The following is a 144,179-nucleotide window of genomic DNA, read 5'->3' as shown; positions in this document are numbered from 1 at the left end:
TGTATAAAGGTTAAATGCATTATGTTTTGTTTGTTGCTATGGTGTCTCCGCTGCAGCTATGTTTATGCTAGGCATGCCATTTGTGATTCCAGAATGGATCCCTGCCTATTGTAACATTCTGGAATGATGTTACTTCAATATGTTTACATTCGAGTTTAGTCAGTTGTACCCTGGATGCTGCTTGTGTTCGGGGTCTTATGGTATGCTACTGAAGATAAGACAAATAAACTGTCTACCACATACCTGGTCAGGTGGCTTCTTTACAATGGCGACCAGGATGGGATGTCTGGCGTGAGCCCTGCTGAAGCCAAGACCCCCAACCGTGTCTGGAAGCAGTGTTTGTGAGGAGCGGTCAGTGAGATCCGACATCCAGGAGGAGTCCGCTCCGAGCCTGCAGTTTGGCGCAAGCGAAAGGTGTCCCCATCCACTTTTCCGAGGCGTTGAGGTGCGCCTGTCTCGAGTGTGGTTGGCACTCCCGGGTGGTGCCTGGAGGGTGCCCCACGGAAGCGCACTCGTTGGAGTAGCGCTGCTGGCTCCGGGGTCGATCCACGGCCGTCGCTGGAACTGGAATGCAGGGTGAAGCTGCTGTGCTACGGGGAGGACATCCTCTTTCCCCGCCAGCGTCCCAGCTGGTTCGCGTGCGATCTGCGGTGTTTCGGCGAGTAATGCCCTGTCACCAGCATTCCTGCCGGTTCGCCGGTGTCGGACAGCGGAGGGTTGTCTGCAGGTGGAGCTGCAGTTCCCTGGCATCAACGATGGAGATTTGGGCCGTACGTGCCCATCACGGGACCTGCTACGCAGCGCTGTCAGCTGCAAGCGACGTGGAAGTGAAGATCCGTGTTCGCGTGATACGCAGCCAGCCTGAATGAGGATGTGGCGCCAATGACTGATGGCGCCGTAACAAGGGAAAGTAACTGACGTCTCGCCCAGGGCCCCGTGTGGGAAGGCGAGCTAGGGGAGCATTGTCAAGGAGCATCACAGGTGAGGGTGTGTGTGTTTTCCCCGGCCCACGTGGAAAAAAAAACAAAAAAAACTGCTGGAACGGATGGTCCACAAGGAGATTGACTGGAGAGAGCCTTCCTAATTGGGAGTGTTTACATTCAAGGTGACGTTTGGCTGTGTTCTGGAAGTTGCCATCTGACACAATTGGAAAACGTGTTCTGCACGGTGGACACACCTCAATTGCTGTTTTAGTACTGCATTTTAGTTCTGGTGAAAGTTACTGTTCCTGCACAGCCTATCAAGGGTAGAAAACATGGCTCTGTCTGGAGTTCCCGGTCCACAAGTATTTATGCCCACACCAGGTCTGCCAAAAATTAAGTGGGCCCCTTGGAAGAAGGGTTTCCTGCATTATGTCAAAGCCACATGTGGAAATGGGATGCCTGTAGAACGCAAAGTAGCAATGTTAATGCATTTTCTGGGTTATGAAGGTCAGAGGATATATGACACGCTTCCTGATATTACTGAATTGGATTTGGAAGAGGGAACAAATGATTTTGACCTGGCATTAATCAAACTTGATAAGCATTTTGAGTCAAAAACTAGCACGGTATTGGAGCGATATCACTTTGGCATGAGATGTCAACATGAAGGAGAATCTGTTGAAGACTATATAACTGCTTTGAGACAATTATCTCTAAATTGTAAATTTGGTGGTGGATTAGAGGAACACATAAGGGATCAATTTATGATTCATTGTTCTAATGATAAAATACGAGAGGAGATTTGGTTGAAGGACGATCCTAATTTGGAGGAGGTTATTAGTATAGCAAAGAGGATCGAGCACACCTTACAGTGTGTAGCGAAATTGTCGATCAAGGAAAATAAATCAGCACCAGGTGTTGAGGTACTCAGGGTTGGAGACAAGAAGGGAGGTTGCCCCAAGGAAAAGAAGAAACAAAAAACCAAGCCCAATAAGCGTTATGAGAATACTCAAACTAAGGGTGGGGGCGGTGAGCAGGGTAATAGGCGTTTTCAAAAGGACACTGCCCAAATTAATGTAAAAAGGGAAGATAGACTGTGTTTTTGTTGTGGGAGTTCACGACATTTGTCCACATCTCCCATTTGTCCTGGGAGGCGTGTGAATTGTAGTTTGTGTAAGAAATGGGGGCATTTTGAGAATTGCTGTAAAAACTATCGAATTGGAGGTTGAAAGGGAACCCTTCTTATTGAAGAGTATGATGGTGCGTCATCTGAAGAGGCTGATATTTCAGAGAATGAAATAGTTGCTGTTCATATGGTAAAGTGCTCGGGGTCCGATGAGTGTGAGCATTCCTCAGCATGGACAGAAGTAAATGGTCATTCGGTTAAAATGCTTGCCGATTCGTGCTCCAAAATCACATTAATGTCCAAAACTGTCTTTGAAAATGTAATTGGAGGTGATATCAGACGTCTGGTTCCTTCAGATAAAATGCCTGGGGGATATAATGGAGACAAAATAGAAATTTTCGGGTGTTGTGAGGCAGAGCTCAAGTTCGAAGGGAGAATGACACATGGGAAAATATATATTACCAAAAGAGATGAAACATTGTTAGGTTGGAAAGAGCAAAGGGGATTGGGAATTAAGTTAGATCCCAATAGCGAAGAACAAGTTCTCAATGTGGTTAACTCTTCTGAGCCTAATAGCAACAAGGCCAAATGTGAAATGGTAGCTAGATACCCCGAAGTATTCTGTAACAAAGTGGGATGTCTCAAAGGGATGGTACACAAAATAGAGATAAAAGAAGGGAGCCGTCCAGTTGCGTCAAAGCTCAGACCGTTGCCCTTGTCTATGCGGAAGGCTGTGTGCGATGAATTGGTAAAATTGGAGAAAGAGGGAATTATTGAGCCAGCTAGTGCAGTAGAATGGATATCTCCCGTGGTGGTGGTGAAGAAAAGTAATGGGGATTTGAGGGTATGCATCGATTTAAGGGAACTCAATCGGTGTGTTGTAGCGGATCGCCATGCTCTTCCAAATATGGGGGAATTGTTAAGCAGGATAGGGAGTGCGAAATACTTCGCAAAACTTGTCATGGCGAGTGCGTATCATCAGATAAGCTTAGATGATGAATCGCGCAAATTAACTGCTTTCATTACTTATGAGGGAATATATCAATTTAAGCGTATGCCATTTGGATTGGTATCAGCGTCTTCCGTATTCCAAAAGGTTATGGACAAATTATTGAAGGATGTCGGTGGAGTGTGGTGCTTACAGGACAATGTTCTGATATGTGGGAAGGATGAGAGAGAGTTAAGAACAAGACTGGATCTGGTTCTTAAGATCTTTAAGGCAAGAGGGATAACTTTGCGTGGCGAAAAATGTGTTTTTATGACTCAAGTGGTTGATTATATAGGTCATGAGATATCTGAGCAAGGACTCAAACCAAAAAGGAATTTAGTTGAGTCCATTTTGAAAACACAATCACCAAAGAATAAGGCCAAATTGAGATCATTTCTAGGTACTATTGAATTTTATCATCGGTTTGTTGATAATTATGCTGATTCCATAACCAGTTTGAGAGCGTTGTTAAGGAAAGGTGTTGAGTTTGAATGGAGCAATGAATGTGAAAAAGAATTTGAAGCAATGAAAAGAAAAATTGATATGGCAAAACCCCTATCGATGTTTGATACAAGAAAGAAAACCATTCTGGCTGTGGATGCTAGTGACACATGAATAGGAGTAGTGATGTTGCAGCCAGATGTTGATGGTACGGAGATGATTGTAATGCATGCATCTAGTATGTTAAGAGACGCAGAATTGAACTATTCTGTGTTGGAAAAAGAAGCTTTGGCGTGCCATTGGGGCATAGAAAAAATGAAAAATTTTGTATGGGGTCAAGATTTTATCTTGAGAACAGACCACAGGCCACTTAAGGCGATTTTTGAAAGTAAAGGCCTCGACAAGCTTTCAAGGAGAGTGGCAGGTTGGGTAACAAGGCTACAATGTCATAAATTTGAAATAGAAGTAGTTGCTGGTAAAGATAATGTACAGGCTGACCATGCCTCAAGGGTGAAGTTGGAAGATAATGATAGTGTTAGATGAAGTAATGTGTGTGGTGAGAATGAAATGGTTTTTGCAACCGTGGAAGGAATTATACCGAAACAAGAGTGGATTCAAGTCCTAAAGTCAAATGAAATGTGGAAGCGGATCATGGCTTTTGTGGTGGATGGATTGCCAGAGAAAAGGCTCTTATCTGGTGAAGAAAGGGCAATGTGGGAGGTGAGGAATGAATTGTCAGTAAAAGGAGAGTTGTTGTATAGATGGGACAAGTTGGTGGTTCCAGGTTGCCTGAGAAGGAAATTAATAAACTGTGCTCACCAGGGACATATTGGCGTTTGTAAAACAAAAGAAGTTGTAAAAGCTGATTACTGGTGGCCAGGGATTGATCGTGAGATTGAGAAAGTGGTTGGTGCATGCAATGATTGTACCAAATCAGGAAAAAATGTGATAGCGGTGTCCCAACCTATGGGAATAACAAGCATTCCGGAGGGAGTGTGGCAAGATTTGTCCATGGATGTTCTTGGTCCAGTAGACATGGGTGCGGGTAGAGGAAGGTTCATTTTGGTTATGATTGATATTTTTTCAAGATGGACAGAATTTAAGATCATGAGGGAAGTCACGTGTCGGTGTATAATTGAATTCATGGAGGATGTGTTTGAGAGGGAGGGTTTACCCAGGAGCATACTCACTGATAATGGTCCACAATTCATGGGAAAATTATTCTTAGAGTATCTTCATAAATGCGGAATTCAACACAAAAGGACCCCTTTGTATTATCCCCAAGCAAACGGCATGGTCGAGAGAGTAAATTGATGTATTATGGATGTTATTCGTGGAGCGAATGCGTGTGGTCTTGACAGAAGAGTTGCAGTGAGAGACAGGTTGTATGCGTTGAGGATGGCTCCGCGAATAGAAACAGGGATTAGTTAATTTGAACTTATGAGAGGGCGAAAAGCAAACACTTGTGTGGCGCCAGCTTGGTTGGGCAGGGCGAGAGCAACAGATGTGGTTGTGGATTTTGTAAAGAAAAAGATGGATGCCCGAAAAAACAAATGTGTGGAAAAAGTAAATGAGAAACATCCAAGGAAAGTTACTGTGGTCGAGGTTGGAGATTGGGTGCGGATAAGGAAAGCGGTTATCTCTAAGAAAGGGGAGCCGCTCTACACAGAACCTGTTAGAGTCACACGAGTTTTCAAAAATGCTGTGTGTGTAGAAAGTGGTCAAATTTGGTGTTTGTCCAGAATTGCAAAGGTATAAAGATAGAAGTTTTAGTATCTGTTCAGTTGGTATATTTCTCACAATAAAGAAATGTATTCCTTAGGGGAGGGGTGTGTGTTGTATAAAGGTTAAATGCATTATGTTTTGTTTGTTGCTATGGTGTCTCCGCTGCAGCTATGTTTATGCTAGGCATGCCACTTGTGATTCCAGAATGGATCCCTGCCTATTGTACCATTCTGAAATGATGTTACTTCAATATGTTTACATTCGAGTTTAGTCAGTTGTACCCTGCATGCTGCTTGTGTTGGGGGTCTTATGGTATGCTACTGAAGATAAGACAAACTGTCTACCACATACCTGGTCCGGTGGCTTCTTTACAGTCAAACAATCCAAGAGCTGAGCAAAAAGGCTGAGGGACTCTCAAAAATTATACTTAAAAAGGAAATTCTAACAGTATTCAAGAACAAAACTAAAAAATCACCCACTCTGCGCCTTTTTAAGTGGAACAATTCTTAGTGAATGGGGACCCTTCGGCAGCAGTGGACCACCTGCTGTCCTCTAGATGCTTTGACTTACAACTCCCATCAGCCCTTGCCAGCGTATTCCAGGCCAAACAATCCTGGGAAAAGTTGGGCAAAACATTTTTCAGCCACATGGTGTTCACCACTACAAATCTGAGGTTTTCTCTGTCTGATTTGGAGAGATTAAAATGTTACCAGTGGTTTCTATGTGGGTATGTATTTAAAGAGAGCAAAGTGGAGACTCAAAAGTATTCTGGCCATTCTTGGCAGTCAAGTTCTTTACTCATCCCCAGCCCCCTGCTGTCTAATGTACCCGGATCGTCTTGCCATCCCAACCTTTGTCTTTGCAAAATGAGATCCGGGCAAGGCTTTCGCATTGTTTAGGAAGCCACCATTCAATTCACTGTTATTTCCTCTTTCCTGCACAAATAGTTCACCCGGATAGAATCCTCAACTTTCGCCAAGAGCGAGCTAAGCATGTTTCTAAGATGGAGGGATTTCAAAAGCTCTTTTGTAGTCACCCCAAAGCCTTCCTGCATCAACTGAAAGCATTTTTATCACTGTGTTGCTGCTCCCATTTGCCAGGGGATCAATCCCACCGAACCTCCAACGAAAGACGGTATTCATTATGAATTCCTTATGTTTTCTTTTAAGCGATGTCCTCGTCGTTTATCCCGCTTCTGTGTTTAAGCTCCTGCGCCATTTTCTTTGATTATTTCCCAGTCATGTTTTCACGGATGGTTTAGTTTATAAAATAGCGCTTTGTTCTTAAAGACTGCCTTGTGATGGATGACCAGGGCGCTCTCTGCGGCTCTCAGCTGAAGTATGCGTGAAGAATGTGCGGCATTTGGCGGGCAGCCAAGTCATGCCGTCATTGCTGTGTGCCGCTTTGTGGAGATAGCCGAGCCCCATTGAGTTGGCCCCATGACCTGATTCCAGATAATGGATCCCACACTGGAGCAGGTCTCCGATCGTGAAAAGGTTCTCAAATCAAAAATTGGGAACACATACCAATTCATGGCATATGCTGCTGGCAGCAAATAGTGCTCTATATCTTATTTTTACCTGTTGACATAATGTAGCAATTATCTGGCTATTTGTAGTTCATTTTTATTTAATGTCGGTATGGTATTTTTTATCTTTTTATGGTGGATGATTTCATTTCATTTTTTATGTACTGTATATTTTTGATCTATGACTCTTAGTGGGTCCTAGAGAGTTAGGCCTGTGCCTTATATATTAGGTAAGTATATTTATTTATTTTAATTTTATTTATTTATTTGCATTTTTAAAGCGCTCACACAGCCCACAGGCATTGAGGTGGTGTTACGGGAATTGTTTTTTTTTAGCTGCGTAATTGTTTTTTTTGTCTTAGTTGCGTATTTATAACGCACTTAAATACTCAGAGGTTTCTAAACGCAGACCAGGGGATCGAACCTGCGTTGCTTCGTGTCTTCTCGCTTCCAAGGTGAACACGTTGCTGCTGAGCTATCCTCCCGGGACATTACATTACATCGTGTATCAGTTCTGATAAACTACATGGAAGCATCAAATAAGTTATTGACATATAAATGCGTGTTTTTGTAATTGTTACATTTGGATCTGGGCCAGTCAACACACACACTATGAAAAAGATTTTCAAAAAATATGCAAATGATCTCACATTATATTTATTATATGTAAATGTGTCTCATAAATATGCATTTTATCCTACAGCGAGCGAGCCTAGACTCAGGTCGGGCTCATGTCTCATTAGAAACCCAATGCGGTGAGCGTTCGCTCTGGCATGGCCCTCCTGAGCTTGAGAAAAAATGAACTCAAGCAACAGGACCAACACAGAACTACCCCATTTCACCGCACTGGACGTTTCACTGCATCTTACCGCATGCTTTTGTTTGGGAGTGGTAGCCACCAATAGCAGGCGCACAGCACCACTGAGCTAATCGGGTTTCAGCCTCCTCCACCTTGCTCCGAAATGTGAGCTGAGGGGCGGGGTTTCCGCACATAGCTTTTTGTTAGTCAGCGAGGGGAAAGAAGCCTTTCCTGAAACCGGGGGCTTTTAAGTGTTACTGTGTTCGTGCAGAAAAATGCTAGTTTCAAGAAAGGCTTTCCTTACCTCAAGTGTTTTAAGTGGGGTACGAAATTGAGGAGGTGGGGCTCCCATTTAGGGGCATGGCTTGCATGATTTGCGTGGTGCAAGACGTGATGGGCATGGCCTAAAGAAGGAGGCAGAGTTCAGAGGGGGCAGAGCTGGCAGTTGAAGGCAGTCAGCGAAACCAGACGAGGGGGTGAGAAATAAAGCTGTTGTAATGTATGTTAAAGAAAAACAGCTGAAAGATTGTCCTGAGCTGTCCCTGCAGCCTTGTTGTAAATGTGTTCATCTAGCAGGTACGGTGCGTTAGACTACCTCCTGGCAGGATGTCCCCCACGGTATGCTGGCAGTTTCTTTGCACAACTGGTTCTAATCTCGGAAAGGGATCCGCTCAGTGGTAAGAGACTGCTTTCATGAGTGGACCACTGCCATCTGGCAGGGCTGCTCCGACTGCATCCTGGCAGCTTCTGTCGCTCAGCCTCCTCCCTGGATGTACACTGGCAGCTCCTGTTTGCCTGGCAAGGATCAGAGTAAAGATCTTCCCTGTGTGTGGATTGTAGCAGGCTCCCTTGTGCCAGACTTGATTCTTCCCACTGGAAGAGCTTCCCTTAGGAGAGACCCCTGCTCCGGGGGATGTTGAGGGGCTGTTTTCCTGAGTGTGACCTGGCAGTGCCTGTGTGCCAGGCTCCTTCCTGGCAGGGATCTCAGGGTGAACCCCTTGCAGAGCTAGCCTTAGCTCAGAGCAGTGGGTGCTTGGCATACCTCCCATTGGTGCTGCTGGCAGGGCTCCCCCTTGCTTGCTCTTCCTGTGCCTCTCAAGCAGGATTGCCCCAAGGTCCCCCACCACCCCGCAGCCTCCAGCCCCAGCTCTGCACCCCTTCACCCTGCCAGGGCGCTGCACTCTCCGGAAGTCCTCGGAAAGGTCCCGTGGAGCCTGCCCTCGGATGTCTAATGCGGCTTAGTTGGGCCGAGTGTGAACCGATAACTGCCTCACCCACGGCCCTTGATAAAGATCCTTCTTGTGTTCTTTTGCTTGTCAAGGGCTGCCCAGGAGAAAGCAAACATGTGAATTGCTGGCAAGGACAAGGTCATCTTCAGGGATCCTTTTAAATGTTAAATTCCAGACCTCCCTGGGAAGTGCTAATACAATTTCAATGCTGTTGAGTAATTTGCAGAACGGAAAGGGAAATAACTGAAAAACTTCACGTATCTTACTGCCTGTAAAATAAAAACGTGTTCTTTTAATGTGGAACAGGACACTTTATTCTCAAAATGTGCAGCAACAAGCTGAATGCCAGTTTCAAACAATGATGAAAGCATGCGATTGTATTTTGATAATGCAGACTGAACAGTTTACAGAAATCCCATGCTGCCACCACATGCATGTGTGTAGGTAGCACATTCAGCCCGGTCTACTTTCCATGCAGTCTGGACAGAGTGTTGGTAGGACAGTAGCTGCCAAGTCCCTGTATTTTGCTTTTTTGGCCACCAGTGTTGTAAATGGAGAAAATGTAACCTTATGGGAAAAGCAAAACTACAAGTCCCAGAATGCAAAGTGCAGTGGACAGGAGGCGTTCGAGCAGTATGGAGTTTACACAAATTTTAAATGGCATACATGACTGGATTGCCATGTACTTATGTTGCCAACACATCCTCTGTTGTGTTCCCTTGCCGTTTTAGAGTGGCAGGGCTGCCAGAAAAATGCGACAAAGACGCCTCAGTGACCTAATCTGCAGATCACCGACCCCTTGGCGTCTTTGTCCGTTGGCGAAGCTGAGGGCTCGATGATCTAATCTGCACTGTGTGATGCTGAGCAAATTATATCACTGAACACCCAGGTTCACCTGAGACTGCATCTCCCTCTCCTGACCCTCGTGCAAGGTTTGTAAGCCTCCGAGGGGTCACGAGAGAAAGTTGCAGTTTGTGGCTGTGACTGACAGAAGTGCCAGCCAGGGCAGGCTGGCACTTCTGTCAGTCACAGCTGCCTGACCTGCCTGCCTGACTGGATCTTGGCTGGCACATCTGCCATCGCGGCTTGGGCCGTGGCGGGATAATGTGTCCCACCATGGCATGGTTGGACCGGGGGCCCCGGCTCAGCCCCACTTTTTGGAGACTGCCAGGGCCCAGCACACTTAAAGCACTAGTTACCTCTCTGCCTAACAAAAATCAAATGCACACATCCGCCACCTCCCCACGAATGCGAGCGAACATATAACAAGTTTATATGTTCTTTCACATCCAAGGGGAAAGGGACTTATGTGTGCATTTGATTTTTGTTAGGCAGAGAGGTGAGGGAAGCCTTTTTTGAAACTAGCCGTGTTAATGCGTGCTGCATGTTATTGCATTATGTTTGCATGCATGTCTGTAAGGAGCGTGCATGTGATGTATATGTGAATAGGGGGCTGGGTATGCATGTTAATGAGTGAGTCAATGGTGAATGATTGCAATGAGTGAGTGAATGTGTAATTGTGTGTGTGCTTATGTGTAATGCTGGGTCACTGCCATGTCAGACAACCCTTGAGATAGAACAGAGGGGGCAGAGCCTCCAAGTTTACCCAACCCAGTTTCTGAAGTGATTCAGAAGGTACACAGCCACACTTCGTTGAATAACCACAATTTTATCTAAAAGACGGAAATTTAATCGGAAAAGAACAGCCGACACGTGTTTCGACCTCACGGTCTTCCTCTAGGGCTGTTGCGAAATTAATAGAACAAAATACAGCATATTGATGTGAAAAACACACATTGGAAATTATAGGATACATTACATAAAATGGCATCATTTCAGAAAGAGAAGAGCGCAAGCTTCAGATGCAGAAGATCGGAAAAATTCAGACAGTGCCTACGACCAATTAAAAAACAAACATAAATCAAATATGATAAATATCCATCAAAAGTCCATTAATGGGACAAGCACACAAACAATAAGTAAATGTCAATAAATCAGATCGGGAACAATTAGAGGAAGAAGTAACAAAAATAATGGGACACAGAAGCGGATTTAAATAAGTTCGTAACAATGAAGCTGCACTAGAATAGTCTCATTAGAATACGGAAAGAAGTTAGATGTCCCGACACACATAAGTGTGCCCTTCCCCCACCAACTCGGAAGTTTGCGCCTCTCCTAGCATTTGAAGGGTTAGCCCGCCCCGGGGCCCTCCTCCCGAAATGTCGGTTTCGTGGTGCCCCTGCTCGGAGCTCATTTTGGAACAGCGCCCTGCGAATGTCTGTGCCGCGCGCGTGCACGCGAGCCTCACTGAGTAAGCACTGACCCTGCTGCATTCCTCGCCATGTTTCCCGAGGACACTCGCTGAATCAGAGGAAGCTGCAGAGGCGTGGGCCGCCATACTGTTGCCTGGCGGGGGAGGGGTAGGGGAGGGAGCGGGGAAGGGCCTGGGAATACTGCAACTGGCACATCCCAGCCCAATTTACCCCATGCGGTTCAACGTTTCCAGAACATGCATATTGATAGATTTAGCACCACATGTTGTAAAGGGGCCAGGGCATTTAAAACTCACTTTTTCTTTCATGCCGTTCTGTTTTACAGTAGGCGGCACACAACCACTTTCTCCCAAACCCATATTATCACCCTTGAAGAACATTACCAGCCCGTGGTTGACATAAGTTGAGAGAGAATAGTGTCGGCTAAGTATTCGCACAGCAATATAAAGGTCTCCTTGGTGGGGGCATTCTGTACCCTTGATAATTGACCGCGCAGGAGAGGAAGAACCATGCAATTAAAAGCTTCAGGACCTGGCTTAAATTTGCCTTTTAACATGGGACAGCACTTGAGAGAAAATAGAAACATGTGCACGACTGCTCTGCATCCCACCCTCTGATAAAAGTGGGGACGAATGTCCCTCTCCGTGGTCCCTCTGCGGCCGCTACTCTTGCACCCTTTCATGTAGGAACACTGGATGTCCCATGTGTTAAATCCGCAAATGCGAATTTACATAATGCCGAATGAAAACACACTACTTCAATAAGACGCAGGCGCCGGAAGTTAATGGCGTTACCTTCTTTAATCGTCTAGTCCGCACTCTCAAACGTGGTGGCCGTGGGCTGCAACCCACAAGCAGAATAAAAAGGGGACAGGTGGCTGCCTGTCCTTACATGCTAAACAAATGGGCTTAGAAATAGGACATTACACACTGTGCTCACGTGGTAACTTCAGGATGTCAGCTGAGCAAATTATAATTAAACACAAATGTTGCACACATACCGGAAATACCATGGCCTGTTTTCTTTGCTCACTTCAGACCCTGTGCCTGCTATCAGATACGGGCCAATGGCACTCTGACCTAGGGGGCATGTGAGACGTGCGGTCACGTGCCTAGTCACCGAGGCTAAGCGTGGCGAGCCCTGTGCAAAGCCGTAGGCTTTCATCAAATGGTGGCCACTATCCTGAAGGGGTCTGCACTGATGAGTGCGGCGTGCTTACGCGAACCACTGGCCTTCTCTACATTGTTAATAAATGCAGGTCCTCACAAGCTGAACTAAGATCTAATAACGAACCACTCCTTCTGGCCCCTCCATACAATAGTTCCAGAGCAGGGGGGAGCAGCTTTCCAGTCTTGGACACATTCTGGAATACCCTCCCCACCATCATCAAAAATGAAGAATCATTTCTATGCTTCAAAAAGCTATTAAAACATGTCTCTTTAACCAATACGAATCTATCAACATCCACCCAACGTTAGTAGCCACCTTCTATCTCAGAAAATCAAGAATGATTGCTTCCTAATATTATTCCTTGTGACTATATGTGTAACTTACAGCCTATTGTCCTTATATGCCAGTAACTCATGCTTCCTTCTGTTGTTAATTGATAAATAAGATGTCTGTAACTACGCCGTGACGCCCATGAGTTTGGCAATGCAATCAAATAAATAAATAAAATAAGTTGTTTAATGCTGGACTTTGCATCAGCTACGCCCTGCTGTTTTGATATGGCCTGATTCCAGACTCTGACAAAAAATCTCCCCATGCACTACAGATTGCTTTAACATTTGCTAGTGTGCATGTATTAAAACATCCATGATAAAAATTGACTGTTGACCCCCACGAGCACGGTGAGCGAGTGGGTGAGCGGGGAAGTGTATCTGCATTGTTGCAGATGCAATGAATGCTGATAGGGCAGCACATTAGAGGAAGGACCCCTAAGCGCGTTTATTTTAAGAGAGCAAGGGAAAGATCAAGTCTGGACTTCCTCTTGGGTAAGGAAGCGAAACTCTTGTGGGGGTTTTATTCTAACTTGACTTTTAGGTGCTCTTCTGAAATGGGTCAGCGGGTGGGTGGTTCCTCCTGTGTGCTGTCCCGTCTACGTATGTTCATTGCAACGTTTCAGAGTGTTTGTTTGCTCATTGACAGGGGTCCTCTAGGAGCAAAGGTTAGAAACAATTCTTGCAAACTTAAATGACTTCTGGACCCCAGGTCCTTCAAAACCCGATTTATGACCCCTGCCTCTCGCCAACATAATTGCGTCATCCGTTATAACATGCACAGGGTTTATAAATTAGCAGCACCAGGATGGGGAAGAGATCGGGAGTTCACTGCCTATACTTTTCTTATGCTGGTAAGATCTGGTGAGGCCCAAATGGCTAAGATGAAACATTTTGTATTGCTAAAGATCTAGACACCCAATTTTACTCTGGCTATTTTAGTCCTACTTCTTGCTTTTATAGCAAATGAGGACTTCCCATGCTCCCACATCCCCATGTGAAACTTCTCTAGTAACTTAAAATGTTTTGGTCAGAGGCCACCAGGGGGCGCAGGCAAGATGGCCGTCTGAGCCGACAGCTCCGCACCCAGCCCCGGGAATTTTGTGGAGTTTAGCAGGAAGAAGGTGCCCAACTCTTGCAAGCATCTCAAGAAAGGCTGTGTGAACCCCTGCCCATCCAGGGGGTCCAAAACAGGAGTTTCTACGACACCCACTTACTGAGTTCAACCGTCTGAGGTCCCCGCGGACCCTCCCCCCGCGGTCCTGAACAACACGCAGGCGGTATGCGCCAAGGCCCACCGAGGCCGCAGCAGAGCACAGGAGCGGGGAAGCCTGCGGAGGGAGCACCCACTTGGAGCGAGGAGAAGCCGGAGGTGGGGGATCTCGGAGGCTCCACTGCACCCCATGGCCCCTGGTGCCCTGTCCCCAGATGGGCTGAGGCGGCGCGGAGCCGGCGCGAGGCCACACTCGACAGTGAACAAAGACATCAGAGGCGCTCACTGTACGTGCACCGAACCGCCCCGACACTCCACCCATCCACGGAGTTGAACAGGCCCACCTAACCGCACGCCAGAACTCCCCAGCCTGGGCCGTCGCGGGAGCACGCTCACACTTAATCCAGCTGGGGACGCTGGAGTGGGCACTGGAGAAGGCACACGCCAGGTGAGAGGCCCTCGGGACAGGACTTCATGAATAGGCCGCTTTCCCACCGGCATTGAACCCCTTGAGTTACTCGGCTGGCACAACCATAGACAGTCACTCCGAGGGTGCCCCCCCACCCAGCGTCCCTCCCCACACACTCAGCCGCAACCAACACCCCATGCGTTGGAAGGAGGCCCTCTCCAAGTATCAGTTTGCAGCCGGAGGGGACAAAATGGCCGCCGGGTCCCCATCGGTGCCGCCTCCCGACCTGGGGGCCATCCAAAATAACATCCAGATGATTTTGGGGGAGATACGTGGGATTCGAACCAACATGGGTGCTAAGTTGGCCGACCTTACCACTAAGGTCACCACCCTGGAGGATTGCGTGGAGGGAGTCGAGAACAACCAGCTCTCCACAGCGATCTTGGAGACGCAAATGGAGGCCAGATTCCAGGAGGTACATCGAAGGGAGGAGGAATTACGGTTCAAGGTGGACGACATGGAGAACAGGGAAAGGAGGAACAACTTGCGCATTTTTGGCCTTGTGGATTCCGAAGGGGAGAGCCCGCAGGCACTGGAAGGCAAGATCCACGACATCATAAGGATCTTCATGGGGGAGGAGGCCGACATCGAGATTAAATTTGACAGGGTGCATCGAGCCGGCGGAGGTGGCAGAGGCCCGAGGTCGGTGTTGGCTCGACTGCACTACTATAGGGACAAAGCCAGGATCCTGGAGAAGGCGAGGAACTTCGGTGATATCCAATACGGAGACTCTAAGGTGGCAATCTACCAGGACCTCTCGGCCCTCACCCTCGCAATGAGAAAGAAATGCAGGGCCCTTACCAGATGGATACAGGGTAAGGTGGTCAGATATCGCTGGGGCCACCCCTTCTACCTGGCATTCGAGTGGTCGGGGGAAAGACACCACCTGGTGATGGAGGAGGACATTGTGCGTACCACTGGCGACCTGGTGGAAGATCGTCCCGGTCCGTCCAGCGGAGCAGGGGGTGAGGCCAGGAACCCACCGCGGGGCCCCGACAGACTGGGACAACCCAGCGGCAAGACCAAGGTCAAGGGGGCACGCAATTTTAAAAAAAACAGGCACCCATCAGCGGCCTCTGAGGATCACCTCAAGTGATTATAACTTTTCATGATGTTTGTTGTTTGGTTCCATGGACCTCCGCCTGGGGACACGGGGGACCACGGGAGCAGGGTTACGTCTCACAAGTTTTGTTTAAAAGGTTCACACCCGTTCATTCTGATTAAAAAAAGAGAATGGGTTATCTACATGTTTGCACTACCCGGGGCTGGGGTAGAGTCCTTGGTGGTTCGTTGACCGTCCCCGAAGAAGATCGGGTGACATGGACGAACGGCTCAAGACGGGGGGGAGCGGGGAGGGGGGAGAACGACCTTCATCAAGGCCAAAATGGGAACGTTTAGAGGGGGCCACTTCAGCATTATCTTTGTTGCATTTGGCTAATCTAGACATTGCCCAGCATTCACCACCCTCCATAATAACAACATTTCCCCTTATACTTGCAATTCTCTTGGGACCAATAAACTTACTAGTAATGCATTTCGGAGATGCTCTAGGATTTTTAACATAAACCCAGTCTCCAACCGACCAAACCATTTCTCTTGTAGCTTTCATGTCATCAAAACGAACCTTGTACTCACTCTGAGCTTCCTTAACTAAATCCATAATTTTCCTTCTGTCAACATTCACACTCCTAGCAAGATCCATCCAACCAGGACATAACTTTGTCCCCGGGTGTCTACCCTTTAGAGACGAAAAAGGGGACACTCCAGTGATGGAATGTGGAGTTACACAGTAATTCCAGACCATTTCTCTTAAAATTGTCTGCCATTTGAGTCCCGATGCCATAGCCAACTGCAGACCACCTTTGAGAAACCTATTCATCCTTTCAACCAAACCATTCGCCCTGGGTTGATACAACGCTGTCCTGTAATGTCTGATTCCGTACTTATTCAAAAATTCTAGCATCCTGTCCGAACAAAACTGGACACCATTGTCTGAGACAAGTTCGGAAGGGAACCCCTCCCTGTAGAACACTTCCTCAAGGAAAGTGATCATTTGGGACGTGGTCGCCTCCCTTATGGCTTTCCATTCAACCCATTTACTATGATAATCCACCAGTACAATGATATACTTGAACTCTTCTCCCAACTCCTGAATGGGTCCCATCAGATCTACTGCTAACTTCCTCCAAGGCTCTGTAGGAATACTAACAGGTCTTAAGGGCGTTTCCCTGACACATTTGGTCTTATCACTTCTTTCACACTCTTTACATTTCCTCACTACTCTTTCAACTTCTCCATCAATACCAGGCCACCAAAACGATTGCCTTATGTGTCTCTTGGTGCCTCCCATACCCAGGTGACCCTGGTGAGCTATCTCCACCAGTTTGGCTCTCACAGCAGAGGGAGGTATTATCCTCAATCCTTTCCTAAGTTGAACCCCATTCCCCGACAAGTTCAACTCTTCTTTGATATTATAGAATGCATCAAATTTCTTTTCTACCAGATCCTTCCTGGGCCAACCCATTTTAACCCAGCTCTTGACCTGGCCTAACATCTCATCAAGATTATCCGCCGACACCCACTCCTCTTCACATATAGCATTGTGCACCATTTCACAAATCCCGACTGGAGATTCTGCATTTGTAATATTGCATTCTTCATTTTGAATAGACAGTCTGGACAGACAGTCTGCAATAACATTATCCCCACCAGGAACATATACCATCCTAAAATCACACCCCAACAAATCCACCATCCACCGGGATATCCTAGGGGACCCTTTTGTCCAGTCTGTACTGCCCAACAACTGAACCAGAGGCTTGTGATCAGTCTTAACCAGAAAAGATTGGCCCCAAAGAAAACATTTAAAATGACTTACCGCCCATGAAACAGCTAATGCCTCCCTCTCTACCACAGAGTAATTGTTCTCCGCTCCCCTCAATGGGCGAGAGGCAAAAGCTATGACATTTTCAACGCTCCCTTCATATTGGAACAAGGCAGCTCCGAGCCCCAACATGCTTGCGTCTACAGCTAACACAGTCTTCCTACCAGACACAAATCCACCTAGAGAAGGAGCCTCAACTATGCCCTCTTTTATTTTAACAAAGGCTTCTTGGCATTGATCCGACCACACATATCTGGATCCCTTTTTTAATAAATCTCTCAAAGGAGACGAAATGTTTGCAAATCCCTCAACAAATTTGTGATAATACTCCGCCAACCCCATGAACGAACGTAGCTGATCCTTATCACGGGGTTGTGGAGCATTCACAATGCTGTCCACCAAGGACTTCCTGGGAGCAATACCCTTTACAGAAATATTATGTCCCAAATAATCAACCTCTGTCATGGCAATTCTACATTTCTTTCTTTGTACTGTTAGCCCCGCATTTCTAAGTCTCACCAAAACAGCTCTTAACACAATATCATGTTCACTCATATCCTTAGCAAAAATGAGAATATCATCTTGAAACACGGTCACATTGTTAAGACCCTTGAGGACTGTTTCCATTACTCTCTGGAAAACAGATGCTGCCGAAGCTAAACCAAAAGGCATACGTTTAAACATAAAAACCCCTTCCGGAGTGATAAAAGCAGTTAGATGTTGGCAATTTTCGGACAGAGGCACTTGGTGGTACGCAGACGACAGGTCAATGATAGAAAATACTTTGGGCTCTCCCAGTGTGGACAGGATCTCCGAAATGTTTGGCAATGGATGTCTCTCCACTACAATATTCCTGTTCAGACTGCGTAAATCCACACACAACCTCAAGTTACCATTGGCCTTAGTAACTAGCACGACTGGAGACAACCATTCTGTGGCTGCTACTGGTTCAATGACTCCCTTCTTCATCAGACTGTCAAGTTCTTCCTTGAGCTGTGCCCTCATCTTTAAAGGAACTTGACGAACCTTGTGTACTACAGGTTGAGCAACTTTTTTTAACTTAATGTGATGTTCAAAATCCTTAAGCTTGCCAAGACCCTCCGTAAACACTTCAGGAAACTCTTTAGTCCAGGAATCCTCCACCTCAGCAATAGATACGGGAACTGGTGCACTAGCTTGCACTATTATTCCTAATTTCTTCTGTTCTTCCCAACCTAGCAACGACGCTCCTTTCTCTGCTACAAGTAACATGGCTTGACAGATTCTCCCTTTGTAACACACTTCTGAAGAAATTTGCCCAACAATTTTTATGTCAGAGTTGGCATATCCGCATACTCTTACGCCAGTGGGAAAAACACTTGCATCATCTTTTTTGAGAACATTTCTCAAGGTGTCTCTGGATATGATGGACCACGGTGAGCAAGAGTCTACCTTCATCGACAGTTCAACTCCATCAATGCTAAATAGGTCGACAGGGCCATTATCGTTAGCGGATACTTCTGATACTTGAAAAACATGCTTAGGGGTCACTTCCTGACCTGCTGAATTTTGATGTGTATAATACTCTGTCTTAATGTCCAACTCCCCAGTATTGTCCATTTTATACTCCACATAGTTGATCGACCTACTCCTGCAAACATTTGCAAAATGGCCTCTTCCCTTGCACTTGAAGCATTCCGCGTTCTTGGCCGGACATGATGGATAGTTCATTCCATGCCTGACGCTGCCACAACGAGGACACATGTTCTTTGTATTCCACGCACCTTTCTTTGCCATGGAGTAATTACCCCTCTTCTTTTGCTCCACCACACATACTGATGATTGATCAAGACTGGATTTGTCAATTTTTAGTTCCTTTACATACTCGGACGTTTGTTCAATGCTTCTCGCCATTTCGATTGCCTCTTGAAGAACCATGTCTTTTGTCAATAGTTTCTCCTGAATCCTAGGGTTGTTTGTGCATCTGACAAGCTGGTCCCTGATGAGCGAGTCTGTTAACTGCTCAAACTCACACGTATAGCTTAATGATCTGAGACATGCAACATAAGATTCCACCGACTCTGATTTTTCTTGGACCCTCTGAAAGAACTTATGCCTTTCAAAACTGATGTTCTTCTTCGGCTCAAAATGGTCTCGCAGTTGCTTCAGAGCAAAAGAGTACTCATCCATATCACCATATCCTTGATCTAGATTCCTTGGAAGACCATCATAGATCCTGCGCCCTTCAGTGCCTAAGTTGTGAAGAAGTAACGCTTTTTTCCGTGCTGCAGGATACCTGTCTCCACCCATGGCCACTAAATAATTTTCAAAAATGTCCTTCCACCTATCCCATGGTATGGTAGGACGACCTGGCTCGTTGACAAACGGCAGGGGAGGTGGTATAGAGGACATGTTGCGCGGTGGAAATGACAGCTATCTCTCTCGAGTTGTTTAAAGACTTGTTTTTTACCTTGACAAAAAATATAAGCACTTTTCTCTTGATGAATGGCAGCAACTTGAAGCTCAACAAAATTGTAAAACTATGTAAAATGTCACTTGGGAGACCGGAGTGTGCACATGTAAAAACTGAATAGGGAGACTGATCAGTATATGGACTGCACACTACTTCTTTGTTATGCGTGTGCTTGAAGCTTGACACTATTGCAAAATTTATGTAAAATGTCACTTGGGAGACCGGAGTGTGCCCATGTAAAGACTGAATATAGAGACTGATCAGTATATGTACTGCACACTCTTCTTTGTTATGCGTGTGCTTTTGACCATCCGCGTGTGCCTTTTAATAATACAGCACCAGCACAGTTCACAAGTTTACTGCCTTCGTTCGCAGCTCTTGGCGCCGCGAGTAACGCCACACCGTCGCTCCCTGCTCGCGAGCAGACGTCTGCTCGCGAGCCACTTTTCTACTGAAGCGTGGCCGGCGCTTTGATGCAGGCAAGGCTGCCGCTGATGCACGCTCTGATGTGCGCGCGATATCTCACACGCAGGAACTGGGCTCGCGCTCGCTCACTGTTTGATGCAGGCGGCGCTGCTCGTTTTCATAACATATTAGATGAGAGCGACTCTCCCACACAGCGCTTCTCATAAAACAGGCTCACTCACACCTGACCTGTTGGTAACGCCCCGTCTCGGATCCCTTCTCTGGCCTCCTCTCCCTCGGCGGCAACTTCACGCCTGCTGTCACACCGCCGGAGCAGGCACTTTGCACGGGTCACGCTGGGGCCAAGATCCTCGTCGCCAATGTTGAGTCAGGGATGTAACCACAGATGGTTAACAGAGTATTTATTATCAAGTTAAACAAACACAATTGACAGCAGGCGTCCTCCTGGGAAGACTATCCCAACTGCCTCTCCAAAGCAAAAGTACACAATTCCATATTCTAAATGGAACTAACAAGAGATCAGATTCCATATGGAATAACATTACATCATAAGTGCATTTTTACATCTGCTGAGTTGCAGTAACACATTTTTAATTACAAGACTAATCTCAACAATGACAAAGGCAGAGTACAGTACAGTATTAAACCTCAACTAATTAACACGCATATAGAGGAGAAACCAAGACCAACTAAAATCAAAGCAAATACTGTATTGAAACACGACCTAAAACACACCAGCAGTGACGTAACACAAAAAAGCTCGCTTACTATAGAGGACACTGTAAATACTGAAACACATTATCCAAACAGCACCTTGACAGATCCGGTATACCCTTTAACAGTTGAAATTGTAAATCAACAGAAGCCAACAGATGCCATTCTGGCTCATGTCGAAGAGACACCAACCCAAGGTGATGCGGAGCCCAATCAACTACAAAAAATAAGATCAGATGATTCTTGCTTACACCATCCTTAAAAGAGAGAGCATGGATTGCTAAACAACAGTGGCAGACAACATATCGTCCGACTCACTCTCTTTGTGATAACAATATACAGGCTCTCCCCCGAGGATAGCACGATTGTCACTGGATATAACACAGATAGATGCTCTAATGGATTGTCAAGACAAAAGACAAGAGCTATTTAATGGAAAAGGTCCAACTGTCCTTACGAAACAAATAAATACCTCTACGCCAAATAACCACAAAGATAGTAAAACAACAGTAAAAACATGTACGAATGAAGTAAACGGCTATGTGAAAAATCAAAAATCTGAGACTGAGGAATCTACATCGATAAGTATGCACTCAGACGGCATAAGGGACTTGATTAATTCTCCATTGAGAATACCTACCACAATGTTGGACTTGCAAAACACTTTAACTGCAGTTTTGTCAAATGCAATGATTCCATTCTTGAAAATACAGGAGTCAATGGTCGATGCTACAAAAGATCAAGCAACGCTATTAGCGATGATCATGACAAAACAATCCCACTTTGAATCTCTAACAAATAGCTTACAGGAAAGAATGAAATACGAGGGAGAAACGTCGAGGACATGGCAATCACGCTTAGCAGACATGGCAAGAGTGGAGCATATTGAAAAACAGAATCTAATGGAAACAGTGTCAATTATAACAAAAAGACTAATAGACGAAAAAGCAAAAAAAACATTCACAAATAACACCTCATCTTAACATATTAACACAAGAAACTCAAACTGAAGAAAAAGGTTGCCCAAATAAAAATAACATCGATCAAACAACACAGTATGAGTTGCAACCATTGATGATCGATATAAATTCACAGCTAAAACCAATTACAATAGATACTAATGAATCTCCAACCTTTGACATATTTGATCTTACAAAACGTGGATAGGACAGGATAACCTGACAAAACCAACTCACAAAAAAGTGACCAAAAAATCGCAAACGGGTTCCCGTGCATTTTGGAGAAATATACAAAGGGTGAACAAATCAATAAATGACAAAATACCACAAACTAAGCAGACTAGTGCAACAAAACATTCAGAGCTCAAAGCTCCAACTCTGGCTTTGGCTAATACATCCAGCTCCAAACCAATTTCCCAAATAGCTAAACAAGCATCAAAGGAACCATTGGACAACCTGTTAATTGAGATCAACCATTATAACAACAAGCAGACAACAAGCCAGGGCTCAGCTACAATTGGACACGATAAGAACTTGAAAATAAGTTCAGTAATAGCAATAGAGCCTCCAATAATTGGGGATTCATCAGAAGATACCTCTATCATTGCCAATGATCAAGAGGAGGAGTTGATTGTTATCGACGAGTATAATGACTCAATATTGTCCTCAACGACAAACTTGCAGGAATCGACAATCCAAGGGGGAAATGAATCCTTCAATTCTCCCATTATGAGACCGAAGTTTCAGAATCCTTTGAGTAGTACGTATGCCTATAGAGTGGCCCTCTTTCAACTATCGCCAAATTCAGAAGATCTGGTGACTTTAAACAGATCCAACATTCTCTGACTGTTGAAAGCAATCCCACAACTGGGAGATATAAAAACGAACGACATCGAAGTAATCATCTTTCCAAATAAGAAACACATGGAGGAAGCCCACATTGACTTCTACTCAGAAGAAATCATGCACCGTGTCTTAGCAGCAAACAATCTATTAAAAAAACTTGGCTTCAAGACAGAAGAAATATAAGTAACCAGACTGATGGCTAGCAAAACATATACGAATATTACACTGCTCGACCAAAGGCTGAAAAATAACAAAAAGAATGAGCGAAATCAAAATAACGCCCAAAGTAATCATTCGAATACTCCAACGCAAGCAAATGTAGCGGAAAAAGTCAACAATTCCAGACAACCAAGGAAAACATACTTATAACAACCAAAGAATACATTAAACGAGGCACATAAAATATCCCTAATGTCCTGGAACACAAGGGGTTACAAACATCTCTTCAGAAACCAATCCATAATGTTAGCAAAACCAGAAATAACCTGCCTACAAGAGACCTGGTTAACCGAGGAGATCCTATGTGAAGGTTATATAACCTGGTTGAACCCCGCAATACCGTCGAAGACAGGCAGACCGTCTTCAGGAATGTTAATTCTGATGCAAATAAATGTGACATGGTCTATAACCTCTAGAATGAACATTAATCCTTGGTGTCAATATATTACCATTAGCATGCCAGCATACAATCCCGAGCACAATGATAAGAACAAGACATGCAGAATGGAACATAGGAGTATCTCAACTTTTAACATTTATTGGAACCCGCTTGCAATCAATGACAATAAGTTAATAGGTGCTGTATGCGAAGAAATTGATTCCATCATACAAGCTAACAATCGAAATGAATTTATGATAGCTGGTGATTTCAATATGCATCTGTTTGATAAAGAGGGTAATAAATACATGTTACAAGAAATGTCACCACGGGCAAGGAAATGGATGAAAGAGCTAAGAATTCGCAATATTTCCTTAACCAAACAATCAATGAATGCAAAGGGGATACCATGCCCGACTTGGACACGACAAACTTCCACCTCAGTAATCGACTACATATTTGCATCTGACACTTTACAACAATTTATAACCGGAACCAATAACTTCCCAAACGAAGAAAGTGATCACCATCAAATCTCAATCTCATGGCTTGCTTACAAAACTTCTTACGACCAAATAAATTTACCTGAACTAGAAGTATACAACGGGCTGAAGAAACTAAGAATAAGAAACCATCAAGCCAGGGAAATACTTTCAACTTTTCAAGTGGCCTCTCGGGAAGATCAAGAAAAAACTGGACTATGGATGGATATTAGAAAAATATAAATATCCACAAACAAAATCAAAGAGTACTCCCAAAATCTCTCACAGCCATCAATACAATCAAAGAATCAAACAAGAAAAACAAGAACACCAAAAGAGAATACGGCACTTGAAAGCAAAGAAGGATCCAGACCTAAAAAAACAGATACAAAAAGAAAAACAAAGATACTCTAATTTTCTAAAAAGCAACAAGGCGATGATGAAACAACATGATGCTGAAACAATCTTGAGTGCTTTACAAAACAAAAACACAAGAAATCTGTGGTCAATGATGAATGATAAACCTACCCAACAAACTTTAATAGAAGAAGTCGAGCCACACACATGGGTAAATCATTATCAAGAAATATACAACAGCAAAACATCCATTTTGACTCCAAACGGAGAAAATGATGAGTGTACTTGGAAATTTGACTGGGACATTGAGGATATAACAAACAAAATCAAATCCTTGAACTGGTCACGAGCTCCTGGCCCGGATGGGCTTTCAAATGCAGTCCTCAAAGCAACACCAGAAGTATGGGCACAATTTTTCTTTCATCTGTTGGAACTTATAGTGAAAAGAAAAGAAATCCCTCACACTGACAGTTGCAATCTTGATCCCAATCTACAAAACACAGGAGACCGAAAGATGCCAAGTAACTACAGACCCATAGCCCTTCTAGACCCATTGGGAAAACTATTTGCAAGCTACCTACAACAACAATTGAACATCTGGGCAGCAAGGAATGGAAAACATGCGAAAAGGCAAACTGGCTTTGTGACAAAAATTGGAACAAACGTAAACTTACTGTTACTGAATATGATAAAAGTAGAAGCAAGTATCAAAAACCAACAGGTATATGCCTTGTTCATAGACTTGAAAATGGCATTCGATTCAGTAAACAGACAGAAGCTCTGGAGCAAATTAACAGCATGGGGTTGCCCCACTTACATCTTAAACCCAATCATCCAATTATACTCAAATACCTCGATTCGAGTTCGACTGACAAATGCTGGTTTGGTCACAGAAGCCATTCCTACTTGGAATGGGTTGAAACAAGGCTGCCCATTAGCCGCTTGTTTATATAACCTGTACACTAACGATTTTGAAGAACAGATTGAAAACACGAAAGCAAATCCCCCAAGAATTAACAACAAATCGATTCATGCACTAATCTATGCTGACAACATTATTATACTAGATAAAACGACATCCGGACTACAAGAATCTTTGAATAAAACACAAGATTACATGTATGCAAATGATCTCCAAATCAATGAAACTTATCAGTCAGAAGCGGAAAAAACAACATCCCATAAAAATCTTGCATGACAATAAAGAAATTATGATCACAAAGACAATAAAATATCTGGGCGCTCTCATAAATCCTTCAAACAATGAAAAAGAATGGTACGAAAACATCGAAGAAAAGGCTAGATCATTGGCCAGACAAGGTAGATTATTTCATTTAAAGTATGGTACATACTCAGCGAAGGCCACAATATTACTATACAGGCAAAAGGTCATCCCAATCATAACCTATGCTAGTGAATCCTTAATCAATGAGAAGGTTATTAACTGGTCCGTCCTAGAAGGTCTATATTGGCGGAAAACATTAGCTCTCCCCAAATCATTTCCGATTGCTAGGATCCGTTTTGAATTAGGTTTACAATCAATTGAATCTATAGTCACATGGAAACAGATGGACCTTTACAGAAAAATCCTTTCGGATGATCTGATTCCATCACTGGAAATTTTAAAAAGAAAAGAGCAAGCATTTCAAACGACAGCTCTTTCAAAATGAACAACAACAATAAAAAGAAAAATGCAAGCGGAAGAAATCACAGAAGAAATGTTGACAAAGAGACCCCAGCAAGCGAAAAGAAAACTAAAAACGAATGACTGGATAAAAACAATAGACAAACAAAAAATCTATAAGCGATTTCTTAAATGTGACACAGAAGTCAGAGCCTTAAATGAACTACCAGAATACCTAAGTCATTTTCCTGATAAGACTATTCGTGATTTATTTTTAAGATTTCGACTGAATATACTTACTACCAACCAGGGACTATCTAGCTACATTTGATAAAACTGGGTCTACCTCTGTGAACTGTAGATTTTGTAAAGAACTGCAAACACCAGAAACTTTATTCCATCTAATTATGGTGTGTCCGATGTTGAAAGAAAAAAGAGAACTATTCAGAAACTTCTTTAGAATCTCGAATAAAGCAATGACGACAGAAGAAAGATGGGCTAATCTTCTAAGAGGAAATGATCAGTGGCTAATAATTACAATAATCAAATTCTGGACTGAGATTATAAAATGAGTAGAAATGCACAGAGCAAATGAAAATTTGTTTCTCTTTTGTTTTTTATTCTTTTTTAAAAAATATGAAAGTGAAAAAGAATTTAATGTAAAGTTTGTAAAATCAAACCAAACATTTTAATTAAAAAAAAATAAAATGTCCTTTTGACTTCTAAAGAGGGGTGTGGGGTGGCTAGAGCTCCGAGGGTCGAGGCAATAGCATGGTCCGACCATGAGCTTCTTGTGGCGAACTGGTCACTCCCCCTTTCCCCCAGGTCGGCACGGTGGAGGTGTAATGATATGCTCCTGAGGGACCCGGTCTTTAGGGAATTCCTGAGAGGCTAAATGGAGGCGTATTTTGAGATAAACGACGATGGGGAGACGGATATGGTGACAGTGTGGGAGGCGGCGAAGTCCACCTTCCGTGGTCTCCTTATAGCTGAGGGTTCTAGGTGCAAGTGGGAGAAAGGGCTCATTGAGGCCAAGATACGGGCTGAACTCAAGAGCCTACGGGGTAGGCTTACCCAAGAGGGGGTTGACAAGGAGTCCCTCCTATCGGAAATGCGTAAGAAACACCAGGCTCTGCACACGGTCCTCATCAGGGAGGTGGTCAAGAAATTGAGATATACGCGACAAAGGTACTACGAAAAGGGGGATAGGGTGGGGACCCTATTGGCACGTAGAGCTAGGGGTTGTAGACTGGAAAGGAGGGTTGGACCTATTAAAGATGGGGAGGGCATGGCTCTCAACAAAAAGGCAGAGATAGTGGGCTCCTTTGCAACCTGTTATAGGGACCTGTGCACAAAACAGGAGGGGGAATCGCTGGAGAAGATCCGGGCTTATCTGGAAGAACATTGGCTTTCCCGCTTAACGGAAGCCGAGCTGCAGGGCTTGGAGGGGGACATAACGGTGGAGGAGGTGGAGGCAGCTATCAAGAGACTTAAAGCAGGGAAGGCCCCTGGGGGTGTTGGATATACGGCTGATTTCTATAAACAATTCCAGCCCATCCTGACGGAACCCTTGGCCAAATGGTTCAACCACATCCGCAACAAAGTGATGATCTCCCCCACATTCCTACAAGGCCTCATTTCGGTAATCCCCAAGCCAGGAAAAGACCTCAGAGAGCGCGGCTCCTACAGACCCATCTCCCTCTTGAACCTGGATGCTAAGATATTTGCCAGGATCCTGGCCACTCGCCTGGAGAAATGCCTGCCCTGCCTGGTTTATCCGGACCAGTCGGGCTTCATATTAAACAGACAAGCCTCGGACAACATGTGTAAAACCCTCCATGTGCTGCACTAAAGGGAAACCCGGAACAAGGGGGTCCTCCTGCTGTCCCTAGACGCAGAAAAGGCCTTCGACCGGGTGCGTTGGACCTTCATGGGGGAGGTCCTCTTGGCAATAGGGATGGGCCAGAGATGGTTGGGATGGATTGCTGCACTATATTCTGCCCCCACGGCTAAGGTGGCTGCCAATGGGATGGAATCAGAAGCCTTTCCCCTAGAGCGTGGAACGAGACAGGGCTGTCCACTATCCCCCCTGATATACGCCCTTGTCATGGAACCCTGGGCGATCTCGGTGCGTACCAATGAGGCCATCACTGGAGTACAGATGGGCGGCTCCCACTGTAAGATCAGCCTGTTCGCCGATGACGCTCTCCTCTATGTTACTAAACCGACACTGACGGTCCCTCATGTGTTGCGGGCACTGGAGCATTGTGGGAGCCTCTCGGGGTACAAGGTCAACCTGGGCAAATCTGTGGCTTTTATGGGAGGTCGACTACCGGACACCGAGAGGGAGTATGTGGAGGGCCTTCCCTTCCAACTGCAGAGAGAGGGGTTCCGGCACTTGGGAATCCAAATAACACCTGACCCAAAGGACCTCTTCCCGAGCAATTTCACCCCTTTGTGAACTGAGGTCAAAAGAGATGTAGAGAGGTGGGCGGTCTCGGGGTTCTCGTGGATGGCACGACTCAACCTGATCAAAATGGTGGTACTTCCCAAATTCCTATTCCTCTTCCAGATGCTCCCCACTCAGGTCCCAGCCGCGTTCCTACAGTCCATGAAACGCACCCTACTCAGGTTCCTCTGGGATGGGAAAAAACATAGGATCTCCTATGACGTCCTAACGAGACCCAAGGAAGACGGTGCGGTGGGATTCCCAGACTTCGATACATATTATAGGGCCTCCCAGCTGAGGATTTTGTTCGACCATTTCAACCCTGGGTCAGAAAAGCAGTGGGTAGCACTGGACAATAGGTTACTTGCCCCGGTAACGCTTGATGAGTGGTTGTGGGTCCCCAGAGCGCACATCCCCAGGCGTGTTTTGGACCACCCGGTACTGGGTGTCCTGTGGTCTGTCTGGAAGGAGGGGGGTTACTATAGATGGCTCACAACCTGGCCTTCCCCACTAAGTTGCATCTGGGCGCCACCATTCATAGCTAAGGTTGCGGAGCCGACCGCGTATCAGAGGTGGTGTGAGGCGGGTCTTGTCAGGGCTTGCCACTTGTGGGTGGGTGGCTCCTTCATGCCCCTTCTGGACCTGGAGGAGGCCCTGGGGCTGGGCAAGCTTTCACCTTTTCGTTACCTCCAACTGAAGGGAGTCCTCTCCGAACCCTCATGGGGGGACACACTCAGGAGGGAACTCACAGACTTCGAGAAAACGATCATCTCCACACAGGGTTCCAGGGGGGTCATATCTCGTTTGTACAAACTTCTCTTGCTTTCGATACCCAGGGATCCACCTCCAGCACGGATACAATGGGAAAAAGATTTTGGCACGACAATAGATGATAAAAGGTGGTCCAAGATGTGCATCCGGGCCCATCGCTCAACGACCTCCCCCCAGTACAGACACCAAGCCCTCAAGGTTTTACACAGATGGCACTACCCTCCACAGTTGATAACCGAATGAGTCCGGCCTATGACCCACACTGCTGGAAATGCAAAAAGGAAAAAGGGGACTACATGCACATGTGGTGGTCTTGTCCGAGGGTGCAGTCATATTGGGGAGAGGTCCTATCCTGGGTTAGGGGGGTGGATGCTGTCTCTAGGCCCCTCTGTCCCTGGCTTCTATTCGGTATTGTGGTATGTGATGACCAGGAGGACACCCAGGGCCACATGTTGCAGGTCATGCTCGTAGCGGCCAGGTGCTGCTTGGCCCAGAAGTGGAGGAATCCGCACATGCCTGATGAGAGGGAATGGGTAACGAAGGTGCGGACGATATATGACTTAGAATTTCTAACCCACGTCCTGGATGAATCCAAATCCAACATTGAGGAACTCTGGCTTCCCTTCTTTGAAAAGTATGAGCGATCGACCTGAGGGGTGAGCCCATGAACTGTTGGCCTGTTTGGGTTTTCAGTCCAGAGGAAATGGAGGACCTACTAGGTATCCGTTGTACAAGGCACGCGCCCCCCCTGTGGGGTGCTGCTAGGTTGAGCCCTAGACTATGTGTGCACTAATCTATTCGACAGTCCGAACTCGAAAAATGCATAACGCGTCCCTGCAAGATAAGCTTGAAATCGGCACCTGTTCACTGGCTAGGGCTGGGTGGGGAAGGGGGGGGGAAGGGTTATTGTTTGAACGTTTTTTCTGTGAATGACATCGGATTGAAATGACATGTTTATTGTGATAACCTTAAAAAAATGCTAATAAAAACTATATTTAAAAAAAAAATGTTTTGGTCACCATTTCCTAACTTTTGATAACAGGTGAGTGTGGTGTGTTGGGGTATAGTGGTGGGGTTGCTGTTATAGTGATGGATATAGAGACAGCTGCTGAACACAAATTGCCAATAATTAATTGCGGAGTTCACCACTGAGAAAACCCCCAAAGCTTCTAACTACAATCCCTGCATGAGCTTGGTGATGCACGATGGTGTCCCCAAGGAGGCTGGGTGCTGCCAAATCCAGGTGATGTCGGGTCAGGGTTGGCATGGTAGGATCCCCCGGCTAGCCCCACGTGCCCTAGGAAGGGGTTTGTCACTTTGCCACTGTTGATGCTGCAGCCCCTTTAAGGCAAATCACTAGACCCACAGGGAGTCCCAATAGCCTCCATCCACTCAGCCACACACACCCTCTCCTAACAAGAACATGCAAGATCTCCCTTCTAGGAAAAACGATTGCATGGTAAATAAGATATGCAGCCCCCCTCAAGGATAAAGGGTCCGGTCTCTCCATTTATTTTGTCCCTGATTACCCATGAGAAAATGAATTCATATGGCTTCAATGGCATTCAGCTTCACAACAACAGTCACTGTTACAGTTACATAGGGCCCACTTCAAAGGACCAAAGAAGTTTCCCCAGAGTCTTGCAATCCCATTAGTGAAATCTTACTGCGCTCTGGGGGGGGGGTGGCGCTAGAGAGCCCACGATCGAGATGGCCCTGCTCTTGTAAACTCCCGGGCAGCCGCGTGAAAGAGAAGGCTAAACCCAGAACCATTGGGGCCAAAACCAGCTAAAATGCAGGTGAAGCACGTCGGAACGACCGTGGGAGTGGACAGCCAAGCCTGGTGATGATTGTGAGCCCAGAAGCGTTCCCGCAGCGAAGTGTGCAGCAGGCATGGGAAGGCCAAGTGCGCAGCTTGCAGCTTGTCTCCTTCGAGTGACTGTGCGCGGCTTGGCGAGCAGCACTCCAGGTGCCGGGCCGTGGCTACCACTGTACACAACTGACAGTGCTCTGTCCCGAAGGGAGCCTGATCCAGTGCAGCAGAGGGAGTCCTGAGAGCCGGACCCACTGCCTGAGACACCCAGCCAAGCATCTGTGCTGGAAAGCTCCAGGAACTCAGCCTAGCAGGGCGGCCAATCAAGACAGTCAAGGGCAAGCAGCAGAAGAGAAGGGGGAGGGGGCAGGTCCCCTCCGATGAGCGGAGCACAACAGAGCCGCCGCTCACATCTCCGGGGACCGCCCGGGCTTGGGATCGTGCAGCTGAGGCCGGAGATCGGAAGACCAGAAGATCCCTGCTGGCTGGGACATTCCCCACGTGAGCGTGAGAGCGGGGACAGCACAGCAGCGGGGGAGATACCAAGGCAGACAAGTAAATTACCTCATCGGTCATGGCCACGGGGGTTCCAAGATCACCCCCATCTGCCACCCCACTGAAAAGCACGGCAGTTATTGCTGCAGGCACAGGGAAGAGCTTAAGGAGAGGTGAGAGGAGGTACAATATCTGCACAGGGGAGGTCCTGATAACCCTCGGGGCCAGGCTGGCAGCACGGCTTCGGCATACGGACTACGGGGGAACATGCACTCAGACACACAGGTGCACAGCTGTAACGCTCACCTGGTATCCACGGGGACGTCACTCAGCCTGTTCTGACCTCTTACGACCTCGAACCCTTCCCTGGAGTCTACTCGACTGGAGACTGGGCCTTGTTTTCTTGGAAAGTGTGCTCTCTGTCCTGCTTTCAGCGCAGGGGCGCGTTGATTGATGCAGGCTCGTTGCTGCCTAGTTACTTCACTGGCAAGATTCTCACCGGTAAGTATAATGAGTCTTTTGAACAGTTCTCTAACTTCGTTCCTTTCCTTCCTTAGATGATGGCCGGCGTCCGGGGATGGCGGTGTGCTGCTGAGATGAGTAGCACTGAAGGTGAGTGAGAGTGCGATGCACGATGCAGTGAGTAAGCGCGGTATGCGGCGCCTCTAGATGTTTCCACGCTAACCTTGAGTGTCTTTTCCCACTTGCAGATGGATGAGAAGTTCCGGAGACAGAGTTCCCCCAGAGCGGTTGGGATTCAGGTAAGCGTTTGAAGCTCGTACAGTCTTTAAAGATAAGCGAAGATTTGCTGACTGCTTACTAATGCCTTTTTTTCTGTTCTTTTCCCTTTTCCTTAGTAAGTGGCGTGCCGGGATGGGATGACAACGCCGAAGTGCCCACAGAACAGAAGGAGCGATGAATGAGGGGCAAAAGCGCCGCAAGGTAAGGCTGTTCCTAACGGTGTTCTTGTTCTTGCAGGAGCTGAGCGCAGAAGAAAGATGCAGGCCTACTGGAGACCGATCCGAACACGGTGAGTGTCACGTTGCAGGTGCAGAAAACGCAAAGCATGTTTCTCAGCCTGGGCGTGGCTTATATAGTCTCTGGGTATCCCAGGTGTCTCTGGGCTGAACCACACCCAAAAGACTAGACTGCACATGCAGTTCTGGGAACCAAAATATGTGGGGGCATCCATCTTGTCCCCATCAATGCACTACAAGTCCAATCCCCAATGTTATCCTAAGGGAGTGAGTGAGTCTGGTGCCACAAGCGCCAAGTCTGACTCCAAGTGGGTCTTTGGAGGGATGGAGAGGCCCTTGAGGGCCATGTAGGTGATCGTGGCCTGGCTTCAGCCTGACATCCTGGAGGGCTGGGGACATGAGGGGCAGGAATCATGACAACAGCAGCGCATAGCGGAGGTATCATACAAAAATATCGCCCTCATTTGTGCGCCCTCACAGTCACTGCGACTGTGGCGCACACAAAATGAGGGTGACATTTACTGCGCCCAAGCAGAGCAGAGGTTGCAGGGGTGTCCCCCACTCTTTCTGGGCGCAGTAATGGGGGTCAGGGGTTGCGGGGGTGTCCCCCGCTTACCATTTCGGAAAGCAGGGGACATGTAAAAAAAAAAGAAAAAAAAAAGCGCCCAGCGGCTTTAGCTCCAAACCACGTTAATGGGAAGAGCTGACACTGCAGGGATCACAGAGTGAGGGCGGCACATGCAGAAGTGTGCCGCCCTAATGGTAAGTGGGCTGGGGAGGGGTAATGCAGGCCAGTGGAAGCAGGCACAGGGATCCACATGATCACTGTGCCGTGCCGTAACTGCCGTTGGCATTTTCGGCATCGCAGTTGCGGGCGGCGCAGTGATCACATAGATCCCATAGCGGAAGGAGAACCAGAGACAATATTTAGAGACATTAGCTGGCCCCACACCACAATGGGACACAGCGGGCTACGTCGCACACAGGCTGTGTAACTTTGACAACCCACAACAGGCTCAATCAGCGTGTGCAGTGGAGCACATGTAGTACTACAGCAACCCACAAGGCTTGCAAACAGTGACACGGGGCCATAAAACAACATAAAAAACAGTGGAGGGACAGGAGAACCACAGAGAGGAGTAGTGAAGGTACAGGGGGGACCCCAAAGCCCAGCTGGAGAATAGGGGGCCACACCAACACCGGGGAGCAGGAAATCTGACTGAATCAACGGCTGCCTGCATGTGAAGCCTGTGGACGGGGACGACTGGTGCAGAGGAGAGCAGGCCAGAGGAGCCTCTGCCATAAAGGGAGCGTCACAGTCCCCTCCACGCCCAACAGAGCAGAGGGCAGCAGTGACGGAGCAGTGCAGGTGCCCTATGTAATCGGGCAAACAATTGGTGCCGGCTGTAGCGGATAGGGGCTGAGAACCTAGCAGACGAAGACAGGTCTGATGAAGGCAATTTGCAGACAACAGAGCTAGCCACAGCCCCTCGAGCTTAGCAAAGGGTGAGGGGCCTGAGAAGACGGCAACTTACAGAGGCTTTATGGCAAAGGGTGGTAAAAAACAAAACCACCTAACATTTACTCAGAAAGAAGGGATATGGAAAAATAACGACAACCAGAAGACCACTCTTGGATCTCCTTCAATGGTGGCCACATCATCCTCCACGGGAGTTGCGGCGGGGCAATGTGAGGGCCCCCGGCTTCGAAGCTAAGCCTAGTCCTTGCAGAAATGCGCTCTGGGTTCGCTGCCATCAACACAAAACTGGACGGCATGACATACAAGGTGGACAGGATGCAGGAGCGCATTGTTAAAGAAAGAAGCAGGACCTCCAAAGTGGAAACAAGAGTCAGCATTCTGGAAGACACCAGCAGGCAGCACAGGAATTTCACTGCAAAGTAAGGGCTATAAGAGACAAGAATGAGGACCTCGAAGCAAGATCACGAAGAAACAATATCAGGGTGGTGGGGATTCCGGAAACGGTGCCACAACAGAATGTGGAAGTATTTATGGAGACTTTTATAAAAGGCGTGCTGCAGGAACCACCACTATCCACCCAATTCCTGGTTGAAAGAGCGTACAGGATATCACAGCTTGCCCCGAGACCAGGTCAAAACCCATGACCAGTGATAGCGAAAGTGCTAAATTACAGAGACCAAGATGCTATACTCAGGAGGGCGAGGGAACTCGGCGACCTCACATTTGAGAAAAGTAAAGTGTCCTTCTACCCGGACTTCACCCCAGCCATCCAGAAGGCCTGCATGTCCTTTGCAGCCGCGAAGAGGGCACTACGCGACTGAGCGCTGGAATACTCTATGAACACCCCTCCAAACTGAGAGTCCAGCACAATGGAAGGGCACACTTCTTCATTGATCCGGCAGCGGTACACAAATTAATTGAAACTCTGCCGAAATGACCTGCCAGGCACTACAATATCAGAGACCAGTATCCCACTGCCGACAGTGAGCAATGGGCGATGAACAGGCGAGCACCAATGATAGAGACACCACTTCCAGGTGGTGATACAGGTCATAGCCCGATGGGTCATGTTAAAACAGAGCTTAAAATGTAACGAGTCAGTCCTGAGGCAATTAAGAAAAGTTATCTGATGTTAGGCCTCCTCTAAGGCTCAGGAGAAGAGGCCTCTTGGATGGTGGTGTCCGGGCCCCCCGGGCTGTTGCCCATGCTGATTAATGTGTTGGGTTGCTGTGTGTGGGGGGGTATCAACTGCAGGTTGGGGATGGGCAGTGTGGGAGGGGGAGAGTAGAGCGGGGGAAAGTTGGGGCAGGTTTGGAGGGGAAGGTGAAAGTTGCCCAGTTGGCAGTGCTGGGGTATCTCAAAAAGGTTCACATCTATACAGAAAGACCACAAGGCAGTATTTGGTACGGTTGGCAATGCGGGGACTACGTGCGTTTCTCTTTGATCCTCACCCTAGCAATTGCATGTAAGGTAATAAGTTGGAATGTACGGGGCCTGAATGATCCGCGTAAAGCCAGTAAAATACAATATTATGAAAGGCACGGAGCAAAGATAGTCATGTCACAGGAAACCCATCTCAAAGGGAAAGGGAATGAATGGGTGGCCAGGAACTGGGGAAACTGCAAGTACTTCACAACATATTCAGCATACTTAGGGGGGATGATGATGCTGGCACACAAGTCACTTGGATTCAGGGTAAGTGACACCACAATAGACCCCAGTGGGAGGTATGTGATTATATCGGGATGTGTGGGAAACATGAAGTTAACGCTAGTCAATATATACGGGCAAATGTAGATGACCCCGAATTCTTTTACACCTTGCTCAGGCACTGTCAAAAATATTTGCACACTAACATATTGTAGGAGGGTGATCTTAACGTAATGCTGCACCCAACCGTAGACAAGTCTAGGGGGGGAGACGAGGCGCACAAGGGCGGCTGAAACCATGCTAACCGCGATGGGGGCACTGGAGTTGGAAGACGTGTGGGGAATGCTACGCCCGGTTGAGTGGGGGTTTTCGCACCACTCTACAGCACACAAAATCTCAACCAGGCTGGATTATATACTGGTGTGCCCCCAGCTAATACATTGCATGGAGGGGTGTGAACAACTCCCGAGAACGTTCTCTGACCACACCCCGGTGCTATGGCTCTTGCGTCTAGATATGACGCCACCCCGCCCCCATTGGAGGTTCAAGCCAGCGGCATTGCTAGACATAATGGGCCTCATCACGAGTTGGGCTGTATCCCGGCTGTAATACAGCCTGACTGTAATAGCCCTAGCACCGATCGGTCCGGCGGTATTACCGCCGGATCACGGGTTGGTTGTTAATGGTAAATCCCCATTCCACATTGGGTCCATTGGATTCAATGGGGCATTTTCAGCGCTAATTGTGCGGGCAATACAGCCGGCGGTAATACAGCCGAAAACAGGGGATTTTCACCTCCAGAGAAAGGCTGAAGGTAAAACAGGCCATTTAGCGCCCAACTCGTGATAGGGCCAGCCCTTAAATGTGGCTGTGATACCGTTACTACCGCATTTAAGGGCTACAGCCCAACTCGTGATGAGGCCCTAGTCTTCAAGAGTGAAATACACAGCTTGATCAAACACTATTTTTAGGAAAACCCGGGCACTGTGTTGGGGAAAGGGAGTCTTTGGGAGGCGTTCAAGGTGGTACTGAGGGGGGGTTGCATGTCCACCGAATTGGGAGTGCTGAAACTGATCCGTAGACAGCTTAATGAAAAAGAACTCGAAGTAAAACACTGGGAAGGGGAGGTGGAAAGGTTGAACACATCGAGTTTGCTGGCTAAACTAAAGAAAGGATTGGTCTACTTCCAAGACCTAGCGGACCGAGAGTTGAAGTACTTTGCCCAACCCGTCATGGCCCGCAGATACAGGGAAAAGGGGAGGCCGTGTAGGCAACTGGCGACACTGGTCAGACACAAGTGGCGATACAGGGAAATAATTGCAGTTAGGACACCGGGGGAGGGGGATGGGAGTGGTTGTGAAACCAAGTGAGAAAGCGGAAAGATTCCACGCATACTATGAATCCTTGTATGACACTAGAGGCTCCCTACCGGAGACCGATCTCAGAAAATATATCAAAGCGGCAGCTCTCCCTAGGCTTAGTGCTGAAGGTGTTGAGGCCCTGGCAAAGCCTCTCATGGTTGAGGAACTGCTGGGGGTGATGCAAGCCCTTCCCTGCTCAAAAGCGCCAGGCACAGATGGTACAACAGCTGAATTTTACAAGGAACAGGGCCCAGAGGTAGCGCGACATATGCTGGGGGTTTGGGAAGAGGGATTTGGGAAGAGGGACTGGAGTCAGGTACACAACCACCCTCAATGCGGGAAGCAGTGATAACTTTAATTCTTAAACCAGGAAACGACACGCTAGATTGCTCCTCCTATCGCCCGATCTCCCTGTTAAACTTTGACACAAAAGTATACACCAAGGTGGTGGCGGATTGCCTGCTTCCATATATTACACAAATAATCCACCGGGATAAATCAGGGTTTAGCCCCAGGAGATCGACCTCACTGAACCTCAGACGATTGTTTGCAATCTTGCCACAAATAGATCCCTCCACACAAGCAGTTGTGGCGCTTTTGGACATGGAAAAAGCATTTGATTCCGTGGAGTGGAAGTACCTGTTTGGGCTGCTGAAACAGGTGGGGGTCCCCGCATATTTCTTGAAAGTGATGTGACTGCTGTATGCAGGCTCGAGTGCTCAGATAAACATAGATGGCATGTGGTCTGACGTGTTTGAAATAGGATGAGGGACCAGACAGGGGTGCCCGCTATCTCCCCCTAATCTTTGCCATTGCAATAGAGGTGCTGGCTTGCAGGCTGCAGAAATTTCACGGGCATAGGGGCTTGACCATGGGAGGGCCTAGCAAATTAGTCACACTGTACGCAGATGATGCGATTATTTATATCAAGAACCCGGTAGTTAACTTAGAGCCACTAACAATGGAAATAACGGCATTTGGTGAAGCCTCCGGATGTAGACTGAATTGCACTAAGTCCTCCCTGTTCCCCCCAAATGAGGCCACTACCTGCCCGCCGAATACAGAGGGGTTTGGTTGTGAACAGACCGCGGTCACATGCCTAGGAGTTAGGGTTAGCAGGGAAGCCCAATCCTTGTTAGATAATAATCACAAGAGATATTTACAGGCCTTACGAACCAATGGGGACAGATGGTGCAGACTCACACTCATGAGCAGAGTGGCGGTGGCTAAAATGGTGGTGGTCCCCAAGCTCCTCTATTTGTTTCAAAACATTCCGGTATGGCCGGGAACGTGCTACTTCCGCAAAGTGCGCTCCCAAATGATAAAGCTGGCCTGGTACCCGAAAACCCCATACATAAAATGGGAAGGGCTGACATTACCTTGGGTAAAGGGGGGGATAGGTGCTCCCGATGTCGAGGCATACTATTTAGTGGCACAATTATCTTTTGCAAGGTTTTGGATGACGGGGGCGCCGCCGACACCCCATGTTTGCATAGAGCGAGACTTGGTGCATCCCTACTCCCTGCAGGGCGTGCTGATATCCGGCAAGGTCGCAGACAGATGCAAGGTGGACCCAATGGCATTTATGGTGCACGCATGGAGGAGGGCTATGAAGAGACTGGGGTGGGGCACCCATTTGATCCAGGCATTTCACTATGGCAGATAGAGGTCTTGGCGCCAACTTGTGATGTATCTATAGTGCGTGAGTGGGAGGGAGCGGGAATAGAGAGACTGGAAGATATGTACCCGAATGGAGTGTTTGAATCTATGGAAAACTTTGTTGGTAAAATGGGCGGAGGAATACAACACAGATTGCAGTATTATAGGATGAAGGCAGCCTTCAGGAAGTGGTTCCCAATGTTCCCTGACATCCCACAGATGACACGGCTACTGCAATACATCAGAAATTCGCCTGGGTGTAGATGGGTGGTGTCAGCAATATATAAGACCATTCAGACAAATTCGCACTGCCCCCCCACATACCCCTCTCATTTTTGAAAGCAGGTGGGAGGAGGACTCTGGGTGGAACTTCACTGATTAACAATGGATGATGATGTGTAGCATCACACACACGGGGGCCTTTAGTTCCAGGCTGCAATTCATTCAACTTAAATCTCTTCATAGGGCCTATGTCTCACCTCCACGAGTACACAAGTACGATCGCACCAAACCTGCAGTGTGCCCGAGGTGTAACGCAGAACCAGCTGACACGCATCCACGGGATTACACTGTGGTAGGCTCGGAAACAAGCCAATCACCATTCAATGTAATCCTGTGAATTGCAATGCCGGGTACTAATGTTTTGATTAAAAATGTCACGTGTGCTTAGATAATTTGCAGTTAAGAAATGATGTATGGGAAGATGCAGTGTGTTTTAAACTGCAGGATAACTTGGCATTTGCACTGTAGAACCATGATATTACTAAAGAGTATTTGAAAAGGAAAAAATACTTCTAGGAACATACGAAGATATTTCTGGCTCCTATGTATTTATACCCTGCTTAGGTAATCAGATATAACTTTATGAAGTTTAGATTTAACTTCTTATAGACGCACACAATTATGAGTGAAAGAAGTAATATCCTGAGGGTAGTTCGTTTGTGTCAATGTTGCAAGACCTGTGAAGAAGTAGAACATCTAAAAGAAAAATGAGTAGTCAATTATTTTTCTTGTCTTGCTGCAGAAAACGTTTAAGTTCTTTTTCAGATACAGTTTGGATAAAAAATGTCCAGTGACTGTAGATGTCTGTCTTGTCAATCCAATGTTACAACTAGATTACTACAAACCTTGGAAGATTTTCGCTGATAGGCCTGCAGCAAACTTTACTATTCAGGGGTCTGCGACCTGCAGCTCTCTTGATGTTTTGGACTTCAACTTCCATGATCCTTCCTTATTCACTATGCTTATAAGTGCACACTATCATGATTTGAGGAAGGAATGGTTAAAACCACATTTTAGGAGCAAGCATATTGGGGTTATTAAGGAAGCAATGTCTATTGTGATAAATTCAGAGGATATTTCTTTTTTGTATGATTTGGTTGCATTTTTAAAAAGAGTGTTAGACCTGAGATCGCATATTTTGCACAATGTGTGCAAATAGACTTATGTTTTTAGCCGCCTTGAAGTTTAGCAGACTATTTCAAACTTTTATGCTTGGAGCTGGAAGAGTTTAAATTGGGTTTTATGATGTATTTATCTTGTTGATCTGATCATGTGTTTTTTTGTGTATTGTAAATGGAGACATCCGAAATAAATGTTGTTTGATTGATTTATTGATTGGCTATGCTGGTTCTGTCTGATGAAAGTTGCAGTGCAACACATTTGGAGATCGAAACGTTTCTGATACCACAAGTGAGCCCACACATTAGAAATGAATAATTTTAAAACAAAGGTTACGTGCATTAAAAAGAAATCTAAAAGCAGGGATTATGTGTGGCGCTTATTGGAGCCAGATAAGATGATTCATAATGTAAAAAAACCTGCGTGTTCATTTTGCGGACAGGAGGAAATGGAGTGATCATCGGGGGGCCCTAAGTATAGATGTCATTAACTTATTTACTAACTGATGAGAGCTTCAGAGAGTTTCAGGGCCTGTTGTTGTGGCAATAGTGTACTGCCTCTTATGAAAGCTTCTGAAGCCAAAATTGTCCATGCTGTTACTTACAGTTCTGAGTTATGGAGTATGGAAGGCCTAAAATGGTTGAAAAGGCTTGAGGATGACTTATCAAGAAGGTTATGTGGTTGTCTGGGGAGTGGCAAAGGAATGCATTTTGGTTGACCTTTGACTGCTTTCTCTGGGGTCTCTTGAGAACTAAAAGACAGTTTGGTTTTATAAAAGGATACACGGAGCTATTGAGGATTGTCTTATGGCACATATCAGTGGCAAGCCGTGTGAATCAAGTAACGCTAACCTATAATGTGGCAATAAGGCCCAAGATGGCGGGTCAATACTGCCCAAGGTAATGCCCCTGGGGCCCATAGTTACAGGCCCGAGCGTTGCGAGGGCCTTAAGAAAGGCCCCGGGGGCATTACCGTGGGCGGTATTGGCCCGTCGTCGAGGGGCTTATTGCCATTGGTACCCCGGCCTGTTAGACCGGGGTACTAATAGCCTTATTTCTGTTCCGAAACGCTGCAGTGTTTCAGAACAGAAAAAAATAGAATGGCCACCGGGAAAGGGAAAACGAAGTGCGTTTTCCCTTTCCATGGTGGCCATCGGGAGCGGACGCGCCGGGGACAGAAGTGTTCCCAGCGCGTTTGCTCCCTAAAAAGAAGAAAAAAGAAGGTAAGTGAGGTAGGGAGGGCAGAGAGGGGATAGTTTGCAGGGGAGGGGTGTGGGGGAAAGAAAAAAGGTACCTGAATCCCTGGCAGGGGACGATGCATCCTCCAGCCGTGTGGATGCTCAGAGCGGGTATTGCCCCGTTTTGAGCCTCCTCATTGGCTGAGGGGCTGCCACGCCCCCCGCCAGGAAGAAACACAGGCACGTACATGCATCCACGGGTTTACACTGTGGTAGGCTTGGAAACAAGCCAATCACCATTCAATGTAATCCTGTGAATTGCAATGCCGGCTACTAATGTTTTGATTAAAAATGTCACGTGTGCTTAGATAATTTGCAGTTAGGAAATGATGTATGGGAAGATGCAGTGTGTTTTAAACTGCAGGATAACTTGGCATTTGCACTGTAGAACCATGATATTAGTAAAGAGTATTTGAAAAGGAAAAATACTTATAGGAACATATGAAGATATTTCTTGCTCCTATGTATTTATACCCTGCTTAGGAAATCAGATATAACTTTATGAAGTTTAGATTTAACTTCTTATAGACGCACACAATTATGAGTGAAAGAAGTAATATCCTGAGGGCAGTTCGTTTATGTCAATGTTGCAAGACCTGTGAAGAAGTAGAAAATCTAAAAAAAAATGAGAAGTCAATTCTTTTTCTCTGCTTTTCCAGCGCATTCCATTTAAGAAGTTAATGATTTATAAACAAATTAATTTTGCCTTAGAGTTCTAAGGAGGAGGATTTCTCCCTCATTATGGGTGAATTGGACTATTGAAGACATCCGTGCTTTGAAGCAGATTAGTGATTGTGTATGAATATTTTATTTATGACTGATTTATATTTGAAGTAACATGTACTATAAATTGGTATATTGAAGTACGTAGAACGATTGATTAATGTTGGTGGAAATGATGGGTGATATTATACTGGTAGTGCATATGTATAATGTAAGTTTCGATTGTGATGATAGTTTTATATGGTTATGTATAAACCTTTTCTTTAACCCCATAATATGAAAAATATTTTTTTTTTAAAAAACCTAATTAAAAAAAGTGCAGGTAATCGAATTTTGCATTCAGCATGATTCATGTAGTATGCAAGATGTAAAGAGGGAGCAGCTAGCAATTCTTTATTTTTATATTTCAGGTGATGCTCTAGAGAGTCGTTGAGTCCAAACACATTTACAGGAAGGCTTTGGTGCCAGGAACATAAACCTATTCTTAGGTTTCCATAAAGGGTGTTGAGAGAATGATCAGCTTCAGTTTACCTAAGGCCATGCTGGTGACAAGGTTCAACACAATCACTCACCTAAACTGGTGAGAGACCACACCCCTGAAAAAGGCCACAAATGGATTGCATAGGAAATTGGTTGGGAAATTAGGAAACTAAAAATGAGTATGAAGTGTACACTCACTAAAGAAACATGCTCTTTCCATGACTGGAGTTTACGAATAAAAGTGCAGACATGGAAAATCTTTTCAGATAAATCCAAGGGAATTTTGGAGAAATCATTGCGACGAGTGGTGTCTGTAAGCCATCTGCTGATCTATATGGCACACGTCGTCCACCACTCAGATCTCTAGTTAACAGAGCAATGTATATAATGGAGGCCAGCCTACCTACTACTTGGGCCTGAATTTGCAAATTTGGTAGATTCAGCATAGGGGGCTGCTCATGAAAGCACTTTAAAATTGTCTGGATAGAGTATTTTAGCCTAAAACATAGGGAGCAAAGTTATAGAGGGTTTAAAACACTTGAAAAAAGCCCTTCGGCCTGAAATATGAAAGTAGAATAAGCTATTTCAGCTAGGTCGCACATGCCACAGCACATGCAGTAGCCCCCACTGGAAGTTCATCTCCAGTTCAGAGACATAGGAGCAGTGCATTATGGGAAGGCACAGTAGCTAAAACGGAAACCTTTTGCTCAAGAACATTGTCTTTGCCTGATAAATTAGTGCAGTTTTATACAGAGCATTTTGCAGCCCAAGTCAGACAGCTCTTCGTGATGCAGGAAATGTCGTACATGTTCATCCCTGTCTTTTGTTGAAAATGCTATGTATAAAATAGCACTGCCCTATAAGACAAAGCCAATTTTCTGGCTTGAAAGGCTTGCATTGGAGCTAATTGTTCTTTACTCCTTTGAATTCCGTTTCTTGACTGTTTGACCATGTGAAGCCTGCTCCCTTTTTTTAACAAGCTTCTCGTATTCACGCTAGTGATCAAGAATTAAGGAACAAACTTGCCAGTGTATTCTTGCATACCTTGAAAAAAACGTAGCATATCTTCCTTTTTCAGTGCTCTTGCATCGACAACGGCATGCAGCAGATTCCTCTTCGACATGAGCATTAATTCAATAGGTGCCATCACGAGTTGGGCGGTAGCCCTTGAATGCAGTGGTAACGGGGTTACAGCCGCATTTAAGGGTCTGCCCAATCACGAGTCTGGCGTGTTTACCCCCAGATCAGAGCTTCGGGTAAACACACCTGGAAAATGCTGATCTTCAGTGCAATTACTGCATGGTAATACCGTCAGCGGTAATTGCGCTGAAAATGTCCCAATGGAGAATAACGTTTACTGCCCCACCCGTGACCCGGTGGTAATACCATTAGACGGGTGGGCGATAACGCAAATAAAGTTGGGCTGTATCCCAGTCGGGATACCGCCCAACTCATGATGAGGCCCATTGTCTTTATTTCCTTGAGCTGAAGGCAGTGTCCATCCGGACCATGCTCCCCTTCTTCAATGGCACCTCATGCGCCTCTCCTGGCATGCACCGCCACTCTTGCCTAATCTTTCGGGATCTGGTCATGCTTGCTAATGCAAGACTACCCATGCCTACACTCATCAATGGCATTGGACTCGTCAATGTACATGAATTAAGCTTCACTGTAAAAAACCTAGTGTTGGTAACCCCTCTGTCTCAGTGAGTATTCTTCACCTTCAGGAAGTCTTTTCTAGCTGACTGAACTGACAGGCTACTATCGGTAAAGATCAGCATCTTTGACCACTGTTAGGAGAGTTCACCCATGTCTTGCTGCGCCTTCACAATCAAGTCACAGGCAATCTATGTGACGATTGTAGCATTCTAGACCTAGATGGATAACTAGGAGCAGGATGGGGGGCCCTCTTTGCCTAAACATTTTAAGAGATCAAAGGGCTTCCCCAGCACCTCGTGTGTGATCCTCTATTGAAAGCTCTCCATTGGATGCATCGTAGAGGATTCCGGCAATCCGATGAGACTGGTGTTGTTCCATCCCTTTTAATTGTTTTTGTTTTTATATCTACCTATTGTTTTAATTTCTGGCTATTGTATAGCACATTTTCATATTCTGTCGAAAGAGGTGGAGGTCTGTGATGTCTCAGATATGTTGGGAAAGCTAATTCCAGAGAAGACAGACAGGAACTGTGAATATATCTGCCATTCTGCCATTTGTGGCCTACTCAATAACCATAGCTAGAAGTGGTAGTGCAGTGACAGGACAGAAGTTAACATGGTCTTTTGGGTTGAGAGTGGGCTTCTTCAGCTGGTCCGATAGCACAGCGAGTAGAGTGCTAGACATCTGTGCAGAGCCTGCTGACGCAGTTTCAAATCCCGGCAGGGCCAAATTCAGCCTTTCATCCTTCTGAGCACCACACACTGTGGGTAATAATAAGCAGCGCTCAGATGCCTGAGGGTTCGTAGCGCTATATACATGCTAAATTATTATTATTATCCATTATCGTGAGCTTCTAGTAGGGCAAGTCCAGCGTTTCTGTCATTTTGATGACCCTAGGCTTCTGCTCGGTTTGTAGGAGGAGCTCATGTAAGATGGATAGGCTGGAACATTTACATACATAGTTTTATGAATGAGATCTAGGCATTTAAATGTACATCTCTGTCTCTGATGGGCAACCGTTGCAATAATAGAATATCTTTTTTTATATGGTCTGATGTTGGCTATCAGTCTGGTGCACACTTCTAAAGACCTTGTAGCTTCTTAATTGAAGTAGATTCGGCTCCTTCTATAGTAGAGTGTCAATGTTCTTCTTTTGAGGCAATGAGTTGAGTTTCTGAGTGTAAAAGTGTGAGGGAGAAGAAAGGTTTAATGTTGCTGAGTGATAAAGCAGCCAGTGTAAAGGGTGGAGTTAATACTGGCCTTAAAGGAGAGAGTGGTGTCCAAGATCACTCTGAGGCTTTTGGCATTGGAGACTTTGAAGATGTCAAGGCCCCAGATGACAAGATTCTGGCACATAGAACACACCAAGGAAAGAGCTTTGGTTGATCCTATTGTGAGGAATTTCATTTTGGCTGTGTTTAGATACACCATATTATCATTCATCCAGGATTGGATCTGGTTTAAGATTGAATAAATATGGTTTAGCTGCAGGGAGCCTTCTTTTGTGATGCCGATGTATATTTGGGTGTCGTCAGTGTAAATGTGGCAGTCCACCCTGTTAGATATGAGACTGTTGCTAGGGAGTCGCATGTATATGTTGAAGAGTATGGTTGAGAAGATGGAGCCTTGAGGGTCTCTCTTGAAAGCTGGAATAGCTAGAGCGGTGTTGGGACCTAGTCAGACTTTGGAGAATCTGTTGGAGAAGATTGATTGGAACCATGTATGTGCAGGTGATGTCACATGGGCTACTGGTGTAAGGTGATCCGGGAAGATGTGATTTTTTAGGATATAAAAAAAGCAGAAGGGTGATGAAGGACAAGGAGTGAGCATCTGCAGGCGTCAGCAATACAGCAGAGGATTTCAACTACAGCTACTGTTGCTTTGACTGTGCTGTGTATAGGAGGAATTCTGATTGTATTTAGTAGCAAGTATGTTTATATTTGAGATGTGACTGGTGCTTTTTATTTGTGGCCTACTCAATAGCCATAGCTAGAAGTGGTAGTGCAGTGACAGGACAGAAGTTAATAGGGTCTTTTGGGTTGAGGGTGGGCTTCTTCAGTCTAGGTTTGAACCAGGATAGCTTATGTGTCTCTCGGAAAGTGTCATGGGAGGAGCTGAGATTGCAGAGGTGTTAATAGACTGAAGAGAGAGTAGAACTGAACTCCTTAAAGAAGTGTGGAGAGCACCAGTCTGTTGGCGATCATGGCAGTTTGATGGTAGAGATATTGAACGTAACAGATTGAATGGAGGTGGGGAAAAGTAAAAGGAGTGCAGGTGTGTGGAAATGGATGGGTTTGTAGCACACATCTGGGGGTAATCTTATGTTTTATTTTGCTGAATGTGGATGTGAGAATGACATGCAGCTCAGTGAACCAGTCTAGCAATTACATCAGTGGGAGTGTTTGTGAAGTAGTTGGTCTGAAGTTTAAAATTATTTTGAACTGTTCTTGAGGTTTATTAGTTTGTTTGTTCACTTATTTGATTTGCAGGAGAATGGGTGATTGGCAGCTCTCTGACCTTCGTTCCTGAGGGAATTGCTTTTTCTCCATTTTATTTTCATCATGGGTTCCACATGTGTGAGGCTGATTGGTTTTGTTGAAAATAAAAAGTGGCTGGATTTGGTACAAGTGTTGACTGTTTTGTAGGGGGCAGTGTGAGAAACCTGAAGGTGTCTCAGGCTAGTCCCTGGGGATCTCTCTCTCAGGTGGCCAGGGCATGGCCGTCGCCTTTGGATCCAGACCCTCGGGGTGGACCAGTGCGGGAGGATCGCCTGGGTGAGGGGTCTTCGGGGAGTGGGACACCTGATGGTGAGACGCAGTATCCCCCTCCCTATAACACCTTTACCACATCCTACTCAGTAGGATACTTAGGAAACCTTACCCCCACCCCCTTTCCCTTCCAAAAAACTTTGTCACAGACAGCCCACTCTGGGAGAAAACAGACCGACACCCAAGCAGTGTACCTGACATGTCCCACTAATATGTTCAGGCAAGGTCAGGCAATTACTGGAAACCATTCACACATGACTTCCATTAAGCTTCCCACAGGGATAAAAGACAGAACACACTCTGAGTGAGGAAAGCACATAAAGGAACAGTGTTTCCCAGGCAGCAGCTGGATGAGGGGAAACAGATGGCAAACCAAGAAGGGTACTCAATAAGGGAGATAAACTGGACTTTTCTGGTGAGAAACTGTTACTTTCAGTAATCCTTCCAATTAAAAAGCATAAGGCCAGGAAACCCGATTGAAGAATCCTGCATTGTGTGTCAGAAACACCCGGGGCCCTACTGCAGGGCTAATCGACTCGGAGAGGAGCAGCAGCTGCTGTGATACCGTCCTTGATTCCGGAATCAAAGAATTGCGGAGAGATCAACACAGCCGGTGAGTTGGGGAGATCGATACAAGACCAGTCTGTGTTGAAGTCAAGGTTGAAAGTGGCAATATTGCATAAAGAATGCAAGAACGAAGATTGGAAATGCGTGTGATGAAAGACGCAAGGAAAGCCTAATAGCTGATCGATGTTTGAACTTTGAAAGAGAAAGATACATACAATACAGAGTGGTCCGGCACCGCAAATGTGCTCAATCGAAGGTCTCTATGAGGTATCCAGCCAAGAAGTGGCAGAAGTGAAAGTAAAGAGAAGATGGAAATGTTAAATAAAGTGAATCAAAGTTGTCCTGTGACGGTTTAAGCAAAACCCATCGGACAATCGAAAGTCTTGATTTTTGATACAAAGAGCAAAGCTTAGAAGTGAAACTACATGGTCCGAGCCCGAACGAGGGAGAGCAAGTGTGAATATTGTGTTAAAGGGGTCCGGGCCCGAATGAGGGTGACCCATTGTGAACATTGTGTTAAAGTGGTCTAAGCCCAAACGAGTGAGATCAATTGTGAACATTGTGTTAAAAAGGGGTCCGATACTGAAGGAGAGAGACCATGGTAAACTGTGAACCTGCAAACTTATGAATGGGAAAAGACTCTAAGAAAGGAACATTGGTGCTTATTGTTTACGTCAGATCCTTTGTAGTAAGAGAATTTCATTGGGAAAGAGACTTTGACACAGAAGTCCCTGATACCTATGTTTTGAACTATATCCTCGTGGCAGGGTCGCTAGAGTGTGTGCGAAGCTCCAGTGTGCTGCCTTGTCCCATGCTGAAAACTTGGGGAAGGGAATCCAACTGCTCAACTATCCTGACATATTATTTCTTGAACACTTTTCTTTTTGCCTACATTGTTGTCCCACAACATTTGTATTTAGAAGTAAGGATTGGCAATAGGTTTATTAGTATAGGCCCTTTTATTTTGACAGAGACTCCACTAGGACTGGTTATTATTATTTGATGGTCGTAGCCTGCTCCCATCCTTACATTTAGGATTAGATAGGGGTTCAACCAACCCATTGAAGTTCAATAAACACCCTTGAACTGTGATCACTTGTGTCTGTCTTCGCTGTTTGGTATCATGCCTTCCTTACAGCAGCCTGATTTAGAATGTATCACAATCAAGATTCACAGATGTAAGACTAACCTGCAAGATGCATCTGCTGTAAAGCTGCTAGAAAGGGAGTCCCTTTCACTCCAGCTAGCTTGCTCTCGTCAGAACTAAGAGAACTGCTGGAGCCATGGGGAAACCCTCTGGGGAATAAACCCCTAAGGTTCAGGTTGAGAGTGCTGCGCTGAACTGGGCAGATCCTGTGCGATGGTTTGTAGCAGGTAGCGGAAGGAGGTTGCAAATGGTCTATCTTTCTTGATGCCCGCTATGGTTACTCCAGAACTCTGAGCGCCCAAGGAAAGGCTGGTACTACAAACGAGGAATACAGATTTGAGAGGAAGCCTATCTTAGGAGGAGTTTGTGACCTACCGCTAAAGTGCTACTGGGGAGGGCCTGCGAGGCTGTGTGGTGGGGGCGTCATGCACAAAGCATAGGAGGTTGCCCGCTGAAGCGGAATACAGATCAATAGATGAGAGAAGCCCTGGGTGCAAGGAAAGGGAAAGAGCAAGCAGAACCGGAAAGTAAGTTAGAGTGAGCTTACAAAGTGTCTGTAGGAAAGTAGCGATGCAGTGTCGCCTTGACAACCAGAATCTTTAATCCTCCCTGGGCAGAAAACGGATGTCGCGTCACGTGGCTCATTGGCAGCCATCCTACAAGGTTCAGCAGTCACAGAGATTCTATGTCTCCAGCGTTGCCAAAAGGAGTGCTGCTGCAGACAAGTCATGACAGAATGTGAGTGATGGTGCCGTTTTAGTCATCCAGAAGCAGGGCAAGACCACTAGCCTGGGTAAGGGTGTGAGCAGTGGTTTGGAAGACTCTGTCAAAGAGCTAAGGGTCAAGCTCAGAATTTGGTCCAACCACTTTTGGTTGAGTCATCCGAGGTTAGAGGGGCAAGGGGGGTCTAGAAGAACCAGGAGATAATATAGGACGGGTGGGAAGATGAACGGAATAGACAGAAGAGATAAAAAGGTGAAGGCTTAGTCCTAGCAGAATGGCTTGGGCAATTCATGTGCTGATGGTGGCCAAGAGCATGGAGGGTATCCCAGAAGGTCTCCGAAAATGTGTTGGATACATAATTGAAATGTGGGGAGGCACAGGTAAGGCAACACATCTTCTTTATTGTGTACAAAGGTAAGCACCACCGGATACTCTCACAGCTTCTTCCAACTCCTCTAACAACCTTCCACTCCTTGCACCTTTCCTTTTACATTCTACATTCCACATTCTCAATTCCCTAAGTTATATCACACAGAATGCTATACATCTCCCCTTTTTACATTATAAAATTAAACATGCATAACTATGTACAAGAACCAAAGTGATTAAAATATGATATGATCTAAGTACATCAAAGAACACTGATGTGAATACAAAGAATATAGCAATATATAAATAACGAATATCAATGGAACATTGATATGAACATAGACAATAAAGCAGTATACAAACAACACATTACAGTGAATGTGCCCAACTTATGTTTGATAGTAACATGTGGTAAGATAATTGTAGACAAATGAGAAATAGCATCTTTTTTCAACATAATCTTTAAAATATAATGGTATAGCACAAACTCGCTTGACTGAGCCGCAGACTGACCTTGACCCAAAGATTTTGTCCATAATTTTCTTCATAAACACATCTCCTGACTTTCTCAATTTTTTGCCTTTTGGAATTCTCTCCCCTATGCCTTGCACCAATACATTTGAATACTCTGTTAACATTCCACACTCTCGCATCTGAGACTTTTACAGCTCCATGTAACCTCTCCACAACTTTCACAGAATCAAACCAATTCACACCTGCTTCTGGCCTAGATTGAGAACGTTTAATGTGCATCCAGGCCCCTCTCATAACCTCAAATTTCTTAACAGCCTTCCTAACTTCAAATTGAGCTTTATTACACATCTGCCTTTTGGTGATTTTCTCCTTGACAAATTGAAAATCAATATCCTCTGGCATGCTCTGCCCAATTGAGGTGGGCAAACTCTAGTGTTGGGTTTCCTCCCATCTCAAAAGGTGACACCACCGTGGTGGCGTGAGGTGTAACCCTATTAGCTACAACCATGTCTTCTGTAGCCTTTTTCCAATTACTACTTTCTGCAATGGCAGTTTTAATACTAGTCTTAATGGTCCGATTAAATCTCTTGACAATTCCATTGCTCTCTGGATTATATATATCGAACTAGTTCTATGCTCTAAGCCATTCCTTGTAAGAATTATCTCAATTTCCTCAGAAACAAGTTGAACGCCATTATCAGTCAAAATGTTAGAAGGATACCCTTCTCTCCTGAATATTTCATACACAAATTCCACTATTTCTCTGGTACAGATATTCTGCACCCAAGAAATCTCTACCGAATGGGAGAGCATATCTACTAAAACAATGCAATACTGCAAGGTTCCCTGACTCTTCACTGGTCCTAAAATGTCTAAAATAACTCTCTCCCAAGGTACTGATGGAATAGACATCAATGTCATGGGTTCCACTCTTGTAACACACCCTTTAGCTGCATCGTCACATATCGGACAATATCTGATTAGTCTCTCCACCTGAAAATCCATCCCAGGCCACCAGTAATCGCTTCTTATCAATTGTTTGGTTTTTGTCATGCAATGATGACCTTCATGTCCTATTTACAAAATGTTCTTTCTCACACCAATAGGCGGAAATAGATTGTGTCCCCTCAATATCATACCACCCTTACTTAATTAGTAACTCATCAAAAACGTATCTCACATCATCAGGAATTGTTCCTTTCCTGATCTCACTACCCTTGATGCCACACTAAAGACACTCCTTGACATCTTTAAGTACTTCATCTGCTAACATGGATTCTTGCAATTCATTTTCTGACACATCTTGGTTAATACTTAGAATGTGATCCTCTTTATCATCACTATCGTCTTCATCGTCAATCAGATTCGTCAACCTGGAAAGACGATCTGCTGCTCTATTTTTCACAACCGGCACATATTCCATCTCCCAATTGTAATCCTGTAAACTTGCAATCCACTTGCGTATCCTACAAGATACTTTGTCCAAGCCTTTCGTTGTCAAAATGTCCTTCAAAGGTTTGTGATCTGATTTAACAACAAACTTTACACCCCACTGAAAAGGACAAAATGTATCAATTGCTCACTTGATCGCCAGCAATTGTTTTTCAATCGTAGAGTAATTTATTTCTGCATCCTTTAGCACTCTGGATGCAAATGTAATGTTGCACTCCTTTGCCTCACTTCTCTGAGAAAGAACAGCCCCCAAACCATGATTTCTGGCATCTGTTGTAAGTATACTCTTCTTATTGGGATCAAATTTGCTTCGAGTAGGAGCTTTACTCAAAGCCAATTTAATTTCCTTAAACTCTCATTCACATTCATCATTCTATTGAAACCGCAATCCTTTTTTTTACAAGCCTTCTCATATTAACAGATTTACTTGCTAAATTTGAAATAAATTTGGCATAATATTCAGCCATAACGAGAAATAATAAAAAAGAAATCTTTGTCAGTGGTACTGGGAAAGTTTAAAATATTATTCACTAAATCTTTTTTAGGTCAAATAACATGTTCAGATATTTCATGTCCTAGATATTGTATGACAGACTTATGGGATTTGCATTTATCCTTAGATAGTGTTAAAACAGAATCTTTCTTTAACCTGGCATCATGTTCATCAACAGTTCTCCGATACACCAATACATCATCTTGAAAACACAACGCCCCCTTTATACCATGAAACAGTTGGTACATGATTTGCTGAAAAACAGCTGCAGCTGATACCAAACCAAAGGGCAAGCGCTAGCATTGAAACAACCCCTCTGGAGTGATAAATGCTGTTATATTTCTAGAAGCTGGATGATAAACAGACTTCAAATCTAAGGTACTCATGACTTTTGCACCACTTATTGTGCCTAACATTTCTGTTATAGTAGGTAACGAATGCCTATCAGGTATTACACATCTATTTACAGATCTTAAATCTATGCACAGTCTCAATTTTCCATTTAGTTTGTACACAATTACTAATGGTGACACCCATTCGGAAGACTGAAACCTTTCTCTCACACCCATTTTCTCCATCTGATTCAACTCATCATTTACAGCAGCCCTGATGACTAAAGGCACAGCTCTCACGTTTTTCTACCACTGGTACAGAATTGGATTTCATGAATATTCTGTGCATAAAATCTTTCATGTTACCCAGTTCGTCTCGGACTCTGTGCATGTTGAATAGGCATTTCAGGCAACGTAACACCATCCACTGCATAAACTGTCTCTTCAGCATTGGGAACACGTTTGATGTTCAGTCTCTTTTGATGTGAGCAACTCAAAAGTGGATAACTCCCTTTTGTAGAAACATACACTTTTTCTTTAGCAGATCTCTCCTTGAATTGCATGACAACCCAAAACCAACCTTCTAGATCAATTTGTTTTCCTCCGTGTGCTACAGGTTTTATATCCACTTCATTATGTATACTTTCACCTCTCATTTTCGGTTCGCAAATTATTCTGCGCAGCAAGGTATATTTGGCTCCAGATTCAATTACCATATCTATACTTATTCCTTCAATTTCTATGGTAGAGATAGGCGTTTCAATGTCAGCATCCTCATCCTCCACATTACTTATCTCATAAGTCATACCATCAATAATACATGTACATTCTTCCAAATCCTCACTCAGTTCGTCGCCACAATCAATATTTTCAGCTTTTGTCTTATAGCAGTTGGTGAAATGCTTCTGCTTGTTACATATATTGCACAAAGCTTTAATGCCAGGACATTTGTCACTGCTAGCAAAGTGATACAAACTATCACAGCGAAAACACCTTTTCCTTTTGTTTTCGTCTTTCCTTTCTTTGAACCTCCCTGATCTATTCTTTCCAATTATTTTTTTTGTTCCTTGTTTCTTTCTGGTGACATTTGTTCCTTGTATTGCCAAAACCTCCATTATTTGTAAATCTTCCACTTTCTTAGTGTCTTGTTCAGATCTTTTCTCTAATTCTTCCAGGCACTTGTGTGTATGTTCCACTTCTTTAGCATCTTTAATCACTTCATGAATAGATGGATGACTTTTCGCCATAGAGCTTCTCCCACTTTTCCGTCACTGCACTCTAACATAAACTGGTCTTGCAGTCTTTCATTCAAGGTATTGCCAAATTCACAAGAGGCTGCCAAACCTCTGAGAGCCTGAATATATTGTTCTACAGATTCATCCTTTTCCTGTTTCCTTTATCCAAGTGATACCTTTCAAGTATGATGCTCACAGATTTATCATAGTGTTTATTGAGCATCTTAATGCACTTTTCATATTCAGAGTTATTTGCTGATTCCTCATCAGAGAGTTGTGGGACATTCTCAAATTGTTCTTGGCCATAATTTCCTAGACAATGCATAAGGCGGCACTTCTTCCGCTCACTTGAAATGTTCAAACCATGGACTGCAAGCACATAATGAAACGTTTTTTCCAAAGCTTCCAGGGAATGCTGGACTCCCCTAAGTTGTCCCAAAAGAAATTTGGAGGAGGTACACCTTTCATGGTTTGTTTCTTCTGTGTTCTGGTGTTTCCGTGTGTTTTCTACTGGCTCGCTACTTGATGGTATTGCTGTTTTTCCACAACTTAATCGCTGCTGGGTGACTAACTTTAACAATTGTAGAGATTACAACCAATCCAAAGACCTAAATAAATGTACCAGTTAATTTGAACTGGTTTTATTTATTTATTTAAATCACACCTGCATATGTAATTGACAGGAATTGTGTATACACGGCATGTTGGTGTATCTCCTTTATTATTGTTGATTGACTGTAGCTTTGATGTACATTCTCCCATGTTCCGACACTATTTTCCTAGTGTCATCGCTCTCTCCATGTCTCTGCAAAGTTTTGTTTATGGATCACCTTGGCAACCAAAATGGAGGCACGCTATGCAGTGTCTTTATGTCCTTTTCTTTAGTGTCTCCAAACAGAAGTCACATGCTCTCCTGCGTGCGCTACTGCACCCGCTGTGCTTGCGCCACAGTATTTGTGCAGATGGCAAGATGACCAAATCTTCAATGTTGAATTGTAGATATATATATATTTTTTTTTTATTTTGCTTGCTGAGCGTGAGCGCAAGGGCATATGTGATGGGGCAGCACCTTCCTCCCTCCGCTAACTTCATTAAGGGCAGAGCAGCGATTTCATGGGGTGGTTGGTGATCTGATTACTCTCACCGTGGCTGCTCACTTTGTTATGGGATGGCAGGCCAATCACCCTCCCCGCGACTCCTCACCTCGCTAAGCAGTCTGTCTGACAAAGTGCGAGGGAGTTATCTCTGGCGATCAGGAAATGTGTTCAGAGTGATATAACTCCTGATTTCAATGAAGCAACCGTGTTATATGGTTCAGAGAGCAACGGCTACTCAGTGGTCTACCGTGCTGTTTCCTCATCGCCAATGAAATGTAGGGAGGCACAGGTAAGGCAACACATCTTCCTTATTGTGTACAAAGGTTAACACCATCTGTTACTCCCACAGCTTCTTCCAACTCCCCTAACAACCTTCCACTCCTTGCATCTTTCCTTTTACATTCTACATTCCACATTCTCAATTCCCTAAATTACATCACACAGAATGCTACAATCATCTATATACCTGTTCAGCTCTCTGGTAAAAAAGAGTGACTTTGTATTTATAGGAAAGTTGTAATTTCCAGTATTTTTCTGAGGGACAGTCAGTAGTAGCGAGGACAAGTGGAGGAAAGCTGGTGTTAGGGAAGCTTACAATAAGAGATTTGAATTGTTTAGGAGATGGGTGGCCTACTTTAGACGCTTTGAGGAGGCATGGTAAATAAGCCGTCAGACCTCCACCTTTTTTTGTGAGTCTGTGACCAGTGGTGATTTATTAAAGCTCTTTGAGTGATGAGATCACGGGCAGGTCAGGAGGAATCGTGCATCCAGGTTTCAGATTGTGTGACTACTAATCGAAAGCATTGACTGTGAGTCGCTCATGTAGAAATCAGGCATGCTTCTTTGCTGACCTGGTATTCAGGTGACCCTTCGTCTAGTTATGGGTATTAGGCTGAGCCGAGGAAGTTGCAGGTGCAGGAAGCATATTGAGTGATAGAATTATTTTTAAGGATCACTCTGATATGGTGCCCTTAGCGTTGTTCACGGATAGGAGAGTATTTTCCATCTTCAGACAGATTGTTGAGGCTGGGAGGGTGGGGTGTGTCGCTGTGTAAGAGTGTCTATGAGGGAAAGGGCTATGGATGAAGATGAGCAGTCTTCGTCTTGACTGCAGTAAGGCGCCCTTGAGATTTGCATTTTCCTGTTTGAAAAATTGTGTATTCTGCAGCATTGTGTATCACTAGTTCTGCTGTGCTCACAACACATACAGGCCCTTGTTCCAGGCAGTGATTCAGAAGGCAACAGCCTCCTTGCGCTCCTAAAAACATTGTGGTACTTCATGCTTAAAAACAGCTACTATGTACACCAGTGATGCTTCCTGGAACCAATAACCCATTGCAACAGAAAGACACAAACATTGAAAAATAATCCTTTAGTCTTGACTGATGCAAAACACAAATACACAAGATCCAAATACAACGCATCATAGAGTAAGTGATGCACATTGAAAGGTTACAGAATTGCTACTAAGCTAGTATTGTTTAGTTTACCCAGTTTACGCCATGTCAGCAAGAACAACATCAGCCTCATTCTGCTGTTTGAGGGGAACCTAAATGATCACTTCTGCATTGAGGATTGGGTTCTTTACCTACGATCCTCTCACTGATCATACCCCAGGATTGCAGATCAATGACTGACCTGGGCATGTTATGTTTTTCTCATGCAATGACCAAAGTCATTGCATACTAGAATGTTTATACATCAGCTAATCCCTAAAACGTGCACACCTTTCACTGTAACCATTTAATTTTGTGCAGATATATTTTTATTTATTTATTGGAAAGTTGTAAGGCGCCTGTACAACAAATGGTGTTTCAAGGCGCCACAAGACAAAAAAAGGGGAGAACAAGAGAGAATATAACAATAACGGTCCCAATAGGCCTTGTGACATTCGCATTGTGCAAGTGCAGTAACAAGAAGTGCAAGGGATGTGGGGGAAGTGCCACTGAGCGCAAATGCTAAGTGCTAGGGTGGGAAGGGAAGTGCAGGGTAAAGAGGAGAGAGTGCAAGTGAATGGGGAATGAGGGAGCAACAGGGGCTAGATGAGTGCTAAGGGGAGGCCAAGAGGGCAAGTGTTGGGGAATTGGATGTGGGGTGCAGGTGGTGTCGGTCCACATGCTAAGTGTGAGGAGGTGGTGCGATGAAGGGGGGCCTCTTGCCCTGTAGAACTCAGAGGGAACCAGACAACCAGCCACTGGGGCAGACAGGGGTGTTGGCAGGGGAGGGGGTGAGGGAAGGAGGAAGAGAAAAGGAGGGTCTTGACAAGATTCTGGAACTTAAGGAGATCTAGCTCAAGCCTGAGATGGGCAGGGAGACTATTCCAGTGGGAGGCTCCTGCGGAGAAGATAGATCTACCCCCCACTCTCTGCTTAGCGAAGCATCTAATCTGCAGAGAGTTGGAGCTAGAAGACCGAAGGTCTCTAGCAGGGAGGTATTAGTTGGATGTAGCGAGTTCCCAGGCCCCAAAATGCCTTGTGGATGATGCAGAGGGTCTTAAATTTGATCCTAGCAGCAACCGGGAGTCAGTGGAGAGGTTTTAGAGCTGGAGAGATGCAGTCCCTTGGCTTGAGGCTAAGGATACGTCTTGCAGTCCTATTCTGGATTAGTTGAAGGGGTTGAAGGGAGGATAAAGGAAGATTGAGGAAGAGGCTATTGCAGTAGGCCAGCCTAGAGAGGAAACTAGCTCTGGAGATATTGAGTTCTGGGGGAAGGTGAGGAAAGGGAGAATGCCTCTAAGGCAGTATAGCTGGTAGTGGGCCTTCTTGGAAAGGTCCAAAATGTGAGGAGAGAAGGAGAGGAAGGAGTCAAAGATGACACCAAGGTTTTATGTCGCACAAGAGGAGGAGGACCCAAAGAGGGCAGCTAGAGGGTAAGGGGAAGGAGGGTGCAGGGCTCCCAATGAGAAGGATCTCAGTCTTACTGGCATCAAGGTAGATATCATTGGCAGCACACCATGCCTCAATAGCAGTCAGACAGTCAGGGGTGAGAGAGGAGGAAGAGGAGGCAGAAGAGAGAATCTTGAAGGAGAGCTGTGTGTCGTCTGCATACCACTGGAAGGTAGGAGAGAAGGAGGAGATCAGATGGGCCAGAAGGGTGAGGTAGTGTTGAAGAGTCACGGCAAGAGGAGAGAGCCTTGAGACATGCCGCAGGTGGAGAATGTGATAGGGGAGAGAAAAGGGCCCAGTTGAACCTGGGAAGGGCGGGCGGAGAGGAATGAGGTCAACCATTCAAGTGCCAGGCCGATGGTGCCAAGGGTGTCATGGAGCCGATTAGTCAGGGTGGCATGATTAATTGTGTCGAAGGCAGAGGAAAGATCCAGAAGGATAAGAACAGATGGGGAGTTGGAGTCAAGATTTGAAAGCAAGTCTTCACGGGTTCAGTAGAGCAGTTTTAGTGCCTCAGGCTGCTCTGAAGCCAGACTGGTGGTCGTGGAGGCAACCAACAGATTCAGTGTGTTGGATCAGTTGGGTGATGACTAGCTTCTGAAAGAGTTTACCCAGGAAGGGGGTAATGGAGATAGGGTGGTAGTAAGCAGGGGAGGAGGGGTCTGCAGAGGGCTTTTTGAGGCAAGGATGCGCAATGGAGTGCTTGGGGGTAGCGCGAAGGAGCCAGTGGAAAATCGGCCAAAGCTGGCGCCAGGGAGGCAATGTTGTCCTTGCTAGTTCTGGAGGAGCAGGGGAGAACCTGTTTGGAGGAGGATTTCATAGAGAGGACTTGTCTAGAGACCTCCTCCGGTGCTATTTATTTTTTCTTTTTTTTGGTGCTATGGGTGAGAGAGAGGTGAGTAGGAGGGAAAGGGAGAGGGGGTTCAAAGGCGACCTATGAACAGGAGAGGGAGGAGGGAGGGGAGTAGAGGAGAGTGAGGCCAATGAAGTAAAGAGGGGCAGTGATGGCAAGGAAGAAGTGGAGACTGCAGTAGGATTGGCAAGTTCCTTGCAGATTTTAAACAGTTTACCTGTGTTGTTAGTAGCCCCAGAGATGCAGGCTTCGATTAGGCCCTCTTCTTCGAGTGGATGGAGAGTCTGTATTGCCTTTGGAGCAGGCGGTAGGCCAGTCTGTCAGAGGATGTGCATGATGCCCGCCACTTCCACTCAGAAATTCTGCACTTGTGTTTCAGAGATGCTAGGTCGGAATTATCCCCGGTGTTGCGCTTGGAGGCAGGTTTCATGCAAATCCTCATGACAGGGAAGGGTTGGGAAGGGGAATACAAGTGGCAGCAAAAGCATCAGCTGATACTAACCTCATTGGTCGAATGACGGAGAAGGGGACTGGCAGTGCAGGCAGAAGCTTAGCTGAGGTACATAAGAGATCCAGGTGAGAGGACAGGAGAGCAGGTTAGACCAGGAGAGAGGTGTGGTGAGAGGTTTGGAGATGGGTATGTCTGCTGAGATGAGAGCATCCAAGGTATGGCCGGCTGAGTGCGTCGAATCTGAGGGATGAATGATGAGGGAAAGAAAGTCACAGAGGCTGTGAGTGCAGTAGCCGAATCAGGAGAGTCAAGGTGACTATTGAAGTCTCTGAGAACGAGCAGTTTGGAGGTGGAGGCATGAAGAGAAGAGAAGAGATCACACCACTCCAAGAGGAAGAGGGAGACCAGACCATGGGTCCTGTATATGGTGGCAAGAGTCAACGAGAAGGTTGGAGAGACAACAAGCCTGCAGATGAGGCAGTCAAAGGAACAATAGGCCTGAGTGGCAATGATAGTAGCAAGGACCCATTCAGGGACGATCAAAGCCCCTCTGCCTCCAGACCGGTTAGGCCTGGGCTTGGAGAGAATCTTGTCGTCCTCCGGGATGAGTATGCCAAAAGCAATGAGAGAGCTGGCAGTGAACCACGTCTCGGTAAGAGCGAGAACGTCAAGGTCCAAGTCTTTAAGAAGGAAACAGATATCGGAGGTGTATTTAACAGCAGAGTGAGAGTTGAAAGTAGCTACATGAAGCTGGTTGCCACCTTTGAAGGTCTTCTGAGGAGGGGTACAGGGATGTGATGCGCCTGTCGGTGATGGAGACGGGACAAGGGGGTTGGCAGACAAAGGAGAGGCAGGGAAGGTGGAAGTTGATGAGCGACAGAAGACGTCTATCAAGAAGGAGGAGGTTGTGTTGAGAGCCCTGCACCATGACAGTGCCATTCCAATAGACATTGATGATGCACCTAGAGGATGAGAAGCATGCTAAGAGTAATTCCCTTCTGGTGCCACCATTAATGGGCAAAGAAGGGGAGAGGACAGATACCATGTGGGGAGTCCATAGGTCCGGAAAGGGAGTGGCAAAGAGGATGTCTGTGATAGCTGCTTGGAAGAAGCGTTGATGTAGGTGTCAGCGATGGGCATGCCTGGATTAGAGACCAGGAGATCTTTCTTGAACTTTTTCCTTCCAGGCTTTGAAAGAGTGGTAGGAAAGGTGATAGAGTAACAGTTAGAGTAAATAGGGGAAATGGAGAGCACCATGGAGGGAGAAGGCAGGGAGAAGGGACGGTGGGGAGAGTGAAAGGAGACTGCACAAAGCACGATGAACTCACCAGGGGACCTATCAGCAGTACAGGCACAGATGAAACAGGTGCACAACGTCAACCAGGTCACAGTGGGGTATTGGGCAGCTCCAGCAACAGAGGAGGAAGGTGACAGCAGGGGGAACAGTCGGCTTATCAGCCAGGCGAGAGCAGATGAGTCAGGAACACAAGAGGGACGTCCAGCCCAGTATAGAGAGTCAGGCGGAAGGTTTTAGATGCAAGAACCCGGAGGAACGCCAGCTTCCTGGGAGCAGGATGCAATGCCAGGCCCCTGCAAAGCTGGTCCTATCACCTGCAATAAGACAGTCAAGACACTTCCTACTCCACCACACCAATCATGAAAGCAGCTCAGACCCACTGTGCACGCAGGGCTGCAGATAGTAGATGAGGCACTACTTTCAGCCGTCAGGACTGCAGGCGGGACGAGATAGAATGCACACGCCACGGAGAGCCACTCCGGACCTCACAAGGATGTTCACTGCATTCAACACTGTGACCAAAATAAAGGAATCACATCTCCCACAAGGCAGCATACTGTGTATGACTCAGAGCACCTCACAACAATTAGACCTACAGCAGTCCGGGCGAAAAAGGTAAGAACAACAGATTGAGCTAGTACCCCAACTCTACAGGGACACTCACCACCAGGCCCCATAGGCCTTATCCAATGACTCACCCCCGGGAGTCACAGATAAACACTGGCACCTCCAAAAACCACCAAACAGTGAATGGAATGTGCGTCCTCTCCAGTGAGCCAGTGGCAATTAATCAATGTGATCACTGTGCTGCCCGTAACTGCACCAAAAAACAATGTCAATGGCAATTACAGCACAGTGCAGTGATCAGATAGATCACTTTGCCCTCAGACCCTGGCCCGCATTCCCCTTCCTGCCCCCCAGACCCTCCTCCCCACATACCTTTACAGCTGCACACTTCTGTGTGTGCTGCCTACACCCCGCTATCCCTGTGACATCAGTTCCTCCCACTAACGTGGGTCAGTGCTGACGCTGCACGATGCTTTTATTTACTTTCTTGTCCCCCACTTACCACAATAGTAAGCGTGGGACACCCCTGCAACCCCCGCTCTGCTTGGGCACAGTGATGGGAGTCAGTATTTTGTGCGCCCCAAAGTACAGTCACTGCGGGGGCAGACAAATGAGGGCGACATTTCGGTATGTTTCCGTGGCAATCAAATCAGGCGAGTGAGGATAGCATGGCCCATAGAGCAGCCAGCTTGCACAATGTAATCCACAGTTACAGCACAGCAAAAATAGGCTGTTCACTGCGAATGAATGTAGGCCAATTGCAATAACAAACCATAGCACTAGCGGCACAACGCCACCCAGTCGCCTCTTCAGTGAGTTCAGAAGCAAAAGTACGACCCGCGTGGCCTCTGATCCTTCCTTTGTCAGTTAAAGTCGATGCAGGAAGGTATCATAGGTTACAAATCTCAGGTGGTACTTGTGTGTTTCCCAACTCATGTCTTGTTACACCTTTGCTCCTTCAGCCCACGTTGTGGGAGGCCCCTATCTTCTATGTCCAATCATGATGGGTGCAGAAACTGTGCGTCTTGTTATACAGCGTAATATACTGTACCGCCCTGTGCTAATTATTTCATGCCTGCCCCACTACGGCAGTGCCCATCCAAGGGGTGCTTATTTCTGAATAGGATCTGTGCCCGTCCGGGCCGACTCCCCTACCGCGCCTTCTTAGCGGGTGCTCTTGTTGCTTCTGGCGGCCTCCGCGTGTGATGTGTGGTGTTGAAGGACCGCCTTCTTATTTCCAGCTCTGGAGTCGTTCCATCCCTGGTCTGTACGGTTGATGCCAGTAGCGCACCCATGTCGCGTTTCCATACACCAGAGATGTTTTCAGCGTACCACGTGCAGCGCTCCGCATCCTCCGTCGGGGTCCATGTGTGCTGCCTCATAGACCGCCTCACCGCTGCCGTCCTGCTATATTTATCATTCCAAATGCGTTAATGTGCAGCCCACTTTGTATACTGCGTAACTAGACTCTTATAACATGCGTGTAGAGTGTAGCCTAGGATGTGTGATTGCATCTCCGGATGCTTTAATCGTGGACTAGTCAGCTTTGCTGCTATTGTCTCAGCAGACGAGTATAAGGTACATGATGACGCTTCTTTTCTTCAGAGGAAGGTTTTAGAGCTTCAAGGGCAAACTGTAAGATAGAACTCCATGCCAGATAAGGGTAACCTCGCTGCAACTTGTCTTCCTGTTTTCTTTTCTCTCTTGACACTTTGAGCTTCATTGTGGGTATAGCGCTAACGGTAAAAAAATGTGATACATTAAATATCAGTTATTTTTAGAAAATACCACATAACTATTATTCCAATCGCATTGGGGTATTTACTGCAAGGGTATACAGAAAGTACTCTTGGGATAAATATGTGTGAAATACCAAGTACTGTTTAAAATGGCAGATTTTTCCTGCTGTCACCCCCTAGTCATAATGATGACGTTATCACGTATATCCCGCTTCACTCTTATGTATTCAATACTATTGTTTAATGTATCTGCCCCAGGTCCACTAAAACGGATGTTGTATTTTTCCTCAATCAGTTTTTTAACATTTCTTTGAAAACTTACTTTTATCAATGTAACTCGTGAGCCTGGCTCCGCCCAGTCTCATTTCATGACCCCTAGTTTTTGGGTTACTCTTTCACAAAAAATCCTCGCCCCTTACTCATGCTGTAATTTAAATGTTTCTTTGACATCCTGCCCGTCATGTGTTTACAGGCTTGCGGCCTGATTCGTGGAACTTTTAGCGTGGTGCAAAGTGACTTTGCCCTGGCAACAAACACCCTGATTCACAGAGCAGTGCAAAGTGTATTTATGCAGTGCAAAGTCACTTTGCACAGCAAACGTACTCTTTGCACCATGAATTAGACCCATTTAGCGAGTGGCAAAGAGTACTTTTGCAGTGCAGAGTGATTTTACACCACTCTGTGAATCAGGGTGTTTGCTGGCTTTGCCCTGTTTCTTAAGAACCTGCTTATGGTGAGCTTGGGTTAACCACCATTTTGGTATCAGTGAAAGGCCGACTTTTCTGCTGATCATACCTATCCCGTTTTAAGATTGTGAATAATTACCCTGGACTGTAACGCAAATTGCGCTCATCAATGTATCATCATTAGGATGCAGACAAAACACGCTTAAAACTTTTTTTTTTTACGCTGTTAACTTGACCGCAAGGGCCAAATTAAGATTTTGTTGGTATTTAAATACCACCAAACTGTAATACCGTTACTGCAGGGTGAAATTTGAAGGGTCTGCGGGATTCCCGAGTGAAGAGGATCATTTAGGTATCCCTCATTTGGAGCCCCATAGGGCCCCATAAATACTTCAGTTTACCGCTTGTGGTATTTACTGCATGTAGCCATTACTTCATGCGGTAATGCTTTTGCATCGAGGTAATTCATTCCACAAAAGCTTGCACAAAATATGAAACTTGGTGGAGCAGTGAAACATCAGATTCGGAAATACCCGATGTTTGTCACTACCACCAAACTTGTATTCAGGCCCTAAGTATTGTAGCACTTCATATTGGGAACAAAGTATTTAACTTCTTGAATATAACACAGCTTCCAAAGTCTGAATCTGCTTCTTACGGCATGATAGCTGTGTCCTGATGTTCCGCCGCCAGCAGCTCGGGAATTTTGTAATGTCTTTTCAAATCTCAACTGTCAGTGTCCGCACGCTTCAGTTCCGAACGACCTCCTCCTTGCGGTGCGTGTGGTTTAAACCAGGCATTACTTGGCAGCTCTCACTAGACCCACACCTATATAATGCCACATATGTCCGTGAACAGAGCCTTACTTTTCTGCTGGTCATGGCTTACCATTTTGAAACCAACATTCCTCGTCCCGCTCCCCTGTGCCTCTGTTTACCCACGTTGAAGTCATCAGATAGGGGTGTTGTGTTCGTGGGCTACGTGCAGGGCTGCATGCAGCTGGGTAGGTCACTTAAGAATGCTTTTGGGTGGGTAGGTCACTTAAGAATGCTTTTGGGGTGGGTCCACTACGCAGCAGCAGCGCGTGTGCTCAGCCACGCGCTTGAGATGCTTCTGGAAAGCGGCAGCTTTTTCAGCTTCCACGGGAACATTTTCGGAGGCGCAATGCATCTACGTTGGGCAGCAGTGGCAAAGCACAATTCTGCAGCGCCTGAGAGGCGGGGGCCACCGAATACAAGGAAACAGATTAGTCCAAGGCCTTTGTAAGTCACCAGCTGCGGCGAATTCAAGGGACATTTTGCAGATGAACCCCAACGTTGTATGAGATGCCTCTGCTTGGCAGAAAGGGTTAGAGTTAGAAATGGAGAAACATTTTCTGTAGGTAACTAGATTAATTGCTTTGGGCATGGCATAATTACGACCCAGGCGGTAAGGGGTTTACGGCAGCGTAAACAGCGCCGACCCTTACCGCCTGAGTACGAGGTCCCTTAGCGCCATGGAGCTTTTAACACCTGCCTTTAGCAGGTGTTAAAATCCATGGCGCTAAGGGACCATGGAGTTAATTACGCCACCGTAATTTACGGTGGCGTAATTAACGCCTTCCCCACTCCCATTATGCCCTATGGGGCAAAAATGGGAATGGGGAAGGGTAAATGGGGATTGGGGACTTACCGCCCCGCCAACCTCGGAATGGGGCGGTAAGTCCGCCAACCACCATGGCGTAAACGTAGTTTACGCCATGGTGGTAAAGTCACGGCCCAGGCGGTAACTTACCGCCTGGGTCGTAATGAGGCCCATGAATGTTACCGCCACTCAGTCCTGTGGCATTACCACAGGATTATGAGTGATGGCACAGTGGTGCTTGTCCGCATCAATAGGAGTCCATGAGGAATTTTTGGGAAATGACTTCTTTCGCTGATTTTCGGCAGCAGGGAGGATGATTTACCTCCAACTTTTTTGCTGGAGGTACATCTGTCAGCTTAATGCCGAAACTCATAGTGCAGCGGTGCGGTAATGTGGCAGTAAAGTGATGATAATGGAATTACCGTCGCTTTACTGCCATTTTTACTGCACTGCTGTGATCATAATGAGACCCATAGCTTCCAGTTGACCTCTTAGGGAAGCATTCTGAGTTAAGAAGCAACAGTAAAACAGGTGTTCTGTCAAATAGTGCCTGCTATCACTGTCCACCTAATTGTGGGTTTCTGAGGTGTTTTCCGCACGCAGAATTCCAGGAATACACGAGTGGTAAATATGACATGCTTATGGGTTGGAATACCTCGCCTTTTTTCCGCCACTCAAAAGATGGATGCCAAAATTGTCAACTCCCCCACCCTCACAAATTAATATTTTGGGCCTATATGCATATTGATTCACTCCTGCATCTTTACAACTTAAGAGACACAAATTCGTCGCAGGGATGCCAAAGAAAGTGATCAAGTGGGCATTTCACCCTTCTTGCTGCAGAATGCACAGAAGACTGTGATCCATTCAGGCAGACGTTTCCGTCCCCTGTCCATCAGAACATCTACAAGGGAGAGGAGTAACCTTAGATCCGACAAGTATATGATATGATATTTTATTTATATCGCACCCATACACAAGTGTTTCAGGGCGCGGCAAGGGAGGGGTACACGGGAGGACAAAACAACAGTCTTACTAGGTCCAGTGATATTTAGAATGCACAAGTGCAGGGGAGAGGGGAGGGGAAAGTGCAAGGGGCGGGGGGGAACGGAAAGTGCTGAACAGATGATCTAAGCAACAGCAGGTAGTGTGGCTAGCTGGTGGCACAAGTGCAATAACAAGGCACAGACAAACAGTGTCTAATAAGTGCAGGAAGGGGACTGTAGGGTTGCAGATACAGACGCAAGTGCAGGGGTTGCCAGGAGGCAGTGCAGGTATGCGGCTGAGTGGGCAGGGATCTGGTCCCGAAATCAGAGGTTAGCCAGGTGCCCAGTGCCGAAACAGACAGATCAGCAGGCGAGAGGAAGAGAGAAGGCAGAAGCAAAGAGGAAGGTCTTGAGGTGCTTCCGGAACCGAATATGGTTCTCCTCTTTGGTATGTCGCAATTGAGCCGGAGCATGTCTGAGGTTATCCATACATGACCTACCCAAGCTGTTCTGTGATGTGGAAACTCATTTCACTGTTAAATGAAAATGTAGATGCACAATGAACTCACTCAAGGTTACAGCGCCTCATGTCCCCAGAATATTTCTTCAGAGCACGTTGTGCAAATGATATAACATATGGTGGTAGGGTAGCCAACCGCTACGTCAGTGAATATAAGGGGTTCCGTAGATATAAGGGTCATTTTAAAGTTCTTCTTAAAGATAGTAGCTTTGGGGAAATGGAATTCCAGAGAATTGCTCCAGGACTCTTTGTCATGCTTGAGATGGATTTCCAGAGCATAGCCCTTTCAACCTTTTTTACATTTATTATCGGAGGTTTGGCTAGCAGAGGGGCTGGTTTTCTAGGTAGCATGTAGTCTAGTGCAGAGGATCCTGAAGTTATCTCTGTTTGCAATTGGGAATTCCTATTGGTCTTTACTAGGAGACGGCCTGCACCTTCTGATTAGTTCAGTCGACTGATTAATTGGGATTGTTTGACTTTAAACAACTTGGAGTTTGGGTGTCTACCTGTTAAGAATGATGATGCCCAACACATTGCACTGGCCAGATCTTGCCACAGGGATGGGCATACGCAGCCTTTTATTTTGTTGGAAAAGAAGGTAAGGAACTTCTTTGGCCCCTGTCACTGGAAAACTCATTATTTTAGATTCTCGAAGGCTGCATTTGGAGAGGGGGTTGACTTCTTGAGAGTGGGGTTCTCCCTGAATGTCTTCCGAGAAGGAGAACATCGCTAATCCTCGTTTAGTTTCCCTCTAGTTTTAGGTGGAGTTCAGACCTCTCCACTTACTTGTTTTAGATGATAACTTGTATGCAGAATACCTGGGCAGTGAGACGGGAAAACATTCACTGGGAGCAGTAAGGGAGAGCATGCAGTGCGGAGCATCATGAAAGATCTTTGTGACTATATTTTACCAGAACCATTTAAACAAGCTGCATTTCATGAATGCGTAAGGATTGAAGCCAAGCAGTGGAGGCGCGATGATTGCGATGCAACGTGGGCGGGGGAGAAAAGGGTAGGTATGAACCACTGGCTCACACATTGCACAGAACTAGAGTAGATGATAAGTTCACCAAGAGCAATTGAGGGCTCCTTGTAGATATTCAACCCGTTGAGGAAAAGGCTTCAGTGAAGAGACATTTAAGATGAACCAACTTTGCAAAATCCCTGAAATTTGGCAGGCGTGGGAAATGACGACAATCTTCATTCAGAGCCACTCCCCTAGATGTCATTTCTGATCTGATTGTTTATCCCTTCTCTGATCTCATGTATGTGCTCATGGGCTGAGCAACAGGGTAGCTCTGAATTAAGACGGTTGTCACTTCCCCCCAATCGGTGAATCGTTGAGGGTTTTGTTCATGCCAACTCGTATCTAAAGTTTTTCAACTGAATTTCAAGAATTGTTTTATGCTATATGTTATCCATCATGGCCCATTGGCCATGACATTCAGCGATGGCCAGTGGCCAGAGCCTTAGGACTTGACGGTTATACACTCTGCAACAATAAGGACAAAACGCCATGGACACTGTCCCCATTGCACCAATTAACCAGATCCCATTCAGCTGTCAAAACCATCACTCTCAGGCGGAGCATGGTGCAGAGTGATGAGAGGAGCGTGGTCTGCTGTCCTGCTGGGAATTATTGGAGTCTTTCCACTGTGGCTGCTATTCCCCTGGGAGGAGTTTGACTGCTCAAGCTGCCAAAACCACCAATATCGTGCGGAACGCAGAGTGACGAGCAGAGTGCGGTCTGCTGTGGTCCACTGGGAACCAGCAGACCGCAGGGAAAGTAAACAGATCATTACATCTTGCAGAGAAGGATGGAGAACTCTGGTTGCAGCACTGAGAGGAGGTAAGCCAAATTCGGGCATATGCACGTAGAGTTAAGATCTTAATAATTGCCAATTGACAATAGTGGAACTTTGTGGGGACAAATACAGCAGCACCTCCCCCAGTGATTTTTGTTTCTGTCAAACACTTACAGTTGCCAGCCTTACTTGATACCTGGGAAGGTACAGAACAAAGGAAAGAATCTAAGGCAAGCAAAGCCATACTGCAAAAGGACAGAAACGAGGTTACAAACAAATGGTGCTGACTCACATAAGGATGCCGGTCAAATAGCACAGCGAGTAGAGAGCTCGCTTTGACATCCATGCAAGTCTTGTGATGCAGGTTCGAATCCTGGCAGGGCCAAACTCAGCCTTTCATCCCTCCAGGTCGATAAATGAGCACCACACACCGTGGGTAATACTAAGTAGCGTTCAGATGCCTGAGGGTTCATAGAGCTATATAAAAAATAAAAAAAAGAACCCGATGCCATTAGTGGGGAAGAGGCACACATATGGCAGGGAAGAGGCACACATATGGCAGGGAGAGCGGGAGCCTGTCGAGGATTTCAACCGTTCTTGAACTGAATAACTGTAGCATTGTCCAGGATTCATTTCTCGTTACAAGACTCACTACAACCATGTGTCCATGCGTGTCTAAAGTAACAACTGTGCTGGAGCCCGTTCAGAAAACGATGCAAGAACCCGCAGTACTTCCGCCCCCTTCCCTCCCCCTCAACATACATAGAATGTCCACAACACCAGTACTTTATACGGACACTGATGAGAGTAAGAGTGCAGGGGTGGTACTGGTCAACTAACCCACACCACTGACCACAATTTAAGCTGTGTGGGTCTGGAGCGCTGCAATTTGCAGTTAAGAGTCTATTGAAGCTATGTGGGACAATACACCAGAAGATAAGTCCCAAGGAGCTGCAATTGCAAATTTAACAGAACTAATTAAGAATGACTCAGTGGTGAAAACTGGTCTCGCATCGAAACCAACTAAGCCTACAAAGGAAGTCCTCGTTGGCTTTGTTCACTGCCCAGGAGACGTCATAGAGGTGGCTGAAATAGAGGACGACTCTACAATATACTTCAGACGCGCAAACAGAGGCGGCTAGCTAAACACTGCCTGAACAGAGGAGTCAAATTAGTCGTGGCTGTTAACTCCCTTAAGTGTGTAGTACATTCCACCATTAACACCATCATGCACCCCAAATCACCGAAGACTAAGAGGAGAGAGTTGAGACGGAGAAAGGATCGCTGAAGGGCCCCGGAACAATTACAAGTTCGTTCATACAAGACATGGACACAGATTGTGTGGAAGAACTAGGAGATGATGCAACGTTAACCCCCCATGACTTATTTCAGAGGAATTTTAGTAGATCGCCTGTTGCTCTAGCAGCCCCAGTGAAAGCTAAAGAAAACACCTTAATCACAAGGCAATCCTGGTGGGTGGGGTCTTGAACGGCCGGTGCATAGATGATGCTGAATGTGCTGCCTATAAAAACATCTAGAGCAAGAGTATCATAAAATAAAAAATCAGGAATAGACAGGGTACATTATGGGTAGAATTCATGAAGGAGTGGGATTTGACCCTTGTAAATGGAAGAGTTAAAGGCGACTGCCCGGGGAAGGCAATATGGAGGAATGGCCAAAGCTGGGCTAGATTAGACTACCTTTTTGGTAGAAACGTGGTGCTAGAAAGGGTATTAGATATCTCCATTGCATTTGGTTATAACAGTGACCACGCAATATTGTCCTTGACCCTTCAAATGAATATTAAGAAATGTAACCTTTGGATTATTGGTGGTCTGGAGCCTAATCATGCAGGGAATCTAATTCATTGGGCAGTAAATAATAACAATAAGGCAGCGAATGCAGCGAATGCAGCGCTGCGGGCTGCTTCTAACGAAATTGAAATGCTTAGTTGTCTTACGGCTGATGAATTCGTAGACTGGTTAAAGCAAGTCGCAGACGGGGAGGGGCATGCAAAGGCAACCAACCGTTTGGCTATCTCGGGCAATGACCACGCAAATTTTTCGACGTGGTGATTCAGGAGAACTGTCAGAAATCCACTGGTTCTATGAGTGAGAAAGATCCCCGGGCAAGAACAATACAACACAGGTATCGTAACTGGCTCAGGTGCTGGATGCTATCCATCAAGAATGAGCAATGGCAGCGAATGCTAGGTGTGCTTAGAAGCCCAAACACTCGGTCAATATGGCAAATTCTCACAGAAGCTAAGGGAAATAAAACTAAGAGCGTAGTCAACTCTATTAAAGAGGAGGTCAGGGTTAGCCATGCAACTAGGACCATAGAATATGGATTAGACCCTCTCATATCTGACCCTTGCACAAATAAGCAGTGGCCGATTAACATTACTCAGGATGCCATAGTAGCCACATTTGAGAGGATTAAGAGGTCCAGGGCACCAGGACCCAACGCTCTGGCCAACATTGTACTTAAGAAGGCACCAGAGGAGCGGGCAATGATACTTATGATATTATTTCAAAGAGTGTGTATTGACCATCACACCCCTTCGTCAGGTCAGTAGTCTATACTGGTACCAGTATTTAAAAAGGAGATAGAAACACACAAGATAGCTAGAGACTACTATCCATAATAATATCCATGCCGGATGTAACGGGGAAGCTCTTTTCCTCCTCTGTCTTAAAGGAACTACAGGCATGGGTAGAGGCAAGAGAGGTACTCTATGTAAATCAGACGGGCTTCAGCCCAGGGTTATCTACCATACATAATATAAGATTGTTGGATAACTTCATTAAAGGTGTTTGAAATTAATTGCCCCCTCTACTCCAATGGAATACTTGAGGCTTGAGTTGGGTTTCGTCTCTCTAAGCACCCAAAGGTTGAAAAGGAGAGGTGAGCTGTATGTTAAATCTAAAATGGCTCTGGTGTGCTCTTTATTAAACACAATTGAGGGAAGTTACAAAGTGGAATGTAGGAGTCAAGGAAGGAACTCAGAAGATCTCAGCATGGAATTCTTTCAATCTATAAACTGCCTTCCCCAAGTAGAGTATTGGAAGAATTATGATGCAATAAAAAAATCCATCCAAGGAAAGGCCAACCTGTGGGTTTGGAACAAAAACTATATGCATTTAACTACCCTGCGTAATCACAGTAGTGTATGTAATGTTATCCACAGGTATGTAAAAACACAGACTCACTTATTACAAAGCCCAAGTCCAGCAGTATTAAACCTCATGTTTCTCCTGCGCACTAAACAACTTCCATTGTTAACTATTCGGGGATCTCAACTAAATATTCCTCCCGAGCTGAGGTATTGTCGCGTGTGCAAGTCGCCTGATAACCAGGAATCGGCAAACACTTAATTTACTGAATGTAAGACATTGGGATCAGTATATATGTGCATGTTTGAAAGGTTTGTGCACAATTGTGACACAATAAAGACAGAAGACATTGGGATCAGTATATATGTGCATGTTTGAAAGGTTTGTGCACAATTGTGACACAATAAAGACAGAAGATTTCTGAATATATTGCCTCAACTCGGGTTCAGACTCTTTGCACATTGCACTTTTTCGCGTATGGTTACATGCTGAAAAATACTTAACAGGTGTGAACTAACAAAGGGCTGGATTCATTAGAGGGTGAAGAGTAGACTTTCTCGGTGTCAAAGGCCTCAAAATAGGCTCTGTTTTAATCTTGATCGTTCTGCGAGAGAATTGTTTGGTACTTATGATGTATGCATGTTTTAATTATTTTTACTACTATTTTTCACTGGGTTTAAGAAAGCGTATTATATACCGATTGAAGATTAAATTGAATTGGAAATGGAGTTGTAATTGTTTTTTAAATTTGTAACTGTTAAATGCTTGTTCTTAAAGATTTTTTGTTAAAGTTCTTTATGAACTAAAGACAAATATTAACCAAAAAAAAAATTAAGATCCCATTCACCATAGCAAGTAGCCCTGGCCTTTGGCTGTAGACATTTTCTTCACTGCAGCAATTAGAATAAAAGACCATCGGCCTCATTCCAAGTCCGGCGGTAGCCATGCCGGTAAAACCGGCAGGCTGCCATCAGACTTGTGCATTTGTCCGGTGCCTGGCTTCACGGAAACAATGGGGGATTACGACCCCAGTGTTTCTGGAAGTCAGTCGCCGGAAAATCGTTACTCTCCATTTCCATATGAGTCCCATAGGACTCAATGGGAATGACGGAAGCACTGGCACCGTTTAAAACGGTGCATGTGCTTTGTGAAAGTCTGTGGGCGGCTGCCATTCCCCCCACCAGGTCAGACCTGCATACTCCGAATGAGGCCCCCTGACCCACTGGCCATGCTCTACGGCTTTGGCCAATGGCCCTAGCCTTTGCCTGTGGCCTATATCCGCTTCACTAAACAACCAGATCCCACCAGCCATGGCCTACGGCCAGAGCCACTGTCAGTAGTGCCACAATTAGGCTACAATTCCATGGGCTACTGGATATGGCCACCCGTTTCCGTGATGGTTTCTCACGGAAATTAATTTTAGTAGTGCTAATACTGCAGGATTAGTAGTAGTAGCACTGCTAGTAGTAGCAATGCTACTACTACTTCTGGTAGCAATGCTGCTACTGTTACCACTATTGGTAATAGTGCAGCTACTACTAGTGGCAGTAATTTGGCTAGTACTACTCACAGTAGTCCTACTAGTAATACTAGTGTTAGTAGAATTACTATTATTACTGGTAGTAGCAGTAAAATGACTACTATTGGTAGCAGAGCAGTGGTACTACTTCTGGCAGTAGTGGCCCTACTTTTGGCATTGGGACTAAGACTTTTACTAATACTAGCAGTATTGCTTGTGGTGCTACTACTATTGATGTGGCAGGATTAGTAGGTTAGTAAATGGGTTGATGTAAAGTAAAATAAAATGAAACTTTTACTTTGCCACTTCTCTGCAATAATGGATCTGCGGTCTGCACTTGCTCCACTCCTCTGGTGTCACTTTCTTTTTGTGGGCTTGAAAACAAAAAAAATGCATACAAAACTGCTGAAAATAGGGTTTGAAAGGTTTTGTCCTGAGTATATCCAGAAGCTAAAACACTAGCAGTAAAGAAAAACACATTGGGCCTCATTATCAGTATGCTGGTCTGGTGACAACGGTGCCGGTAAGCTACTGGCACTGTTGTTACTGGACCGGCATACACCGAGTTCTGTGTGCGGGTGCCTTCCCGCCTGCCAGGACTGACCTGGCGGGCAGAAAAGCACCCGCTTGCAGACCTTTAGGGTAGCACTGGCCCCATTCGGAATGGTGCCGGTACTACCGTCCTCCCAATTCCAATTGAGTTCAATGTGACTAGAAAGGGAATGGGGAGTAATTTTTTCCGGCGCCCAGCAATGGGGAATTACTGGGGCCACCTAAGTCACCATTGCCGGATGCTGGAAAAAAAATGACTTTGGCGGCAGCCGTGCTGTTTTTACCAGCACGGCTACTGCCGGGGTCATAATGAGACCCATTATATTTTTGTAAACAATGTCAGGCCGATTCATGGAATTAATGTGTGCTGAAATTTTCGCTGCAAGCGTGCGAAATCGTGCGAATCGCAGTGCAAGTGTGAACATCGCAGTGAAACCCGCGCACAGCGATTCATGGAAGTCTGTGTGCATGTAAATCCCTGGATGTGCGCTAAAATTCTGCGTGGCGCACGCTGGCGCACACGTCTCCAAACAGCGTGCGCTAAGCGCACAGCAAAAGCGCACATAGCACAGCCCACACAACAAAAGTAGGCGGAACAGGGGGCGTAACACACGGAATGGGGAACAACGCATGAAAATGTGGGCGTCACAGGGGAAGTACAGGAGGCAAATGCGCGGAACGCCCACACGCACGTCTACAACACGTATTCATGGAATCGAACGGGGCTAATGTGTGCGCCAAAAAAGACGCGCTAATCCGGAAACACGTACACCAGCAGGAAGCAGGCGTACGTGGACCCGCGCAGCATAAAAAGTGCGCGCAAACAACAAACAAGCTCAGACGCCAAGATGAATATACGATTCCTAGCAGCAGTGGTCGTGGGATACCGCAGGAGGAGGAGGATAGTCAGGCTCAGAATGTTATCACACAGAACCAGCCTTTTTGGGATGCCTGATGACCAGGTGTATGGGAGGTACAGGTTTCCACCTCACATAATACTCGACCTGGTGAGTGAGTGGGAGGATGACCTCACATCACCCACCCTGTGCTCCCAAGCACTCAGCCCCCTGGAGAAGGTCCTCAATGTACTGCACTTCCTGGCCACTGGATGATTTCAGTGGACAAGTGCTATAGTGGGGGTGGTGTCACAGGCCACGCAGTCACGCTGCCTACACCAGGTGTTAGCCATCATGACTGCACCCAATCAGTCTGCAGGCACATATACCTGCCCAGAACACCTGCAGAAAGGCAGGCTGCCGTCCAGGATTTCTATGGGGTGGCACAATTCCTCAAAGTGCTAGGTGCCATTGACTGCACCCATGTGGCTCTACGTCTCCACAGGGCATCTGAGCACATCTATAGAAACCGCAAGCACTGGCATTCCATCAACATGCAGGTAGTATGTGATGCCAAGGGAATCAGTATATGCCAACTATCCAGGGTCCATCCACGACAGTTTCATTTACAGAATGTCAACCCTAAACCGGGACCTAGAAGCTGGGCGGCATGGCGATACATGGCTGATTGGTGAGTATAAATGCCACTGCACATGCATGCATGTCAGATACTGAGTAATGTCACAACCCCACTAATGATACCCATCACCACCTCCCCAGGGGACAGTGCCTACCCTCCTAGCACCCACATGATGATGCCAATTCGGAACCCCACCACGCCACCCTAGGTAAAATACAACACAGCCCATATTGCAATCCGGGGCATAGTGGAGCGCACATTCAGAGTGCTCAAGTCATGCTTTCGCTCCCTTGACTGCTCTGGTGGGCAGCTGTTAAACGCTCCCCCAGTAGTGTGCAGGATCATAGTGGCAGCATGTGTCCTGCACAACGTTGCAACACGCCGGGGCTTGCCGGTGGACATGGTGGTGCCCCCACATCCCCAACCACATGCACACTCGCTGCGCATGGGAGGGGAAAGGGCACGTGGTGAGGCAGCCCGTATGCAGCTGGCGGCTAATTACTTCACCTAAAATCACACCCCTGTGGAGTGCACACAGCTCTGGCACATACCAGCAGACAATCAATGATGATGACATAAGGGACACCCAACTGTCACAACCATACCATCCTGAGATTGGTCACCTGGAAGTGTTACATTGTGTGCATCCCTACCTACCCAAAAACCACCAATGCTGTGTCATCAAAAGACATACATCTATGCTGCGAAATTCATTACCCCCTTGCTAAATACAACATGAGAACAGCGCCATGTCACCCAACCCCTCCCCAGCTCCACCACCAAACACACCATGGCATGTCATGCATTGTGAAAGCAAACAAAGCAATGCACAAGACCTGACACAAGTCTCACAAAGTACATTGTCCCTAATGGAAACTGCCCACACACAATATGCTCCCAGTAATGTATAACTAACAGCACACATTACCAAATACTTACCACCAACACAATGCTGCAACACACCATGGAAAAATGCAAAAACATGACAGTACTAAGTTCAAGTAGTGGTAGTCTTACAACCTGAATATGCCAGCCCATCGACCCCTTACAACTGTAGAGTGTTGCTGCCACGCAAATGTCTCAGTGTACTGCATACAACATGAACTGCATCTGCAAAATAGACGGCCTTGTGAAGACATGAGGAAGGAACCTGCAGATTAGGAGGAAGACATGGATGCACAAGCACATATCAATACACCATGCAGTGTACAATACAACAACAATATCCACTAGGGATGTCTACACAGTATTGACTACAGACTGCTCACATAGCTCATGGGAGCCCAATGTCACTGTGTAATTCATTGTCACTTGGTCACACCCTTTGCAAGCCCATGGAAACGGGAAGCAGGAGGGGTGTGTGCCTCACGAACCCAAGCATCTAACCCAAACTCAGGACAAGCCTGCATGTGCCCAGCCGGAATACAGTGGATGCCCACGGGAGCCACACAAGGCAACACACTGTAAAAAAAAAAATCAAAAATGCCCATGTGGGGACTAGGGGGGATGGGGGAGGCCTCCCAGGAGGTTTGAGGACAGGGTGCACACCAAACCCAACTGCGTGGATGTTGCGAGAAAAATAATACCTCCTTGGGCTCATGGGCTGCACAGCTATGCCATTATGGGAGAACTGCTGTCGCTCTGCTCATCCTCTGCTGCTGCATCAGGAGGCGGTGGCACTATGGGAGGCAGCCCACACAAAGCCCTGGTATGGTCCTCCATGGCAGCAAGCATGCAGGTCTGGAAGGTCTGATTCTGGAGGGTTAAAGTGCGGAGATCCCCATGCAGCACATCACGGGTTGCCTGCAATTCTGCACGCATGGCCTTGCGTGATACCCGGATCTCCTCACGTGTTGTATGCAGCTCAGCTGAGAGCGAACATGTGAGCTGCTCCAGCTGCTGTTCTGCCCTAACATTTCGGGAAGCCTCAAGTTCAAGCAGACTCTGCCTGAGGTTATGGAGTTCTACCCTCAGGGCTTCCCTGTGGCCCTGGGACTCTATTGATATGGATTTGCGCAGAGTCTCCAGTGCTGCCCGCCGGTCCCTGTTGGACGCCAACATGTCTTCCCTGTGTGATTGGCAAATGGAGTCTGTTGCCTGCTGTTGTTGCTCCATCTGCCTTTCAGGGGGGATAATGGAAGTGGCCACCCTCTCCATTGCCTGAGCCATCATTTCTACTGATGCTGCATGTTGGGGTGCCATACTGTACATGGAGTTTTCCCATACAGTATTGCCTGGTGGCGCACGGCCACCGCGTCGACGGGCACTACACCTGTTTGGGGCAAGGCGATCTGCACCTTTCTGTGCTGGCACTGCCTGAGGCTGCAGGACTGCATTCCCCCTCTGATCTGCTGGCCCAGGAACAGGATCAGATGCTGTGGAATGTGACCCTGCATCCGTAACCGCCAAAGGTGGACATTCCAACACTGACATCCCCATAGAGAGTTCTACCCCTGGTCCAGGTGGGTTGGACAGAACAGAATCCCTGCCAGAAACACTTACTTGCGACTGCACATAAGTATCATCATCCGACTGAGCAACTGAATAGAGGTCTGGGGAGGTGCACCCAGAGGCACCCCTGGACAGTATGGTCTGCAGTAACATTGGGTTTTCACCCACCACCACACCACGTCCCCCACTGGTGCCCGGTCGTGCCTGAGATTCCTCCTGGGTCTGCACCATCTCCTCAACCTCAACAGCACCAAGTGCGTCATCACCTGCAAAAACATGAAAGACAACAAATGGAAACAGGCAGGAGCACCATAGCGCACCCATGGGCCGTGACAAGCCAGAGATCCAGTACATGAATTACACATGTCCCACATGACTATAACCCTGCCATTCATGCACTGTCAAAGAGTTGAAAGTGGAGTCAAAAAGGCAGACACTGGGGAGAGCAAGATGGATATGCAACACATTTGCAGCATGTTGAGTAGCACTGGCATCACACATCAGGCTGTGAGTGGCATGTCCAATACACATACATGACACATGCCACCACACAGATGTCATGTAGCATAGCCACAGTAAATTACAAAACTACAGCAATATGTCAGTGAATGAGTACTGTCACACATCCATCTCACATCGACCTGATGCGAAGATTGATGCTGAATAGTGTTGCAAAATATGCATGTGCCACACACTGAAACACATCCAGTGTCCAATAACACAGCCATTGTGGGCTGATCAATGGTTGGTCAGTTTAAAATTACAGGAAACACCTGTCATCTTCCACATGCAAACAGGCCGTAATAAAAAATGTCTGCAGCCCAATACTCCATCGGCCTGAATGGTGTAATCATTAACATAACCAGGTAAAAGTAGTGGCCCAGTATGGGCTGTAAACAACCGAAGTATATCACATATGTTGCAATAGGGCAGAATAATGTGTACTAAAAATGGGAGAGTGGAAACAATCAGCCTGTATGAACACTTACAAAATCTGACCAATGTAGTTGCAAGATGACAGTTCAAGCTAAAGTGCACTAATCTGGGCGTAATTGGCAACTGTGGGCCGAAAGGATACAGTCATACCCAAATCCAAGGCATGTGAATGTATGGGAGGAAGCAAATGGGTGACCCATAACACTCAGGAGTACACAGCCTCACCTGGCACTCAATCAGAACCCGTCACCCAAACAACATACACATGGATTACACACACACGCATGGGCACTCACCGGACAATGCCTCGTAATCAGGTAGTTCTCCCACACCTTGGATCTGTTCCTCTGTGACGAAGGTCCCAGCAACAGACTCATGTTCAGTGAGTTTGTTGTCCTCTTGTGGAGACCCACCGCCAGTCACCAGAGTAGCGGCATGATTTGAGGCCAGCTTGTTCTTTGCTCTGCGTTTCAGGTCATTCCACCGCTTGTAGCAATCATCAGCTGTGCGACCTCATAAATCCAAGGGCACTTATGCGGTCCGCGATGGTCTGCCAGTGTGCCCTACGTTGACCAGGTGTGGTCTTGCACCCTGCAGTCACCAACATTTTGTGGCTATGTGCCGTCACATAGGTCACAAGTGCATCAAGTTCTGGGTCATTAAAGCTAGGCTTCTTTGACGTGCCGGAGTGTGTAGCCGTGTCTGAGGTCTCAGCCTGTTGTGCCAGAGCACCCTTCTTCCTCTTTTTCAAAGGTGGAGCGGAGCCTGAGTGGCTTACGCCACTCTGGTCAGGAGGGGCAGAAGCACCGGTGGACTGGGTAATAGGAGTGTGCGAATGCACAATGACCATAGGCCTTGGTAAAGGCATTGGCAGAAGTGTGATATTGGCAGGGGGAACGTCAGTTTGATGGACCTGGACCGACACTGTCCTGGCTGGGAGACTCAGAGCTGGGGTGGATGGAGCTGCAGCTGCCCCTGCAGCCTCCCCACCCTGCCTACTTGGGGCAGCAGATGACATAGCTGCCCCAGATCCACGTGGCTTGGTGACACCAACTTGCACCGCCACACGTGGCCTAGACTTGCTGACCTGGAAGTCAGCCTTGGAGTCATCCTGTGCCAGGTCAGGTGCCACAATGGGCTGGTCCAACAAGGGCTGAGCTGGGATGGTGTCAGCCACGTTTCCCTCAACCAAGGGGGGGGGGCATGGGTGTCCCTGATTGGTCCTCCACACATGGGGGTCTAGGGGCACCCTGCAAATCCCGGCCACGTCCCCTACTGTGCCCTCCACGCCCACCTTTTGAAGGTCGGCCACCTTTGCCTCCCTTACCGTTTGGTCGCCTCCCAACCATGTCACTGATGTTGTTGTGCGTATGGGAGTAGTAGTAAACTATTGTCCTGGGCAATTGGGGGTGAAAGGGGTAGGGTACTAGATGGAATTCGTACCCTAGTGCTCTAACAAGGCTGTCTGTGACCCCTGGGGGAAGATGACGGGTCACGCAACGCACAGGCAGCCCAAAATCAAAAAATAACGTGCACGCAACCCCTCGTAGACCACGTGCATGAAAAAATGAACCTGCACTATGCTGTGCCACCCAGAAACACAAAAATAAGCGTACACATAATACACGCAGCCTACAATGACCTCTGAAGGGGTACGCGACAAACGGGGCAAGCACAGTTGGTAAATACGTGCGCGACTCACCATCTGCCTGGAAAAAGAACGTGAAAAAGATGCGCGTGTGCGCATTGGCAACACCCCCGCCAAAAGAAGAATTGTACGCTGTCTGAGGAGACAGGACAAAAGAAGAAGTGAACGCTGTTTGAGGAAACAGGCCCAAAAAGAATAAAGAACGCTGTCAGAGGTAACAGGGAGTACGAACTTGAAACGCTGTAAAGTAATCGCGTGTGAACCGACAAGAAGTACAGAATTCACCCAACCACTCTCCACGAAAAGCACGTACAAGGGAATGGGGTCCTACACGTACCTTTTAAAGCGGCCCACACGTACAGCGTTACTTACGCATGTACGGGCTAAGGCCCTTTCCTCCAATTACACGAGCTGACACTCGGACGTGCAGTTTTTGGACGTGTACGATGAACATGCACCCGTGTTGAAGGAAACAACCGCGCACGTCACGTCACTTACGCACGTAGGCCCTTTCCTCGGATTACACGCATCCACACATGGACATGTAGTTTTTCCATGCGCGCTGCCACGACACGGGGGAAATGCCCGCGCGAGTCACGTCACAGAAGCGCTTACATGCTAAGGTCCTTTGGTCCAATGAAACCGCGTACGTGTGCCGATGCGCTGACGCGCTTACGCGCGAAGGGCCTTTCCTCGAATTACACGCTGACGTGCAAGATTTTCACGTGCCAAATCACTCCGTATCAAGCTGGCCATGCAACAACACAGGGAAGACCACGCTCCTGCCCAGAAGGCCGAATTACTGCCCCCCAGAGCCCCGAGCATGCTCCCACCTGCCATCTGCTGCTGACTGACTGCCTGCTGCCCACGTGCCCTGCTATTTGCTGCCTGCACGTCAGCCAGGGGTGCAGTTGCTGTGACCACCCCTGCTGGAACCGAAGACTCCCGACTGGGATACCATCGCTCCACAGCCCAGCCCCAGGACCCAGTTGCCCACCCACTCCTGCCTCTGGGGTTGCCATGTCGGGCACAACACCATCTGGCACCACTGGCAAACCCCAGCCAGAGAGGCAGAGGGCCACCAGCTTCAGTGCCAGGGAAGTTGGTGTCCTGGTGGAGCAAGTCCTGGGGCAGTATGATGCCCTCTTTGGAAGTTTGCGCGCCGACAATGAAGGACGGACCAGGATCTGGATGGACATCGTGACTGCCATCAACGCGGAGGGGGTGGCAGTCCACGTCTTACACCATGTCAAGAAGCGCTGGGAGGACTTCAGGTCCAGGGCCCTCAACAAGGTCTGGCGCCTCTTGAAGGCAGCGGATGCCAAGGGGCGCCGGGGCCACCTGTCCGACCACCAGATGAGGGTCCTGGAACACATATGCCCAGCGCTCCACGTCCAGGTCCTTGAGAGGCAGACCCGTCTGGAGTTGAGCGGTAAGTGTACATGCATACTGATTTGACGCTGTGCGTGTGGTGGTGTGCCAGTAGTGTGCAGGTTGCACATGTGTTTTCGTAGGGACATGTAGGGATGTGTATGAACAGGGGCGTGAGGCTACCAAATGTGAGTCCTCTTAGATGTGAGACACATCGATGGTGTATGTGTTGGTAAGCATGCTGTGCAAATGCAGGTGTGGTAGCACACATGTTTGAATTTCTGTGTATGTACGTTGGCATGGTTGTGGTGTCACACATGGTTGGTGGTTCCTGCTGCATGTATCGGCACTGTGTACATGTGCCTGTGTGTGTATTTGACAAGTGTGCAACTGTGATGCAACATGGATGCACGTGAATGTAGAAGGCTGAATGCCAGATGTGACATGCATGGCGATCGCATCACTGCGACAGTTGGAGGAGATGTAGACATGCATGTAAGTGTGGAGGCATGTGTGCGTGTCTAGTGCACTCCCTGTGTTTCATGTGATGTTAGGCTCACCTTCGGCTGTTCATGCTGTTGTATGTGTGTGGTTGTTGCTGCCTGGTGCAATATTGCTGTGGAAATGCTCATGTGTGTGAGTTGAAATGACATGTATGTCGTGGAGTGTGATGCCATGTCTGAAGTTTGACACTGCCACTCATGTGCAACTGTCATGTGTGTATCAGTCCATTGTACAGTGCCCTGATGACTGTGTTTTATCTCTCCCTGTCTGCAGCGTCAACTGATGAAGAGGGCGGAGAGGTTGCTGTGGAGCACATCGGCAGGGATCGCACCACCAGCCGGAGAAGCAAGGCCCGGCTCCCCTGCCAGAGTGTCATCTCGTCGTGGAGTGAGGAGTCTGGTGCCGCATCCCAGGCCGCAGCTGCCGAGGGTAGGTCCAAGAGGAAGAGGTTGTAGGTGGACTCCTCGGCAGCAGAAGGGGCAGCTGAGACCCCACAGGGTCCAACGGAGGAAGATGGCACTGAGTCATCCAGGTTGGTGGGGGGTTTGGTGGAGGAGGAGCAGGCTGCGGAAGGGACACACACGGGGTCTGGAGGTGGGGATTCCACTGGTGCTAGTGGTGCAGTGCAGGGGCAGGACCAGGATGCAGCACAGGCCGCCGCGGAGGTGCCTGTGTGTAATCCTGTCCCTGATCCTGTCACTGCATCATGTGGCACCAGCAGGGATGCCTACGTCCAGACCCGTTTTCAGGGAGGGGATGAGCGCACAACAACTGGCCTTCCTCTCCCTGCAGACGTGGCTATCCGGGACCGTGTTGAGCCTATCCTGAGTGGGATAGCATTGCGTTAACGGGGCATGCGAGGTGACCTGCAGTCTTTTCGTCGCGAGACTGCACGTCGTCTCATATGCCTCTTTGACCACGTTGACCTACTGGGACGGGTCACCGGTGCTGGATTCCTCTGTGTGCTGGACCTTCTTGGGACCCCCTCCTCACCTGAACCCCCTACGTGCCAGTCGTCCTCCATGCCATCTTCCCACCCATTTGTCACCTGGGTACCCTGTGGAGCTGCCCCTGACCCAGCAACCAGGCTGGTGGAGGACAGATCCCTGCCACAGTCAGGAGTCAGACGTCCAGCAGGGGTGGCCACTACGACAACTGCACCCCAGCCGGAGGAGGGCGTGCAGGCAGCAAGAGCCAGGGCGCAGGCACAGCAGCAGCAACATGGTGGGGGCAATGATGGCTCGGGGCCTTCAACATCGGAGGGGCAGGCATCGGCCATAGGGCAGGAGGACCCCGGATTTCAAGTGTCTTCCATGTGGCAGAGGTTGGGCCACGCCATAGATGCGGAGCGGCAGTGGGCGGACGAGGCACGGCTCAAAACGGTCAGGGCAGAGAACTCCATGCGGAGGGCCCTAAGGCGGGCAGAGTGCCTCGAGGCAATTCGCAGGGAGTTGGAGGTGAGCATGTTGTCGTCCCTGCGAACCCTCGGGGCCATGGAAGAGGACCGCCTCCAGGACATTGAATGGGAGTTCGATGATGCCCTGGCCCGGGACATCAATAAGTGAGCCGTCGGACTAGCCCGCTGCCATTGTAAATAGTTAGATAGTGTTAGGTTTCCTTTCTGTTTTTGTTTATTTTGGGGCGATTGGGCAATGCACCACGTTTTTGTATATAGTTCTTTATTAGGTAGTCTTTTTTGTAGGTATCATTTCATTTGTTGGGCTCATGGACCCTGGATTGGTGGTTTGTATATAGTTGAACAGTGGATTTTCTTTTTTTTCTTTTCATTTCACCATGGAGTAATGGATTTCACTTATATTTTTCCCTTGGATTTGCTTTGTTGGACTGAGACTTTGGACACATTTTCATTTGGATTTCTTTGGATTCTGATTTCATATTTTTGATTATTTTCTGGACATGCTGCGTTTTATTTCTTCTTCACATTATTGTGTGTTTTCTTTTCATTACATTCATTTTGGATTCAATACATTTTTGTTTCATACTTCGGTGTGTGGTATTCTCTCATTGATTTCATGCATTTCATGATGTGGGTTTTCACATTCACTTGCACCCATTGTGTGTGTGTTACGGACATGTGTTCATTTACATACTTGCCATTCGGGTTGTATCATGTAATGGGCATTTCTATGTGGGTGGATGCAATACTTGGTTGGGTCTTTGGGGTGGGGTGGCATGGGGTGTGATGTGGCTGGCCATTAGGCCCATGATTGAGGATCGTCATGACGTGAGGGCAGGGGGACATGAGTGGGGGCCTGTTGGCAGGTGCCCCTGACTGCTGGGGGGTGGAGTGCTGGGGGACATGAGTGGGACATGAGTGGGGGCCTGCTGGCAGGTGCCCCTGACTGCTGGGGGGTGGGGTGCTGGGGGACATGTGTGGGACATGAGTGGGGGCCTGCTGGCAGGTGACCCTGTCTGCTGGGGGGTGGGGGTTCTGGGGGACATGAGTGGGACATGAGTGGGGGCCTGCTGGCAGGTGACCCTGACTGCTGGGGGACAGGGGTGCTGGGGGACATGAGTGGGGTCCAGCTGGCAGGTGACCCTGACTGCTGGGGGGTGGGGTGCTGGGGGACATGAGTGGGACATGAGTGGGGGTCTGCTGGCAGGTTACCCTGACTGCTGGGGGGTGGGAGTGCAGGGGGACATGAGTGGGACATGAGTGGGGGCCTGCTGGCAGGTGCCCCTGACTGCTGGGGGGTGGGGGGACTGGGAGACATGAGTGGGGCCCTGCTGGCAGGTGACCCTGACTGCTGGGGGTTGGGGTGCTGGGGGACATGATTGGGGGCCTGCTGGCAGGTGCCCCTGACTGCTAGGGTTGGGGGTGCTGGGGGACATGAGTGGGACATGAGTGGCGGCCTGCCGGCAGGTGACACTGACTGCTGGGGGGTGGGGGTGCTGGGTGACATGAGTGGGACATGAGTGGGGGCCTGCTGGCAGATGCCTCTGACTGCTGGGGGTGGGGGTGCTGGGGGACATGAGTGGGACATGAGTGGGGGCCTGCTGGCAGGTGCCCCTGACTGCTGGGGGGTGGGGGTGCTGGGGGACATGATTGGGGGCCTGCTGGCAGGTGACCCTGACTGGTGCGGTGCTGGGGGACATGAGTGGGACATGAGTGGGGGCCTGCTGGCAGGTGACCCTGACTGCTGGGGGTGGGAGTGCAGGGGGACATGAGTGGGACATGAGTGGGGGCCTGCTGGCAGGTGCCCCTGACTGCTGGGGGGTGGGGGAACTGGGGGACATGAGTGGGGCCCTGCTGGCAGGTGACCCTGACTGCTGGGGGGGTGGGGGTTCTGGGGGACATAATTGGGGGCCTGCTTGCAGGTGACCCTGACTGCTGGGGGGTGGGGTGCTGGGGGACATGAGTGGGACATGAGTGGGGGCCTGCTGGCAGGTGACCCTGACTGCTGGGGGGTGGGAGTGCAGGGGGACATGAGTGGGACATGAGTGGGGGCCTGCTGGCAGTTGCCCCTGACTGCTGGGGGGTGGGGGGACTGGGGGACATGAGTGGGGCCCTGCTGGCAGGTGACCCTGACTGCTGGGGGGTGGGGGTGCTGGGGGACATGATTGGGGGCCTGCTGGCAGGTGCCCCTGACTGCTGGGGGTGGGGGTGCTTGGGGACATGAGTGGGACATGAGTGGCGGCCTGCCGGCAGGTGACACTGACTGCTGGGGGGTGGGGGTGCTGGGTGACATGAGTGGGACATGAGTGGGGGCCTGCTGGCAGATGCCTCTGACTGCTGGGGGTGCGGGTGCTGGGGGACATGAGTGGGACATGAGTGGGGGCCTGCTGGCAGGTGCCCCTGACTGCTGGGGGGTAGGGGTGCTGGGGGACATGAGTGGGGGCCTGCTGGCAGGTGCCCCTGACTGCTGGGGGGTGGGGGTGCTGGGGGACATAAGTGGGACATGAGTGAGGGCCTGCTGGCAGGTGCCCCTGACTGCTGGGGGGTGGGAGTGCGGGGGGACATAAGTGGGACATGAGTGGGGGCCTGCTGGCAGGTGACCCTGACTGCTGGGGGGTGGGGGTGCTGGGGGACATGATTTGGGGGCAGGGGGACATGAGTGGGGGCCTGCTGGCAGGTGCTCCTGACTGCTGGGGGTGGGGATGCTGGGGGACATGAGTGGGACATGAGTGGCGGCCTGCTGGCAGGTGACACTGACTGCTGGGGGATGGGGGTGCTGGGGACATGAGTGGGACATGAGTGGGGGCCTGCTGGCAGGTGCCCCTGACTGCTGCGGGGTGGGGGTCCTGGGGGACATGAGTGGGACATGAGTGGGGGCCTGCTGGCAGATGACCCTGACTGCTGGGGGGTGGGCGTGCTGGGGGACATGAGTGGGGGCCTGCTGGCAGGTGCCCCTGACTGCTGGGGGTGGGGGTGCTGGGGGACATGTGTGGGACATGAGTGGGGGCCTGCTGGCAGGTGACCCTGACTGCTGGGTGGTGGGGGTGCTGGGGAACATGAGTTGGTGATCAGTAGTGCAAGGTGACATGTGGCTTGGCTGGGGGGCATGCCCATGGTGGATGGGCTGCCTGCGGGACATGACCAGGGGTGCAGGGTAGTCCCCTGTGGTGTGGGCTGCCTGCAGGGGCCGTGGAGGGTGTAGAGGGAACACCTGGGAGGACCCACACTGCCAATTCACGGGTAGGACTCACCGCGCACTCCCGAAATTCACGTGCCCCGCTCTGACAGCAAAATCGGCTGTGAAACTTCCCGTGCACCCCCGAATTACACCTACCCCACTCGAACAGGGCCAATCGCATGTGAAACTTCCCGCGTCCCCCCGAATTACAGGTACCCCACTCGCACAGGGCCAATCGCGTGTGAAACCTCCCGCGCACCCCAGGAATACACGTACCCCACTCGCACAGGGCCAATCGCGTGTGGAACTTCCCGCGCACCCCCGATTTACACGTACCCCGCTCCGATCGCGTGTGAAATTTCCTGTGCACCCCAGGAATACATGCACCCCACTCGCACACGGCCTATCGCGTGTGAAACTTCCCGCACACCCCAGGAATACACGTACCCCACTCGCACAGGGCCAATCGCGTGTGAAACTTCCCGCGCACCTCAGGAATACACGTACCCCACTCGCACAGGGCCAATCGCGTGTGGAACTTTCAGTGCACCCCCGATTTACACAAGACCCCGCTCCGATCGTGTGTGAAACCTCCCGCGCACCCCAGGAATACGCATACCCCACTCGCACAGGGCCTATCGCGTGTGAGACTTCCCGCGAACCCCAGTAATACACGTTTCCCGCTTGCCGTGTGCTGTGTGGCGGGCCCTGTATACTGGTACAGGGTTAGCGCAGCCCTTTGAGCTGGATTGGGGATTTTGATGGCTTTTCCTTGCGCGAGGGGCGTTCTTGGGGGCATAACTGGCGCTGCTGCTGGGTCGCTGCGCCACTGTGCACCACGGCTGGTTTTGGTAGCTAAAATCCATGAATACGCTGTGCGCGGAAATGGATTTTAGCGCACACAGCTGGCACAGAGATTTGCACGCGCACACTGTGCGCCAGCGGCTTGCGCCACTTGTGCGCTGAATTCTATGAATTACCCCCTGTATGTTCCCTTTACAGTATGCTTCTCCAGCATCTATGAAATCAAATCAATTGAGTTGGTGGATTCAACAAGTCTGCAGGTCCTCAGGCGAACCAATAATTGACATAATGCACCTTTTGATTTAATAAGAAGTTATTGAGAAAATAATAACTGTTTTACTTATACATTCACATCATCACAATCGATTACAAGTTTATGAGATACTGTAGATTGTATAAATGGTAGTAGGGGAGATGCTTAAAAAACCTCTTGTTTGTCAATTTTCAGAACCATCTACTGTATACTTTAACTATTCTAAATATCTAACAACTCACACAAAATCCAGTAGTCAAATATGTCGGTGACCTCTACTTCACAAGGTTCGACTAGAGTGGAAACTGGAAAAAATATCTTTCAAATTTTTGTGATATAATACTGATGTGTATGTAGGGGCGGGTGAACTTAAAACAAAATGACCGGCAAATACTTACTAGACACCCTAAACACATTTTATGTGGCCCAGGACTATTCATCCCATGAGTTATTTGCCCACTACACCTTGAGACAAACAATCTGGAGATGTCGGGAGCATCCGTCAAAGGCTCATGTGCACAGGACAGTCGCAACACATGTGCTATTGGGCATCTCAGAGATGTTCAAAGGAGCAAAGGATTGTCTCCAGCTTTTGGGTTCATGCATTAGCTAAAAGGGCACATCTGAGATTCTCACAGGCCTCTGATGGCTTGCTCCACTGCAAACCTTGGTGAATCAGGCCTGAGTATTCACCACGTGTATGTATGCTGAGTTGGATTTGCTTTCCTGTTGAGATGTTTCTCTCTTTCTTTTCTGTAGATGAGTCGCAGTGTTGAACTAGTGAAGTTGTCAGAGATATTGAGGCACAGTGGAGGGCCTGGTCCATTACCAAGGTGACGGCGGGCACCTCCCATCCACGAGATAAAACTGAACCTATATACAAGACATTTAAGGAAGACAAGTTTAGATTAGTTGTCAGGAGTTGCTTTGAGGCTTGTCAGCTTTGCAGAATAATGCAATCTTTTAAAATGTATTTTCTAATGTTTGGTAAAGATAGTTTTGCATTATTAGCATGATTTCCCATACAACATATGAATTCCTATACTTGCATTTACAGTTTTACCATTGATTTTCGGTCTTTGTACAGTATTATTCTGTCTGTGTACATTTTATGCAGTGCATTTTTGATATAGGTTATCTGTCATGGGACTACGCATTTACACATAGTCCAGAGTTTTTTTTTTCCAGGAGTACATATGATTGATGACTGGAAAAATCTATAATTCACCAATGTAATTTGTACATTCTAATAGATTCCCAGAAGATACCTTAATGCATTTAAGAATATGGCACTTCCACCCATTATGCACACCTGGCCTACTCTTAGAACATCAAAGAGGGCTTTCTCGGCACAGTGTCAGAGGTTATGGAAGAGTAATGTTTGGTGAACAGGTGCTGTTTGCACGGGCCTTCATAGATATTTTCCAATACATTTCCCACAATACTTTGCACACCTACTTTGCAACTGAAAAATGGAGGTGTAATTGGGCCAGATCCGGGGCAAAAATACACATATTGGCTTGATTTTCCAGTAGGGATATCAGTTACCTGAAACATATTTTCACAAATGACCAAAACTGAAAACAAAGTGCATCACCACAACAAACTAAAGCGTGCATGAGCTCCATGAGCTTAGAAAAGATGGCTGATTCGAATTACTGAATGGAAGAAGAGAATGTGTTGTTCCACGCAGCTAGTTCGCTAGAATGAAAGGAAGCAATGTAGGGCTTCAGAGCAGCTTCGGTGGTCAAACGAAAAAGGACGGCTTTTTCAAAAACCACCCGTTTTTACCCCCACCACCTGGCAGGTCGTTAGCAAATTGCGCTGGCAGTATTCAATGGAATACCCCAAGAGTAATTGAGATTGGATTATTAGTGTAAAAACGCCTTAAAAATCTGCTAATATTTACCTCCAAACAGCGGCAATGGTAAACATTGCAATATGTCCCCATATCATGTTTTACATTTTTTTTCTGGCACAGAAGCAACGTGCAAGAGCTTCCCATCAGTCAAAGAAAAAGGTTTATTTCCACAGGAACGTTGAAGAGAGTGAAAACGTGGTCATCTCTGAGGCTCCCCTTAACCACCTTTCCCATGTCATGCATACATGGGTAGGAATTGACACCTTTGAGTGTCAAGCAATGTACACTAGTGGTATGAAGCAATCATTTACTGTATCAATCTTGACACTCAAAATGACAGCGGCGATGGCTAGAAACAAAGTAACAATATTACAAGTTGTTTTCTGAAATACTGCCAGTGGTATTTGAGGAAATCGTGTATTGTTACTTTTGGTACCGTCGCATATTTTTCAGTTTACCAATAGTGGAGATGATAATTACAGCCAATCGGAATACACCAAAGAAATTGGCAACTGACCACAGCTCCCCAAATGACAAATATTGCGTAACAGCTGGCATATCATAAGCAGCCACTGAACAATGATTGTTGGCAGCCAAATTATTGCTGTATTTCATCCAAAAAAAGGTTTTTTAGATGACACAACGTGGCAACTGCTGCAGCCCTGCAGAGCGTGTACCTGTCTACAGATAATGAACATTTTGTAGAAAAATGCTATTTTAATGTCTGATTTTAAGAACAATGCAAGCATACAAGTTATGTGGATACTGTGCAACTTAACCAATAAAGGGAAAAAAAAAACAATGAAAGCATGAGCGCAAAATAGCGCGTGGCAAGATTACATTATGCGCAGGCAGAGAAGGGCTCGGGATTCAAAACAAATATATTATTTTATTTCAAGATGTGTATACGTTCATACTGTTTTACAGCTATTTGAAAGGGCTTGCGGACTGTCAGAGAGTGAGAGTAGGAGATGAAGGACGGGAGGGTAGGGGGTGGAGGGTGAGGGGAGGGGATAGGCAAATGTCCTGAGGTTGATGGGTGGAAGTGTGCAGCTAGCCCTCTTTGGGAGCAGAAGCCAAAAGAGTGATTTCTGCTTCTCAGATCAACTGTGGCTAGCCAACCGCTGACATTTCATCAGCTGAGGGCCGCAGATCTAAAAGGAAGATGCTGGGGCATCGCCATGCACTGATATATTTATTTATTTATTGCATTTATTGGCAGCGCCTGAACCCGTAAGTATCACGACGCCGAGACAAACGTAGGAAAAAGAAACGTGAAAAATAAAAAATAAATGAAAAATAGGTACATAAGCATGCTAGTAAATGCAGCAGAGAGTCAGGTAGGGGAGATACCCCAGTTTCAGGTTTTTAGCAGTTTTCTGAAGATGCGGTAGGATGCCTGCTCTTGGATGTGGAGAGGTAGGGCATTCCACAGTGTGGGGGCAATGACCTTGAAGCTGGTGCCACCCGCGCTTTTTCTTGAGAATCTGGGGATGGCTAGTGATGGCCAGTTAATATACGCAGTTTGTTTGAAGTGAGAGTTCTGGTATTTTGAAAGCTAATGAAAGGTCTTTAGTTCAGTGATGTGTGGGATGAGCATGTCAGGCCAAAGACTTTTGGGGAGTAGGGTTCTGGGCTGTTGGAGATTTGCACTGAAGTTGTACAAAGGGCGTTCCTGAAGAGGTGTCTTTGCAGTAAACCAGGAAGAACCAGCTTATGGATGAAGGCAGTATAATAAGAAAGAGACAGAACTGGCAGAACAACATAGTAAGGGAGGCACAGCACCCTAAAGTATAGATGCTAGAGTGTGGGTTGAAAGTGTACAGTTACTGAAAGGTCTTGCAAATGGGCATGTTTGATTAAGGCCTGATCATAACATTCTTTCAGGGCTATCTACGTCTGGGTCCACAATCACGTGACAGGCCAGACCAGATGACCCACAAAGCTCACTCTATCATTGAAGGGCGATCATTCTTCTCGCCTTCACTACAGTAGTTGACGTTACCTTCTCAGCGCCTTCTGAACCTACTAAATATCGAAATAAATGTGTAGATCAATGATTATGGTCAAACCGGGTGGACAGGCACAATGCCTGAGGTTGATTTATGTAGAAAACTGTTTGCATAGCGACACTAGCCTTTTTACACCGTGGGGCTATCTTTTAATGGACCACTGGAACTGCACACAAGGGAATCAGATGGGATTCGACTAGCCCACGCCGCCATCTTGCTTTAGGCTCTCACCCGTGAAGCATCACTTTAGTTTCTCAGGAGTTAGGTTAGACTGTGCCCCTAATGATAACTAGGTGGGAGTAATAAAAGCATAATTAATGCAATGTACGCCACACTTGGGGATAATAGCAGGTGGGTGTCTTTGTACACATTGTATTTTCTTCTAGGACCACTTCCAAACTGCACGCAGGTGTACTTTTGGGATTGTCAATCAGTTGCATTTAGATGACATTTGAGGTCTTGTATGTATGAAGTCTGTCGACAATGTTCATGAAAGGAATTGTGAACACTTAAACATTGACTTTCTAAAGCATTATTTTACTTTAGTAGGTGAGGAGAAGTCATGAACCTCAAAATATGAATGAAATGCATTTGTCTCGGTTCCACATCATATTACTAAGCTGGACTTTCTGATATACTGGCCAAAGTGGCCTTTTTTAACAGCCTGTTTTTCTTTGGCAAATTGTTTTTTCTCCTTTTTTTTTAATTAACACAAAGGGGGATCGTTTACCCTTTATCCTGTTCTCCTCCCTTATTTTTCTTGTTCCCCCGTTTTTTTCTTTTCTTTTGCTGTTTTCCTACCTTTGCTGACATTTCCCTGACCCTATTCTATTCATAAACTAGTCTATTCCTACAATCATCAAGCAGTTCGTCAAAAAAGGTCACCACCGTGGGGTTGTCAGTTTTAGGAATTTGAGGTTGAAGCCAGAAGTAACTGTTTCCTATCTTTCTCATTGCAAACATTCATGCATTTATATGCCAGGGTGTTAAGACATTAACTGATTGGAACCAAACCCGTATTGGACACACTGAAGACATAACATAACTCATGTCTTGTGCAGACCTGCAATGGAATGAGGACATAATGATGGTAGACGTTCATATGGTGTTGGTGCAGTCCTGGTGACCCATCATCGCCTGCATGTCCGGTCAGGCAGGAAGAAGGAAATCTACTCAAAAGAGATGTGGACATTCTACAGTAAATACAACATTACATAATACAATAGACGGGTCCCCTTCCTCCCACAAGATGCCTCAGGCTTTGCATTAGTTTCACATGGATAAGTGAGGTATATCTTTACTTCTTTAGCATTCACTTCTTCTAACAGTCACTTTATCATTACAGGGGGAGACTCCTTCTAGCCCCCTCCTTTTCTCACCCATCTTCTTCCCCCCTAACACCTCCGTGACCCAACCTTACAGCTAACATTGCCATGCCTAAGATACATTATAGGCAATGCTTGCCGGGGTGGACATGTTGAGCTTGCTTCAAAGTGATTATGTTTTTACATAATCATCCCTAAATGAGTAGCCTGGATAGATGATGGTCTCTGCCTTGCCAATCTGCACCCCTCTGCCTCCGCGGTTTTGTTCAAAAAGAGGTGTCATCTGAGCTATTTTCAGAGGCATGTTTTTGTTCATGGGCTTTATTTAGCGGTTACCAAAGATTCCAACTGCACTCCTGGGTACACACTTTGCCACCCCTTTGACTCCACATTCTATACCCTAAAGGAGGGAGTCACAGCGCAGAGCAGATAGTGTTCCTTAAGAGGCATCTCACTTGTGCACGTCTTCTGTGACCTGCAGTTGCAGAGCCATTTGTGCACTGTGTCCTGGCCCTGGGAGCTTCACCCACAGCTGATGGTGTCCCTGCCCTTGGTGTCTTTTGTCCTCTCCTGGGAAGATCTGGCACCTTTTCTAGGAGAACAGGACATACCTCCTCTGGGGGTGGGAAAAGAGGTGGGAGCTTCAAAGAAGCACCTGCAACATAATGAGGAAGTCACACCAGGGAGATAACTACTAGAGTCCCTTTTATCTGAGGCATACCGGGGAAGGGGTAATTAAAGTGTAGCTGGGAGAGGACCTATAGGCTAGAGGAGCAGCCAGCCACCCTCCAATATGCCAAGACCCCCCCCTCTTTCCTGACATCCTTCTAATTTCCTTCAGACAAATCACTCTGGGAGCTGACATCAGAAGGAATAACCCTTAAAACAGGAGCCAGGACTGTCCCCTTCCAGAAGGTTTGAAGCGGTCTAATCTTCATGACAACGTGACTCTATACAGGGGTGAGTACCCACTCTTAATGGAACCATCTTTGAGAATCATATGTGAGATACCTTTAGGAAATCATCTTTAAGAACCATCTTGAAGAACCTTCTTGGAACCAACTCGAAACAACTTCAGGAAGACTTCACTAGAAATGGTTGGGGATAAAGGTTGGCCAAAGTCCCCTCCATTGGGTGAAGACAAAGATCTCCAAAGGGGTGCAGATTCCAACTCCAACTGCTCTGTTGGAACATTTAAAGCAATCTTTTTTTAAATTTAATATTGTGGTGCAGTAAAATATTTGACCTTTCACAAAATACACTTTACAACTTAAAAGATACATTTCATACAACATACACTTTAATTATTCTAAAGCAATCTGCTGGAGAGAAGCCTGGCTGCTGCTGGGCACTGCAAATATCCCTAACAACGCTCCTTGCTGGAAAAGGTAGAAGACAGACTCACTTTCTTGAGGGATGGAATGGAGTGTCCCACATCTCTCCAAAGACCAAATAAACTGCTGTTAGTTCCCTTTACAACATCTATACACTTCAAGCACTCAGAACGTCTTCAAACGTCTGCAATTTCCCAACAGAGATGCCTTTGACACTCTCTGTGTTGCAAGCCTCTTTGCGCACCCCAATCTATGCCAACACAAACATAACCTGCCTCCCCAAGCTTCTTCGAGCCACAAGCCATTACTGCTTGTTGAATCTCGCCGCTTTGTTGGAGGAAGTCTACCCAGATCGCTATTGAAACTGAATATGAAGGTGAATTGCTGTCCGCACATCAAAAACTTGTCAATCCTTTTGAGCTAAGCCAATTGGAGCATCCCCTGCCTATCAAAAGCCTATTAAAGTCACAAGCTAAAGCCACTAGTCGTACCTCACTATGTTGTTGAATCCCATTAAACCAGCTCACCAGCACAAACCTGACCTGATGCACCAGAAAGCACCCAGAAACCCTGGCCAACACTGTTGAGATCTTAAAAGCAGAAGACAATACGATAGATTTCAATGGTTCTGTCACCATGGCCTTATACCATGGGACATAATGACCCTATTCTATGCCTTAAAGACATATTCTTGAACTTTGCTTGACTTGCTACAAGACTTTACCTGCAGACCCCTGTTTGCCAATACCCAGATAGCCTATTTAGCTCAAAATCTGCATTCTCTGTGCATCTCACTACGTGGGTAGTTTGTTAGTTTGTCTTTTCTTTTAGTTTAATGAAAGTATTATGTTTATAGAACCTTAATTGGACAATTAATTCATGTTGGTACTTACCATAATATTGTTCTTTTGGATGCTTCCATGCTGGCTCACACCCTCATGAAAAATAAAAAAAACGGCCTTCAGTTCATGCTACCTTAGGAAGCGGTGGGGTATTCCATTCACACTGTGCTGTTTAACCTTTATGGTGTTCTAATAGAAGTGTGAACTGAGTAAAAGTTTAGAAGCTACTACTCATCTCTGTACGACTGCACGAAAGTAGTCATTTCGTCACAATGTCACTGCCGCTACCACTGGCATTTCAGTGCATTGATTCTACTAGTGACATTGCATTCAGCCTGAGAGGAGATGGTCATTTCTGTTCTCCTGCTTCATCACATAGAGCATTGAGTACACAGATGACTTATTGATCCAAGAAGGGCATGATTCAGGCCATTGTTGCAGATTGTATCACACTACTGAATGTGTTTATTTTTTTAATTAATTAATTTATTTATTTATGCATTGTGCATTTGCATCAAGTAAATTGTGCTTCAAAGCACCCACAGGGCAACAGAGAGGTAACATGGGAACGACAATCAAGTATAACAATGAAAGACAGGGGCAGACCTACTAGGCCTTGTGAGCATTCCGAATGTGAAAGTGCAGAGAGAGAAAAGGGTTGAGGGAGTGGGGGGGTAGGTGCTAGGTGTACCAAGTGCTAGGGAGTGAGCAGCAGTAAGTGCCTAGGTGAGAGTGGTCAGATGAATTGCTGAACCAAACCAATACTCTACAAGAGTAGGGATGTCTCGGGTCAAAACACAGAGATGCTACTGTAATAGGGTTATTGAGAACCTTCAATAATTGATCATAACGACGAAGAGTGTCTTAAATTCCCACAAACATTTTTACAAAGCACCATCTGAGTGGTAACAGAGGTCAGTTGGAAAAGGTTATTACTCATCCCAATAAGTTCCTCTGACCCTTTCCAGTAACAAAACACCCCTCTGCTGCACAAGGTTACGTTCTCCTAGTGCTACACTCTAGGTGCATTGCCTATAGTGGTGGGAAAATTGCACAGCGAATTAAAGGAGCGCCTCATGCATGTGGCCAGTCTGCGCTTCGCAAGGCTGAACCCTGGCAGAAATGGCTCCTCCCTTCACACCTTTGAAGTCCATACATTGATTACCGTTATATAGTGGATTATAAAAACACCTGTTACACCAGGATTTAAAAGTGGGAGGAATCCAGAATGAAGCTATATTTACAATTGTGACACTATTATTTAAAACACAACGACCCCTGCAATTGGGGAACCCACATATTGTTTTTCTCACTTTTGTGTGGCAAGATGCTGAATAATGGGACCAACAAGAATGGGACCCAGACCAGAGAGTAATGACCCGCAGCATGAAGACACTGTGGTAAATTGATCTGACTACGAACTAACCTCGGACGAAATCCAGGCCCTTGAAAAAGGCCTTGGGTTTGTAACTACAAATATGAACAATTGCTTTCAATTTCGAGAAGAATTCGCAGAATTCATGAGAATAATCCACCTGAAACAGTTTTTTTGATGACAAAATGGACCATACTGAACCAGACAGTGGGTTACACAAAAAATCCGAGTTTTGCCCCCCAGTGCAATCACAAACGGCTGAAGCCCGGGTATTCAAAAACAGGGCCATACAAGAGATCTCAAGACTGGAAAATAAAACAGAAAAAGAAAAAACGTTCCAAAACCTTAACCGAGTGGAAAAAGCTACACTCAAAACACTGTTATTTAACGATTCGATAATAATTCGAAAAGCAAATAAGGGTGGCGCCCACGGTTGTCCTTAACAGGAAAGACTATGTAGAAGAGTGCATGAACCAGCTAGGAGATATTAACAACTATCAACAATTGGAAGATAATCCAATACAAAAATTGGAAAGAGTGATCCATCAAAAAGTGGCAAAAGCAGAAGAAAGGGGATGGATAATGAAAAAAGAGGCTGACTTCCTCATAGTAGAAAAAAACAGTATTCTGCAATTTTATATACTCCCAAAAATACATAAGTCACTCACTAGACCACCAGCAAGACCAATTGTGTCAGGGTGTGGTTCGATCTTGCAGCCACTGTCAAAATCTGCTGACCATTTCATGCAACCCATGGTCAGGGAGATGGCCTCATTTGTGAAGGATACCACCCAGATAATTAAAGAAGTAGAGGGCAGACCTTTTGATACTACTAAGGAGATCTTGATCTGTCTCGATGTAGTAGCTCTTTATACAAACATACTGCAGAGGGCTTCACTCGAGGTACTTGAAGAAAGACTACTTACAGAAAATGCTAGCATTAATACTCCGACATCCTTCATCATGTGGTGTGCCGAAATGACATTGATGGAAAGTTTTCTCCATTTCAATGGTGCCTTTTACAAACAAATACAGGGCACGGCCATGGGGGCCATCCTGGCCCCGAGCATCACAAATCTCTACATGGAGGCCTTCGAGAAGAACTGCATCTATAAGGAATCTAATCCATTTAAAAAGAACATACTACTATGGAAAAGGTACATAGATGACGTTCTTAGCATGTGGAAAGGAGATGAAAGCATTGCCATCCTTTTCTTTGAGTGGATTAACAAACAGAATCAACATCTGAAATTCACTGAGAATTGCAGCAAGGACGAAGTTAACTACCTCGATGTCACTATTAAAGTGGACCCAGAGAAGGGAGAGCTATATGTAAAACCCTACACAAAACCGAGATATCGGAATGCATGGTTGCACTATACAAGCTTCCACCCGACCCACACATGTGACAACTTACCCTTTGGTCAGTTTTTACGGTTGAAAAAGAATAGTACCCACAGGGCAGATTACAAAGAAGGAGCTCAAAAACTAAGAACTAACCTTCATGGAAGAGGGTATCCAGTTAACTTGACAAAAAAGGCCATGAAAAGAGCTGACAAAAACAATTGGGAAGCAATTCTCGAACAAACACCTAGAGAGAAGAACAAAGAGAATCTAGTCTTTGTCACTACATACAGCAATCTCTCGAACCGGATTTGAAATAATCATCATAATTGGGGCATTCTGGAGAAAGGGAAAACGCCCTTTACAAAGACCTCTGATTGCGTTCCGAAGGAGTAGATCTATCAAGGATCAGATCATGCGTAATGACATCACGAAACACATTCAGGCACAACCAACCCTAACAGAAACATGGGGCATGCGGGCACCAGAAGGACATTATCCATGTGGTTCCTGCGTATGTTGTCAACAAACTAAAAAGTCGACCAAGATCGATTCAGGTCTAAACAGCCCATGGAGCCAAAAAGCTCTGACAAATTGCAACTCCAGCTTCGTGGTATATGTCATCTGGTGCCCCTGTAAGAAGATATATATAGGGAAGACGGAAAGAAAAATTAAGACTTGTATCATGGAGCACAAAAGCTGCATTAAGAATAGAGTGCATTCGGCCCCCTTAGTTGGGCACTTCATAGAGATGATACACAAAGCTCAAGACCTGAGGTGGTCTATAGTCTATCTAGTGAAGATCACTAATGACACCAACCTTGATAGAAAAAAACTATAACGGAAAGAAAAGGAACTAATTTTCTTAACGAAAAGTACAGAATTAGGTTTGAATGAAAAAACAGAATGGTAAAATCTATCTTACCGGTCTTAATACTTGACATTTAGTGGGGTGTTGAACATTTTGAAATGTGTATTCACACAGTGTGTCCAAGATTTGTGAATAATACCACTCTGAACATTGCAACTCAAACGTCCAAGGGGGACGGCAGCGGAATAGATGGTGGAGGTCCATTTATAGAAATCCAGCCCTTAGCAAAAGAGGAAACTGAAAATACAACAAGATAAACATAATTACATCAGGTTTGGACACCTCTTTGTAGCATCCAGACTGGGCTCTTTACAACAAATAGTAACAGGTTATAGGAGCCTGTGGCAGGACCAAAAGCAATTATGCACAGTTGCTAAGGTGGAATTAAGATTTCCACTCACGTGTCAAAAACATGCGGGTCGCACGTTAGACACTTGCGACTTGGCACACACTGCCTTACCGTGCACGGTCGGCGTGCTGTGAAACCTGATGTCATCAAGGGGGGCCGAAGGCAGGACACAGCCAGCCGGGTTAATAAAGTTAAAAAAAACCACCCGAACAGGCAGAGGATCACGTGACAATGTTGTCACGTGACGGCATGAACAAATGGACAAAAAGCAAGCCTAACACTCGGTGACCAATAGGCGAACGGCGAGGCTAGAGGCTGATTAACAGACGGCGGTGAATGCGTACGGTCCGGACAGGAGCCAGGTTAGGAGCACGTCGAACCCCATAAGGGGTGTTTTCCATCAAAAGAAATCCGAGGTAAGACTGGAGGGGAAGGCAGCTGGAGAAGACTAACCCATAGTTTGATAGGCAAATAGAATAAGCCAGATATAATGACAGGGGTGTGATAAACAACGTTCTTTTCCCACCATATCCTGTCCCCAACAGACACAATGTGGGATAGCTCCCCACAGCCCATCAACTGAGGACATCTGAACACCGGCTTTAGATCATTGTGCGATCTGAAAGCAGAACTGAATCGAGCCACCAGGCATTGAGAAGCCCGGGGAAATAAGAGCAAGACAAAGCCTTATCTTGGTGGTAAGGATTAAATGCGTAATGGCACATTATATATCATAAAGGCATAGCCAACTAGTGAGAGGCATAAAACAGAACAAAAGGCCAATTTAGGGCAGATGTTGTTTTGTGTCTTCCACAGTCACATTTGAGCCCATGTTAATTGACTAAAGGAGGGTCGAAAGATCCTTAATATAACGGAGGGACCTATCAGATCAACAGAATTAAGCCTGGTCATTACATTCTCAGAGCCGGGGTAATAGGGTAATAGTACTAGATAGACCAGGATGCTAGGGCGATGTACAATTACTGCCAAATAATCAAGTTGTTCAAATCTTCATTTTGCACACTCTGTTTTTGCACAGAGGCTGTTTCCATCGACTGATTTAGGTGGTGAAGAGACAGAGCCTGCTACATTGACTTGGAGCTGTAGCCATAATATTGAAAGGTCTAATAAAGAACAAGAGACTCAGTGACCTACTTAAGGTAATGAGACAGGGAGGTTGCCCATAGAAATATCCCTGAATGAATGTACAAATCTGTTTTCTACAAAATTTAGCTATAAAAGTATAAATGGCTAGTTGATAAAGAGAAATTGAACGATTGGGCTATGTGAAACCTGAACTAAGTCCCAAGAGAAATGATGTTTAAATAGATGATAAGAAGGAGTTCACCAAGAATGATTTCCTTCTGCTGTGACACTTAGTACAGTTGGTTGCATGCAATAATAATTACAACTGGGATTTTTCGAGTATTAAAATTCGACTATCCTTTACTTGCTTCCCACAGATATTCACTCAGTGATTTGACCCGAAGAAAGGATCAAAGGGAGGCCATTAGAAGCTAAACCCCCAATGAATCCGAAAATGATAAACACAGATGTACATTTCTTATGAATGTGGTCATAACCCCTGAAGAATTTCCTAGCTATAAGCGTGACAGTGTAAAGGAAAGAAACATGTCGGGTATGGTATGAGTGTTGTACGAGAGATGGAATGAGTGACATTGGCACGGATAGTCAAAAACTGTATGGACTGGGGTGTGCTTCTCTAATGAGAGAGGGTAACGAACAACATATCCCAATTGAAAAAGTATTCTTGTGTTATGAAGAATTGTTGATGAATTGGAGTACCACAAAACATAGTTAATGTACAGTAGAATTGAGTCTTAATGTATAAGGTTTGTTTTAGAATTGTGTACAAACAATCTATATAATTGTAGATGTGAATGGTTATATTGAAATACTTTATATAAAGAATAAATAAATTGCTATTTTTGATACAAATGTGAATTGTATGTGTTAATTTAATATATGTTAATACATACAAGAGGGGCAAATACGAATGGTCTGGGGGAAGCAAGTGACCCTGTGAATACATTACATTGTACTGTTTTCTAGAGGGCTGTTCACAAGGGGTCCATTTAAATATTTCCTCTAGTCTCTCTGGTGTTTGTTAGGAATAACTGTTTGCAGCAGGGCATTTGGTTCTAGCTGTAAAACATGCATATTTGAGGATACTTGTGGGAAGAGTCACTCTCTTTAAGTTGCTCAGGATGACCTGTCGAGCTGTTTACCTTCTCTTTTTCTACCGCTTCCCACCTCGATTCGTCTGCAGCCATGGTGAGCTTGTATGAGGGTTGAACTGCAAGAAATGGAGTGGCCTTCAAGGAGCAGTGCCTTGAAGAGTCCAGCTGATTGTAACCACTGGATCCAATTGAACCCCTCCCGCTAGCCTCCAAATCCAATACCCACATCAGTGTCGCCAAGGGATTGAGGGCCCTATCCCAGTCAGAATGCCATGATGCACCATTCCACTTACTGATCTCCCCTCTGTACCAGGTAAGGAAGATCAAACCGTGTGGCTCAATGAAAGGGGTTGAAGTGGATTTCCCAGACATCAAAGGTCAGAGGAATGCAGCCTTCACCTTGGTATAGGTGGAGAAATCCAGCTTGGACCTCAAGACGCTTTACGAAATGAATGAATTGGTGCATAGAACGAAATGATGACCATTAATAAAGAAGAAAGAAAACAGAGAGGAAATGAAGACATAAAGAAAACCAGCCAGAAAAAAATAACAATGCTAGTCTGTAATGCAGTCGAGGTGAGGGTCCAGCAACATAATGAACAAAACGTTGCAAGACAAAAACAAGCCACATCCTACAACAATAGCAGTGGGAGGGAACATGCCATAAAACATTAAAGAAGAACAAGCTACAGCCCAACATCTAATCTGGTCAATATCTAAAACGTGTACACGCAGTGCATAGTGCATAAATGCAGAAGCAGAGGATGGTCCTTAACTGCAACCAACATGTAGGACAACCCAAAAAGGCTGCCGCAGCCAGGCAGAAAGGAACCCGGGTCCATAGACTGCAGCTGGAGCTGGCTGTCCAATAGTCACAGGCAGCAACCCTGCAAAAGGACGTCTGCCTCCATAGCAGCTGAGGCGGCCCTTCGACACCATCTCCTGCAAAATCCGGTGCCGTTGTTGTTGCTACCATTGCCAGATTGCAGAGAAACCCCTCCAACTACACCAGCAGCTCCTACATAATTCCAGCACGCTCTACGGCACTGCAACTCTGCATGTGTCATGGATACTATTCATGAGAATCAGGGTGCGAGATAGCCGAAAGGACACAACATTGGTCTGCCAAGGGAATTTATTAGTCCCAAAGGTTCCTCTACTAGGTCAAAGGAAGGGGCCAGGTAAGTAGGAGGGGAATAATCCCCTCTGTCATCCATATCCTTCAAATGAAGAGGTGGGGAGCCGGGATCAGGATCACCTAGTGATAGGTCTAGAGCCACAGACACTATGGGCTTCATTATAAGTTTGGTGGTCCGGAAATAAGGGTGTCGGTAGCAGCGTACCAGCACCCTTTCCAGAGTGCCAAACTATGAGTCTGCTGGCAGGGGCACGGTACACCCGGTAGGCCTGGTCTGCCAGGTGTTCAGGCCCCTTCCAGCAGTGTTTTCACTGAAGCGCTGGCACTGTCATTAGCAATAGTGCCTGTGCTTCAATGTCCCCATTCCTGTGGAGTCCTATGGGACTACACGGGAATGGGGATTTACCATCCGCTGCCGCTTATGGTATCCCAGTGGCACCAGGATGTCAGGCGGTGGAAACAGTGGTACGGGGTCAGTGGTAACCAGCCAGGTGGCTGGCCAGTTCTACCGCCGACCTTGTAATAAGGCCTTCCGTCTCACTTGGCCTTCTTCTGTCCCTCTCTGAGGTCCTGGGTTCAAAAGAGTACCTGAAGCAAATCTGCCATGAACAGGCCCATTCCGGCCCATGCCTCAGGATTACTTGACTGTGTGGATGCACCGCAGGCATTAATCCTTGCTCCTGGGGTTTCCTTTTTCAAAAGGCTTTTTTGATAGTAGACTCTAACCCCACATTGCTCAGAACAGCCTCCTGACTCAAACTGGGTTTGCTGGGTATGTTTTGAACTAAGCTAGAAACTGTGTATAGAAGTAGTGGGGATCCTAGGATGTTTGTTCTGTAGAAACCTACGCGTGTGGTGATTGATCCAGCCTAGATCTGCTTTAGTCAACATCACTTCAAGATTTTTCATTATCGTGAGGGTTGGATCTTGATCTAATCTTGCATAAACGTTGGTATCGCTCAGTTGTTTCACACATTCTCTTTCATAGTCTACTTCGTTCATTATCACGAGGGCTTCCCCCTTGGCAGCTGGTCTGATGGTAATGTTTTTGTCACTGTACAAGTTCCTAATGAATATTGCTTCATGTGGGTTGAGATTCCTGCATTGTGGACGTTTGAATGGAATAGCCTTGAGATCCTCAAGTACTTGTCTGTGAAAGATCTCTACTGACAGCATGTTAATGGGTGGCATGACGGTGCTCTTACATCTGAATTCTTTCAGTTCCATTTCCTCATCTCCTGTATTAGGCCTTTTGTTACCTTCTATTTCCTCAAAGAAAACTTTAAGTTTAAGTTTTCTAACAAATTGGAACAGTTCCACCTTTGTGTCGAACAAACTGGTGCTATAGGTAGGTGCAAAACCTAGGCCTTTCTGTAGGCTATCTTCCTCGGATGTGGTCAATGATCTCCTAGATAGGTTCACAACTAAGTTTTCTTCAGTTGCCTGGTCACTCTTCCTCCTCGTGGATTTCCTCTTCCCCCTCCTTGTTCTTTTTGTCTTAGTCGTAAAGAAGGTGCTGTTGATGTTGATGTGCTAGCTTTGGTTCCTATGCTTTTGTTTGATTAGTTGAGCCTCTGCATGGGATTCCTGGTTTGCCAGTTGTTTCAGACTCAGAGCTTGATGTGTGTACACGTCTTTGTTCAATTAATCGTAAGTGTCGCGTTTGAACTTCCTTACTTTCCTTAGTTTACTGCTTGTTTTTTTACAGTGCTCTCCCACACACAAGTAATGCTCAGCCCTGGACCTATCCTGTCCCCCCGGTTGACATAGAGAGAACAGGGTATGAGGCGCTGATGACGTCATGGTGTTCCCCAACGTGCGACATCACAACACCTTCCCGTATCCAGGACAACAGAGTATAAACATAGAACCAGCGTCTATAAGGGAAGTCTATCTTCTTCCCGCAAACTCCTGGCAACCGGCTAGGGTAAGTCGCTACACAGAACATAGATCAGTTTATTTGTTAGAATCTTAACAAAAAATTCCTCTAAAACATTTTCACTTTGTTATAGATGAGGGAGGCTAATGGCTTTATTATCACTGCCCAGGTAAAGGCTGTTTTGTATCATACTTATCTGTGTACTTATGATTGACTTATGACAGATAACTAGTAACTTGGACTGGCTGTATAGTCCCTATTGTTTCCACAGATATTCAGGCATTACTATTGCAGGTAGATTTCTACATTCTTGGTTGATTAACGTTTATAGTGGCAATTACAAACATAATCACTGACGTAATGTTTTTTCATTTTTTCCTTTTGCATTCCACTATGTTTGATGCCCCGGTGTGTACACTGCTTGAATTTTGCTTTGAGGCTACGTGTTAAAACCTATATTGTCCATATTCCACTTTGCTGTGAATAATACATTTTGTAAATCTGTCAGGAGCTCAGCCCTGAGGATGGAATGTAATTCCGAAAAGCATTGGCTGATGAGCTAATGCTGCCAAGATGGCCTCTGAAGAGAATTCTAAGAAATGTGGGTACTTTTTTCGAAGAGTCAGCGCATTAATTGTACACACTCTAACGATTTTTTCCAAAGTTAGAAATGGAATTGCACATCTTACAATAGAAGCTTTATTTTAAGAGCATATTGTGAGCACTAGGCCTACTGAGTTGTAACACTTAGTTTCTCTTGTCTATACATTTTGATCCTTATGTCATAGGATCCCTCCATGCCAAGTAGCTCCTGCTGAATGATTTAAATGTAAGTAATTAAGTATTATCTAAAGTATTATTCACAGATATTCTGTTGTGCCCACCTACTCCACACATTTCAGTCATTTTATTACCGCAACCTTTTTGGCAGTAACAGAATTATCATGAATATTACTGCACCGCCAAATTCTGGTCAAGTGGAGGATTTAGCTCCAGTGAATAGCATATAGGTGGAGATAAAGCCTCCACTTTGCCTCCAGAAATGGTCTGATTTATTGTGGACGGAATTACCGCGCACAGTAGATCCCACAAAATACCCATGGAGTCGTATGGACTCTAAAAATGGAGATTACCACCTCCTTACCACCTCTCTTCATCCCACAGTAAATCTACAATGTTGAAAATCAGTAACAGAATATGGGTTTACCAGTAAATATGACTAAATTACCGCCAAACTTGTGATGAGAGGGGTATGGATTTTGAAAGGTTACTTTGCTTCAATATATATAATATTCTATAGTAAAATGGCCCTTTTGTTGGAAGAATGCTATCTCTAAACATCTAATTGTCTTGTACATTTTTCCGTATTCACGTCCCCTTTTTACCGCTAAGGACATGATTCCCTCTTTCGTTTGCCATTCTTCTCAAAATCCTGCCTCTCCTTTTATTTGACTTCTTTCTTAGTGAAATTGATTTAATAAAAATGGGTTCAGCTAGTCCTTTAGAACAGTGACGCCTCCAGGTTCCCTTTTCCCATTAAGAGCACTCTCCCGTCGGGCATCATTTTTTTTATAAATGTATTCATTGTGACAAACTCAGCATTTATGAATCGGTTTGAATATGTGTATTAGCTAGCGGCTTCCACTCTTTTTTTAAAGGGCAGCTAAATTAATTAATTAATACTAGCCGTAGGTTCCCCATAATTTCAATGCCTATAGTGGGTTCCTGTTTTCTGTCTTGAAGCATTGAAGCAGAATCTCCTCTTGTGGAATTCCTTTCCATCTCGAGAAAGATGCTACCCTTTACACGGCCAGCCAATCCTTGTGTTTGGCCCGGTGTGTTGATTACCTACTCCTGTCAGGCACAAACAGACCCCGCAGTGTGGCATATCCAAGTTGTGATTGTGAAATGCAGAGCTTTTGTGTAATTGCAAATTGTGTAATTGCAAAATGTGCATAACCGAGGTTCCCATTGGCAACGGAAGTAGCACAGTTGAGTCTAGTGCTTTTTTTTGCATTGCAAAAGCGCTACAGAGTTCAGAGTAAGACGTGGTAAAACAAGATGCGTTGCGGTTTGCCCCACATTTTAGCGCAGTTATCGGACTGAAGTTCCTTTTTGGGCGACACATGGAATGTATTCTCCTACAGGGGGTGGGGGTACAACACGAAAATGCTGTCATACTTGCAATATTTGTCCATCGATAGCGTGTAGACAGGGGTGTGAGCCATGCGTTGGGGGGCAACACCACAGGACTTTCGCCTAAAACGTGCCAGGGGTGCCACCAGCACCACAGCAATATTATGTCACGATGCCTAAGAAACTATAAGTTCTCCCTCTTTGGTGCAAGAGCACTCAAAAAATGCACCTAATATTGCCTTGAAGGTGGTGCCTTTTGGATGCCATGCGTCCGAAACAGCAGGAATGCTGCTGGCATGTATTGTTGAAATGTGTTGTAAGGCGATTGATTAGGAACCTGTAATTGACCAAGAATGTCATTGCACTCTCTTCCAGTGACTTCACCCTGCCGCTCTGCCAAATAGTAAGCAATACTTTAACAGTCTCTCTGTGCAACTGCCCATGTATACCCATTGTCTACATGCCGCATGATGCAGTGCTCTAATGCTGTGCTGCTATACCAGCCACACGCAATGGATGTCCATAACGTTTCTCTCCATTTGTTGCACAGCTAGTGCCAAGGGGCAATTGTGTTTTTAATGCATGCTCTATGACTGAATAAAAATGGTTCCTAATCTAGAAATTGGCTAGTGCTGGTGAGCGGTTCTCTGATCTGATTCATCCCAAAATGAAAGGCTTGCTCACCAGCATGCTCAGCACCACTCAGTATGCCCGGTGCCCCCATATCAGAGACCGGTGAGCTGGCCTTTGATTTGGAGGCCCAGGGTTCATTTTCTCTGCACATGTCATGAACCATTGAACTCGCCCTTTCTGGGCCTCCTGGTCCCTGACACGTCGGGGATTACACTCCATAATACTACCAACATGGCTGCAAGCTCAGAACGCTGCTCACCAGTCTTCACGTTCTATGCAGCGTACTCTATAAAGAGGCCACACCCCTGCGGCCCCGCGAGTCTCAATGCTGCTGTTAGCTGTGACCGGACGTGTGCTCCGCAATCTCCGTTGTATTATTCTGTTGTTTCCTGGTTCCTGGAACCCCTTCTTCCAATCTACCTTTCCTCCTTCTTATCCAGCCCTTCCCGGAACCCCTGCACCACCTCTGCATGCTCCATATCCTTTTTCTGAATTTCCTGGAGTTTTCCCTTGATCCCAGACATCGAAGCTGAACGAACACTGGAAGCCGAGGACGGCCGAGCGGGCTTGTATAAGACCCGAACCATACGAAAGAAGACTCCTCCTAAAGAAGTCATCAGACAACGAAAACAGGTGAGAAAGGGGGAAACCTGTGACAGCACATTTCATCATACACATTCACTGACACACCCATACGCATTAAATGTCCCCCTCACACACATACTCACACAATATACATTCTTTCATTCACACGCGAACCAAACCATACACTCATCACACATGCAGCCATGCACACATGCTTTTTTTTACCTGCATCACCATTCTGGAATCCACTCCTCCAGGTCGCACAAAGGATCTTCAACTCTGCACCATGTGAACAGGAACCAGGAAGAAGACAGTTGGTTCCTGCATGCAAATGCAGGAGCCGGGGCGCCCCGTGGAGTACACCCCAGCCGGTCCAAATGTGCAGGGAGGTACAGGAGCGCTGCTTCAACTGCTTGAAGCGTTCAGTGTCTTTACTGTAGTACAAAAGGTAAGTGTATGGGTGCAAATCCTTGTACAGTGCACTATGACCACTCTATATGAAGTGTGGTGGCAAGCTGTGTCACTCCTTCCCCAACGTCCACCCATAAAGGCCTTGATTGAGGAATGGTGAGCTGTGGTGGGGATTGAATTGCCTTGTGCCCTGCCTCTTGAATTTAAGTAGGGAAATTGGTTGACATAGTAATTAAATCAGTATGCCCTTAGCAAAATTCTTCCAATAGAGAGTTTTATATTCTCAAAATTGGTCACCCGACACGTGTTTCGACCTTAGTCGTCCTCAAGGCTGACAATGAAATCATAGTGGCAAGTATAATCACATTAGAATTGCACATGAGAATAATTGCATAGAAAAAAATGAATATGTACAATTTGTGAATATCTTGAGTTATTACAAAGAATAAAGAATAGAAAATATAATCCAGAATTGGTTGAGTATGGACACAATGAATGAAATAATGGGTCAAACAAATTACATACCCATGAATATTCATCCACGGTGGATGATGCAGAAGCAGAAAAACAAAATATAAGACAGATGAACAAGTTACTTCTTACCTGGTAACGTTCTTTCGATGGGATGTTCCTCCAACGTATTCCTTATCTTAAATAATTCTTCTCCAGCTTGCTGGCCTCGGAAAGTTTTTCTCTGTAGAGGGCGCTGCGCGTTGACGTCCGCCGAGTTGGTGTCCCTCGACAGCCACCGTATTGGCGCCAACGTCACCATGCCCATAAATAGCCACACGCGGCGTCCGTTGCTCAGTTCCGTTTTGTAGCATAAGATAAGTCTTGCATGAATTGGCTATTGACCTTGAAGGAGCGTGAGCTGCAACCACAAGGGAAGTATTACTGCGGGGATGGATGGGAGGGGCGATGAGGAATACGTCGGAGGAACATCCCATCGAAAGAACATTACCAGGTAAGAAGTAACTTGTTCTTCGAAGGGATTGTGTCCTCCGACGTATTCCTTATCGTAGGTAGACTCCCATAGCAGCGGTATGTAATTGGAGGTGGGAGTAAGAATGTCAAGTATCCCTTTTAGGAATGAACCGAATGTAATACGGCTTTGCCAAATCTGGTCTCTTGACTAGCGGAGGAATCCAGGTTGTAAAATCTTGTGAATGTATGTGCAGACGACCATGTGGCAGCCGCACATATGTCGCGGACCGGTACCCCTCTTTGGAGGGCCGAAGAGGCTGCGATACCCCTGGTTGAATGAGCCCTAAGATTTTGAGGGGGCTCTTTCCCTGCCAGTTTGTAGCATTCCAGAATGGTCAAAATAATCCACCTGGAAATGGTCTGTTTTGTTATGGGTAGTCCCAACTTGTGACCTGAGTAGCCTACAAACAGTTGGTCTGCTTGCCTAATCCTAGCAAGTCTGCTGATGTAAAAGCTTAGAGCTCGCCTTGGGTCCAGCCTATGTAGCCTTTCTTCCTCTTTCCCCGGATGGGGGGAGGGTAGAACGAAGGTAAGGTAATTTTCTGAGTGATGCGAAATTCAGAAACCACCTTTGGGAAGAAATTAGGCTTCACCTGTAGGACAACTTTGTCCTTATGGAAAATTGTATGGGGGGGGGTTTACAAGATAGAGCTTGTAATTCGGTCACCCTCCTAGCAGATGTTAGTGCTACTAATAGGACAGTTTTAAGAGTGAGAAATCTCAGCGAACAAGAGTGTAGTGGTTCGAAGGGAGTACCCATTGGGAAATTTAAGACTAAATGTAAGTCCCATAAGGGAACTTGGAATGGTCTTGGAGGATAGACATTAGTTAATCCCTTGAGAAATTGTATTACTAAGGTTAGTTTGAAATATGATGGTTCCTCCGCAGTGTGCTTGAAGATTGATAGCGCCACGAGATAACCTTTTACAGTGCAATGTGAAGGCCTGAGTTTGCCAAGTAGAGTAGAAACGATGACACGGTTGGTGTACCGCATAAAAAGGGTCGATATTTACCTCTCTACACCAGCTGCAAATTTTTTTCCAACGGCAGCGGTATAAAGACTTTGGGCCTCATTACACGGTAGGCGGAGAACCATGGCGCAATTAACGCCATGGTTCATGCCGGTAAAATACCGGCACCGCCTTGGTGGAAAGGGGAATTACCGCCCCATTCCAAGGTTGGCGGGGCGTTTATTCCCCCTTCCACCATTGCCCTTCTCCATTCCCATTTCTGCCCCATAGGGCATAATGGGAAAGGGGAAGGTGCTAATTACGGCACCGCAAATTGCGGTACCGTAATTAGCTCCCTGGGTCCCTTTGCGGGTTGGTTTTTAACACCTGCAAAAAGCAGGCGTTAAATTCCCCAACCCGCAAAGGGACCTCGTAGTAAGGCGGTAAGGATTTACCGGTACCAGTAAAATACCGGTACCGGTAAACCCTTACCGCCTACCGTGTAATGAGGCCCTTTGTTGCTGGTCTTCTGGCCTAAAGCAACACCTCCATGACGTCATCAGGGAGGTCCCAATCCTTGTACCTCAACCTTTCAGAAGCCAAGCGTGAAGGTTGAGGGTTTTTATGTCTGGATGGAGAACCTGACCTCCCTTCTGCGAGAGAAGATTCTCTTTGAGTGGATGACGGATTGGAGGACAGATGGACATATCCAGAAGGTCCGGGTATCACGTTCTCCTGGCCCAGTCCGGGGCAATTAGGATTATGGTTTTCTGGAATCTTCTCAACCTCGTGATCATTTGAGGAATAACAGGGACTGGTGGAAATGCGTAAAAGAGTGGAAACTCCCAGTCCACTATGAACGCATCCCCTAGAGCTCCTCTCGGGGGTAATTCCCTTAAACAGAGCAGATCACACTTCCTGTTGGTACTGGTGGCGAACAGATCCACCTCAGGGGTTCCCCAAAGGGCGAAGATCTCTTGAAGGACTTCCTGAGTTAGCTCCCACTCGTGGGAGACTGTGCTCTGCCTGCTCAGACCGTCCGCTGTCAAGTTCTTCTCTCCGGCTAGGTGAACTGCCGATAGAGAGATTCCTTCCTGAATTGCCCAAAACCAGAGCTGCATTGCCTCTCTGCCCAGTGGCAGTGACCCTACACCTCCTCTTTTGTTGAGGTAGTGCATGGCCACCGTGTTGTCCGTCATTATCAGGACCTTTCTCCCCTGTACTGATGGGAGGAAAGTTTTCAGCACTAGTCTGATCGCTCTCAGCTCTAATAGGTTGATGTGTAGTCTGAACTCCGATGGAGACCAACGACCGCTGATGGTCAAGTCGTTGGCATGGGCTCCCCACCCCGTGAGTGAGGCATCTGTGACTACTGTTATCACCGGCCATGGTTGCCAAAACAGTTCCCCTTTCAAGATGTTCTCTGGATAGGCCCACCATAGAAGGTTGTGGGCTACCTTGTCCGGAATCCGGAGGAGATCTGTCATTCTTCCTGAGTATTGTGACCACTGGGTTCTTAGTGCCCACTGGAGAGATCTCATTCTCAGGCGTGCCTCTGGCACAAGGAAGATGCAGGATGCCATGAGGCCTAGCAATCGCAAAAAGTCAAAGGCTGGGAGATGTTGGGCATTTTGAAACTTGTTGACCATCTGCAGAATATCTTGAGCCCTCACCTCTGGTGGCGAGGCTTTTCCCAGGGAAGTCTCCAGGACCGCTCCGATGAACTTGAGTCTCTGTGATGGTATCATCTGTGACTTCTTTAAATTGAGGGAGAAGCCCACTTTGTGAAGGAAGTGGCAGACATAATCTAGCTGGATCTCAGCTTGTTCCGAAGATACAGCTCTGATCAGCCAATCGTCCAGGTAGGGGTAGACGTGGATCCCTTCCCTCCTTAGACTTGCAGCCACTACCAACATTAGCTTGGTGAAGACCCTCGGGGTGGAGGTCAGCCCAAATGGAAGAACTCAAAATTGATAATGAGAGTCGCCAATTGTGAACCTCAGGTATTTCCTGTGTTTGAGATGGATTGGCACATGGAAATAAGCATCCTGGAGGTCCAGAGATACCAGCCAGTCCTGGAGCTGGAGGGTCTGAAGGATCTGAGAGAGAGTTACCATCTTGAACTTGTCCTTCCTGAGGAACTTGTTCAATTCTCGTAAGTCCAAGATAGGTCTCAGTCCTCCGTCTTTCTTCGGTATGAGAAAGTAGGGGGAGTACCAGCCCTTGTTCCTCTCCGCTACAGGTACCGGTTCTATGGCACCTTTCTCTAGCAAGAGGAGCGGATCTGGAACTTTCAGAGAGCTGTGCCCCGGTGGATGACTCTGAGGGATGCGTAGAAAGGGTAGGCAGTAACCTTGGGCAACTGTCTCCAATGCCCAAGCATCTGATGTAATAGCCTGTCATTCCGTCAGATGGTGAGTTAACCTGCCCCCTACAGGTGTTTTGTGTGGAAAGACCTCAGAGTGGTTTGGGGGCAGCTGATGCAGATGCCGAGGGTAAAGAGGCACCTGCTGCTGCTGCGGCCTTAGTACTTTTGACCCGTCCACCTCGGGTGGATCTCTTTTGGCCTCTTTGAGCCGGCTGTCCTTTGCCTCTCCCGAATGCGGAATAATAGGACTTTCCTCTCCCAGAGGTTCCTGAGGGGCGAAAAGGAGTTTGGCGGATTGCAGTTCCTAAAGATTTTGCTGCTGCTTTAGATGTTTGCAACCTTTCCAGACTGTCATCAGCCTTTTTACCGAATAAAGAAGAGCCGTCAAAGGGCATTTTCAAAAGTCTGGCGTGTACATCTGGAGCAAAGCCAGACTTTCGTAACCATGCATGCCTGCGGATTGTAGTACTTGCCACCATGGCCCTGCTGATACTGTCAGCTGAATCGATGCCAGTTTGAAGAGATTCGCACATGGCATCTTTGCCATCTTTAATGATGTTAAGGAAGGCTTCCCTTTCATCTCCTTCTGGTATGCAGTCAGCCGCTAATGAAGCACACTCCCACAGTGTGTGACTGAACCTGGCGAGCGTACAAGTGGCTTTGATGGATTTCAACGCCATACTACAAGCAGAAAATACTTTTTTTGCCATAGAATCGCACCTTTTGTCATCCCTGTCCTGTGGAACCGTAGGATAAGCGGATGTGCTGCTTGATGAAGTTGCCGCTTGAACCACCAGGCTCTCTGGAGTCGGTGTTTTGATAAATATTCAGGGTCAGCCGCAGCTACCCTATACTTGGCTGGCAATTTCTTATTGACTGCAGGGATAACCTCAGGAGTTTCCCAATTTGATGACATTTTCCTTTGTAAAGCTGTATGGAAAGGGACCACAGGATCCTCCTGTGGACCTTTATCTAGTATGTCTGAAAGGTCATCCTGTTTAAAAACAGGTGAAGGCACAGACCAACCCATAAATTCAATAATTCTTGCCATCAGGGTTCTATAGGGGGTTTCGGCATGTTCCCCTGGGTCTGGTCTGGCAAATTCCACTTCTGGGGAAGTGTCCAGCCCACTTGCCTCATGTAAGGATTCCTGTAGGTCTTTCAACCTTCTTTCCTGGTGTGGTCCTCTGTGCCCGAAGGGTCTTTCTTGATTAGAATCCTCCCCTTCTTCATAGATTGAAGATAAGGTCTGGGGTACTCTGACCTCGGAAATGGTGTAAAACCCATTTCTAAAGCAGAAGGAGCCAAACTTGTCATTATTGGTTGAGAAAAAGTCGATGTCATCGACGCCAATGTAAAAGGCTTCGAAGGCGCCGAGAAAGGCGTCGAGAAAACTGGAAGAGGCCTCGAGGAACTCAAGAGGATCGGGATCCTGCTCGAGGATGTCAACGACGTTTTCAGAGTCGTGCTGGAGGCCCTGGGTATAACCGTTGGCTGTGAAGTAGCTGTGTTTTTTTCTTTTATCGGCGTCAATGTCGGCGTCGACGATGGCGTCGATTCTATCGACCGATGCGTCGAAGAACCCTTCGATAACGGCGTTCATGGCGCCGATCCATGAGTCGAAGGGACTTCCGACGACAGCGGCGAAGATGGTGCCTTGCTACCCGATGGCCCGTGGCACTCTCGGGTGGACTCTTTCGCCGGGTGCAACGACTCGTGGCGTTTTCATTTTTTGGGTTTTTCACCCAGGGTATCACCCTCAGCTGTGGGTTTTCACCTGGGGTATCACCCTCAGCTGTCTTCGAGGGGGTTGAGGCCGCTTTCTCGAAGACGCTTAGCATCTTTTTCCTGAATTCCTCCCACTCAGCCTGAGAGCTGTGTTTTGTGGGGCAGGAGACCCTTTCTGGGGAAACAGAAGATGACAAGGAAGGGGATCTTCAACGTCTCTTTTTTGAGTGTCTAGATCTCGATGAGTGGTGGGAGCTACTTTGGGACCTACAATGGGAATGCTTTTGACGGCGAGGAGACGAATGCCTCGACTCGGCCGAAGAAACTTTCGAGGAGGTTTTAACTGACTTACCTCTCTCGAGCTTCCCCTTGCGCTCCTTCAAGGCTTTCGCCGTCATGGACAGGCACTCCTCACACTCCGAACAATGGTGCTCAACTCCCAAGCACCACAAACAGATCCTGTGAGGATCTGTTAGCGACATTTTCTTTCCGCAGTCTCGACATCTTTTGAAGCCGGACCGCGGAGTCGTCGGTTCGGATGAGGAAGCCATTGAGTACGAGTTGGTTTTCTCGAGGAAATATAAGAGGTTTAGCTGACTGAACTGAGCAACGATATTCCGAGGCCCCACGAAGCGCAGAAAAACAGAACTGAGCAACGGACGCCGCGCGTGGCTTTTTATGGGCATGGTGACGTCGGCACCGATACGGTGGCTGTCGAGGGACACCAACTCGACGGATGTCGACGCGCAGTGCCCTCTACAGAGATTTTTTTTTCTAGGCCAGCAAGCTGGAGACGAATTATCTAAGATAAGGAATACGTTGGTGGACACAGTCCCTCCGAAACATGTTTACAAGAACAATTCAATTATAATATTAAGCTACTGAACCATTCACCCATTCACCCTTCACCCTAGCCTCAAATGAGTGATGCACCTCACCCACATCTAAGCCACTCAGTGCCTTGACTATGTTCAGTTGATTGTTAGTGATACCATGCTCATTATGCTGTCTAGGTTCTCTCCAGGTGGTGCGCATGTTATTGACTGAGTCCTAACGCCTTTCTCAATTCAAAACTGCCCTGTGTATTATATTACCCTGTGAGAAACCAAGTCCAGTGTATTGCTTAATCCAACTACATTATTAACTCACCCATTGTTCAGCTTGTATCAACACATTGACCTGATGGTACAGATTGCGAGGGTAAGTGGAAAATATCATATGACTATATTGTTCTGGGTATTCTTTTTTAAAGAAAATTGTTAAACGGCCTACCATATCTGGCTCATATGTCCCATTTCGAGTCTAGTGCGTTAGTCCCATGTGGGTTGCTAAAAGATTGGAGACTAGAATGTGAGCATTCTTACTGTTGGGTAAAAGAATTAAGGGATGCAGTACATCTATTGAGGGTAAGCGAATCTTGGTTGTCTTACTGTATTGTAATTAGTCATGGACATTTATCTTACCGTAAGCGCAAGGCTGTTGGTTAGTAATAGCGCGCGTTTAAATAGATGAGAGGTACTGTCCTCTGAATTCTCTCTGCATTATTCAGCCCCACGTCTCAGCTTCCTGTCTAACTGCAAATCCCATACTGCCACCAGCACTTTTCACTTTGCCCTCCAAGTTACACTGACTTCCCGGGATTCTGCATCAGATCCTACTGCCTTTATACCACTCCCGCTGTCACGTTGCCCATTGAAATGGAGAAGGGACTCACACAGATCTGTTAGCTACTTCCAAGCTGCCCATATTGCTATGTAGTTTTTCGAGACCCGGCTTGTGCTCTGTGTGAGCTCTGGCTGTAAAAAAAAACCTAAGTATGACCAACTCAGTCATCCTTGGGGGGGCTAGTAGCTGCAGCATTGCCCCATTTAGACTTTCTGTGGCGGCAACAGTGCCTGGGACTCCATTAAGGAACCTTGCTTCGTTCTGGGCTTTTTTACTTGGTGCGTAGTTCCTTACCATGCGAAAATTATTGATTTGGAGTAAGAAATCAATAAAACAGATGATTCCATAACAATATATATGGAATGATCAATTGATCATATTCATTTAATTTCCCAACCAGAGCAATATAGAAAGCTCTATTTAAAGATTACAACATTTTAATTATTATGCTTGGAAGCGGTTTAAAAACAAAACAAAAAATTAATGTACACCTAATATATCACTGAGTAGATTTGATATCCCTTTTACCGTAGAGCTTCGGTTCCCAGGACAGATGACGCGGCAGCCATTTTGGTGTATGAAGCCATAGCACTCGTGGTCTGTTTGAATACTAATCCTCGGCTAATGTCTTCACAGGGAGAGGTTTCAATGCAAATCCATCAGAGCAAACGTTTGTTCAAGGATGCTGAACAAACAGCTTAGAGACTTTGACTCGGTTCTGCTTCCATGGATTTTATCATCGCGGATCTGCTATTTGCGTAGAATACACAATGATTAAAATTGATGTTGAATTCAGGGTTCGCATGCTTTGCTTGCCATTTTCTGACCTCGCGGGCATCATGGTGCATGAATAAAGTAATCTCACAGAAGGGAAAACTGCAATTTATTGCACCAAATCAATGATTGTGTGTCCTTCCCATGGAATCGTTTTTTCATATGGTGTTGAGACATGGACTTCAATGTGCCAACAGGCCACTTAGTCACGCCATGCAAGCGATCACATTCACTCACCTGTCTAATGAGCGATCACATTCACTCACCTGTCTAATGAGCGATCACATTCACTCACCTATCTAATGAGGAGTGGGCTTTTTATTCATTGCCCCCAAATACTTCATTTACGAAAGGGAGTCTATTTTTCTTTCATATTTTTGATTGCAGCATCATTTCAATGCAGGGGTGGAAGTGGAAAAAAGGAACGAGTTGTACTCTGGCTGCATCCAAAAAGGAGGGAGTGGGATGGTCGGACTGATGGCCAGCATTGGGGTGGGAGGATATCGAGTTGGAGGGAGCGGGGATGGGGCTACCAGGATCACAAGCTTTGGCTCAAATAGTTGGATTTCAAGGTCTGCATTAACAATGTCTTATAGAGCACACAATACAAAAACAATGTTTTATAGAGTTTACTTGCAAAAAACACAAATTGCATAATAAAGCCACATGACAGCATGTAAATCCTTATAGCAACAGTTAAGCCAAAAGCATATCATTGTGTCTTTAATTTTCATATCCTGAATGGTAAACTATAAGTCCCAGAATGCAAGATAATGCCAACCTGAAATATGTAGTTAACCCCCAGTGTACTTTCAGTGCTTTAAGACATGTAATCCAAGAAGTTGGGTAATAAACAAATATGCAGATTCTTTGTCACAAACTTCCAGCTGGTTGTTATTCATGATGTTGAAAACATTTGATTAGAGACTTAAAGCAACTTTATTGTTTTGCATATCAAGATGGAAGATATGATGGATATAAACAAATCTTTGAATTGGTGTTTTGTGCTAGCACAGATCGGCAATGTAATTGGTGATTTGCGACCTCTTTGAGTTGGAAATGTTTCATCAAGAACATGAAAGGCTCTGCCATTGACAAAAAGAAATGTGCAGAGCCACGGTCTGTGACTTGTGAAACTGGCAGGGCTTGAATGTCCGGCCTGAGCCGATTCTATATTTGGCTCAGGAGAAAGACAAAGCATCAAGGACGCTTTCTTGAGCCTTTGAACTAAAGGTACGCTCTGTAAAAATTAAAAGAACTAGTGGTAAATTGTACCAATGATTTATATTGTACTTCCTTCTCTGTTTCAATGCAGGTTTATCACTCAAGATTATGGCAAAAGGATAACACATGCATGCAGAAATTGCGATTGGTGTGCATTGCGTTCTCAATCCATTGGTCAAGGAAAGTCCCTGCAATAGAGTCTGCGTTCTCCCTGGCTTCTCTTTGGTGTATGTCACATATGGCCAATTGTCGTCGTCACATCCTTAGAAAGGCTCATCTGAACAGACGACTGCATACCATGGCACGGTATGATGTATGTATCCTTCCAAAGGGAAAGTATGGCATTGCCAAAGGAAACCTGCAGTAGGGATTGCGATGTAGGGGATTCTAGGGAAAACCTCCAGCTGCCTTACACTGCCGCCAAATGCCTTGGGGTGGCATTGGAGTTGCATGCCATCCTCTCCCCCACAACTCTGCTTGGGTTTGGCTAAACACCACCACCCCAGGAAATGGGGCACAGGCATGGGGTTATGGAGTCCCGCTCTCTGTCAGCAGTGCGCAAACAGCCTCTAAACAAGTTGGCACAGGAGCAGCGCTTCACACAGATAATAAATGAATACTTGGACAAGGAACACGTCCTGTGGAAACAGAGTGAGGAAAACAAAGTGGTCACTTACCTGGGACTATTCTGTTAATGTCTTCTGCGTTTTATGACTATGATCCTGTGTTTCATATGAAGTGTTAGTATAGTACTCGCTTTCTAAAGAATGCATGTTACTAACGGGAGCAACTAATCCTCCTAGGTAGCCGCTAAATGTTTGTGAAAGTCTGTTGGCTTTTGTCAGTTTCTTGCCGATTGTTTGCTCATCCAAGATTATGCAAAGAATCAGGGTACATGATATCTTGATGAGTCTCTCATACGTTCCCAAGCATAAACATACACACACCACAACGACTAGATTTCTCTCTGTGCTGGTTTGTTTTCATCTCACAAGATTTTCACATGTTTTGCAGGATTCATGTCAAAAAGATGCTGATCTGCTTTTGTTTTCAAATGGTTACTGCTCCCCCAAATATTTCTTATGGAGCAAGTGGATAGTACCTATGTTTCCTGCATCCTAGATAGTTGCTGCCGCTTTACCTGGTGTTAATAATTGATGCAATATTCTTTGTAAAAATGGGAATCTAAAATATTGTTTACCTTATATTCTGTATCTATGATGTCTAATAAAGGGGGGATTTTAAGCCGAGTGTCAGCACATACTGGCTTCTCCAGGAGCTGTGCAAAACTGTGTGATCTGGAAGTGAGACTGGTAATAATAGTTTCAGTGTAGATGGACTAATGCAACATTATCAATATTCTTGATTACAGTTTGCATCGAGCTATGTAACACCTGCCAATGCTCTTCCATAGTATGTTTGAATGTGATATGGGGTGCATATTGCATAAGAAGCATGGATGATAAACATTGTTACAAAAAAGGATTACATGGAATCATGTTTGAAGTTATTTAAGTTAAATTAAACCAATACCATAAGGTCCACCCAACTATCCTGGTCTTGTACAAAAGTGCATAAAAAGGTTGCAAGCTTATGGTTAAAGCGTTCGATGTGGCCATCAGTTTTTGGGTGAAAATTAGAGGAGAGCATTATGACTAAGTGTAAGCACATACTGAGGCATTGCATCTGAAATTGTAATTTATGGCAAATCTTCAAGCCACACTCAGAGTTGTGCTAAAACATGGGATAATCTTATAGCAGATGGCATTCCATTTACAGGAGTACAATGACTAGCCCTAGTTAGTAAAATTACAACCAGCAATATAACTCAAAACATCTGATTCACTTAAACCAATCTGATGAATAAAATGTGTGGGGTAAATCACAGATTGATAGTAATTTCCTTGGGAAATACTCTGGGGTTATCCATGTCAGGATAAGGTGACAGTTTTACCGCTGTGATTTCCAGGTCAAAACATAATAACATCTCAAAAACTGAAAAAAGATAATGGGCCTCATTACGAGTTTGGCGGTAAGTGGCAAAGTTGGCGGTAACTGCATAAAAGGGGGAGTAAAGTAATAAAACATAAAGGGGCACTCCAATCGCTTTAAATATCAAATTGTATACTGGATGTCAAATAATATTCATGTATATGTACAGAACTAAATTCTATCATTTCAGGTTCAATTGTGTATGTAGCCTTTACATAAACAAGTTTAATTAATGAATTTTTTAATATTTTATATTAGCTTTTATCAATGTTATTTGTCTTACATAAAGTATCCTCTGTTCCATGAATTGAAAACACAGTGCAAACCTGCTCCGATTTTCATACTTTTTTACTTCTATCCCAAAAAAATTCAACAAAGTTTTAGTACAATTCACCTTAAAAAACAATCAGTCAAAATCAGCTTTAGCTCATAATTCTTTTCATGAAATACTGTTGCATCAATTTTCAGAACAAAAAGATAGTAAACTTCCTTTCCCTTCATACAATATAATGACCATTCATGGTCCTAGTCGGAGTACAAACATTCAATTTCTGGCCTACGTGTTTCGGATATTTAATCCTTCATCAGGACCTGTTCAACACTGCCGTATGGTTGCTAAGATCATTGAATTTCATCTGTGTGTCTGTAAATAAGGAAGGACAATAATCCCAATTAATATAGAATATGTGTCTCTCTATTCCAACCTTAATGCTTAGAGATAATTAATCATTCACCACCGTCATGGCTCATTTACTGGGTAGCCGTGTAATACTTAAGACTGAACTCCTTTCAAAACTCTTCTCGGATAAGATTCTGTAATCACCTACATAGGATAATAACAATCATCATATACAAAACCGAAATAGCCCCAGTACATTCTATTGCGAACAAACTTCTAAAAGGGTAGCAAACTTGATCTACCTTAGATAAAATTATGGCAGTGTCCCGCCAAAGATGATCATCTCATGGACCCCAACTCCGGTGAGGGCGGTCAGAAACCTCAATCACTCAGTGCAGGGGCTGCCTGTGGAAAATAAGTGATATCACTTAGATATTATATAACTACGCTGGTCTCATTTTTAACCCATGGGATTGTTGTATCTGTCACTCCCTTAGCCATGCAAGATGATATTAGGTATAGATATAAAGCGAATTGCGGTTCAAGCATTTTACGCTCCTTAGTCAACAAATAATGCTTGTTTCTTAGTTGCAATTCGACATGCATCAGACTCAAAAAATCCTCATTGCCATATATCCTGTTAAGCAGCCACGACATTATAGCACGTAAGCATTCAAAACGGTGTTTTCGTACGGACTGTAAACCAGTCATAAATAAATGTCTGTAATTTGGCTAACTTGTGTTACTTTCCAGAACTAGACTCAGCCAGTCACCAGGTGCATACATGGACGCTTACCTAGCGAGAGAGATGTATGCGTTCACTACAGTGTGCATTGACGGACAGCCAAAAACGTCCCATCTAGCATCGCCCGTCTATAAACAGACCGTCATGGGCACCGTGCGCATGCGCACGAGCGTCCATGGCATTACGTGTCGGCCATCTTGCTAGGGGATCTATGGGACCAGTATCCAATCTGGCTGTGCAGAACACCCTGTCTGAGACTGTCCCGGCTCTGTGTATTCAAGCAATACTGTGGGGAAATGTGACGGACAGTAACGCTTTTCATCCTCACGTCTCCATCACTCGCTAAAGATGGAAATATTAAGGAATGAAACATTTTGGCCGCACAAACTCGACGCTTTCAATGACAATCCTGCCCTGGATCCTTCTACGGACGTTCTCAGTACAGGGTGTATGTATACATTTGTGCGTGACGATGAGGGGATCAGAAGGACAGTATCACCAACCGTCCTCAGGTCCCCATCGCTCGCACTTAGTAATGGACATTAAATTATGGTAAATGAATAAAGCCATCTCAATATGTTCATTGGGCAGCTAAAATACAAACGATTACCAACAATTTAGGGGCACATGTATCAGCCATGTCAAAAATCTCGACACGCCTCATCCTAGTTTATGTTGTGCAATACCGTATCAATCACCCCAAAAACTACCGGTCACATTATTACAATTCCTCTGTTTTGATTTTTGGTTTCATGTCCCTCAGCTAGACAACCGCCCATGTCACTGAGTCCACTCTGGACTATGCTTAGTATCAACACAATATCACCGCCCATAACCTTCATTCAAGTTGTACTATGGTCTGTCCCTTCAGGAGGCTCACAGTCTCAAGTTACAGAGGCACAATATTGCTATTAGTAACCAAGAATGTCAATGTATTACTGAGCATGTTTATATATTAAGTCAGTTGGTAAAATTACAGTTAATACTTTACAAAGGTTGACAACTGCATTAGTCAATCTGGCCATAAATACAACTCACATTCTTGTCATACCAACTCTATCAACATGTATAGGTTGAGGTTCAATTATAAGCCAACCATGCTTTGCATGTTTAGTGCCATGTCTAGCTACAGGAAACACATTAAATCGAACTCACAATTCATCCCCGTTTGTGAGAGGGAGTCTAATCTTTCAATCCAATTTTTTTTTTCCTTCTATAGAAGTTTCTTATTGATATCTCCCCCTCTACTACTGACTTTCACCTGTTCCAAAATCACACACCTCATCTGTGCATGTTATGCCTAGCCTCCACAAAATGGTTTGAAACCAGGGATTTGAGGTTTTTCATTTTTATATTGGGCTTGTGTTCTGTCCATCGCGTTTTCACTTCACGTGTGGTTATCCCTACATAAAACAATCCACAGGGACATTTCAGCGCATATATAACGTTGTTAGAATCGCACGTGCATGAATGATTTAGTTTAATAGCTTTACCAGAGTACCAGAGTCTAATTTCACTTCCCTTGATGATATTGTCAAAATGCTGACAAATTCAAGCCCGATATCCTCCCTTTATATTTAGGTCTTAGTGTTCTCTTGTTGTCTGTCATTTCACCTTTAACAAGTGTATTACAAAGTGCTTGGATGTTGCGGTATGCAAAAGTAGGCACATCCGGTCTTACTTTTTCAAGAATTGGGTCCATCTTCAATATTGATCAATTCTTCTTAATGGTTTTTTGATTGCCCCACTTTGTAGCGAGTGAGTAGTAATGTATGCCAGTGATTTTCTCCTTTGTTTTGTTTAGATTGAAGTAAGGATTCTCTGGGTATGTTAGCCACCTTCTCCGCTATTTGTTCAGTATGTTCTTTCTTTTACCCTCTTTCCTGAAATTTCACCTTCAATGTACCTGCTTGTCTATTATATTCCTCCTCTTCTGAGATGTTCCTTTGGTACCGCATGAATTGACTAATCGGGACGCTGTCTATTGTCCTTCTAGGATGGAAACTTGTGGTCATGAGCAGGCTATTCCTATCAGTAGGCTTGGTAAAAATACGGGTGTGTAACTCTGTTTCAGTGGTATAGACCTCTACGTCCAAAAAGTGTATTATGGACTTGCTGTACTCCTAGGTGAATCTGATGCATGGATGTGTGGATGCATCAAATCCATCATCTCGAAGATTTCCCTCAATTCCATCTCTGATCCACTCCAAATTCTGAATATATCATCAATGTACCTTACATACACCGTGAGGTGTTGTAACCATCTATGAGACTTAAGAACATATTCTGTTTCCAAAAACAACATGAAGGTGTTGGCATAGCATGGAGCCATTTCTGCCCCCATGCTAGTGCCTGACACCTGTAGATAAAAGTTGTCTCTAAACTTAAAGAAGTTATTCATCAGTATGAGTTTAAATAATTTGAGTATGAAAACTTTGTAATTTCCACATGTTCCTGTTTGTAACAGAAGCCACTCCATGGCCTCCATTCCTGCCTTGTGGGCTATATTCATGTAGAGGGATGTGACATCCATAGTAAAAAGTATGTCATGTCCCACCACAAATTTTGGGCCCGCCAGTTTACTCAGAAAAACACTAGTGTCTCTGATGGAAGTAGGGCTGTTCTGAATCAGTGGTTGTATCAGTTTATTCACGTACTTTGCTAAAGGCTCCAAGACACTGCCCATAGCTGCTAGTCTGCCTGGGGGATTGAAAAGGCTCTTATGAATTTCCGGTAAAATGTACATTACTGGCATAATGGGGTGTGCTGTTTCAAGAAACCTCCTTGTTTTCTCTGTTATGTGTTTGGTTCTTTCTCCCTCATCTAGGACCTCTTTGATAAGTTCCTGTACATTTTCCGTGGGGTCAAACAGTATTTCCTGATAGGTTTCCCTATCACTCAATTGTCTCTCCACCTCCGCTATGTAATCGCACTTGTCCGCAGGTTTAATGATTATATCTTGATTATCTAGCAGTCCCTTCAGTGTCTGATGTTCAATTTTAGAGAAATTGGTATGAAATCACCTAGTACCTTCTTCTCAAATACCGATAACACATGATTCTGTCCCGGTCGGTAAAATGTCCTTTTTGGAAACATTTCAAGGGTTCCTGTTTGTTCATCTGTGAATTCAAGAGAGTCCTCCTCTAAGGTGTTGAAGAAGACCTTCAGTTTTAATTAACGCATTCATTTAAAGAAATCTATCTTCTCTTTCAGCAAGTTGCTGGAATATTGTGGTACAAATGACAATCCCTTATACAGGACTTTAAGTTCCATTTTAGATAAAGAGTAGGAGGAAATGTTAACCACTAGCTCTTTTTGTTGGTCTTCCGCTGTGATTGTTTTCTTTTTTCCTCTCCTGACTGGTTTGCTTCTAAAAAAGGAGCAGGTCTGGTTCCCGTTTCCCTATCCTCTGTTCTCACTACCTCAGTAGTCTTGTCTGTTTCTGTAGCTATTTCTAGTTCAGCGCTAGATGCATCCGGGGATTCTGGATTGGGGACTTTTGGTCTCGGGCATTGCGGGTTAAAGAGTCTTGGGTACTTCTGGCTATAATATTCCTGCCAAGTGTATACGAGATCCAACATAGTAACCCTGGGTGTCTCTGTGAAATGTTCTGATCTTTTTGTCCCCAAGCTCTTGCTCATATCTTGCTAGTTTTAAGTTAGTTTCTTCAAGAGTTTTGTCTATTTCTTCTTTTGGCCAAGATTTACTCAAACTCACTTTAATGTTGATTATTTCCTCCTCAAGGTTTGTGAAATGATATGCCAATTCCTCTATCGTCAACAATATGAGATCTAAAGAACACTTAAAGAACACTTATTGAGGATCTGTCTCCACTTCTTGATGAAATTTGGATTTTCCGTGCACAGAGTGGGTTCTACGGGGACTCTCAGAAATATGACTCTCTCCTGAAGAACCATGGAGACAGTTCCATGGAGAAACATGTATTGAGAGAGAAAATAATAGCTGAGAGAGAAAATATTAGTCAATGAAGTCACCAATTGACTAATAAAGAAGTAAAGTGAATAATTGGAAAAAGAAAAAGAGCTAAAGTAAAGATATTTCAGACAAAACTGAGAGCCAATGAGGTAGAAATTGACTCATGAATTTGATCTGATGAAGATTTATACTTAGCTAAAACTGACATCTAATGAAGTTTAAGAAAATCTTTGACTTGTGGAAAAAAACTGATTGGTTTGAATAAGAGTTGATTTGATATTTGATCTGAAATTGGAACCAAAAAAAATGTTTGATTGAAAACATTGATTTGTTGGAATCAGATCTGCTTTGATATTTACACATTCATTTGGAAATTGAGACTAAGACAACAATAAAATCAAACATATATAAAAAATGAAAATTGTCTAATACATCAGGAAACAGAACTTGAAAAAGACATATAGTTGGCGCACTGCAATAGGGCTCAAACCACATCAAAAAAGAGTGTTCATAGAGTTCAAAATGCACCGGCAAGACTACTTCTCGGAATGAAGTGATTTAAACATATCATGCCGCCAGTACATATTCTCCGCTGGCTACCCATTAAAAAGGCTTATTTCAAAAACGTGTGCATACCAAATTGTTGATACCAGGGAGGGTGTCCTTCCTCCTTCAGAAGTAAGTTTCAATACTGCACTCCCTCCAAAACACTTAGAGCCAGCAGTGTTTCACTAGTACAAGTCCCCAACTTCACCAAGAAACAGCAAGGAGGATGCTCATTTTCAGTTCTGGCCATGAAACTGTTCGAGACCCTACCTAAACCTTTCCACATGGAAGTGAACCACTTGCATTTCAGAAAAACAGATCAGGACTTAGCTTTTCTATCAATCACTTTGGAAGAAATGAAAAATAATAGCAACCAACTACAAACTGTCCACCAGAAACTTTGGCTAATTTACTGCAAGCAATTTTTGGGTTTATGGTAATTTCATCTAAAACCATTGCATCTAATGCCATTCCATCAACATTTTTCCATCTAAAAATGTCCATCTAATGCATTTTTTTAATTTACATTTTTTTTGGGGGGTCCCCCGAAACCCCTGACTTTTTTACCTTCTAAAATGCACCTGAACAAAAATTATCCCTTTACCCCCCAAAAACATGCATTTAGATCAATTGACTAGATACCAATTTTTGAAACTCTTGGCACTGCCATCTTTGGGAAACCAATTGGTTCATGGAACCTCTGCTGCATGACACTGATCTGCCCCTTAATCTTAGTGAAATCTACAACCAAGAGCCAGAAAGCCACAACACCATCATTCACCACCTCTCCTCCCCCATCCCTCAACTAACCTCTCCCCGTCATCCGTCAATGAACTCCTCCCTACTTAAATCTGCATCCTTACACCATCCACACTCCTTCAGAAGATCTCCACGTCTACATTATTTACAGAATCAAACCATATCCATCTTCTATCAACAAATATGCTTTCAATGTTTGCACTTCACAATCCAGGGGCTGCCTATATGGCTAACCTGCCCGGTCGGTACCAACCACAAACAACATAAAGATTTTCATATCGGCACACATGTAACAGGTACCTCTGACCTGCATCCATCAACACCAAAGGTTTCTGAATTTTGCTATCCGAGTAATACGCCCTGCCCTCCTTTTTTACAGAGACATGCACAGCAAGGGCAACATTATTGGCAGAAGGGCTCAATATAAGACCACTTTACGTTACATGCCACAACTTACATGCCACAGGTCCATGCACCCAGGATGGCATTCAAAACACTCAACATGGAAGATCTGAATGTGACTGCTAACCGAGCATCACTCAAGGCCATATCGTTTGTGGACGACATCCTCCCAGCCACCATACTCAATTCCCTTCCTACAGAAGTACTCCACCTCTTCCTGACAATGATCAAAAGTTCTCTAACAATATGCACCTTCCTTTCAACCCTCAAGGCTGGAAAAATCTTCCACTTCTCAAGAAACCCATGTTGGACCCTTAGCAACTATCACCCCATTCCCCATCTTCCTTCCATAGGCAAGATCCTCCAGAAAGCAGCAGCCACTTAACTCTGCCAAGATATTGGTACCAACAACCTCCTACAGTCCTACCAATCTAGATTCAGGCTCAGATGCAGCACCAAGATGTCAACCTGTTAGGTTATGCTCACCTGCCGTCCAAATACTTCAGGGAAAGAAAACTCGTTTTCTGGGTTTTGAGACAGTAGCCCATGAATCCTTCCCACCGTTGTAACCCTCTGCTGTTAAGACACCAACAGACAGAAGGGTCAAATGGTCGGAAGGCAAGAACCACACACACGACACACCTGTATGAGAGAAGTAAACAAATTTAGTTCACTTCTCTTTATGTCCCACCCCTGACCACCTGTGATGACTAAACCCACCTCTAAATGAGACGTGAGGTAGCCCAAATAAACATTGTGATCCCTCTTGGGGTGGAAGGTTCAGGATCCCGTTGGCAAGTAGGAAGTGGCCCTGAAAGGACAAGGCAGTCTTCAATACAATTGTACAAGGAGAAAAACGCATCCCAAAAACAAATAAACGGAGCAATCACAACCTACCCTGTCTTCAGTACAAGGTGTGGAATCCAGGAAAAGATGCCTATTCCCGACGGCAAGAGTACACCTGCAAAATCAATCCACAAAGCGTTCCAAGGAAACCAAGTCTCACTCCACAGGGGTGCTATTCCTGACGGCACACAGACGCCTATAGCACATTATCCTGGAAAGCGTCTCTAGTCTGAGTGTTGGATAATGGATCCAATCCACAAGAGCGGAGTAGGGGTGAAGTCGGTAGATGGTGTCAAATGTGGTTGCTGCAGGGTCAGTGTCAATAGATGGTAGACGTGGCCGGAATTCAGTGACACAAGAAGTCGATGTAAAACAAGAAAACAAACGTGAACAACTGGAATACAGGATTCTGTGGGTTGCAAGTTCAGTGGAAAAATCAGCATGAAAAGCACACAAGGAACAAAAGCAGCTAGAGAAAAAGATGTGGTCCTGGAACTAGTTGGGCCGTAAAGCAATGCAGAAAGGAAGTTCCAAAAACAGTCCGTGGGAAAGCCGAGGTCCTGGTAACGTGCTGGCAATAATTGCAGAAGGTCTGAGCAAGAGGAAGTCCGTGTGCGAGCCGAGGTCCTGGTAAAGTGAGTTGAAGAAGGCACAGAGAGCAAGGCAGAGGAAATCCAAGGACGTAGCAGAAATCCGGAAACCAGAGGAAATTGCAAAATTACGAGACGAAGGAAAACAAAATACAGGGAAACTTCAATGAGAAGCACCGAGCTGCATCAGAGGTGGTGCTTATCTATGCAAGATCACGTGATCGGGTGTCACGTGAGCATACTGTTGACTTGCTCTTGTTACCCTGGTAACGCTTCACGAATGGGAGAAAGCGTCTCCAGGGTAACCGCAAGTGTGACAAAAATGGCATATTCAAGCGCCTGGCTTTCTGTTGACCAACACCCGTCCTTGTTGCTGCGGTGTCCCAGAGTGATGAGAGGGCCTTTTGGGAACAGCCCGACCAGTAATCTCCCTATTCCTGACAGTTCCCTTCCCCAAAGGAGTACCCACCCCACAGGAGGCAAGGAAAAGGGGAAAGCAAACGAGGGCCATAGATGTGCGACTCTGGTTCCCAAGTACAATCCTCAGGGCCGTAGTCCTTCTAGTCCACCAAGTAGTACCTAACACCCCGATGGATCCTGGTATCGACAACGGACTGCACCTCATATTCATCCGAACCAATGACAGGAGGGGGAGTGACAGAGGGAGAGATCTGAGTACCTGGAGCCACCGGTTTCAAGAGCGAAACATGAAAGACGGGGTGAACGCGCCATGCAATGGGCAGCGCCAGCCGTACCACCATTGGATTGATGACCTCAATTACCTCGAAGGGACCCATGTAACGTGGCAAGAGAGCCTTGCGACCAGGCAACTGGAGATTCTTAGCGGACAACCAAACTCGCATGCCTGCCTGATACAGCAGAGCTGGTAGACGATGCCGATCAGCAAATGATTTGTGGCTCTCCTGTGCTTGATGTAGGCACTGTTCAACGTTCCGGTGAACTTCCATGAGTTCCCTGGTGCAATCGTCCACTGCAGGGTTCTGGTGAGACAGAATGGGATCCAGCGGTAAGGACTGTGGGTGTTAGCCATAAAGGGCGTAGAATGGGGACGAACCAGTGGATGTATTCATGGAGTTATTATAGGCGAATTCAGATGCTCCAAGCACCGGCAACCATGTCGCCTGGTGTTGAAGAATGAGGCAACGTAGGTACTGTTCCAAGGTGGAATTGAGGCGCTCGGTCTGCCCATCGGTCTGTGGATGGTAGGCACTGGAGTAGCGATCCTCAATCCCAAAAGAGGCAGTGAGAGCCTTCCAGAAGTGCGAGGTGAACTGAGAACCTCTGTCGGATACGATAATCGAGGGGAGGCCAAAGAAACGAAACACATTCCGTAAAAACAAATCAGCTAAAACAGGTGCCGACGGGAGACCTTTACATGGAATAAACAGAGCGACTTTTGTAAAATAGTCGACGACCACCCATATTGTGTTGTACTCCTGAACCATTGGCAATTCCACGATGAAGTCCATGGATATCATGGTCCATGGACGAGCAGGAATCGGTAAAGGCCGAAGCCAGCCCAGTGGTTTGGAAGGAAATGATTTACACTGAGCACAAATCACACAGGAGGAGATGTACTCCGCTATGTCATGATGCATAGTGGGCCACCAACACCACCTTCATAGTAATTCCATAGTTTTTCTCATACCCGGCAGATATTAAAGAATCGTGACACCAATGCAAGGCCGTGTGGTGGTTATGCATGTCTGGTAAAAACAGGTGACCCTGGATATAAGACAGGTCATGGACAACGTCCACATTGTATTCCTGGATCTCAGCCGGATGTCTGGATACCCATCCCTGGAGACTGGCTCGTAGCGAGGGATGAGGAGTACAGGCACAGATAACCTGATGCGGCAGAAGAAGACTACCTTCTGCCTTGACAGCGGTGGCATCGCCATACAGACGTGATAAAGCGTCAGCTTTTGAATGCAAACAACCTGGGCGGTATGTAATCACAAAGTCGAACATGGAAATAAATTCATGCCATCTTGCGAGACTAGTGGTGGAACATCTGACTGACTTCATGGCAAGCAGGTTTCTGTGGTCAGTAAACACCTGGATCGGATGAGCAGCTCCCATTAAATGATGCCTCCATTCTTTGAACGTGTCCCGAATAGCAAGCAGTTCACGCTCTGTTACAGTGTAGATCTGCTCGTACAGGGTGAGTTTTCGGGAAAAATAAGCTACTGGATGGAGAACACCAGTAGTCGCACATTGCTGGGATAAGATAGCGCCCACTGCAATTCCCGAAGCGTTGGCTTCTACATAAAATTGTAATGCTGGATTTGGGTGCTGCAGTATAGGGGCGGTTGTAAATGCGGATTTCAACATGAAAAAAGCCTGTTGAGCTTCTTCAGACCACCGAAACGGTTGTTTGCTGCTGGTCAGAGCCGTCATAGGTGCTACTACCTGTGAAAAGGACCTTACGAAGCGCCTGTAAAAATTGGCAAAACCCAGGAACAACTGGAGTTCCTTCACAGAGGAAGGAACAGGCCAGTCCAGAACGGCCTGAACCTTAGCATGACTCATTTTCACTCCTTCCCTGGTCAGATCATAACCCAAGAATTCAACCTCTTGAACGTGGAAGACACATTTTTCAGCTTTAGCGTACAGGTGATTTTCACGTAAACACTGAAGTAATGACGTGACGTGTTTCATATGGTCTACATAATTGGGAGAATATATCAATATATCATCCAGATATATGACCACATACTGGTCCAGCATATCATGGCTTTCTGTTGACCAACACCCCAACCTTGTTGTTGCGGAGTCCCAGAGTGATGAGAGGGCCTTTTGGGAACTGCCCGACCAGTAATCTCCCTATTCCTGACACAACCATCCATGTGATCAATGAATCCCTCAACATCCTTGACAACAGACATACCTGCCTTATGGTTCTCCTTGACTTCTTAGCCACATTCGACACAGTAGACCACCTAGCTCTCACTGACTCCCTAATTCGCTGCATATGGCTGGGCAAGACTGTCCTTCAATGGTTCAAGTCCAACCTCAGTAACCACAATCAGTTAATCCAAATGGATGCCTCCAGATAACCTATTCTACTCATCACCTGTAGAGGACCGAATGGATGCACCCTCTTCCCCATACACCTCAAAATGTACATGGAACCTGTAACCTCCTGTCGACACACAACATCCACATCCACCAAAATGCTGAAGACTCACATCTTTTCCTCAAGGTCTCCTCCAATGAAGACATCCACAAACTCAAGGCCTGCCTCATACTAATGCAGTCCTGGATGTCCAATGCTTTCATCAAGCTCAGCCCATCCCAGACTGAATCCATGCTTCTCACCAACAACACCAGACAGTCAAACATCAAGACCCAGCTCTCTACCATGAACCTTGAGGGCTTCACACTGATCACCTGTGCCAAGTCCTTGGGTGATTCATCAACAGACACCGCCTTCAAGATGCACATAGCTAAAAAGATGCAAACAGTATACTACCAACTCTCGCTCCTGAACAAGATCAAGCCCTTCCTCCTGGCAAGAGAATTCTGATCCACACTTCAAGCGCTCATCCTAACTCCCAGGATGATGGCAATGCTTGTCTGGAAGGCCTTCTGAAGACCTTGGCTAGTGTGCAGGGTCAGTAATGTGAGGCGAACCACTGTTTGATGATTTATCAACATACACCATTTTATTTTTTAAAGGAAATATGATAAAAATACCTCACTCTCCCTACACTGCTGATGATTTCCCTGCCAAACCGAAGCTAAGGGGAAACACTGTAACACAGGATAACTGCCCCTCACACTAAGCAACAAATACACAAAGAAAATATATGGCAATACAACATGACATAAACAACATTCACCGTCTTTGAATAACCTTCTAATGTCCTGTGTGATTTCCCATCCCCAGGATTCAAGGTCAATTCTGCTAATGTTCAACCAAAGCAAGGAATGTCTCAAATAAGTTCTTGATGTTTCAAAGTAAAAGTTAAAGTTTGTTAACCAAAGTACAAATGACAGCAAATCTCTTCTCCTTGGTGAAATATCCACTTTTCAGTTCCACCAAATAGCACCAATGGTGATCTCGGCCACAATGCATTGTCACCTCTTCAAGAAGAAATGCAATATCCACAACTCTTGGTGATACACATTTCTCGGTTAACAGTTAGTATTTTCTGAGTTACAGTTTTAGATTTCCCAATGGTATATTTGTCAGGATGACTTCTCAATGCTGCTGCTTCCACTGCAACAACTTCACTAGTACTTGATTTACTATGAGAGCAGTCACCTTTGTCTCACAGTGCTCTACTTGTTTTACACTATGGCAGTGTTGCATCCACTGACAACCAGATATAACACCACAGCTTCTGTATTTTGGACTACTACCACAACTTCAGTCATTTTTACTTCTAGAAAGGCTTTGACAAGATATACTTTAAAGTACTTCAACACCTTTCGGTAGGCATTGCACTCTTCCTCTGAATGACTCTCTTCAATAGGCCTCTTTACCTCTCTTGTCTGACTGCCACAATAATAACCTGGGTTTGCATTTAAGACTCACTTACTCTGTTGTCAACAGTCTCTGGCACTACAGGTTGCGTCAACTTCGAAATAGTCTTTACAAGGAGCCAGTTTCCCTTCCCCAACCTTTCCTGCACTTTTCTGCCAGTTATCAGCCCAGGTAATTACCCAGAAGCCTTGGTGCCGCTCTCTTAGCATCAGGTAATGCTTGCACACTTCATCCTAGGCCAATGAACTGTTATTAACTTCTGAGTACAGTTAGATTGCTTTCCAAATGTGAGAAAGGCTGGTTTCACTGTTAATATGGGGAGACTTGTTTTGGCTTGGGCAATGCTTGTTCTCTTCTTCAATAGCAAATACTCTTTAACTTCTTATGAATGAAAGGTATGTCACATTAAAGGAAAGAATAGAGTTCCGCCTTTCTTTAGGAATTACAGTTAGGCACACGCGACCACTTCTTAATGTAGTTTTTTAAGATTTAAAGATTGGTATAGAATTGTATTCCCATGTAAAAGTGAAGGCTAGAGTTCAGTCCTCCTTTGGGAATCACAATTAGGCCCACGCGACCATTCTTTGATGTAGTTCTCATAAGTTAAATGTTTCAACAATTGTATTGTTGAGGATAGGTATTCGGTAATGATCTTCGCAGCGTTCACTCTTCTTAATTAGTGACACACTATTACTACTTTCGGTAGTAATAGTCTTTTTAAGATTGAACAATGGGTTTAGGAGCATAAGCTTCTCACGTGATTAAAATGACTTTCACATTATACGCAAGTGCTACATTTACATTGTTCATGTATTTCAGCTTTGACTAACAACTTGTACTCGCATTAAATCTTTTGTGAGTAAACATGGAGCTGGATACTGTTGCAGCAATGCTTGCACAGGCTATTAGAACACCATACTTCACTCACTGGCTTCTTTGACATTTGCTCTGCAGGTCACAATGATTTCCCTACTTCTGCCACAGTTTCTACTGCTTCTGTCTTCTTAAGGACCCACATCCCTCCTCTGCAAAGGTGTCTTAGGTCTGGCCACACTTTTATGGAGCACCTCTCGCTCCTGAAACCCACAGCTTGACAACTGCTCCTCGCCTCAGTCTCCAGCTCGTTCTCTGCACGGCAATCACAGCAATCAGGCTCACATGGAGGAAAACCAGCTCTCCTGCAGGTCTTCTGCTGTGGAGTCTCTGCATTTCAGAGTTTTTGGGAACAGGACCCTCTCAGAACAAGCATGTGAAATCTGCTGTCTCCACGTTCTGGCATCCCCCTTGTTCGTCCACTTCTGCTTAGTTTTCCAGCCTCTTGCCTTCTTCCTTCTGCTACTACTGCAACAGCTCGCAGTCCAGTCACAGTTCCAGCTCCTTGTACACCTTCCAATTACCTGCACCTGAGGGGGCCTGGTATGCCTCCCAGGTTCCTTCAGGTGCGGCTGTAATGCTTAATTGCCTGACTACAGCTGCAACCAGCCTCTTCAGCCCTCTTCCTCTTCCCAGTACTTCTGGGATCATGGAATTTGTAGTCCCCTTCAGCCAAAGTGTTTTTTAATAAATGAGTTAATTTTAAGGGCAGATTTACTCCCCTTAAACTTATAAATTGCTGGACTGACAAAATTTTTTTTTTTTTTTTTTTTTTTTTTTTTTTAAACGTTTTTTATTATATTTCAACCAACAAAACAATACAGACCAAATATATAATACAAGATGCGTAATACAGTTTCGAATATGTTCATTATACAATTTTGGCCTCCGCTCCCCAAAACCCACCCCCCCCTACGAGCCCATCAAGTCTGTTCACTCTGTATTCACGCTGCGCGGTGGGGTCCGTTCTCCATTGGAACCCGCCAGGTCTGGCATTGTTCCAAACAATTCCGCTATCAGTGTTTTCCAAGCCCGCAGGGTTCCCATCTCTTCTTCCCCTCCCCTTATACTGAGCTCCTGCCACACCATTGTCTCTCCCTCTGCCCACTTTTGCAATTCCTTCCACCATATCTCCACCTGCGGTTTATGACAGGCTTTCCACCCCATGGCAATCCTTCTCTTGGCTAGCACATATGCTAAGTCTTTCAATTTGTTTACATGCTTCAGTTTCTGCGATCTAGGGAACCCCCCCAATAGGCAGGCCCAAGCTGACTCTACAACCAATGCAACTCCTTTATCTGCCAGTCTCGCCGCTATCTCGCCCCAGAAGCGCCCAACCACAGGGCAGGACCAAAACATGTGTGTCATGTCAGCCTGTTCTCCATCACACTTGGGACATGCTTGTCTACCTGCATTTTTAAACCTTGATATCCTCAGGGGTGTCATGTACGCTCTATGCGTTACATATAATTGTATCTGTTTCAACCTAGCGTTTCTCGACACCTTCTGATGATACCACAAAGCCCGCTCCCACATCCCATCCTCCATTGGGGCTCCCACCTCAGTTTCCCAATCTAAGCGAAGTTGCATTGGTTCTTTACCTATCCTAAGCATCAGCATATCATACAACCTTGAGATCTCATGCCCTCCCTCTGTTATGTCATATATGGCGTCTATGATACCATCCGGCTCTGCTTCGAGGACAATTTCAGGCCAAATCATTTTAATTTCGCGTGCCAGTCTATGATATGTAATATATTGGCCTTCGTGTAAACCTGTTTCCCCGCCCAACTCCTCAAAACTTATGATGGATCCCTCCCGCCATATATCTCCAATCGTTACCAGACCCACTGGCTCCCAGTGGCTTCTAATCCTCATCCGCAGTTGCTCATCTCCAGTGGCCAATGCCACCAGCGGCATCTGTAGGGAGCGCGGAGCTGAGGTTTCCATCATCCTGCACGCGCGGCGCCAGATCCTCCACCCTAGTATCAACATATTGGGGCGCCCTTGCATATCCGTTTCGGACAACCAGATCACTTCCTTTAAATAAAATGGGACACAGTCTGCTCTAAACAATCCGGTTTCTGAGGTACTTTCATCCGAGAGCCATTTAGCAACATACTGCAGTTGGCCCGCCACGTAGTAGGCCTCGTAGTTGGGGAGTCGTATCCCCCCTTTTTCGTAAGAGTTTTGCAGTTTCCACAATGCCATCCTGCATCTAGTCCCCTGCCACAAAAAGTCTCTGCATATGCTATTCAGTTTGGCAAAAAACTTCCCAGGTATGAGGTATGGAATGTTCCCAAAATAATGCAAGAGTCTGGGCAGGACCACCATCTTAAGCATTGCACTACGCCCCATCATAGCCAGCGGCAGTTTTCCCCAAAATTGCATACTGTGCTCTATCTTTCCCACAGCTACCTCCGTATTGTGCTTATGTTCTTGTTCAACCGTATGATACACGTCTATCCCAAGGTATCGAAAGGTGTCAACCGCCCAAGGGGCTTGTAATACCGGCAACTGCTCTGCAAGGAGTCCCCTATAGCTACCCAATGGGAAAATTACGGACTTCATAGGGTTCACAGCTATTCCAGACAGCTCTGCGTACCGATCCATAACCTCTAAAATATACTGGAGGTTCTCCTCGGGATGCTTCAAATACAATAATATGTCATCTGCATATAAAGAGATTAAGTGTCGCTCCCCACCTACTTCAATGCCTATGGTGTCATACTGCTGTCTGAGGTATATAGCCAACGGTTCCAGTGCCAATATGTATAACATAGGGGACCATGGGCATCCTTGTCTAGTACCTCTGTTTAACCGCCATCTCTCTGAAATAACTGCACCCGTCTTAACTCTAGCGAGCGGCGCACTGTATAACATCTTTGCCCATCTGACATATCGTGGTCCCATCCCATATTCCTCTAGCGTCGACAGCAACCATGGCCACCTAACAGAATCGAAAGCCTTTACCGCATCCAAGGACACTACTGCCATATCACCTTCATTCCGCCCCGCCCATTCAAGGACTCGATGGAGTCGTCTGTGATTATGAGTTATGTTTCTGTTTGGAACATAGCCTGTCTGGTCCGGGTGTATGAGTTTATCTATGACTTTTCGCAGTCTGCTCGCCAACACAGCTGTTAATATCTTGCTGTCTTGATTCAGCATTGACAGTGGTCTGTAGGAGCCGCAACTGTGCCCAGGCTTATTTGGTTTAGGGAGCGGAATTATAATTGCTTCCCTTAGCGACTCCGGTAGCTGTCCCGCCTCAAATGCCTCATTTAGCATATTCAGCATGGGAGGGAGCACCTCTACCATGTATGCTTTATAAAACTCACTCGGAAACCCGTCCCCCCCTGGGGTTTTACTAGTAGGTAATTGTCTCACCACCGCCTCTAATTCTTCTAAAGTGATTGGTGCATCCAGCTCTTCTCTCTCTTCAGCACTTATCCTGGGTAGGCCTATATCTTCAAGTGTTTCTTTTATCCTCTCTTGATTCTCCTCTTCAACATCCCCATATAGTTCTCTGTAATATTTGGCAAATTCCCGATTAACTCCCTCTTGGGTGTCCACTACGCTACTGTCCTCCCTTGTTATCGCCCTGATGGTGGGTCTAGGGGTTTCGCTCTTATATAACCACGCTAAAAGCCGTCCTGTTTTGTCACCACCCGCGTGCTGCCTCTCTATGTATTTCCTATAATTCAGTTTACACAACCTGTCCCAGTGCTCTCCACACGTTTGTTGAAGTTGAAGTATCCGCTCCGCATTCGGGCCAGTATCGCCCTCCCCTCTTTGTGTTTTTTCCAAGTCCCTCTCAGCCTCCCGTAAATCAGCCAGAATACCACCTTGCAGCCTGTGGGACTTCGCTATGGCCACGCCCCTCAACACTACTTTAAAGGCTTCCCACAATGTGCACGCTGAATCTACACTACCCGTGTTCTCATCAAAGTAGGTTATGATCTCTTCCCTTAACTCTTCCTTGAACACAGGATCCGTAAGCGCTTCCGCTCGGAGCCTCCACGTTGGGATCCTTGCTCTCGGAGGGCAGTACTGCCAGGTAACAATCAAGGGCGAGTGGTCCGACAGGACTCTCGCCTTATATTCCACCCGCACCACTTCCGTTATTAGGCCTGACGTGGCAAAGACATAGTCTAATCTGGTGGACAGCTGTTGTGGGGCCGAGTAGTGCGAGTACTGTCTTTCTTGGGGGTGCTTCGCTCTCCATACGTCAGTCAGGTCAAAATCATTTAGCAGCGCTTGTAACACTCGTGCCGCCGGGGCGGGTCTTTCCATTTTCTGGTCTGATCTATCCACCCTTGGGTCTAGTACGCAGTTAAAATCCCCACCCCATAGTACCGCACTTCCCATGCACATTCCCAGGGTAGCGCTCAGGGTTCTGAAGTACCCCGCTGTATTCTGATTGGGAGCATATGTGTTGATTACACTTATCTCTCTGTTCTCTACCAGGCCCCTGAGTATTACCATTCTCCCGTCCGCTCCAGCAGTTTCCTGTAACACATGAAAAGGGACATGTGGGGCCACCCAGATAAGGACCCCTCTAGCATAAGCCGAGTATGTTGAGCCCACCACCACTCCTCTCCATTTCTTTTTGATCATTCCCAGTCTCTCACTTGTTAGATGGGTCTCTTGTAATAACGCAATGTCTATTTTTTGTCTTCGCAAGTATAGCATAACCTTGTTTCTCTTCAAATAACTGTTTAGACCCCTAACATTCCACGTAATCATTTTAAGGTCCCCCATGGCTTGCTATGTTTTCCGCCCCCACCTCCGCCACGCAATCAACTGTTTGTACCCGTTTTTGTCTGTTTAGGCTCGTATCCCAGTTCAAACTCCCTTCAACTACACACACCCCTAACACTCCTCCCTTCCCCTTCTCCCTCCCAACCACACCCAACTCCCCACACCTCCCACCCCCCATTTTCCCTCCCAACCCCCCCAACCCCCTCCCCAACTGTTGCCCAGCTCCATCCCTGGATCTCAGGCTTGCCCGCATCTAGCACTTTTCTGGCTTCCGCCTGTACTCAATACTCCGCGGGGTAAGGCCGCCCTACTGGCTAGCCTACTAAGACTAATATGGGGGGTAGGGTGCTCGCATTCCACCGCTCCTATTTGCTAAGAATTCAACGCACTTAACTGTACAATTACCACATATGTCTATCCTCTTTGCTATATTCAAGTCCTTGTGTTCGCCCAAGTCCATGGGATCTGCTTCAGGTGCCACCCGTACCCATCACTACCCCTCAGCCATAGTCTTCACTCATAAGTCTAATGGGTACCCAATGTGCATCATACCCCGCCATGTGTAATGTCCCAGCCACTTATCGTATTACTTCTGCGCCTGATCCGCCTCCTGTTCCGGGCACCCCTGAAGGTCTAGCCAGGTCGTCGCTTCTTCGGGCGTGTGGAAAAAAAACATCTTGCTCTTATGTATCACTTTTAGCTTCGCGGGATACAGCAGCATATATTTGATCCCCATCGCACGTAGCCTTCTTTTGATCGCCACGTAGCTGTACCGCTGTCTTTGGACCAGCATTGTGTAGTCTGGATACGCCGTGACGGTGCACGACGCTCTCTCGATGGTTCCACCCTTGCGGAAGTATTCCAAGATCTTCTCGCGATCCTTATAGTTCAGTATTTTCGCTATGATAGGCCGGGGGGGAGCCCCCGGTTGTGGCCTCCTCATGAGGGCCCTATGCGCCCGCTCCACAGTAAAGCCTTGCGAGAGTTTTTCGGCCCCAACTTCTTGCAGGAGTAAATTTTCGATGTAGTCTGTGGGGTCTTGGCCTTCCTCTCCCTCTGGGAGTCCGACGACGCGAATGTTGTTTCTCCTTGCTCTACCTTCCGCTTCCTCCGCCCGATTCTCCAGGTTAGCTACCTGTTGCTTTAGCACGTGGACCTCCTTTGCATTGCTGCTACTGGTGTCCGTGTTGGTCTTCACCGCACTTTCCAAGCAGCTCGTTCTCTCTGCCAACGCCCTGACGTCTTGCCTCAGCAAGGTGACATCAATGCCCACTGCATCTATCTTGGCCTCCAGGGAAATGCGCAGGTCAGCCATCGCTAATCCCCATGAATCTTTTAGTTCCGTGATAGCCGCCAAAATCTGGTGGTTTTCGATCGTTACGGCGCTCTCCATCGGTCCTGACGCTCCCTTGAGTGCCGTGGTCGCTGGAGACAACTGCGTCTTGGCAAATGTTTCCATAGTGGACTGTTTATTCTTACTCTTGGTTATGGTCCCTCTTCCCGCCATCTTGCCTGTGGGCGCTTAGTCCTCGACGTGTCTGCTCCGCACTTCTGTTTCGACGCACACCCAGGGCCAAGAAAGTTGACCAGGAGAGCCTCCGCACCGGCTTACGTTCGCCGGGCTATTCCTGGAGTGGATTATGTTCTCCCACGTATTGGCTCCTTTTGTTGATCGCAAGGGCAACTCCTTAAATCACTGGCCCCCGATTATTGGGCTCTCTGCGCAATGTGCACCGCTGGGTATATCTTTAGCCGTCTTCCCCGCGCACCACCATGTACCGTGGTGCCGGCTGCGTTTAGGCACTGTCACATCCCACAGTGTACCTCTGGGCAGCACCTATCAGCATAACAGTTCTGTGCACCATGCCCCCTCGGCCCCTCGCATATATTCTCGCTGGCTCACCTTCTCGGTCTTGTAGTAGGCGGGGTCCTCGCATCAGACACCCTGTGTGCCACTATCCCAAAGTCCATGTGGCATATCACTGCGCTTTCACCTTCCGCGCAGACCTGTTAATTATGCTCAATTTAGCGCTCCATCAGGGGCCAAGAGCTCTAGGTCCCTGAGTCCCACTCGCTGTAGTGCGGCGCACGTTCGTTCCGTGCAAAGTACCAGTTATGGCCCGCGGGGAGCCCCACGCTTCCAGAACAAAGGTTTTCCCTTCCAGTTGTGTGCCAGTCCTTCACGGGCCTCCTGTTTAAGCTGTCGTCCGCTGGTCTCTCCGTGTCATGCTAGCCTCCATAATGCCAGTTGCAGGGCCTGCAGTCCTCTTCCGCGCCCGCCGCATCCACTTCCAGCTCAGTGTCACAGCAGCTGTTCTGTTTGTTCGGCTGAGCCGCGGAGCCTCACCGTGCATTCGGCTTCCTCGCATAACCCGCCAGCTACTAGTCTGAGTACCTGAGTGTGCTCCTCACGTCCTCCGCTGCTACATTGTGTCCCTCTTGTCCATCATTTCTCGCGCATTTTCATCTGAGGCCCCCGATACTTTCGTTTCGCTTCCTGCAGGCAGCAAGAGCCGCGCATCGAGTCAGCTGGTGGCCGAGGAAAGCTACTTCGTCTCCGCTCTCATTTATAGTCCGCTTCGCGTGTAATTCTCCCTCCAGGTCGCTAGCAGGGGATCGGCCCGTCTTCTCAGTGGCAGGGCAGCAATACGCGATGCGCTTTTGTCCGTACTGCAGTTACGGCCGCTCGTCCTTTGTTCGCCGCCATTTTGGATACACTGTATCCATTCAGCTAGGCTCCTCGGGTTCCTCAATCTCGCCGATACTTGCCCATCAAGCTGAAATATTCTTGGGTCTAGTAGCGTATGCGTTCCCACGCACATACATCCATTCTGGTGACAGTTTTGGCCGGTATTACGTGCATTTTCTCAAGGATCAGTGTCGGATCATGGGAGCAGCTCGAGCCCGCACGTCCTACTCCATGGCTGGTAAGCCACGCCCCCGCTGGACTGACAAAATTGGTTGTTACAGAGGTAGACATTTGATTTAAGGCATTTTCTCTAGGCCCGTTTATATTATACCTTAGGGAGTAAGGAGGGTGTTTATTCTTAAAAGATCTTTCTGTTGATAAGGCGCCCTTATATTTAACAGAGCTAATAGCCTGGGTCACAGATTGTATATGTGGGTCAGGAACAACATAATGACAATATGCCATTACCTGTTTTGACAACCCAGAAATACACTTCCATTCAGAGGACAAATACTGTGTCTAATCCCACGGAATCTCCTCACCACCTGGGGTCCTATCTCCTCCCCGGTGATCCTCCCGCTGTACTCTACCCCCAAGGTCAGGACCAGGAATCGTCTGCCTTTCCCTGGCCACCTGGGAGGCGAGTTTAGGTAGGGTTGTAGTGAGGGATCCATATGATTCTTCACACCAGCTTCCCTGAGAAGTGTCCTACATGTGGTGGCATACCACATAAAAGCACTCCACATATTCAACCACATCATATTTTCCCTTTTCAATCTTCACTGACTCCTGTACCTGTGCAGCTCATTCAAATCCTGCTGCATCATCTACAAGGCGGTCAATCGCAAGTCTCCCATCTACCTTATCATGAAGACCCACTCTCAAACCTTGATTCTAACCTTCCTTCTGTCCTCTTTGGCCTCGATCTTTCTTTTGTTTTTGATACGGTCAACCATGCCATCCTGCTCAATTGCATCCGTAATAACCTGGGTACCACTAATTGGCAATGGCCTGGCTAATCTCCTCTCTCACTGATCGACCCTCCCAGGTCCGGCTGGGGTCATTCCTCTCTTCTATCTCTCTCTCTACCTGTGGTATACCCCAGGGGTCTAACCTTTCTCCCTGGCTGCTCAACCAATACCTAGCACCTCTGACTGCTCTCAGCTCCAACTTTCAGTGTTATGTGATTGACACCCAGCTCTCTTTCAGGCTCCCCGCAGCCGCCTCTATACCTTCTCTCATTCCAGACTGTCTGTCCACAATCCAAGAGTGGTGTGCCACCAATGCTCTCTACCCTAATGCCAGTAAGACTGAGATCCTCCTCAATTGAACACCAGCTTCCTCTTTTTCTCTCTCTCTCTCTGGCCACCCACTCTGGGGCCTCTTCCTACTCCTACATGTGAAGCTAAGAACCCTGGGGTCATCTTCGACTCCACCCCCTCCTTCTCTCCTCACATTTCTGACTTCTCTAAGAAGTCAAACTATCAACTGCACCTCCTCAGAGGTATTATTCCTTTCCTAACTTTCCCCCAGAAGCTCACTGTCTCCAAATGCTCTGGTCCTCCTTAGGCTAGACTAATTCAACAGCCGCTTTCTAAATCTTCCTGCCTCTACTCTCCGTCCTCTAAGACTTATCCAGAAAAGGACTGCGAGACTTGTCCTTGGCCACAAGCCCAGGGATTGTATCTCTCCAGCACTGACATCTCTTCACTGGCTCCCAGTGGCAGCAAGGATCAAGTTCAAGACCCTCAGCATCGTCCACAAGGCTTTCTTGGGCATAGGACTGCACTACCGCCAATGCTCTCTTCCTAAACATCTCCCTTCTCAAGCAGTCCGCTCATCCACCTCCAACTCTCTGATGGTCAGTCGCTTTTCCAAGAAGAGGGTTGGAGGCAGATCTCTTTCTTCGCATGTGGCCTCCCTCTGGAACAGCCTCCCTGCCTCTCTCAAACTTGAGTAGAACCACCTCCAGTTCCGGAAGCCACTCAAGACCTTTCTCTTTGCTTCCCCTTTCTCTCTTCCTCTCCCATGCTGATGACCCATCTGGTCCACGCTCTGGTCACATGGCCACCCTCTGAACTTGAGCCCAGGTCCTCGCTTGTCCAGTTGCACCTTGCACTGTCTCTTGGCTCCCCCAGCACTTGTGGTCTGTATCTATAACCCTACAGTCCACTCTCTCTGCGCTTAAGAGCCACCCGTTGGCTGCACTTTCATTTACCTGCACTAAGCTATGAGCTGGCTGCACTTTGTTTACCTACACTTTTCCACCCCCACCCCTTGACACGTCTCCCCATCCACTTCCCTGCAGTTGCGTGATCTGAATGACACAAAGCATAGTAAGATGGTTGTTTTGTCCTCCCTCTGTTCCCCCCCTTGTCTTGTCACACCTAGAAACACTTGTGTACAGGCGTGTTATAAATGCCTTATCATATCATATGATATCATGAAGCTCAGGATCTTTGGTGTCTGGTATTCTACCAGAACCCAATATTTGAGCATGCTGGAACAATGCTGCTGTAGGAAGTAAAGCACCAGAAAACAGACCTTCCCTCTACACTCCCAGACTCTGGAAGCTGCTGCTCATCAACATCAGTTTCGCTCCCACACTTCTGCAATTCAGGAATGAGCTCAAGACCTTCATTCACAAGGACTTGCTCCATCTCAACATTTAGGACTTCACACCTGCTCTCCCCAAGAATGGGACCCTTGGGGCCAGTTTGTGGGCCCCCTCTCCTCTTTTAATGGCCCGTCATCTTTGCTGCTCCCCATGGCTGGTGCAAGCATTCACTCCCTCCTGTATAGCCCCCCTGGTGTGTTCCCCCACTGTTTCACCTGCCGCTACTGTGCCCTCTTCTATGTGAACCCCCGGCTGCCCCTACTTTTAACTGGCACCTGCCCATTGTTGTCTGCATTACTAATTACATTTAGATTCCCGTAACAATCTGTAAAGCGCTCTGTTGCTTTCTGAAGCTAGGTTTGCAGGAAATAAATGCCAAAAAGGAATAATAAATAATTAAATCCTCACATTGTGCCAGGATTTTACGTTCAATATTTTTAGAGATAAGCAAGGTTGGTCAAATCTCTGAGCCTTGGAACAATGGCACATGAATTCCTATCTATAAAAAAGATCCACAGAAAGACACTTGCAATTATCATTTATTGCCTAATTGGGAACATCTGGCAAGATCTTCATGAACGTCCTCCTTATGGAACTCACTAGTTGGGTAGAAAAACACAAACTCTTATCCCGTTTTGACATGGGCTTCATGTTAGGCCATGTCTGACAACTATAATGAATTCCATTTGCTGTTCTCATTCTCCTTGACCTCTCCTCCGCATTTGACATGGTCAACCATTCTATCCTCAAGCAGTCAAGAGCCAGTGAGAAAGCTAGGGCAGGCCTAAGCAACAAACCTATCCAGAACCGAAAAAAAGAGGCCGGAAGGTCAAGGAAGGGCTGGAGTTCCAGGAGCAATGAAGAGGATAACAGGAACAAATAAACAAGAGAACACTAAGGAATCTTCCAAGGTTCTCTAAGCTTGGAAGTAAGCTTAGGTTCATCTTCCCTAAAACCTATATCAGAGAATGGAGACAAAGTCAGATGCCAACTCCTAATGGAGACATCAATACTTTGTGTAGAATTACCAGGCTCAAACATCGTCTGGTATCAAACTGCAGCTTGCTGACTATTGGGGCGCAGTAAGACTTGCTGACCTTTTTCTCTTAGAAATCTCAAGACCCTTCAAGATTAAGCTGAGTCCTAACGTGGGAGCAGAACGTCTTATCCAATTCGGGTGGTACAGCAGAAGGCATATGTCATGTTCTTGACAGGACTGTGATTCATACTCACCTGTGGGTAATTTGCTTTTACTTTGGCAATGACAGAGTTCTGCATCTCTCTCTTGGGGCTTC

This window comes from Ambystoma mexicanum, chromosome 10 (assembly GCF_040938575.1).
Source record: "Ambystoma mexicanum isolate Mex_15411 chromosome 10, UKY_AmexF1_1, whole genome shotgun sequence".
Classification (NCBI taxonomy): domain Eukaryota; kingdom Metazoa; phylum Chordata; class Amphibia; order Caudata; family Ambystomatidae; genus Ambystoma; species Ambystoma mexicanum.
This window is presented reverse-complemented; position numbering follows the sequence as displayed.